This window comes from Camponotus vicinus, unplaced genomic scaffold (assembly GCF_025532165.1).
Source record: "Camponotus vicinus isolate PSW18456_S1 unplaced genomic scaffold, iyCamVici1.0 SCAF_5, whole genome shotgun sequence".
Taxonomy (NCBI): Eukaryota; Metazoa; Arthropoda; class Insecta; order Hymenoptera; family Formicidae; genus Camponotus; species Camponotus vicinus.
In genome coordinates, this window is record NW_028141977.1 from 3,127,483 (window position 1) to 3,271,661 (window position 144,179).

At 26.2% G+C, this 144,179-nt stretch overlaps 10 protein-coding genes and 1 long non-coding RNA gene across 15 annotated transcripts; all 11 read left to right on the top strand.

Annotated features, from left to right (window-relative positions):
- Positions 1-88: 88 nt before the first annotated feature.
- LOC145971851 (uncharacterized) lies at positions 89-4,571 on the top strand. Its single transcript, XM_083099913.1, has 7 exons — positions 89-669; positions 1,015-1,298; positions 1,738-1,918; positions 2,028-2,685; positions 3,047-3,132; positions 3,779-3,978; positions 4,478-4,571. Exons 4-7 carry the CDS (start codon positions 2,589-2,591, stop codon positions 4,569-4,571), a joined length of 477 nt encoding a protein of 158 aa, XP_082956039.1. The 5' UTR covers positions 89-669; positions 1,015-1,298; positions 1,738-1,918; positions 2,028-2,588.
- Positions 4,572-15,771: 11,200 nt separating this feature from the next.
- Positions 15,772-19,868, top strand: LOC145972560 (uncharacterized). The gene is made up of 4 exons (XM_083101287.1): positions 15,772-15,974; positions 16,239-16,396; positions 18,869-19,077; positions 19,711-19,868. The coding sequence occupies exons 1-4, from the start codon at positions 15,878-15,880 to the stop codon at positions 19,799-19,801; spliced, it is 555 nt and encodes a 184-aa protein (XP_082957413.1). The 5' UTR covers positions 15,772-15,877; the 3' UTR covers positions 19,802-19,868.
- Positions 19,869-30,958: 11,090 nt separating this feature from the next.
- On the top strand, positions 30,959-36,514 carry LOC145971853 (uncharacterized). The gene is made up of 5 exons (XM_083099915.1): positions 30,959-31,046; positions 33,692-33,849; positions 35,486-35,501; positions 35,571-35,685; positions 36,409-36,514. Exons 1-5 carry the CDS (start codon positions 30,959-30,961, stop codon positions 36,512-36,514), a joined length of 483 nt encoding a protein of 160 aa, XP_082956041.1.
- Positions 36,515-42,286: 5,772 nt separating this feature from the next.
- LOC145971854 (uncharacterized) lies at positions 42,287-44,558 on the top strand. Its single transcript, XM_083099916.1, has 5 exons — positions 42,287-42,368; positions 42,649-42,806; positions 43,526-43,535; positions 43,629-43,725; positions 44,456-44,558. Exons 1-5 carry the CDS (start codon positions 42,287-42,289, stop codon positions 44,556-44,558), a joined length of 450 nt encoding a protein of 149 aa, XP_082956042.1.
- Positions 44,559-50,199: 5,641 nt separating this feature from the next.
- On the top strand, positions 50,200-52,586 carry LOC145972508 (uncharacterized). The gene is made up of 5 exons (XM_083101221.1): positions 50,200-50,287; positions 50,594-50,751; positions 51,555-51,566; positions 51,660-51,754; positions 52,484-52,586. The coding sequence occupies exons 1-5, from the start codon at positions 50,200-50,202 to the stop codon at positions 52,584-52,586; spliced, it is 456 nt and encodes a 151-aa protein (XP_082957347.1).
- Positions 52,587-60,276: 7,690 nt separating this feature from the next.
- LOC145972414 (uncharacterized) lies at positions 60,277-62,866 on the top strand. Its single transcript, XM_083100994.1, has 4 exons — positions 60,277-60,413; positions 60,814-60,962; positions 61,644-61,852; positions 62,582-62,866. The coding sequence occupies exons 1-4, from the start codon at positions 60,365-60,367 to the stop codon at positions 62,691-62,693; spliced, it is 519 nt and encodes a 172-aa protein (XP_082957120.1). The 5' UTR covers positions 60,277-60,364; the 3' UTR covers positions 62,694-62,866.
- Positions 62,867-65,102: 2,236 nt separating this feature from the next.
- LOC145972069 (uncharacterized) lies at positions 65,103-77,153 on the top strand. Of its 2 annotated transcripts, XM_083100290.1 has the most exons (8): positions 65,103-65,359; positions 65,875-65,922; positions 66,403-66,471; positions 67,152-67,306; positions 74,559-74,770; positions 75,091-75,251; positions 75,996-76,204; positions 76,932-77,153. In XM_083100290.1, the coding sequence occupies exons 5-8, from the start codon at positions 74,716-74,718 to the stop codon at positions 77,032-77,034; spliced, it is 528 nt and encodes a 175-aa protein (XP_082956416.1). In that variant the 5' UTR covers positions 65,103-65,359; positions 65,875-65,922; positions 66,403-66,471; positions 67,152-67,306; positions 74,559-74,715; the 3' UTR covers positions 77,035-77,153. The 2 variants fall into 2 exon arrangements, with proteins under 2 accessions (XP_082956416.1, XP_082956417.1); XM_083100291.1 differs by lacking the exon at positions 65,875-65,922.
- Positions 77,154-82,204: 5,051 nt separating this feature from the next.
- Positions 82,205-94,777, top strand: LOC145972168 (uncharacterized). Of its 4 annotated transcripts, none has more exons than XR_014439078.1 (7): positions 82,205-82,398; positions 83,539-83,571; positions 91,629-91,676; positions 92,192-92,343; positions 93,456-93,489; positions 93,575-93,677; positions 94,452-94,777. It is a non-coding gene; the product is annotated as an uncharacterized LOC145972168 (long non-coding RNA). The 4 variants fall into 4 exon arrangements; XR_014439076.1 differs by lacking the exon at positions 94,452-94,777 and adding an exon at positions 93,868-93,885; XR_014439079.1 differs by lacking the exons at positions 83,539-83,571; positions 94,452-94,777 and adding an exon at positions 93,868-93,885 and having other exon boundaries at positions 82,208-82,398.
- A 16,249-nt stretch (positions 94,778-111,026) lies between these two features.
- Positions 111,027-113,602, top strand: LOC145972315 (uncharacterized). Its single transcript, XM_083100825.1, has 4 exons — positions 111,027-111,160; positions 111,455-111,609; positions 112,261-112,451; positions 113,176-113,602. The coding sequence occupies exons 1-4, from the start codon at positions 111,112-111,114 to the stop codon at positions 113,276-113,278; spliced, it is 498 nt and encodes a 165-aa protein (XP_082956951.1). The 5' UTR covers positions 111,027-111,111; the 3' UTR covers positions 113,279-113,602.
- A 4,710-nt stretch (positions 113,603-118,312) lies between these two features.
- On the top strand, positions 118,313-121,654 carry LOC145972263 (uncharacterized). Its single transcript, XM_083100729.1, has 4 exons — positions 118,313-118,487; positions 118,805-118,959; positions 120,338-120,561; positions 121,289-121,654. The coding sequence occupies exons 1-4, from the start codon at positions 118,433-118,435 to the stop codon at positions 121,389-121,391; spliced, it is 537 nt and encodes a 178-aa protein (XP_082956855.1). The 5' UTR covers positions 118,313-118,432; the 3' UTR covers positions 121,392-121,654.
- A 5,422-nt stretch (positions 121,655-127,076) lies between these two features.
- On the top strand, positions 127,077-129,209 carry LOC145971422 (uncharacterized). Its single transcript, XM_083099041.1, has 3 exons — positions 127,077-127,179; positions 127,468-127,622; positions 129,185-129,209. The coding sequence occupies exons 1-3, from the start codon at positions 127,131-127,133 to the stop codon at positions 129,191-129,193; spliced, it is 213 nt and encodes a 70-aa protein (XP_082955167.1). The 5' UTR covers positions 127,077-127,130; the 3' UTR covers positions 129,194-129,209.
- Positions 129,210-144,179: the final 14,970 nt, after the last annotated feature.

The following is a 144,179-nucleotide window of genomic DNA, read 5'->3' on the forward strand; positions in this document are numbered from 1 at the left end:
GTTGAAAAATATGCTCAATATGTAATTGATAATTGTTATAAATTATTTTTTATTTAAGTAGAAACATGACGACTAAAATTGAAGATTACAAAATACACGTATCTCGTTCCAATCCCGTCGCTGCCTCGCGTCTTCAAATTCTCGCAACTTGCAAGGAAAACTTTTGCGTCCGTACTTTTTGCACTCCCTACCTATAATGCATTAAGAAATAATCGATAAAGAAACGCAAGAGAAGGATGGATAAAAAGAGAATAACTAGACCATTTTTATTCTTTACCACCACTATTATGTCTCCGATCGCTAACGGAAAAGCTATTATAATGGTTCGCATGCTTCCTGTCAATCCATTGTTATTGTCCTTGCTCGATTATTTGTGTCATTTGGTCCGGAGAGGGACGCACGCGATCTGCATATATTGACTGATTCCTCGTACTGCCTCCCCGTAATATTCTGTAAAAACGACGAAGATAATTACTCAGAACGGAACAATTCGTGAATCACGAATAATCATCGGAAACTAAAAGCATGAAATGTTCCGTGACCTACGAATAATATGGTTATGTCATGCCTCGACCGCATTATTTGTACACTCGATGAAGCTTTTTCAATAGACCTATAACAATTTCTATCTCTCAATAAGGGATGTCGGTGCACGTTTCCTGAAAGCAAGTAAGCCTAATTGCATGTCATTTTGAAGTATTCTATGATCCTTTGTGTGTATTCTGAGAATATTTTAAGAGAAAAATCAATATTTAACCAATATAATACCTTCTTTGATATACCTTCCTCAAGTACAAATATTAATTTTAATAATACATTTGTATGAAAAAAGTTTTTGCTACTATAGATTAAAAAAATATTGTCTTTTATATTTAAAAGAATCCAAATACGTGTGGATTGAAAAATTCAATCTTCCATAAAATTCCGTCTTTGTATTAAACAATATTGAATTCTCTTAAAGTATGTACGATAATCATGCTCATGTCAAAGTTCGCAATGTTGTATAACGTTTAGGATTTAGAAAAAAAAAATTTCTATATATGAATCAAGTGTCCAGACCCTGGTTTGGAAGAACGTAATCTACTTACCCCGTGACACACTTTATAAAGGCGTGCGTATGGATCGGATCGAACGAACTGTGAAGGGCCTGCTGAAAGTCAATGCCTAAAATAGTTCCTATAACTCTGTCCTTTTTTTTTGGTCGATCCGCTCGATGGTCCCTTTTCGGCAAGGGAATTTAATCCCTTTTACGCGGGACAGAACCTAGTGCCATCTCGGGATTCAGGGAAGAGAACGGGGTAAATGATTAAATTATACATTAAATTAAAAATACAATATATTATTTAAAAAGATAAAAAGAGAATAAGAAAATATATAAGCACTTATAACTATGTGTGAGTGAGTGTGTGTGTGTGTGTGTGTGTGTGTGTGTGTGTGTGTGTTATATTTCCGCGGGTGTTACATTGATTCGGAGGTTATCAGACAAAATGTACAGGGCAAAATTTACGTTAAGAATTAATTCTCTAACTGGTTATTATAACATAATTAATAATTCTTTTTTTCATTGAAAAATCACTATATTATTATATTATATTATCATATTATATTAATTATTATAATTCATGATGAAATTAAAAGCTTGCTTGTGGAATTTCCACGGTAGATTTCAATATAAATTAAAATGCTCTAACACTATAGACTAACGTTTTATATTTATTCCAATTGTAAATTTTTCAGAAAATCTGCGAATTAATGGAAAGATACGATTGCGATTTAATGGAACAATACTGCAATATGAGAATGTTTTATCCAAGGCAATGTGCAGTAAAGGAAAAGTTCAGGAAAAGGCAAGGATTTACAACCTCATACAAACAGCTTTTGGAACGGATTATTATCACAATTTCAAACCTAAAAGGATGTATGTTACTTTAAAGCATGAAGGCAACACACATAATATCACATTCGAGACATTGAATCGTCTCAATGGAAATCATTTCGACCACCTGATATATTTTTAATGTCCACAGAAAATCTTTCCTATTCGAAAAACAATATCGACAATAATCATCCAAGTAGAAAGAACGCAAAAATAGAGGGGAATATAAGTTTAATATAAATATAAGTTTAATAAATTGAACTTTCTACTAAACAAATCGAGAAATACAAATTAGGAATATGTGTACAAACGATGGAAGTTATTATATAAATTATAATTATATATAATTATATTATATATAATTATGTTATATATAATTATATAAAAATGATAATGATATGTTCGTTAGATATTAAAAATACCCTCTCTTAATTCCACCTTCCCCTCCTCTCACTCTCTCTCTCACTCGCTCGCTTAAAATCTTAAAGTCTCAAGGACTTATGTATTTTCAGCAACTGTTGTTGTCAGGAGAATAAGTGTAAATAAATCATCAGAATATCGAAGATAGCAGTATAAATAGATTAACCATACAGTGACAACGTGGAGAGTTAAATCCATAAAACTTTTAGATTTATGATTTATTAATCCGTTATTATAACAAAAATTTACATAACAGACTTTATTGCTCAATAAATTAATAATATAATTAAAAATGAGTGAATTTGAACTCTCTGATTTTTCTTCCATGACAGATGCACAGATCTCACCAAGATCGAAGGATACGTCATTATGTTGGCATTGTAAAAAAGGTACGCAGTTTTATTTTTATGAAACAATCAGAGTTTAATAAATTTTCTTTACAAAGATACTTGCAGAATAAAAATTTTTGAATCAGCGTTATGTATTTTATTATAAACTTTTTTATGCGTTATGCTCATTCAAACACACGTACACACACATACAAAAGTATGTGCTATATAATTTATTTATTAAAAAGATTGGATATATATTATATAAATTCGTCATTATTATTTAAAAAATGTATTATGTACATCTGTTTATATATTTGTATTATATAAATCTGTTTAGATTCTGTGATAGATATGAAAAAGAAAAATCTCATATCCCCATGTAAATGTGCAAATGATTTCATACACGTTCATTGTCTAGAATTTTTAGCAAATACTCGAAACATGCTTGATTGCCCACGCTGTAATGCTCGGTATCCATTAGAAATGCAGCCATCATTATTAAAGGTAAGGTCACAAAAGATCTTATAATCGTTAAAAAAATTGTAGAAAATAGCTAGCTAAGCTGTTAGAAAAATAAAAATACTTTTTTATTTTAATACATATATATATATATATATATATATATATATATATATATATATACATATATATAGATTTTACAACTTAAGAAACATGTTTTCATAAAATAATAAGCAGATATTAAATTTAAGACAAACGTTAAAACCGTTAAAGTCAAAATTCATATATAAATATATGTTACAATAATAAAGCTTGGTAACAAAACTTATATTATATTATTTATATATACGATCAGTTTATAACTTTTTTGATATTTTTAAATGAAGATTTTAAATTTTTGGCATATTTTGAAGGGCAAACTACCTATAATAATTTAAAACGTACACGGAATGATTTATAGATGTAATTATAACAAATTCAATAAATAAATTATCGTGTAAAATAAATAAGAATATATCAAAAAATAAAATAATAAAATAATTTCAACGATGTTTTATAATTTTTACACGTTTGATGAGATTTCATTTCTAATAATATTATAATAATTTATTTAAAGAATTATTAATTTTTCGTTAAATGTACTCATATGATACTAATATAATAATACAAAGATCGGAATAAATTGTTTCAGATGCTTCGGAAAGTTTGTGTCCCTTTTTTTATGATACTATTTGTGATATTTGTAAACTTCATGATTGGTCTAACATATTGGTCGCTATCAGATGTTCCGGATATCCATTTGTCATCCATTATCATAAAAATCATCAGCCTAAGCGTATTTATTTGGTTTATTTATATGACAGTGCGTAAAATAATTGACTTGAGTAGAAGGTAAGAGTAATTAACTAATTTAAAATTTATTTTTATGTAAAAGTAAACTTAAAATCAGTTAGAAAGAAAATGATTATTACATTATTTAGTATTTGAAATCATTATTATTAATTAATAATAATCAGTATATAATCAATATAATAAATATCAATATATAAATATATCAATATATAAATATCAATATATAATCAATATACGAATTGATTATAAAGATACATAATAAAGATACAAAATAATAAACAAAAATGACTTAATTTGGTATTTTTATTAAAACAAATTCATATCAAATCTAAATTAAAAAAGAATCTTTTAGATTAAGGATAATAGAGATACTTTGTATGCCATGGTAAAACAATTGTATTCATTAAACGGAAACTGTTCCGATTTTAAATTATATAATTATAAAAATACTAAAATATTTTAATAAAAATTTAAAACAACATATATAATAAATATAACGAGATATAAATTGCTTTTTTAACTTCTTATCTATTTGCAGAATATATCAATTTTATGATCAATGGTACAAAAGCGATTATGGATGGAAATTGATAAAACGATATAATGTTAACATTCAAAATATTGAAGAGTGACTAAAATTTAAATTTCTTGTATTTGTATGCTAATACGTTTATTACAACATTTAAGAAAGTAAGACGAGTGAAAATTTCATTATTCTACATATTTGTAAGTTGTAATGCTGTTGTTTAAAGCAGATATAGAAGAAAACAAAAAAGATATATAAAAGTCGCTTTTACAAGATATTTTACATTTTTGACGATACATTAAGAAGCTCATATTATTAAAAATATGTGTAACACATGTAAATTTAATTAACTAAATTACTTCTTGTTCTTGGATAAAAAGATTATATCACAATTAGTAAAAATTATAATACATATAAAGGTCATAATATAGCTCATAAATAATGTATATAATATATATTACAATGATATAATATTGTGTAATATTATATTATAAAATATATTATATAATATTATATAAAATTATATTATATATATTATATTAATATGTTATAAAATATAATATGTTATACAATATAATATATTATATTATAATATGTTATAAAGATATAATAATATACAATATAATATATATATAATATTACATATAGTATAAAGTATAAAGATATTAATATTAATAAGGAGAAATTGCTAATTTTATATTTTTTGAAATATTAATGCGATTTATCTCACAAAAACGATTTATAAAATTACTTATTATAATAGACACAAAAAGAAATTGCATCTTTTATATAAATTTTATAAATATATATTTTGCGCATCTATATTATTATTTATTATTACTATTATTATTTCCTTTATTAATTAAATTTATACTAATAAAATATTAAATAAAATAATAAAAAATATATTTTTTATATTATAATGCATTAATGATGTAACATTTTTTTTTACAATATAATAGCGATACATATAAATAATTAAATATAAATATACATATAAATAATTTTGTAATAAATATGTAAATCGCTCATTTTTTATTGTTATAGTTACGTAATTAGTAGACATAGTTTAAAGTATTTTTATTTGTATTATGCAGTTATGTTTGTATCAAATGTTAGTATGTGTGTGTGAAGATAAATAAATGTATTAGTTTCTGGCTATTTGTTTTCGTTTATAAAATTAAAATTATCATTTTTTTAGTTTAATGCTTAGACAAGTACCTATCTCTTGTACACGATAAGCTTCTTTTTTTTCTACAGTTGTATGAAAAAAACATACGAAAGAAAAAATAATGAGGATATCTTTAAATTAGTTTTATTACAATATAATATTCTAATCCACAATCAAATAAAATATTTATAAAAGCAACGAAGAAAATTGAGAAAATTCATGTATAGCAAGACGTTAAAGACTAAGAACGTGAATATGATTGAGCATCGAGTCATGAATATCCTAAATCCTACGTTATTCCATCATTACAAAATCACGCGTACGGATTAGATTTATTACAACGATACGCGTGGAAATTTTTTGGCAAGACAAATAAGATTATTTGTTACAAAAACCATATGCAAGATTGTTGAGGTCAATTATGACTCTAGACCAAAAAACTGACTCACTTTCCTGTAGAGTATTATCAAAATATGAACATGGATTAAGATTTAAATTATAGCAAGTAACTTTGTAATTTATCCTTGATCTGTAAGTAGTTTGACGTTATTAATTTAATTGAAGTATGGCTAAACAATAGCATTGTAGATGTGGAGCAAAGTTTCGATAATTACAATGTATTCCGTTTGGATAGAAATATTGTAAATAACGATTATTTACATGGAAGTGGCATATTAATAGCAATTCATAACAATTCATAACAATTTATTTTATCGCGCTTTAAATGTAACTGTAACATGCGCTGAATATCTTTTTGTCTATATACGACTAAATCATAAACACATGTTATTGACTCTTGCCTCTTAAACTCGGATTCTTCTGTTTATGATTCATACTGCCTGTGTGTTGAAGAATGATGACAATGTGACTTAATGCTAATAATTTAATAATCGGAAATTACAACTTGCTTTACACGTATTAGCATAATAATTAGAATTATCTGTAATACTTGTCGTTACTACCATATGAATGAACAGGCAAATGTGAACTTGCATTATTTTAATTTCTATCGGTATAATAACATTGTTAATGTAAATAATTATACATTAGCTCTTTTTTTATAATATCTCAAGATCTTCAGTACTAAAGACTTTATGTATTACAATTATTATCACAAACATATTGGATGATTTGAATATCTCTTGATATCAGTGAAATTATTTCCCTTACCCCAGTTTACAAAAAAAGTGGAAGTTAAATTTTAAGCAGGCCAATTATGAGAATATTAATGACTATCTCATTCATAATGCTGTTGATTTTTTATATAATCATCTCAATTATGCGATTTCTGCTTAAATTAATAATAAGCTAATTATTTTCGCTTAATATTAAAATTCAAAAATTTATCCAAAAATTAAACATTTTGAAATAATATAAAATAAAAAAATAAAAAAAATTTAATCATAAATTTTTCAGAAGATTTGATTATGATTTAAAAGAAAGATGCTGCTGCAATATAAAAATATTTCATCTAAAGCAATATGCAGTAAGAAGTTGTAAAGATTTAAGAAACCTCATACAAGTAGTTTTTCGAACGGATTACTATTGCGGCGTAATGGTTTCAACTTAATAAAGGATATTTCAACCTAAAAAGGAATATTTTATTCATTTAGAAAGATAACACACATAATTTCACTCTCGATATATCGAATCACCTCAAGAAAATCATCAAGGAAGTCATCCCGATGTTTCATCTCATGTATTTTTTATGTTTGTAGAAAATTTATCTTATTGAAAAAACATCAATACCGCTAAAAATCATTTGATGAAAACGGAAAAAATGTAGATTATGATATAAGGAGAATATAAAGAGCAACCACAAGGTTCGCCCGTTTGATGGACTTCACGGATCGAATTAAATTGTGATCTAAATAATAGCTTCTTTGGAAAAAAATTCAAGTTGAGCATAGGAACGGTTTCAGAAATATGAAGAGTTGTCAAAGTTATTAAAATCGGCAAGCAAATCCATATCAAAAGCTATCATTTAGATTACAATTCGATTTAATCCGTAAGGTCCACCAAATGGGCGAAAAAGCAGATGCTTTTGCAATTGCTTTTTGATAAATTAAACTTTTGATCAAATCGAAAAATACAAATTAAGAATATACGTACATAGATAATGGAAATTGTTATATAGAATATTGTACTAGGAATATATATTAGGAATGTGTGTATTGACGATGGAAGTTATTATATAAATTATAACATATTATATATATAATTATGTAAAGATGATAATATGTTCGCGTTAGATATTAATAATACCCTCTCTTCCTTCTATTTTCCCTTCCACTTTCCCCTTCTCATTCTCTCTCTCTTCCCCCCCTCCTCTCTCTCACTCTCTCTCTTTCTCGCTCTCGTTCAAATCTTAAAGTCTCAAGGTCTTAAATATTTTCAGTGACTGTTGTCGATAGAAGAATAAGTGTAAATAAAGCATCAGAAGAGTATCAAAGATATCAGTATAAATAGATTAACGATACAGTGACAACGTAGAGAGTTAAAGTCCTAAAACTTATAGATATTAAACCGTTATTATAACATAAGTTTACATCATAACAGACTTTATATTGCTCGATAAATTAATACTATCATTAAAAATGAATGAAATTCAAGTCTCTTATTCTTCCATGGAAGATATACGGTTCCTACAAAGATTAGAGGAATTCCAGGATAAGACATTATGCTGGCTTTGTCAAAAAGGTACGCAGTTTTATTTTTACGAAATAATCCAGAGTATAATAGATCTTGTTTACAAAGATACTTGTAGGATAAAATCTTTTAAAATCTGCATTATATATTTTATATTATAAAACTTTTTCACACACACAAACAAACACACACACACACACGCACGCACGCACACACGCACACACATATACAAAAGTATGTATCCATATAATCTATTTACTAAAAAAATTAGATATATATACCATATTAACTCAACATTTTTATCTAAAAAATATATTACATATGTAAATCTGTTTATGATAGGTGGGAGAAAAAGAAATCTCATATGCCTATGTAACTGTGACGATAAAAAATTAATACACATTCATTGTGTAGAGATATTAGCAAATAATAAGAAAAGACTTCATTGCCCATATTGTCGTACTTTCTATCCATTAGAAATACGGCGTAAATCATTATTAAAGGTGAGGTCATAAAATTCTGATAACCGTCAAAAATTTCTAGGAAATAGCAAACTAATATTTTAGAAAAATAAAAAAAGCTTTCTATTTTAATATATATATATATATATATATATATATATATATATATATATATATATATTAAAATAGAAAGCTTTTTTTATTTTTCTAAAATATTAGTTTGCTATTTCCTAGAAATAGCCTTCCTTTTAATATATATATATATATATATATATATATATATATATATATATATATATATATATATATATATATATATATATTAAAATAGAAAGCTTTTTTTATTTTTCTAAAATATTAGTTTGCTATTTCCTAGAAATTTTATATATAATATCGTATAAATAATATAATTTTTGTTACCAAGCTTTATTATTGTGGCATATGTTTACTATAAATTTTGACTTTAACGGTTTCAGCGTTTTTCTTAAATTTAATGTCTCCTTATTACTTTGTGAAAACATGTTTCTAAAATTATAAAAAATATGTATATATATATATATATATATTTTTTTTATAATTTTAGAAACATGTTTTCACAAAGTAATAAGGAGACATATATATATATATGTCTCCTTATTACTTTGTGAAAACATGTTTCTAAAATTATAAAAAAAATATATATATATTGTTTAGTAATCAAGCTCATTTTTCAAATCGTAAACCGACATAACGGTTTGCGATGTGATTGCTGGCGCGCGCGAGCTGCCTTTGTTGTATACATCTCTGAATTCGAGATTCGGCGATTCGGGGAAATAACAAAACACGATTGCCCGCTGACTTTCGAGAAGATTCTCTGTTTTCACAGTTTTAGTTCAAAAAGTGATATCTCACTGTCGGGAATCTTCTCGAAGGTTGAGGGTATATAGTCTCGCGCTCTGAACGAGTTCGGCACTTCTCGTTTTTTCGCAGAGTTGATACCGCACAGTGTATAATATCGATTTCGCACCGCGCGCTTCACAGATCCTTGCATCGTTATAGGAGCGGTTGCACTTCTTGCAACTTTTCCTTGCGCTTTCGGCAACGTTGTCTGACTGTGTGTCTTCTCGCGCATTGTTTTCTGTTATAATTGTAATTTTCGGACAATAAATATATACTTTGAGGGTGAATCCTTTCTATTCGCTGGCAAACCGCGATTTTCTAACTCCGACTGCGGATTACGCGAGTGCATAATCGCACATATATATATATATACATATTTTTTATAATTTTAGAAACATGTTTTCACAAAGTAATAAGGAGACATTAAATTTAAGAAAAACGCTGAAACCGTTAAAGTCAAAATTTATAGTAAACATATGCCACAATAATAAAGCTTGGTAACAAAAATTATATTATTTATACGATATTATATATACGATCAGTTTATAATGTTTTTGATATTTTTAAATAATGATTTAAAATTGTTGGCATATTTTGAAAAGCAAACTGCCTATAATAATTAAAGTGTCATCGAATAAATATTTGATGACAAATTCAAAAGAATTTGAAACGTAAGCGGAATGATTTATAGATGCAATCATAACAATTCAATAAATAAATTACAGTGTAAAATAAATAAAATATATCATAATAAAATAATTTCAACGATGTTTTATAATTTCTACGTTTGGTGATTTTATTTATAATAATATTGTAATAATTTATTAAAAGAATTATTAATTTTTTATTAAATGTACTTATATGATACAAATATAATAATATTATAAAGATGGGAATAAATTGTTTCAGATGCTTCGGAAAGTTTGTATTCATCTTTTTAAGATATTATTTTGGATATTTTTAAATTTCATAATTGGACTAATGGTTTATTTAGTACTATCAGTTGATGTTCAGAATCAGTTATTCTTTTTCATAAAAATCAATGTCCTAGGCATATTTCTTTGGTTTATTTATATGACAGTGTGTAACATAATTGACTTGAGTAGAAGGTAAGAGTACATTCGAATAATTAATTATTCTGCCTTTTTATATTCGTTTAATTGTTAAAAGCATATTCACGAAGAACTGAAGTTAAATAAAGAACTGAAGTTAATAAATCTAATTTTAACAATAAATTATCTGACAAACTTTGGAATTAATTTTTTGTTCACAAAACAATTAAAGTCATTTATAGTCAATCATTACGTTCGAATTGTAAATAATTAAAAAAATTCCTTTTAAAATAAATCTCACGGATAATAATCATATTTTTCTTTCTTAACTAATTTAAAATTTCCTTTTATGTAAAAGTAAACTTAAAATCAGTTAGAAAGAAAATATGATTATTATATTATTTAGTATTTGAAATCATTATTCATAATTAATAATAATCAATATATAATCAATATAATAAATATCAATATAGAATCAATATAAGAATTGATTATAAAGATACACAATAAAGATACAAAATAATAAACAAAAATGACTTAATTTGGTATTTTTATTAAAACAAATTCATATCAAATCTAAATTGAAAAAGAATCTTTTAGACTGAGGATCAGGGTTGGGAAGTAACTCGTTACTTGTAACGAAGTTACAGTTATAGTTACTTTTTTTCGGTAACTTTAACTTAATTCATTCCTTTTTTTCAATTTGTAACTGTAACTTAACTTAGTTACATATTTTCGATAACTAATAACTAATAACTAATTTCGATAACTAATAACTAATTTAATAATTACTTTAATAGTTACTTTATATATGCAGGGTGTCATGAAAGTGAGCATGACTTTAAAAAATTAAGGTAGATTGGCACAAAATTGGAAGAAAAGTCTTGTACAGTTATGCAATATTCGCAATAATTAACGAGAAATAAATTAAAGAAAATCGGCCAATGCGCGTGGCTAGAAGTGCGTGGCGGTGAAGGCGGTCTCACTGTAACATAATGGCGGCGCGCGGCGAAACGGTGATTGGGGAGGGGAGGAGCGATGAGTGTGTAGGCGCGCGGCGAAGGCTCTTCCCCTCTCCAATCACTGCTTCGCCGCGCGCCGCCATTATATTACAGTGAGACCGCCTTCACCGCCACGCACTTCTAGCCACGCGCATTGGCCGATTTTCTTTAATTTATTTCTCGTTAATTATTGCGAATATTGAATAACTGTACAAGACTTTTCTTCTAATTTTGAGCCAATCTACCTTAATTTTTTAATGTCATGCTCACTTTCATGACACCCTGTATATATATATATATATATATATATATATATATATATATATATAAAGATATAAAATATATAATATATAAAGATTTAAAATATATAATAGATATAAAATATATAATATATAAAAATTTAAAAAAAAAAAATATATATATATATATATATTTTAAATCTTTGCAAATCGTATTGGACCGCCTTGCACTTGCGCATAAACGCTTTTATCGATACTTTATGATCCAATGCATATGCTCCCATTTTTTATTAATAAAAATTTTAAACATATTGAATCATTTAACATATCTTAGTATTTCATGATATGTGTTACATATGTATTAATCATATTATAATATGTATTTCATGTATGTTATAAATATTAAAAAAATAACTAAAAAAATATAGTAATAAATATTTGTAATTTGGATTATTCGTGATGTATATGTATATATACACATATATAAAAAATATAGTAAAAAAGTGAAGATAAATTATATACATATACTATCTATCTTAAAATAATAAAATTATAAGAGCGATGCAATAAAATTATATTTTTTATAAGTTTTCTTTTACATTAAATAAAAATTTTTGTTTTTATTCAGCTGTTTATAAATTAAAATAAAATATATATTTCTCTCTTTAAAGTGAATGCCATTCTAAAATTCCCTATAATTTGCAAGAATTAAATTAATACCTTATAAGATTGTCATTAAATTTTTATTACTGCGTGCAGAATATTTAATATTTAATATTTTTATTTCCATTCCAAGGAAGTAATTACTTTTTAAGTAACTGTAACTGTAACGCGTTACTTTTCAGAATCGGTAACTTGTAACTGTAACTAATTATTTTACATTTTTAACTAAAAAAAACTGTAACTGTAACTAATTACTTTTATAAAGTAACTTTCCCAATTCTGCTAAGGATGATAGAGATATTTTGTATGCCATGGTAAAACAACTTTATTCATTAAACGGAAACTGTTCCGATTTTAAATTATATAATTGTAAAAATACTAAAATGTTTTAATAAAAATTTAAAACAGCATATTTTATATAATAAATATAACAAGATATAAATTACTTTTTTTACTTCTCATCTATTTACAGAATATACCAAATTCATCATCAATGGTACAAAAGCACTTATGAATGGAAACTGATAAAACGATATATTATTAACATTTAAAATATTGAAGAATGACCGAAATTTAATTTTCTTGTGTATTTGTAAGCTATAATGCGGTTATTATAACACTTAAGAAAATAAGACGAGTGAAAAATTCATTATTCTGCATATTAGTAAGATGTAAACATAAAAAATGTAAACATGAAAAATATATAGAAAAACCTTTTTTATAAGACATTTTACATTTTTAACGATACATTAAGAAGCTTATATTATTAACAATACGTATAACGCATGTAAATTTAATTGAAAAAATTACTACTATTTCATGGATAAAAAGATTATATCACAATTAATAAAAATTATGATACATATATAGGTCATAATATAGCTCATAAATAATGTATATAATATATATTACAATGATATAATATTGTGTAATATTATATTATAAAATACATTATATAATATTAAATAAAATCATATTATATATATTATATTAATATGTTATACAATATAATATGTTATACAATATAATATATTATATTATAATATGTTATAAAGATATAATAATATATAATATAATATATATATATATATATATATATATATAATATTACATATAGTATAAAGTATAAAGATATTAATATTAATAAGGAGAAATTGCTAATTTTATATTTTTTGAAATATTAATGCGATTTATCTCACAAAAACGATTTATAAAATTATTTTTATACTCAACTTTTATTTTATAGTCACGTAATTCAGTAAACATTGTTCAAAAGTATTTCTATTTACATTATGCAGATATGTTTAAATGCTAATATGTGTGTGTGAAAATAAATAAATGTATTAATTTTTTGTGCTTATTTGTTTTTATTTATAAAATTAAAATTATCATTTTTTGTAATGAGAGAGAAAATATAATAAATCAACAAATAAAAATAAGAAACTATAAGCATCAGGAACACGATTATAAATTATTTACAAATTAATAAAACAATACACTAAATCTAGTAATTAATATTTACAAGTCGAGAGAGATTCACTTTAGTAATATTAAAATTTTTAATATTATGTAATTTAGTTTTATACATTTTATTTTTGTTGCAACAAAATTCTATACATTTATATGTATAATATCTGAAACTGTATAATCATATATCTAGCCTTAATATATACAATCTAGTTTAATCGTATTTCTGTTGAAAAATTCCGTTGAAATTCGACTTTATGGCGAAGGAGGATACAATTCAATACAATTCAATAAATAAATCTTTGAGAGAATTCTTGTGATGATTATAACAGCATATTTGAAAAACTCGGACAAAGTTTACTTTGAAATACGGCTGGAATTTCTCGCAATTCAATAATCGATGCTTGAAGAAAATTTCATGTATATATTAATGTATATATTAATAGTTTTGGAATTTTATATAGCTGAATATTAAGTTATTTAGGAAAAATTGTTCAAATGTAATTTGAAGATGATTTGAAAAGAGATTGCATTTAAATAGAAGTGTATTTAATTCTTAAAAGATCTAAAAAAATCATAGTTCAATCCTAAAAAAATTAATAATGATTATACTATCAATTACTTTGATTTTCATACATATTATAGTAGATAGAATCCAAAATGTTATATGCATTTTCAATCATGTTCTAGTTTTCTAGAAATAGGACACTTAATCTCTTTTGCCTATTTATTGCAATTGTAAATTTTTCAAAAAAATTTATTATGATTTAATATAAATATAATGCAATACGAAAATGTTTCATCTAAAGCAATATGCGATGAGGGACAAGTTGGTAAAAATTTAAGAAACCTCAGACAAGTAATTTTTCGAGCGGATTACTATCACGGCACAATGGTTTCAACCTAATAAGGGATATTACAACCTAATAAAGAATATTTTATTCATCTATAACGGTAACACATAATATCGCACTCAAAATATCGAATCGTCTCAAGAAAATTATCAAGAAAATCATCCTAACCGTCTTATGTATTTTTGATGTTCGTAGAAAATTTATATTTTTCTATTAAGAAAACAATAAAATAACGCTAAAAATCATTGGATGGAAGCGGAAAGAAGTAGATTATGAATATAAGGAAAATATAAAAAGCAACCAAAAGTTTCGCCCGTTTGGACCTTATGGTCGAATCAAATTGTGATCTAAATAATAGCTGATAATGATGTATTTCTCTAGGAAAAATTTCAAGTTGAGCATAGGAACAGTTTTAGAGATATGAAGAGTTGTCAAAGTTATCAAAATCGGCAAGCGAATCCATATATCATAAGCTATCATTAGATCACAATTCGATTTAATCCGTAAGGTCCACCAAATGAGCGAAAAAAACAGGTGCTTTTGCAATTGCTCTTTAATAAATTAAACTTTTGATCAAATCGAGAAATATAAATTAAGAATATACGTACATAGATGATTAAAATTATTATATAGAATATAACACATTATAATTGTGCTATAAGCATGATCATATGTTCGTTGAATATAAAAAATACTTTCTCTCTCTCTCCCTTCTTTCTTTCCTCTCTTTCTCTATCTCGCATTTAAAGTCTCAAGGTCTTAAGTATTTTCAGTGATTATTGTTGTTAGAAGAATAAATGTAAATAAATCATCAGAACAATATCGATGATAGCAGTATAAATAGATTAACCATACAGTGACAACGTGGAGAGTTAAATCCATAAAACTTTTAGATTTATGATTTATTAATCCGTTATTATAACAAAAATTTACATAACAGACTTTATTGCTCAATAAATTAATAATATTATTAAAAATGAATGAATTTGAACTCTTCGATTTTTCTTCCATGACAGATGCACAGATCTCACTAAGATCGGAGGATACGTCATTATGTTGGCATTGTAAAGAAGGTACGCAGTTTTATTTTTATGAAACATTCAGAGTTTAATAAATTTTCTTTACAAAAATACTTGCAGAATAAAAATTTTTTGAATCAGCGTTATGTATTTTATTATAAACTTTTTTATGCGTTATGCTCATTCAAACACACGTACACACACATACAAAAGTATGTGGCTATATAATTTATTTATTAAAAAGATTGGATATATATTATATAAATTCAACATTATTACTTAAAAAATATATTATGTATATAAATCTGTTTATGATAGATGTGAATAGGAGAAAACTCATATCCGCATGTAAGTGTACAAATGTATTCATACACGTTCATTGTCTGAAGGAAATAGGAAATACTGAACACATACTTTATTGCTCACGTTGTAAAGCTCGTTATCCATTAGAAATACGGCGCAAATCATTATTAAAGGTAACGTCACAAAAGATCTTATAATCGTTAAAAAATTGTAAAAAATAGCGAGCTAGCTTTTAGAAAAATAAAAAAATTTTTACTATAATATATACAGAGTGTTCGGAAATTCAATCGTCAAATTTTCAGAGATTGTCGGGGGCACCATAAGAATCATCTTTTGCAAATGAACCTGGGGTCGGAAACGTGTCATTACATCGCTATGGCATACGAAGTGTTCGAAGGAGTCGGGACCTCTAAATATCACAAAAAATAGAAGTTTTACAAAAAATTGTTTCAAACAAAAGTTGTAGGTAAAAAGGTCTATTTACTGGCGCCATGTGTTTGACCTTGGATGGCGTCGCCAAGGTCACGACAAGGCCACCTTGAATTTTTGAAATGGAACCCTCCACTTTTCATTGCATATTCTTGTAGCCCCTCTCGAGACCTTTTCAAAGCACCAATTGTATCAACTTTAAGTAAGCCGTTTCGAAGTTATTGAAGTTATAAAGTTTTTCCTGATAAGTCGACGACTGTAGCTATCGTATTATTATCCGCGAATGAAAGTAGAAGTGGTAAATGATGGTGGATCTACTTTTATAACTGACCGATGCGTATAATATTTTGGGCCATTTTTTATTACAGACATTCGAGCAAATAAAAACCTTCATTCTTTTGTAGACTTGAGTTTGTACTTCAAACAGTACTGTTGTGCACTGTTGTTAAAGCACGTATCCGATTGAAATCATCATCTAGAAAATAAAGTATTTTATTTCTGATTTCTAATATGCAATAAAAAGTGAAGGTTTCCATTTTAAAAATTCAAGATAGCCTTGTCGTGACCTTGGCGACGCCATCCAAGATCAAACACATGGCGCCAGTAAATAGACCTTTTTACACCCTACAACTTTTGTTTGAAACAATTTTTTGTAAAACCTATTTTTTGTGATATTTCCGACTCTTTCGAACACTCCGTATGCCGTAGCGATGTAATGACACTTTTCCGACCCCAGGTTCATTTGCAAGAAATGATTCTTATGGTGCCCCCGACAATCTCTGAAAATTTGACGACTGAATTTCCGAACACCCTGTATACTGGGTAGACCATTTTAATCGATACACGCGAATATCTTAGAAACACTGCATTAAATCGAAAAATGTTTCAGATATAAGTTGTATGGCTTGTAGGGGGACATAAGAGGGTACCATTGGTTTGACCTTGGGTAGCGTCGTCAAGGTCAGAGCAAGGTCACTTTAAATTTTTAAATGGAACTCCCTATTTTTTATTACATATTCTTGCAGCACATCTCGAGGGCTTTCCAAAACAATATAATAAAATATTTTTCCCTCAAGTCCTTTTTGAGTTATAAGGCTTGAAATAATTTCCTAATTTTACATAAACCGTAAAATATCTTATAAAATATTCATTTTTCGATTATTTTACCTTAATACTTTTATGTACAAAATAATGAGAGGAATAAATTGGTGTAAAGAAAACACATAGTTGTTTCGAAGAAAAAATATGTAATTGATAAATTACATATTTTTTTTTCGAAACAACTATGTGTTTTCTTTACACCAATTTATTCCTCTCATTATTTTGTACATAAAAGTATTAAGGTAAAATAATCGAAAAATGAATATTTTACAAGATATATTACGGTTTATGTAAAATTAAGAAATGATTTCAAGCCTCATAACTCGGAAAGTACTTAATGAAAACTAACTTAATTATAGTGTTGTGGAAGGCTCTCGAGATGAGCTACAAGAATATGTAATAAAAAATAGGGAGTTCCAGTTAAAAAATCCAAAATAACCTTGCCCTGATTTTGACAATGCCACCCAAAGTCAAACCAATGGTACCATCTTATGTCCCCCTTCAAGCCATACAACTTATATCTGAAACATTTTTCGATTTAATGCAGTTTTCTGAGATATTCGCGTGTATTGATTAAAATAGTCTACCCTGTATATATAGATTTTACAACTTAAGAAATTTGTTTCCACAAAATAATAAGCAGATATTAAATTTGAGAAAAACGTTAAAACCGTTAAACTCAAAATTCATATATAAATATATGTTACAATAATAAATCTTGGTAACAAAATTTACATTATATTATTTACGATCAGTTTACAATTCTTTTGATATTTTTAATTGAAGATTTTAAATTTTTGGCATATTTTGAAGGGCAAACTGCTTATAATAATTAAAATGTGAAGAAATATTCAATAACAAAATCAAAAGAATTTAAAACTTAAACGGAATGATTTATAGTTGTAATCATAATTCAATAAATAAATTACAGTGTAAAATAAGTAAAATATATCATAATAAAATCATTTTAAAGATGTTTTATAATTTTTACGTTTGATAATTTTATTTATAATAATATTATAATAATTTATTAAAAGAATTATTAATTTTTTATTAAATGTACTTATATAATACAAATATAATAATATTACAAAGATGGGAATAAATTGTTTCAGATGCTTCGGAAAGTTTGTGTCCTTTTTTTTATGATACAATGTTTGATATTTTCACACCTTATGCTTGGTGGTCTAGCGATTTATTCGATGCTATCAGTTGATGTCCAGGATATCCATCTGTTATCCTTTATCATGAAAATCATCAGTATCAGTGTATATTTTTATCTTGTTTATATAACAGTGTATAAAATAATTGACTGGAGTAGAACGTAAGAGTACATTCGATTATTAAATTATTCTACTAACTTTTTACATTTGGAGATTTTCAATTATTAAAAGCATATTTACGAAGAACTCAAGTTAAGAAAGCTAATTTTAACAATAAATTATCTGAAAAACTTTGGAATTAATTTTTTCTTAACAAAACAGTTAAAATCAATTATAGTCATTCATTCTGTCCGAATTGTAAATGATTATGATTTGTAATTTACTTTTATATAAAAGTAAACTTAAAATTATTAAAAGGAAAATATGATTATTATATTATATATATTATAGTATTTGAAATCATTATTATTAATTGGTAATAATAAATATAAGAATTGGTTATAAAGACGTACAATAAAGATATAAAATAATAAACAATAACTTAATTTAATTTGATTCTTTTACTAAAACAAATTTATATCAAATCTAAATTAAAAAAAGAATTTTTAAACTAAGGATGATAGAGATACTTATGTATGCCATAGTAAAATAATTTTATTCATTAAACGGAAACGATTCTTAATTTAAATTATATAATTGTAAAAATATTAAAATATTTTAATGAAAATATAAAACAGCATGTATTATATAATAAATATAACGATATAATTTTTTTATTTCTCATCTATTTGCAGAATATATCGACTTTATGATCAATGGTACAATAGCACTAAATTAAAATACATAAAACGATACAATGTTCACATTCAAAATACTGAAGAATGACTAAAATTTAGAAGAAAACATGAAAAAGATATAGGAAAACCTTTTTTATAAGACATTTTACATTTTTGACGATTGTAAGAAGCTTACATCATTAAGAAATACGTGTAACACATGAAAACTTAATTGACAAAATTACTTCTTCTTCATAGATAAAAAGATGTATGATTATATCACAATTAATAAAAATTATAATACATATAAAGATTATAATATAGCTCATAAATAATGTATATAATATATATTACAATGATATAATATTGTGTAATATATTATATTATAAAATATATAATATTAAATAATATCACATTATATATATTATATTAATATGTTATAAAATATAATATGTTATACAATATAATATATTATATTATAATATGTTATAAAGATATAATAATATATAATATAATATATATATATATATATATATATATATATAATATTACATATAGTATAAAGTATAAAGATATTAATATTAATAAGAAGAAATTGCTAATTTTATATTTTTTGAAATATTAATGCGATTTATCTCACAAAAACGATTTATAAAATTACTTATGATGATAGACACAAAAAGAAATTGCATCTTTCATATAAATTTTATAAATATATATTTTGCGCATCTATATTATTATTTATTATTATTTCCTTTATTAATGCAATCTATACTAATAAAATATTAAATAAATAATAAAAAACATATTTTTTTATATTATACTGTATTGATGGTGTAATGTTTTCATAATATTATTAATATTAATTAGGATAAATATGATTCTGTAATAAAAATAAATATATTAATCGCTCATTCTTTTACTTTTATAGTCAATTTTTATTTTATAGTCACGTAATTCAGTAAACATTGTTCAAAAGTATTTCTATTTACATTATGCAGATATGTTTAAATGCAAATATGTGTGTGTGAAAATAAATAAATGTATTAATTTTTTGTGCTTATTTGTTTTTATTTATAAAATTAAAATTATCATTTTTTGAAATGAGAGAGAAAATATAATAAATCAACAAATAAAAATAAGAAACTATAAGCATCAGGAACACGATTATAAATTATTTACATATTAATAAAACAATACACTAAATCTAGTAATTAATATTTACAAGTCGAGAGAGATTCACTTCAGTAATATTAAAATTTTTAATATTATGTAATTTAGTTTTATACATTTTATTTTTGTTGCAACAAAATTCTATACATTTATATGTATAATATCTGAAATTGTATAATCATATATCTAGCCTTAATATATACAATCTAGTTTAATCGTATTTCTGTTGAAAAATTCCGTTGAAATTCGACTTTATGACGAAGGAGGATACAATTCAATACAATTCAATAAATAAATCTTTGAGAGAATTCTTGTGATGATTATAACAGCATATTTGAAAAACTCGGACAAAGTTTACTTTGAAATACGGCTGGAATTTCTCGCAATTCAATAATCGATGCTTGAAGAAAATTTCGTGTATATATTAATGTATATATTAATAGTTTCGGAATTTTATATAGCTGAATATTAAGTTATTTAGGAAAAATTGTTCAACTGTAATTTGAAGATGATTTGAAAAGAGATTGCATTTAAATAGAAGTGTATTTAATTCTTAAAAGATCTAAAAAAATCATAGTACAATCCTAAAAAAATTAATAATGATTATACTATCAATTGCTTTGATTTTCATACATATTATAGTGGATAGAATCCAAAATATTATATGCATTTTCAATCATGTTCTAGTTTTCTAGAAATAGGACACTTAATCTCTTTTGCCTATTTATTGCAATTGTAAAATTTTCAAAAAAATTCATTATGATTTAATATAAATATAATGCAATACGAAAATGTTTCATCTAAAGCAATATGCGATGAGGGACAAGTTGGTAAAAATTTAAGAAACCTCAGACAAGTAATTTTTCGAGCGGATTACTATCACGGCACAATGGTTTCAACCTAATAAGGGATATTACAACCTAATAAAGAATATTTTATTCATCTATAACGGTAACACATAATATCGCACTCAAAATATCGAATCGTCTCAAGAAAATTATCAAGAAAATCATCCTAACCATCTTATGTATTTTTGATGTTCGTAGAAAATTTATATTTTCCTATTAAAAAAACAATAAAATAACGCTAAAAATCATTGGATGGAAGCGGAAAGAAGTAGATTATGAATATAAGGAAAATATAAAAAGCAACCGAAAGTTTCGCCCGTTTGGACCTTATGGTCGAATCAAATTGTGATCTAAATAATAGCTGATAATGATGTATTTCTCTAGGAAAATTTTCAAGTTGAGCATAGGAACAGTTTTAGAGATATGAAGAGTTGTCAAAGTTATCAAAATCGGCAAGCGAATCCATATATCATAAGCTATCATTAGATCACAATTCGATTTAATCCGTAAGGTCCACCAAATGAGCGAAGAAACAGGCGCTTTTGCAATTGCTCTTTAATAAATTAAACTTTTGATCAAATCGAGAAATATAAATTAAGAATATACGTACATAGATGATTAAAATTATTATATAGAATATAACACATTATAATTGTGCTATAAGCATGATCATATGTTCGTTGAATATAAAAAATACTCTCTCTCTCTCTCCCTTCTTTCTTTCCCCTCTTTCTCTATCTCGCATCTTAAAGTCTCAAGGTCTTAAGTATTTTCAGTGATTATTGTTGTTAGAAGAATAAATGTAAATAAATCATCAGAACAATATCGATGATAGCAGTATAAATAGATTAACCATACAGTGACAACGTGGAGAGTTAAATTCATAAAACTTTTAGATTTATGATTTATTAATCCGTTATTATAACAAAATTTTACATAACAGACTTTATTGCTAAATAAATTAATAATATAATTAAAAATGAATGAATTTGAATACTTTGATTTTTCTTCCATGACAGATGCACAGATCTCAATAAGATCGGAGGATACGTCATTATGTTGGCATTGTAAAGAAGGTACGCAGTATTATTTTTATGAAACAATCAGAGTTTAATAAATTTTCTTTACAAAGATACTTGCAGAATAAAAACTTTTTGAATCAGCGTTATGTATTTTATTATAAACTTTTTTATGCGTTATGCTCATTCAAACACACGTACACACACATACAAAAGTATGTGGCTATATAATTTATTTATTAAAAAGATTGGATATATATTATATAAATTCAACATTATTACTTAAAGGATATATTATGTATATAAATCTGTTTATGATAGATGTGAAAAGGAGAAAACTCATATCCGCATGTAAGTGTACAAATGTATTCATACACGTTCATTGTCTGAAGAAAATAGGAAATACTGAACACATACTTTATTGCTCACGTTGTAAAGCTCGTTATCCATTAGAAATACGGCGCAAATCATTATTAAAGGTAACGTCACAAAAGATCTTATAACCGTTAAAAAATTGTAAAAAATAGCGAGCTAGCTTTTAGAAAAATAAAAAAATTTTTATTTTAATATATACAGGGTGTTCGGAAATTCAATCGTCAAATTTTCAGAGATTGTCGGAGGCACCATAAGAATCATTTTTTGCAAATGAACCTGGGGTCGAAAACGTGTCATTACATCGCTATGGCATACGGAGTGTTCGAAAGAGTCGGGACCTCGAAATATCAAAAAAATAGAAGTTTTACAAAAAATTGTTTCAAACAAAAGTTGTAGGTAAAAAGGTCTATTTACTGGCGCCATGTGTTTGACCTTGGATGGCGCCGCCAAGGTCACGACAAGGCCACCTTGAATTTTTGAAATGGAACCCTCCACTTTTTATTGCATATTCTTGTAGCCCTTCTCGAGACCTCAAAGCACCAATTGTATCAACTTTAAGTAAGCCGTTTCGAAGTTATTGAAGTTATAAAGTTTTTCCTGATAAGTCGACGACTGTAGCTATCGTATTATTATCCGCGAATGAAGGTAGAAGTGGTAAATGATGGTGGATCTACTTTTATAACTGACCGATGCGTATAATATTTTGAGCCTTTCTTTATTACAGACATTCGAGCAAATAAAAACCTTCATTTTTTTGTAGACTTGAGTTTGTACTTCAAACAGTACTGTTGTGCACTGTTGTTAAAGCACGTATCCGATTGAAATCATCATCTAGAAAATAAAGTATTTTATTTCTGATTTCTAATATGCAATAAAAAGTGGAGGGTTCCATTTTAAAAATTCAAGATGGCCTTGTCGTGACCTTGACGACGCCATCCAAGATCAAACACATGGCGCCAGTAAATAGACCTTTTTACACCCTTACACCTTTACAACTTTAAAACAATTTTTTGTAAAACCTATTTTTTGTGATATTTCGTGGTCCCGACTCTTTCGAACACTCCGTATGCCGTAGCGATGTAATGACACGTTTCCGACCCCAGGTTCATTTGCAAAAAATGATTCTTATGGTGCCCCCGACAATCTCTGAAAATTTGACGATTGAATTTCCGAACACTTTGTATACAGGGTAGACCATTTTAATCAATACACGCGAATATCTTAGAAACACTGCATTAAATCGAAAAATGTTTCAGATATAAGTTGTATGGCTTGAAGGGGGACATAAGAGGGTACCATTGGTTTGACCTTGGGTAGCGTTGTCAAGGTCAGGGCAAGGTCACTTTAAATTTTTAAATGGAACTCCCTATTTTTTATTACATATTCTTGCAGCACATCTCGAGGGCTTCTGAAACATTTTTCGATTTAATGCAGTGTTTCTGAGATATTCGCGTGTATTGATTAAAATAGTCTACCCTGTATATATAGATTTTACAACTTAAGAAATTTGTTTCCACAAAATAATAAGCAGATATTAAATTTGAGAAAAACGTTAAAACCGTTAAACTCAAAATTCATATATAAATATATGTTACAATAATAAATCTTGGTAACAAAATTTACATTATATTATTTACGATCAGTTTACAATTCTTTTGAATATTTTAAATTGAAGATTTTAAATTTTTGGCATATTTTGAAGGGCAAACTGCTTATAATAATTAAAATGTGAAGAAATATTCAATAACAAAATCAAAGGAATTTAAACCTTAAACGGAATGATTTATAGTTGTAATCATAATTCAATAAATAAATTACAGTGTAAAATAAGTAAAATATATCATAATAAAATCATTTTAAAGATGTTTTATAATTTTTACGTTTGATAATTTTATTTGTAATAATATTATAATAATTTATTAAAAGAATTTTTAATTTTTTATTAAATGTACTTATATAATACAAATATAATAATATTACAAAGATGGGAATAAATTGTTTCAGATGCTTCGGAAAGTTTGTGTCCCTTTTTTTATGATACAATGTTTGATATTTTCATACCTTATGCTTGGTGGTCTAGCGATTTATTCGGTGCTATCAGTTGATGTCCAGGATATCCATCTGTTATCCATTATCATGAAAATCATCAGTATCAGTGTATATTTTTATCTTGTTTATATAACAGTGCATAAAATAATTGACTGGAGTAGAACGTAAGAGTACATTCGATTATTAAATTATTCTAACTTTTTACATTCGGAGATTTTCAGTTATTAAAAGCATATTTACGAAGAACTCAAGTTAAGAAAGCTAATTTTAACAATAAATTATCTGATAAACTTTGGAATTAATTTTTTCTTAACAAAACAGTTAAAATCAATTATAGTCATTCATTCTGTCCGAATTGTAAATGATTATGATTTAAAATTTACTTTTATATAAAAGTAAACTTAAAATTATTAAAAGGAAAATATGATTATTATATTATATATATTTTAGTATTTGAAATCATTATTATTAATTGGTAATAATAAATATAAGAATTGGTTATAAAGACGTACAATAAAGATATAAAATAATAAACAATAACTTAATTTAATTTGGTTCTTTTACTAAAACAAATTTATATCAAATCTAAATTAAAAAAAGAATCTTTAAACTAAGGATGATAGAGATACTTTTGTATGCCATAGTAAAATAATTTTATTCATTAAACGGAAATGATTCTTAATTTAAATTATATAATTGTAAAAATATTAAAACATTTTAATAAAAATATAAAACAGCATGTATTATATAATAAATATAACGATATGAGTTTTTTATTTCTCATCTATTTGCAGAATATATCAACTTTATGATCAATGGTACAATAGCACTAAATTGAAATACATAAAACGATACAATGTTCACATTCAAAATACTAAAGAATGACTAAAATTTAGAAGAAAACATGAAAAAGATATAGGAAATCCTTTTTTATAAGTCATTTTACATTTTTGACGATTGTAAGAAGCTTACATCATTAAGAAATACGTGTAACACATGTAAATTTAATTGACAAAATTACTTCTTCTTCATAGATAAAAAGATGTATGATTATATCACAATTAATAAAAATTATAATACATATAAAGATCATAATATAGCTCATAAATAATTTATATAATATATATTACAATGATATAATATTGTGTAATATATTATATTATAAAATATATAATATTAAATAATATTACATTATATATATTATATTAATATATTTTACAATATTATGTTATAATATATTATAAAGGTATAATATATTATAAAGGTATAATATATAATATTATATATAATATTATATAGAATATAAATTATAAAGATATTAATATTAATAAGAGAAAATTGCTAATTTTATATTCTTTGAAAAATTAATCGATTTATCTTACACAAGAATAATTTATACAATTTCTTTTAATGATAGATACGAAAAGAAATCTTTTATATAATTCTTTTATATAAATTTTATAAATATACATTTTGCTCATCTACATATTATATTTCTTTTATTAATTAAATCTATACTAATAAAATATTAAATAACATAACAAAAAATTATATTTTTTATGTAATAATGTATTGATGGTGTAGTGTTTTCATAATGTAATTACGATAAATATAATTTTATAATAAAAATAAATATATAAGTCGCTCATTATTTTATTTTTATAGCCAATTTTTATTTTATAGTCACGTAATTTTTCAGTAAACATAAATGTATTTCTATTTACATTATGCAGATATGTATCAATTGCTTGTATGTGAAAATAAATAAATGTATTAGTTTTCGCATTTGTTTTTATTTATAGAATTAAAATTATCATTTTTTTTAAGAGAAAGAATATATAATAAATCAACAAATAAAAATAAAAAACTATAAGCATCAAGATTAAACATTATTTGCAAATTAATAAATCAATACACTAAATCCAGTAATTAATATTTATAAGTCGAGAAAGTTTCATTTTAGTAATTAAAATTTACAATATTACATTTAATTTTTTGTTGCAACGAAATTATGTACATTTATATGTATAATGTACAATGATAAATTATGTATATATACAATAATATCAATAATATGAAAATATATACAATAATATGTATAATTTGGATATCTAAAGCTGTGTACAATTGTATATATCTAACCTTAATATGCACAGCCTAAATTAATCTGTTATAATCGTTATTCTGTTGTAAAATTCAATCTAAATGTCACTTTATGGCTAAAGAGATGTGATACAATTCAATAAATAAATCTTGAGAATTCTTGCGATAATTATAACATATCATATTTCAGAAACTCAAACGAAGTTTACTTCGAAATATGGCTAAAATTGTTTCTCGCAATTCAATAATCGATGCTTGAAAAAAATTTCATGTACACATAATGTACATATATACATACAGGGTGTCCCATTTTAAATAATACGCTCAAATATCTCCGAAACGGTGCGTTAAATAAAAAAATGTTTTAAACAAAAGTTGTATGGCTTGAAGGGGGCCATCAAATAGTGGCAATGATTTGACCTTGGAGAGTCATTTGAAGGTCATGTGAAGGTCATTTTATTACATATTCTTGTAGCTTATCTCGAGGGCTTTCCAAAACACTATAATTAAGTTAGTTTTCATTCAGTACTTTCCGAGTTATGAGGCTTGAAATCATTTCTTAATTTTACATAAACCGTAAAATATCTTATAAAATATTCATTTTTCGATTATCTTACCTTAATACTTTTATGTACAAAATAATGAGAGGAATCTATTGGTGTAAAGAAAACACATAGTTGTTTCGAAGAAAAAATATGTAATTGTTAAATTACACTACAGTCTAGTGATGGAAAAAAAAATATAATAATTTATTATATTATTTTATATTTTATATAATATATATATTATTTTATTATATCATTTTATATATTATGTATAATATTAAATAAACATATATTCTATGTTAATATATACATATTTTTTTCTACGCGACGGTGCCCTCTTTGTTATCATCACTAGACCGCCATAGATGATGCTTTTCGCGGCGCTCGGCCGCCAGCATGCACTTGGAGTGGAGAAAACGGCACCAAGATCCCGACTCTGATCATTACAAAATCACGCGTAAGGATTGGATTTATTACAAAGATACGCGTCGAAATTTTTTGGCGAAACAAATAAAATTATATGTTACAAAAACGATGTGTCTAAGATTGTTGAAGTTAATTATGATTCTAAACTAACAAAACTGACTCGCTTTCCTGTAGTGTATTATCAGAACGTGAACATGAATTAATATTTAAATTATAACGAGTAGCGCTGTAATTTATTCTTGATCTCTAAATAGTTTGACGATTAATTTAGTTGAAATAAACAATAACATTGTAGATGTAGAGTTATGTTTCGATAATTACAATGTATTCCGTTTGAATAGAAATATTGCAAATAACGATTATTTACATGGAAATGGCGTATTAATGGCAATTTATAACAATTCATAACAATTTATTTTATCACGCTTTAAATGTAACTGTAACATGCGCTGAATATCTTTTTGTCGATATACGACTAATGGCTGTGTCTATCAACGTCACTTAACTTTAATCTTAACTTAACTCATTCTTTGTTTTTTTTCTAAAGAAACCAGTTAGGAGGAGACGAAGAGTGAGTTAAGCTAAGATTAAAGTTAAACGACGTTGGTAGAAACAGGTATAAATCATAAACACATGTTATTGACACTTGTCTTTTAAACTCGGATTCTTCTGTTTATGATTCTCAACGCCTGTGTTGAAGAATGATGACAATGTGACTTAATGCTAATAAATTAATAATCGGAAATTACAACTTGCTTTACACACATATTGGCACAATAATTATAATTACCTGTAATACTTATATTTACTGCCATATGAATGAACAAGCAAATGTGATCTTGCATTATTTTAACGAATTTAATTTTTATCGGTACAATAACATCATTAATGTAAACAATTATGCATTAGATTTTGTTTTTTTACAATATTTCAGGATCTTCAGTATTAAAGACTTTATGTATTTACGATTATTATTCCACACATACACACACCCACACACATTCGACTATTGTAATATCTCTGTATCGGTATCTCAGTTAAATTATTTTCCCAATCCAAATTTCCGAATGGAAGTTAAATTTCAAACCGTCAAATTATGAGAATATTAATGATTATCTTGGCAGTATTCTATGGAAATTAATAAATCTTAATATAAATAATGTTATTGATTTTTTATATAACCATCTTAATTATGCGTTTTCTGTTTAAATTAATAATAAGTTAATTATGTCCGCTTAATATTTAAATTCAGAAATTAATTCAAAATTTAAACATTTTAAAATAATATAAAATAAAAAAATAAAGTAAATTTTAGTTAAAAATACTTGGCGTAACCAATTTCATAAATTCTCAAATAGATGAATATTTAAAATAATTTATAAGCCAGAAAATTTCATAAATAATTTTTTCGTTGGAATTATATTAGTACATTATTATATTATTATATTATATTATCATATGATATTAATTATTATAATTTAAAATGGAATTAAAAGCTTGCTTGTGCAATTGTTACCATAAGATTCAACATTACCATAAGATTACCATAAGATTAATTGTATTTATTTGTATTTATTGCAATTGTAAATTTAAAAAAATATTATTATGATTTAATAGAAAGATACTGCAAAATAAAAATTTTTCATCTAAAGCAATATGCGACTAGGGAAAAGTTGTAAAGATTTAAGAAATCACACACATACACACAAGTAGCTTTTCGAACGGATTACTATCGCAGCACAATGGTTTCAACCTAATAAGGAATATTTTATTCTTCTATAAAGGTAACATACACAATATCACAGTCGAAATATCGAATCGTCTCATGAAAATCATTGAGAAAGTCATCCCGACCGTCTCATGTCTTTTTGATGTTCGAAGATAAATTACCTATTAAAATTTTCCTATTAGAAAAACAACAATATCGCTAAAAATCATTGGATGAAATCTCAGAAAGAAAGTAAATTATGAATATAAGGAGAATATAAAGAGTAATCACAAGTTTCGCCCGTTTGGTGGACTTCACGGATCGAACCATTGTGATCTAAATAATATTGATGATGTATTCATCTGGCAAAAATTTGAAGTTAAACATAGGAACGGTTTCAAAGATATGAAGAGTTGTCAAAGTTATCAAAGATCGGCAAGCGAATCCATATATTAACATAAGATTTTATGTTAATATATGGATTAGATCACAATTCGACTTTATAATTTAAGATCCAAATGGGCCAAAAAACAGGTGTTTTTGCAAATGCTCTTCGATAAATTAAACTTTTGATCAAATCGAGAAATACAAATTAAGAATATATATGTACATAGATAATGGAAATTAGTATATAGAATATAACATATTATAATTGTGCTATAAGCATGATATGTTCGTTGAATATAAAAAATACCCTTTTTCTCTCTTCTTTTTTCTTCCCCCCCCCTCTCACTCACTCTCTCTCTCTCTCTCTCTCGCTCTCTCTCTCTCTCGCTCTCGCTCTCGCTGTCTCTCGTTCAAATCTTAAAGTCCCAAGGTCTTAAATATTTTCAGCGACTGTTGTTGTCAGAAGAATAAATGTAAATAAATCATCAGAACATTATGAAAGTTAGCAGTATCAAGAGATTAACCATACAGTGACAACGTGGAGAGTTAAATTCATAAGACGTATTAATCCGTTATTATAACAAAAGCTTACATAACAGTTTATTGCTCAATAATTTAATAATACAATTAAAAATGAATGAATTTGAACTCCCTGAATTTTCTTCCATGGAAGATGAACGGATCGCATCAATATCATCATCATGTTGGCGTTGTAAAAAAAGTACGCAGTTTTATTTTTATGAAATAATCGCAGTATAATAAATTTTCTTTACAAAGATAATTGCGGAATAAAAATTTTTTAAATCAGCGTTATGTATTTTGTATTATAAACTTTTTTATGCGTTACACACACACACACACACACACACACACACACACACACACACACACACATATATATATATGTGTGTTTATGCATATATATATATATATATATATACACTCGTCAAAAAAATTATCGCAACACGCAATTAATATTAAAATTTCACCTAAATTCAAATAAGCGTATCTCCGCGAAAAATTATCGCATTTGAAAAATTTTTTTTTTGTTTTAAAGGGTAAAGTCTCCACTTTAAGAAACTTTCGTTAAATTTTGATTTCATTCTCTCTCCCTCTCTTCATCCCTTTAAAAGTAAGGACGTGTTTTTTTTTTCAAAAAATTGCAAAGTTTGACGAACTCTACGGGGTGTACTAAATTTTTTTCGTCAATATCATCATAACTATCATAAAATATGGACTTTTCTTTACAAGTTTAAAAAAAAATTGAAGCCCGTGCGATTTTCTTTCGCGGAGTTACGGCGTATCAAAATTATCTATGCATTTTTGTGCAACCGCCAACTTTTGTATTAACCGATGGGCACCACGGGGAGGTTGTTGATCGGATTTTGCCCATCATGTGTGTGTGTGTGTGTGTGTGTGTGTGTGTATGTGTGTGTGTGTGTTGGAAAAGGGATGTATGTTGTATGTATTTAAAAATGTGTATTTCCGCCTCGTCTTCGGATGACCTCTTGCAGGCGCTCACGCATATTAATGCAAGCTCTAATTGTGGCCTGCGGAATTTCGAACCAAATTCGCTGTAGAGCTGCTTTCAATTGCTGGAGATTGGTTGGCTGCCTCTCCAAATCACGCAGCCTTCTTGCCATTATATCCCACAGATGTTCGATGGGATTTAAATCCGGGCTCATCGCTGGATGTGGTAACACCTCGATGTTGTTTTCTTCGAAGAAGTCAACTGTAATCCTGGCAGTGTGTGGACGAGCATTATCTTGCATTAGAATGAAATTGCGCCTCATTTGACGACGCATCGGAATTATGTGAGGACGCAAAATTTCCTCCACATAGCGTATCGCTGTCATTCCGGGAGGTGGTACAATTACGAGATTTGTGCGTCTATGTGTGGATATTCCACCCCATACCATAATTGAACCACCACCAAATGCTCGAACAGGTTCGACGCAATTCTCTTCAAAACGGTGTCCCTGACGACGCCAAACACGAACTCTTCTGTCAGAACCGAAGAGGCAAAATCGCGACTCGTCAGTGAACAATACGTTGTCTTGCAGTCCAGTTCTGATGACTGCGTGCATATTGTAAACGATTACGTCGATGAGCCACAGACAACATTGGTACTTGAGCACGAACTCGCGAACTGAAGTTTCTTTCGTGCAGACGATTCCTGATTGTTTGATCGCTTATTCGTCTGTACGGCAGAATGTCATTAGCGATTTGTCGCGCAATTATTACTGGATTTTGTATTGCCGCGTTTACGATGAGACGATCTTCTCGAGCTGATGTTGCTCGTCTTCGACCTTGTCCTCTTCTCCAACGAAATCCGCCTGTTTCTTCATAACGAGCCCAAACTCGAGAGATTGAGGCCCGATGCACACCCATTCGCCTTGCAACATGTGCCTGACTTGCCCCTTCTTCCAAAAGAGCAATAATTTGCGCACATTGATTTTCGTTTAAACGAGGCATTTTTGTTTCCCGAATGAACAACACAGTGTTTTTAATACTATGAAGTTTTGTACGTACTGAAGTAAGTACAGTACATAACTTCACAGTGTATACTGTGTGAACTTCAGTATTGTGAAGTTATGTACTGTAAGAACTTCAGTACTGTGAAATTATGTACTGTAAGTACTTACTTCAGTACGTACGAAACTTCACAGTATTAAAAATACTGTTGTTCATTCGGAAAACAAAAATTCTTCGTTTAAACGAAAATTAGGGGTGGAATATCCACATATAAACGCACAAATCCCATAATTTTATTACCTCCCGGAATGACAGCGATACGCTATGTGGAGTGGTCCCCGTGGTGCCCATCGGTTAATACAAATTGGCGGTTGCACAAAAATGCATAGATAATTTTGATACGCCGTAACTCCGCGAAAGAAAATCGCACGGGCTTCAATTTTTTTTTAAACTTGTAAAGAAAAGTCCATATTTTATGATAGTTATGATGATATTGACGAAAAAAATTTAGTACACCCCGTAGAGTTCGTCAAACTTTGCAATTTTTTGAAAAAAAAAACACGTCCTTACTTTTAAAGGGATGAAGAGAGGGAGAGAGAATGAAATCAAAATTTAACGAAAGTTTCTTAAAGTGGAGACTTTACCCTTTAAAACAAAAAAAAAATTTTTCAAATGCGATAATTTTTCGCGGAGATACGCTTATTTGAATTTAGGTGAAATTTTAATATTAATTGCGTGTTGCGATAATTTTTTTGACGAGTGTATATGCATAAACACACATAAAAATATGTATCTATATAATTTATTTTTTAAAAAGATTGAATATATATTATATAAATTTAACATTATTATTTAAAAAATATATTATGTATATAAATCTGTTTATGATAGATGTGAATAGCAGAATACTCATACTCGCATGTAACTGTGCAAATGCATATTTACACGTTTATTGTCTGAAGGAGATGGCAAATAAAGAAGATATACTTTATTGCCCATGTTGTAATGCTCGCTATCCATTAGAAATACGGCCCGAATTATTATCAATGGTAACGTCACAAAAGATCTTATAACCGTTAAAAAATTGTAGAAAATAGTGAGCTAGCTTTTAAAAAAATAAAAAAAATTTTATTTTAATATGTATATATATATATAATATATATATATATATATATATATATATATATATATATATATATATATATATATATATACATATTAAAATAAAATTTTATATATATATATATATATATATATATATAGATTTTACAACTTAGAAAAGATGATTTCACAAAATAATAAGCAGATATTAAATTTAAGACAAATGCTAAAATCGTTAAAATCAAAATTCATATACAGGGTGAGCCATTTTAATTAACGCACGCAATTATTTCGGAAACAAAGCATTTTAGAGAAAAATGTTTCAGACAAAAGTTTTATGATTTCGAGGGGGCCATAAGATGGTATCATTGGTTTGACCTTGAAGAGTTATTTGAAGGTCACATGAAGGTCACCTTCAATTTCTTAAATGGAACCTACTATTTGTCATTGCATATTCTTGTAGCTTATCTCGAGAGCTTTCCAAAACACTATAATTAAGTACCTTTTCGTTAAGTACTTTTTGAGTTATGAGGCTTGAAATAATTTCTTAATTTTACATAAACCGTAAAATATCTTGTAAAATATTCATTTTTCGATTATCTTACCTTAATACTTTTACGTACAAAATAATGAGAGGAATCAACTGGTGTAAAGAAAACACATAGTTGTTTTGAAGAAAAAATATATAATTTGCAATTAACAATTCCATATTTTTTCTTAAAAACAACTATGTGTTTTCTTTACACCAATTGATTCCTCTCATTATTTTGTACGTAAAAGTATTAAGGTAAGATAATCGAAAAATGAATATTTTACAAGATATTTTACGGTTTATGTAAAATTAAGAAATTATTTCAAGCCTCATAACTCAAAAAGTACTTAACGAAAAGGTACTTAGTTATAGTGTTTTGGAAAGCTCTCGAGATAAGCTACAAGAATATGCAATGACAAATAGTAGGTTCCATTTAAGAAATTGAAGGTGACCTTCATGTGACCTTCAAATAACTCTTCAAGGTCAAACCAATGATACCCTCTTATGGCCCTCTCGAAACCATAAAACTTTTGTTTGAAACATTTTTCTCTAAAATGCTTTGTTTCCGAAATAATTGCGTGCGTTAATTAAAATGGCTCAACCTGTATAAACATATGCCACAGTAATAATAAAGCTTGGTAACAAAACTTACATTATATTATTTATATGTACGATCAGTTTATAATTTTTTGATATTTTTAAATAAAGATTTTAAACTTTTAGCATATTTGGAAGGGTAGACAGTCTATAATAATTAAAGTGTGAAAAAATGTTCGATGACAAATTCAAAAGAATTTAAAACGTACGCGGAATGATTTATAGATGTAATCATAACAATTCAACAAATAAATTACAGTGTAAAATAAATAAGAATATATCAAGAAACAAAATGATAAAATAATTTCTGATGACGATGTTTCATAATTTCTACGTTTGATGATACTATTTATAATAATATTAAAATAATTTATTTAAAGTATTATTTTTTCATTAAATGTGTTCATATGATACCAATATAATAATATTACAAAGATGGGAATAAATTGTTTCAGATGCTTTGGAAAATTTGTATTCCTCTTTTTATAATATCATATTTTATATGTATAAATTTCATAACGGTACTAATCGTTTATTTAGTATTATCAATTGATATTCAGAATCAGTTAACCTTTATCGTAAAAATCATCGTCCTAGGCTTATTTCTTTGGTCTATTTATATGACAGTGCTTCAAATAGTTGACTGGAGTAAAAGGTAAGAGTACATTCGATTAACTAATTAATCTAACTTTTTTACATTCGAAGATTTTCAACTATTAAAAGTATATTCACGAAAAACTGAAGTAAAATAAAGAATTGAAGTTAATAAATTTAATTTTAACAATAAATTATCTGACAAATTTCGGAATTAATTTTTTTTTCTTAAAAAAAATGATTGAAATAGCGATTAAAGCCAATTATAGCCCATAATTACATTTGAATTGTAAATGATTAAGAAAATTCCTTTCAAAATATACTACACGAATAATAATCACATTTCTCTCTCTTAACTGATTTAAAATTTGCTTTTATATAAAAGTAAACTTAAAATTATTAAAAGGAACATATGATTATTATATTATGTATTATTTGAAATCATTATTATTAATTAATAATAATAAATATAATAATTGATCATAAAGATGTACAATAAAGATATAAATGAATAAACACAAATGACTTAATTTGATACTTTTACTAAAACAAATTTATATCAAATCTAAATTAAAAAATAATCTTTTTAGACTAAGGATGATTGAGATACTTTGTATGCCATGGTACAGCAATTTTATTCGTTAAACGAAAACTATTCTAATTTAAATTATATAATTGTAAAAATACTAAAATATCTTAATAAAAATATAAAAGAGCATATATTATATAATAAATACAATATAGAGATATAAATTGCTTTTTATTATTTATTATCTATTTACAGAATATATGAACCTTATCATCAATGGTACAAAAGCACTTATGAATGGAAATTGATAAGACCATCTACTGATAACAATATTGAAGATTACAATATTGAAGAGATTTAAATTTAATTTTCTAGTACATTTATAAGTTATAATGCGATTATTATAATATTTAAGAAAGTAAGAGGAGTAAAAATTTCATTATTCTGCATGTTTGTAAGCTGTAATGCTATTATTTAAAGGAGATATAGAAAAAAAACATAAAAAGAGATATAAAAAAGTCGCTTTTATAAGATATTTTACAATTTTGACGAAACATTAAGAAGCTTATATTATGAAAAATACGTGTAACACATATAAATATAATAGACAAAATTTTATCTTATTCATGGATAAATAGATTATATCACAATTAATAAAAATTATAATACCTATAAAGATAATAATATAGCTTATAAATAATGTATATACATAATATATATTACAAAGATGTAATGTTATATAAAATATTATATTATAAAATATATTATATAATATATTAAATAATATTACATTATATATAAATATATATATATATATATATATATATATATATATTATATTAATATGTTATATTATAAAGATATAGTAATATATAATATTATATGTAATATAAATTATAATGTTATTAATATTAATAAGGGGAAATTGTACTTATTTTATATTCTTTGAAATATTAATGCAAATCATCTCATACAAAAATGATTTATAAAATTTCTTTGATGATGAACACAAAAAGAAATCTTTTATGTAAACCTTTTATATAAATTTTATAAATATAGATTTTGCGCATCTACATATTATTATTCCTTCTTTTATTAATTAAATCTATACTAATAAAATATTAAAAAACGTGTTTTATATTAATATGTATGATAAATACAAAAAGAAATCTTTTATATAATTTTTTTATATAAATTTTTTGTAAAAATAAATTTTGCGCATCTATATATTATTATTTCTTTTCTTAATTAAATTTATACTAATAAAATATTAAATAAATTAATAAAAGAATGCATTTTTTATATTATAATGTATTGACGATGTAACATTTTCTTAATGTAATTCGATAAATATAACATTGTAATAAAAATAAATATAAACCGCTTATTTTTTTATTTTTGTAGTCAATTTTCACTAGTCCCATAATTATTCATTAGACATAGCTTGAAAGTCTTTCTTTGCATTGTGCAGATATGTTTTTATCAAATGCTATGTGTATGTGAAAATAAATAAATGTATTAGTTTTTCACTATTTGTTTTCATTTATAGAATTAAAATTATCATTTTTTTTAATGAGAAAGAATGTATAATAAATCAGCAAATAAAAATAAGAAACACTAAGCATCAGGAATACGATTAAAAATTAATAGCAAATTAATAAAATCAATACACTAAATCTAATAATTAATATTTATAAGTTGAGAGAGAGAGAGAGAGGGAGAGAGAGAGATTCATTTTAGTAATATTAAAATTTATAATATTATGTAATATAGTTTTATACATTTTATTTTTTGTTGCAACTAAATTATATACATTTATATGTATAATATATAAAGCTGTGTACAATCGTGTATCTAACCTTAATATACACAACCTATTTTAATCTGTTATAATCGTATTTCTATTTAAAAATTCCGTTAAAATCCGACTTTGTGGCCAAGGAAATGCAATACAATTCAATAAATAAATCTTTGATAGAATTCTTGTGATAATTATAACAGCATTTGAAACACTCGGACAAAGTTCTAATTTGAAATACGGCTAGAATTGTTTCTCGCAATACAATAATCGATGCTTGAAAAAAATTTCGTGTATAAATGTATATATTAATATAAAATATTAATATATTTAGGAAAAATTGTCCAACTGTAATTTGAAGATGATTTGAAAAGAGATTGCATTTAAATAGAAATGTTTAATCCTAAAAAGATCTAAAAAATCATAATTTAAAAAAATTAATAACAATTATACAATCATTTACTTTGATTTTCATACATATTATAATGGATAGAATCCGAAATATGATGTGCATTTTTAATCATGTCCTAGTTTTCTAAAAATAGAACACTTCATCTCTTTTGCCTTTAATATGACTACACAATTGTCAAGAGATTTCCTCTATTTCTGCCAGTTCCTAAATAGCTTTCGACATACGAATTTTTAAGTACAAAGAAAAACTTGTATATTATTATTTTATTATATTGCAAAAGGGAGAGAAAAAGGCCTTTTGTCTCTTTCTTTACTCTAAGAAGATTCTAATATAACCCAAGTTAATTTTTATTTTTTAATAAAAATTGTTTAATGCTTAGACAAGTAGTTAGCATTCTCCTGTAAGCGATAAGTTTCTGTTCCTTTCTACAGTTGCATAAAAAACATACAAAAGAAAAAATAATGAACGTATCTTTAAATTATTATAATGAGAATAAAGGTCCGTTAGATAAAATCAATAAAAATTAGTTAAAAGGCTTTAAGGACCTGAGCAATGGTGAAATGTATGCAAAAATAGAACAGTTATTTCAATTTAATAAACCATGTGACAATGTTTATTTAATTTAAACGTGACAAACGCTACGTTTCAATCCAATTCGGATCCTTCTCAATGTCAAATAGCAAAGTGAATGTAATAAACATAAAATTAAAGATAAAAAGTCAACGGTAAATTGTACATAAGTTTCGGAAAACGCAAACTAAAGTAAACGGTGTTAACAAAGTCAAAATAGTCAGAAGCAAACATACGTAAAGTAACGGATAATTCAACAACACAAATTAAAAGAGAGCGCAAAGCATTAACCGTAATATCCGAAAATTCGCAAACGGAAAACCGAATAATATAAACCCACCCACCCCCATATCCGCAGTATATAACAAAGAACACGCTGTTACCTCGGAAACAAAGAACGAAACGAAATCTAACACGCAAGTCCACATTCATTACCAAATTGAAAAAAGAAGAAATGAAGTCAAAGATGCGCAACTCGATGGAAAGTTGAGATCTTAATGGTCTTTACAGTGACGAAAAATATGTATTTGGACAAGCTTAACCGAGGTAACAGCCTGTAAAAGAAAAAACACACGGCGCGTTATAAACTCTACAAATTAAACCCTGACAATAAGAAAAATCCTTCGTATAAAATAAAACTAATGCAAATCTAATACAAGTTACATACGGTTCTCCAAAATGAACGCAATATCAAATTAAATAAATCCCACAGACAGCTATCTTTAAATTTGACTAACTGCAATATAATATTCTAATCCACAATCAAATAAAATATTTGTAAAATCAATGAAGGTTGAGAAAAATGATGATTTATTACAAAGTGTGTGTGTGTGTGTGTGTGTATACGTTTCGGATATTTATATAAGTATCTTTTGCGAAATATATGAAAACTTTCTTTTTTGAGTTTCTTTGCTTCTACTCGTTTCCGCAAAATATCCTTTATGGTGTGAATGTGTTCTGTTATAGTCTTCAAATGCTGGAAGTTTCATCAAATTCGGAGGTAGGGGCTATTCGGAAGTCTTACCGATTTGCGCTACAATTTATCCTTGATCTCTAAATAGTTTGATGTCATTAATTTAATTGAAATATGGCTAATCTATAGCATTGTAGATGTGGAGATAAAATTCGATAATTACAATGTATTTCGTTTGGATAGAAATATTGTAAATAATAATTATTTACATGGAAATGAATTAATTCATAACAGTAATTCAGTAATTCATAACAATTTATCTTGTCGCGCTTTAAATGTTACTGTAACATGCATTGAATAACTATTTGTCGTCATACGACAAAATCATAAACACATGTTATTAACACTTGTCTCTTAAACTCGGATTCTTCTGTTTATGATTAACATTGCCTGTGTGTTGAAGAATAATGACAATGTGACTTAATACTGATAAATTAATAATCGGAAATTACAACTTGCTTTACACACATATTGGCACAATAATTATAATAATCTGTAATACTTATATTTACTGCCATATGAATGAACAAGCAAATGTGATCTTGCATTATTTTAACGAATTTAATTTTTATCGGTACAATAACATCATTAATGTAAACAATTATGCATTAGATTTTGTTTTTTTACAATATTTCAGGATCTTCAGTATTAAAGACTTTATGTATTTACGATTATTATTCCACACATACACACACCCACACACATTCGACTATTGTAATATCTCTGTATCGGTATCTCAGTTAAATTATTTTCCCAATCCAAATTTCCGAATGGAAGTTAAATTTCAAACCGTCAAATTATGAGAATATTAATGATTATCTTGGCAGTATTCTATGGAAATTAATAAATCTTAATATAAATAATGTTATTGATTTTTTATATAACCATCTTAATTATGCATTTTCTGTTTAAATTAATAATAAGTTAATTATGTCCGCTTAATATTTAAATTCAGAAATTAATTCAAAATTTAAACATTTTAAAATAATATAAAATAAAAAAATAAAGTAAATTTTAGTTAAAAATACTTGGCGTAACCAATTTCATAAATTCTCAAATAGATGAATATTTAAAATAATTTATAAGCCAGAAAATTTCATAAATAATTTTTTTCATTGGAATTATATTAGTACATTATTATATTATTATATTATATTATCATATGATATTAATTATAATTTAAAATGAAATTAAAAGCTTGCTTGTGCAATTGTTACCATAAGATTCAACATTACCATAAGATTACCATAAGATTAATTGTATTTATTTGTATTTATTGCAATTGTAAATTAAAAAAAAATTATTATGATTTAATGGAAAGATATTGCAAAATAAAAATTTTTCATCTAAAGCAATATGCGACTAGGGAAAAGTTGTAAAGATTTAAGAAATCACACACATACACACAAGTAGCTTTTCAAACGGATTACTATCGCGGCACAATGGTTTCAACCTAATAAGGAATATTTTATTCTTCTATAAAGGTAACATACACAATATCACAATCGAAATATCGAATCGTCTCATAAAAATCATTAAGAAAGTCATCCCGACCGTCTCATGTCTTTTTGATGTTCGTAGAAAAATTACATTTTCCTATAAGAAAAACAACAATATCGCTAAAAATCATTGAATGAAATCTCAGAAAGAAAGTAAATTATGAATATAAGGAGAATATAAAGAGTAATCACAAGTTTCGCCCGTTTGGTGGACCTCACGGATCGAACCATTGTGATCTAAATAATATTGATGATGTATTTATCTGGGAAAAATTTTAAGTTGAACATAGGAACGGTTTCAGAGATATGAAGAGTTGTCAAAGTTATCAAAAATCGGCAAGCGAATCCATATATTAACATAAGATTTTATGTTAATATATGGATTAGATCACAATTCGATTTTATAATTTAAGATCCAAATGGGCCAAAAAACAGGTGTTTTTGCAAATGCTCTTCGATAAATTAAACTTTTGATCAAATCGAGAAATATAAATTAAGAATATATACGTACATATATAATGGAAATTATTATATAGAATATAACATATAATTGTGCTACAAGCATGATGTGTTCGTTGAATATAAAAAATACCCTTTTTCTCTCTTCTTTCTTTCTTCCCCACCCCTCTCACTCACTCTCTCTCTCTCGCTCTCGTTGACTCTCGTTCAAATCTTAAAGTCTTTAATATTTTCAGCGACTGTTGTTGTCAGAAGAATAAATGTAAATAAATCATCAGAACATTATGAAAGTTAGCAGTATCAAGAGATTAACCATACAGTGACAACGTAAAGAGTTAAATTCATAAGACGTATTAATCCGTTATTATAACAAAAGCTTACATAACAGTTTATTGCTCAATAATTTAATAATACAATTAAAAATGAATGAACTCCCTGAATTTTCTTCCATGGAAGATGAACGGATCGCACCAAGATCGTCATCATGTTTGCATTGTAAAAAAGGTACGCAGTTTTATTTTTATGAAATAATCGCAGTATAATAAATTTTCTTTACAAAGATAATTGCGGAATAAAAATTTTTTAAATCAGCGTTATGTATTTTGTATTATAAACTTTTTTATGCGTTACACACACACACACACACACACACACATACACAAATAAACACACATAAAAATATGTATCTATATAATTTATTTTTTAAAAGGATTGAATATATATTATATAAATTTAACATTATTATTTAAAAAATATATTATGTATATAAATCTGTTTATGATAGATGTGAATAGTAGAAAACTCATACCCGTATGTAACTGTGCAAATGGATATTTACACGTTTCTTGTCTGAAGGAGATAGCAAATAAAGAAGATATACTTTATTGCCCATGTTGTAATGCTCGCTATCCATTAGAAATACGGCCCGTATTATTATCAAAGGTAACGTCACAAAAGATCTTATAACCGTTAGAAAATTGTAGAAAATAGCGAGCTAGCTTTTAGAAAAATAAAAACATTTTATTTTAATATGTATATATGTATATATATGTATATATGTAATATGTATATGTATATATATATATATATATATATATATATATAGATTTTACAACTTAGAAAAGATGATTTCACAAAATAATAAGTAGATATTAAATTTAAGACAAATGCTAAAATCGTTAAAATCAAAATTCATATATAAACATATGCCACAGTAATAATAAAGCTTGGTAACAGAACTTACATTATATTATTTATATGTACGATCAGTTTATAATTTTTTGATATTTTTAAATAAAGATTTTAAACTTTTGGCATATTTGGAAGGGTAGACTGTCTATAATAATTAAAGTGTGAAGAAATGTTCGATGACAAATTCAAAAGAATTTAAAACGTACGCGGAATGATTTATAGATGTAATCATAACAATTCAACAAATAAATTACAGTGTAAAATAAATAAGAATATATCAAGAAACAAAATGATAACATAATTTCTGATGAGGATGTTTTATCATTTTTACGTTTGATGATTTTATTTATAATAATATTAAAATAATTTATTTAAAGTATTAAAATAATTTATTTAAAGTATTTTTCATTAAATGTGTTCATATGATACCAATATAATAATATTACAAAGATGGGAATAAATTGTTTCAGATGCTTTGGAAAATTTGTATTCCTCTTTTTACAATATTATATTTGATATGTATAAATTTCATAACGGTACTAACCGTTTATTTAATATTATCAATTGATGTTCAGAATCAGTTAACCTTTATCGTAAAAATCATCGTCTTAAGCTTATTTCTTTGGTCTATTTATATGACAGTGCTTCAAATAGTTGACTGGAGTAAAAGGTAATAGTACATTCGATTAACTAATTAATCTAACTTTTTTACATTCGAAGATTTTCAACTATTAAAAGTATATTCACGAAAAACTGAAGTTAAATAAAGAATTGAAGTTAATAAATTTAATTTTAACAATAAATTATCTGACAAATTTCGGAATTAACTTTTTTTCTTAAAAAAAAATAATTGAAATAGCAATTAAAGCCAATTATAGCCCATAATTACATCCGAATTGTAAATGATTAAGAAAATTCCTTTCAAAATAAACTTCACGAATAATAATCACATTTCTCTTTCTTAACTGATTTAAAATTTGCTTTTATATAAAAGTAAACTTAAAATTATTAAAAGGAACATATGATTATTATATTATGTGTTATTTGAAGTCATTATTATTAATTAATAATAATAAATATAACAATTGATCATAAAGATGTATAATAAAGTTATAAATTAATAAACACAAATGACTTATTTTTGGTACTTTTACTAAAACAAATTTAAATTAAAATCAAATCTAAATTAAAAAAGAATCTTTTTAGACAAAGGATGATTGAGATACTTTGTATGCCATGGTACAGCAATATTATTCATTAAACGGAAACTATTCTAATTTAAATTATATAATTGTAAAAATACTAAAATATCTTAATAAAAATATAAAAGAGAATATATTATATAATAAATATAATATAGAGATATAAATTGCTTTTTATTATTTCTTATCTATTTACAGAATATATGAACCTTATCATCAATGGTACAAAAGCACTTATGAATGGAAATTGATAAGACCTACTGATAACAATATTGAAGAGTACAATATTGAAGAGACTTAAATTTAATTTTCTAGTACATTTATAAGTTATAATGCGATTGTTATAATATTTAAGATAGTAAGACGAGTGAAAATTTCATTATTCTGCATGTTTGTAAGCTGTAATGCTATTATTTAAAGGAGATATAAAAAAAAAAAATAAAAAGAGATATAAAATAGTCGCTTTTATAAGATATTTTTCAAAATATTTTGACGAAACATTAAGAAGCTTATATTATGAAAAATACGTGTAACACATATAAATATAATAGACAAAATTTCATCTTATTCATGGATAAATAGATTATATCACAATTAATAAAAATTATAATATCTATAAAGATAAAAATATAGCTCATAAATAATATATATAATATATATTACAAAGATGTAATGTTATATAATATTATATTATAAGATATATTATGTAATATATCAAATAATATTACATTATATATATATATATATACATATATATATATATATATTATATTAATATGTTATATTATAAAGATATAGTAATATATAATATTATATGTAATATAAATTATAATGTTATTAATATTAATAAGGGGAAATTGTACTTATTTTATATTCTTTGAAATATTAATGCAAATCATCTCATACAAAAATGATTTATAAAATTTCATTGATGATGGACACAAAAAGAAATCTTTTATATAAATTTTATAAATATAGATTTTGCGCATCTACATATTATTATTCCTTTTATTAATTAAATCTATACTAATAAAATATTAAGAAACGTTTTATATATTAATATGTATAATGTATTGATGATGTAATGTTTTCTTAATATAAGTACGATACATATAACACTGTAAAAAAATAAATCGCTCATACTTTTATTTTTATAGTCAATTTTTATAGTCACATAATTATTCAGTTGACATATCTTAAAAGTATTTCTATTTGTATTACATGATGCAGATATGTTTTTGTCAAATGCTAGTATGTGTATGTGAAAATAAATAAATGTATTAGTTTTTCTCTATTTGTTTTCATTTATAGAATTAAAATTATCATTTTTTTTAATGAGAAGGAATGTATAATAAATCAGCAAATAAAAATAAGAAACACTAAGCATCAGGAATACGATTAAAAATTAATAGCAAATTAATAGAATCAATACACTAAATCTAATAATTAATATTTATAAGTTGAGAGAGAAAGAGAGAGAGAGAGAGAGATTCATTTTAGTAATATTAAAATTTATAATATTATGTAATATAGTTTTATACATTTTATTTTTTGTTGCAACTAAATTATATACATTTATATGTATAATATGTAAAGCTGTGTACAATCGTATATCTAACCTTAATATACACAACCTATTTTAATCTGTTATAATCGTATTTCTATTTAAAAATTCCGTTAAAATCCGACTTTATGGCCAAGGAAATGCAATACAATTCAATAAATAAATCTTTGATAGAATTCTTGTGATAATTATAACAGCATTTGAAATACTCGGACAAAGTTCTAATTTGAAATAGGGCTAGAATTGTTTCTCGCAATACAATAATCGATGCTTGAAAAAAATTTCGTGTATAAATGTATATATTAATATAAAATATTAATATATTTAGGAAAAATTGTCCAACTGTAATTTGAAGATGATTTGAAAAGAGATTGCATTTAAATAGAAATGTTTAATCCTAAAAAGATCTAAAAAATCATAATTTAAAAAAATTAATAACAATTATACAATCATTTACTTTGATTTTCATACATATTATAATGGATAGAATCCGAAATATGATGTGCATTTTTAATCATGTCCTAGTTTTCTAAAAATAGAACACTTCATCTCTTTTGCCTTTAATATGACTACACAATTGTCAAGAGATTTCCTCTATTTCTGCCAGTTCCTAAATAGCTTTCGACATACGAATTTTTAAGTACAAAGAAAAACTTGTATATTATTATTTTATTATATTGCAAAAGGGAGAGAAAAAGGCCTTTTGTCTCTTTCTTTACTCTAAGAAGATTCTAATATAACCCAAGTTAATTTTTATTTTTTAATAAAAATTGTTTAATGCTTAGACAAGTAGTTAGCATTCTCCTGTAAGCGATAAGTTTCTGTTCCTTTCTACAGTTGCATAAAAAACATACAAAAGAAAAAATAATGAACGTATCTTTAAATTATTATAATGAGAATAAAGGTCCGTTAGATAAAATCATTAAAAATGAGTTAAAAGGCTTTAAGGACCTGAGCAATGGTGAAATGTATGCAAAAATAGAACAGTTATTTCAATTTAATAAACCATGTGACAATGTTTATTTAATTTAAATGTGACAAACGCTGCTTTTCAATCCAATTCGGATCCTTCTCAATGTCGAATAGCAAAGTGAAAGTAATAAACATAAAATTAAAGATAGAAGTCAACGGTAAAATGTACATAACGCAAACTAAAATAAACGGTGTTAACAAAGTCAAAAAAGTCGGAAGCAAACATACGTAAAGTAACGGATAATTCAACAAGACAAATTAAAAGAGAGCGCAAAGCATTAACCGTAATGTCCGAAAATTCGCAAACGGAAAACCGAATAATATAAATCCCCCCCCCCCCCATATCCACAGTATATAACAAAGAACACGCTGTTACCTCGGAAACAAAAAACGAAACGAAATCTAACACGCAAGTCCACATTCATTTCCAAATTGAAAATAGAAGAAATGAAGTCAAAGATGCGCAATTCGATGGAAAGTTGAGATCTTAATGGTCCTTACAGCGACGAAAAATATGTGTATGGACAAGCTTAACCGAAGTGACAGCCTGTAAAAGAAAAAACACACGGCGCGTTATAAACTCTACAAATTAAATCCTGACAATAAGAAAAATCCTTCGTATAAAATAAAACTAATGCAAATCTAATACAAGTTACATACGGTTTTCCAAAATAAACGCAATTTCAAATTAAATAAATCCCACAGACAGGTATCTTTAAATTTGACTAACTGCAATATAATATTCTAATCCACAATCAAATAAAATATTTGTAAAATCAATGAAGGTTGAGAAAAATGATGTATCAAGAGACGTTACTAACAATGTAGCAAACACGGTCAAGCATCGTGTTACGAATATCCTGAATTCTACGTTGTATCATCATTACAAAATCACGCGTAAGAGGATTGGATTTATTACAAAGATACGCGTGGAAATCTTTTGGCAGACAAGACTATTTGTTACAAAGACGATGCGCCCCAAGATTGTTGAGGTCAATTATAACTCTAGGCCAAAAAAAATGATTCATTTTCCTGTAGTGTATTATCAGAACGTAGATAGATTAAGATTTAAATTGCAGTGATTTGCGCTACAATTTATCCTTGATCTCTAAATAGTTTGACGTCATTAATTTAATTGAATGGCTAAACTATAGCATTGTAGATGTGGAGATAAGATTCGATAATTACAATGTATTTTGTTTGGATAGAAATATTGTAAATAATAATTATTTACATGGAAGTGAATTAATAGTAATTCATAACAATTTATCTTGTCGCGCTTTAAATGTTACTGTAACATGCATTGAATAACTTTTTGTCATCATACGACTAAATCATAAACACATGTTATTAACACTTGTCTCTTAAACTCGGATTCTTCTGTTTATGATTCACATTGCCTGTGTGTTGAACAATAATAACAATGTTACTTAATACTGATAAATTAATAATCGTAAATTACAACTTGCTTTACACATATATTGGCACAATAATTATAATTACCTATAATACTTGTATTTACTGCCATATGAATGAACAAGCAAATGTGATCTTGCATTATTTTAACGAATTTAATTTTTATCGGTACAATAACATTATTAATGTAAACAATTATACATCAGATTTTGTTTTTTTACAATATTTCAGGATCTTCAGTATTAAAGACTTTATGTACTTACGATTATTATTCCACACACACACACACACACACATATTCGATGATTGTAATATCTCTGTATCGGTATCTCAGTGAAATTATTTTCTCAATCCAAATTTCCGAATGGAAGTTAAATTTCAAACCGTCAAATTATGAGTATATTAATGACTATCTTGGCAGTATTCTGTGGAAATTAATAAATCTTAATATAAATAGTGTTTTTGATTTTTTATATAACCATCTTAATTATGCGATTTCTGTTTAAATTAATAATAAGTTAATTATGTCCGCTTAATATTTAAATTCAGAAATTAATTCAAAATTTAAACATTTTAAAATAATATGAAATAAAAAAATAAAGTAAATTTTAATTAAGAATACTTGGTGTAACGAATTTTATAAATTCTCAAATAGATGAATATTTAAAATAATTTATAAGCCAGAAGATTTCATAAATAATTTTTTTCATTGGAATTATATTAGTACATTATTATATTATTATATTATATTATCATATGATATTATTAATTATTATAATTTAAAATAAAATTAAAAGCTTGCTTGTGCAATTGTTACCATAAGATTACCATAAGATTAATTGTATTTATTTGTATTTATTGCAATTGTAAATTTAAAAAAAAATTATTATAATTTAATGGAAAGATACTGCAAAATATAAATTTTTCATCTAAAGCAATATGCGATGAGGAAAAAGTTGTAAAGATTTAAGAAACCTCACATACAAACACACACACACAGTAAATAGCTTTTCAACGGATTACTTTCGAATTACCGCAGCACAATGGTTTCAATCTAATAAAAGATATTTCATCCTAAAAAGGAATGTCTTATTCATTTAGAAAGATAACACACATAATATCACTCTCGATATATCGAATCACCTCAAAAAAATCATTAAAGAAGTCACCCCGATGTCTCATCTCATGTATTTTTGATGTTTGTAGAAAATTTATCCTATCAGAAAAACAACAATATCGCTAAAAAACATTGGATGAAAGGAGAAAGAAAGTAAATTATGAATATAAGGAGAATATAAAGAGTAATCACAAGTTTCGCCTGTTTGGTGGACGTCACGAATCGAATCATTGTGATCAAAATAATAGCTGATGATGATGTATTTATCTGGGAAAAATTTCAAGTTGAACAAAGGAACGATTTTAGAGATACATGAAGAGTTGTGAAAGTTATCAAAAATCGGCAAGCGAATCCATATATTAACATAAGCTATTAGATCACAATTCGAATTTATAATTTAAAATCCACCAAATGGGCGAAAAGACAGGTGTTTAAGCAGTTGCACTTTGATATATAAATTAAACTTTTTAAATCGAAAAATACAAATTAAGAAAGTACGTATAGATAATGGAAATTATTATATAGAATATAACATATTGTAATTGTGCTATAAGCATGGTCATATATTTATTAAATCTTCGAAATACTCCCTCTCTTTCCCTTCCTTCTTTCCTCTCTCTCTCTCTTACTCTCTCTCCCTCTTTCTCTCCCTCCCGAATCTTAAAATTTCAAGGTTTTAAGTATTTTCAATGATTGTTGTTGTTAAAAGAATAAATGTAAATAAATCATCAGAACAGTATCAAAGTTAGCAGTATCAAGAGATTAACCATGCAGTGACAACGTGGAGAGGTTAAATTCATAAGACGTATTAATCCGTTATTATAACAAAAGCTTACATAACAGTTGCTCAATAAATTAATAATACAATTAAAAATGAATGAATTTGAACTGTCTGAATTTCCTTCCATGGAAGATGAACAAATCGCATCAAGATCGTCATCATGTTGGCATTGTAAAAAAGGTACGCAGATTTATTTTTATGAAATAATCGGAGTTTTATAAATTTTCTTTACAAAGATAATTGCGGAATAAAAATTTTTTAAATCAGCGTTATGTATTTTGTATTATAAACTATTTTATGCGTTACACACACACACACACACACACACACACACACACGTATACATAAACACACATAAAAATATGTATTTATATAATTTATTTTTTAAAAAGATTGGATATATATTATATATATTCATCATTATTATTTAAAAAAATCATTATTATTTAAATATATTATGTATATAAATCCGTTTATGATACATAGATGTGAATGAAAGAAATCTCATATCCCCATGTAACTGTGCAAATGTATACATACATGTTTATTGTCTGGAGGAGATAGCAAATAAAAGAGACATACTTTATTGCCCATGTTGTAATGCTCGCTATCCATTAGAAATACGGCCCAAATCAATATTAAAGGTAACGTCACAAAAAATCTTATAACCGTTAAAAAATTGTAGAAAATAGCGAGCTAGCTTTTAGAAAAGTAAAAAACCTTTTTATTGTAATATGTACATATATATATATATATATATATATATATATATATATATATATATGTATATATATATATATATATGTACATATTTATGTACATGTACATATATATATATATATATATATGTACTTTTCTAAGTTGTAAAATATATATATATATATATATATATATATATATATATATATATATTTTACAACTTAAAAAAGATGATTTCACAAAATAATAAGCAGATATTAAATTTAAGACAAACGCTAAAATCGTTAAAGTCAAAATTCATATATAAACATATGTCACAATAATAATAAAGCTTGATAACAGAACTTACATTATATTATTTATATGTACGATCAGTTTATAATTTTTTGATATTTTTAAATGAAGATTTTAAACTTTTGCCATATTTTGAAGGGTAGACTGTCTATAATAATTAAAGTGTGAAGAAATGTTTGATGATAAAGTCAAAAAAATTTAAGACTTAAACGGAATGATTTATAGATGTAATCATAACAATTCAATAAATAAATTATAATGTAAAATAAATAAGAATATATCAAGAAACAAAATGATAAAATAATTTCTACGATGTTTTATAATTTCTATGTTTGACGATTTTAATTATAATAATATTAAAATAATTTATTTAAAGAATTATTATTTTTTCATTAAATGTGTTCATATGATTCCAATATAATAATATTACAAAGATGGGAATAACTTGTTTCAGATGGTTTGGAAAGTTTGTATTCCTCTTTTTATAATATCATATTTTATATGTTTAAAGTTCATAACAGGACTAATCGTTTATTTAATAATATCAATTGATGTTCAGAATCAGGTATCCTTTATCGTACAAATCATTATCCTAGGCTTATTTCTTTGGTTTATTTATATGATAATGTATCAAATAGTTGACTGGAGTAAAAGGTAATAGTACATTCGATTAACTAATTAATCTAACTTTTTTACATTCGAAGATTTTCAACTATTAAAAGTATATTCACGAAAAACTGAAGTTAAATAAAGAATTGAAGTTAATAAATTTAATTTTAACAATAAATATCTGACAAATTTCGGAATTAACTTCTTTTCTTAAAAAAAAAAAATTGAAATAGCAATTAAAGTCAATTATAGCCCATAATTACATCCGAATTGTAAATGATTAAGAAAATTCCTTTCAAAATAAACTTCACGAATAATAATCACATTTCTCTTTCTTAACTGATTTAAAATTTGCTTTTATATAAAAGTAAACTTAAAATTATTAAAAGGAACATATGATTATTATATTATGTATTATTTGAAATCATTATTATTAATTAATAATAATAAATATAAGAATTGATCATAAAGATGTATAATAAAGTTATAAATTAATAAACACAAATGACTTATTTTTGGTACTTTTACTAAAACAAATTTAAATTAAAATCAAATCTAAATTAAAAAAGAATCTTTTTAGACAAAGGATGATTGAGATACTTTGTATGCCATGGTACAGCAATATTATTCATTAAACGGAAACTATTCTAATTTAAATTATATAATTGTAAAAATACTAAAATATCTTAATAAAAATATAAAAGAGAATATATTATATAATAAATATAATATAGAGATATAAATTGCTTTTTATTATTTCTTATCTATTTACAGAATATATGAACCTTATCATCAATGGCACAAAAGCACTTATGAATGGAAATTGATAAGACCATCTACTGTTAAATATATTGAAGAGTACAATATTCAAGAGTGACTAAAATTTAGTAAATTTAAATTTCTAGTACATTTATAAGTTATAATGCGATTATTATAATATTTAAGAAAGTAAGACGAGTGAAAATTTCATTATTCTGCATGTTTGTAAGCTGTAATGCTATTATTTAAAGGAGATATAGAAAAAAAACATTAAAAGAGATTTAAAAAAGTCGCTTTTATAAGATATTTTTCAAAATATTTTGACGAAACATTAAGAAGCTTATATTATGAAAAATACGTGTAACACATATAAATATAATAGACAAAATTTCATCTTATTCATGGATAAATAGATTATATCACAATTAATAAAAATTATAATATCTATAAAGATAAAAATATAGCTCATAAATAATATATATAATATATATTACAAAGATGTAATGTTATATAATATTATATTATAAGATATATTATGTAATATATCAAATAATATTACATTATATATATATATATACATATATATATATATATATTATATTAATATGTTATATTATAAAGATATAGTAATATATAATATTATATGTAATATAAATTATAATGTTATTAATATTAATAAGGGGAAATTGTACTTATTTTATATTCTTTGAAATATTAATGCAAATCATCTCATACAAAAATGATTTATAAAATTTCATTGATGATGGACACAAAAAGAAATCTTTTATATAAATTTTATAAATATAGATTTTGCGCATCTACATATTATTATTCCTTTTATTAATTAAATCTATACTAATAAAATATTAAGAAACGTTTTATATATTAATATGTATAATGTATTGATGATGTAATGTTTTCTTAATATAAGTACGATACATATAACACTGTAAAAAAATAAATCGCTCATACTTTTATTTTTATAGTCAATTTTTATAGTCACATAATTATTCAGTTGACATATCTTAAAAGTATTTCTATTTGTATTACATGATGCAGATATGTTTTTGTCAAATGCTAGTATGTGTATGTGAAAATAAATAAATGTATTAGTTTTTCCCTGTTTGTTTTCATTTATAGAATTAAATTTATCATCTTTTTTAATAAGAGAGAATGTATAATAAATTAACAAATAAAAATAAGGAACACTAAGCATCAGGAACACGATTAAAAATTATTTGCAAGTTAATAAATCAATACATTAAATCTAGTAATTAACATTTATAAATTGAAAGAGATTCGTTTTATTAACAATATTGAAGAGTAAAATATTGAAGAGATTAAAATTTAATTTTCTAGTATATTTATAAGTTATAATGCGATTATTATAATATTTAAAAAAGTAAGTCGAGTGAAAATTTCATTATTCTGCATGTTTGTAAGCTGTAATGTTGTTAAGAAGACATAGAAAAAAAAACATAAAAAAAGATATAAAAAGACCGCTTTTATAAGATGTTTTACATTTTTCACGATACATTAAGAAGCTTATATTAAAAATATAAGAAGCTTATATTAAAAATACGTGTAACACATGTAAATTTAATTGACACAATTTCATCTTGTTCATGGATAAATAAATTATATTAAAATTAATAAAAATTATAATACTTATAAAGATAATATAGCTCATAAATAATGTATATAATACATATTACAAAGATATAATATTATATAACATTATATTACAAAATATATTATATAATATTATACAATATTACATTATATATATTATATTGAAATGTTATAAAGATATAATAATATATAATATATTATATAATATTATATATAATATTAATTATAAAGTTATTAATATTAATAAGGAGAAATTGTGCTAATTTTATATTCTTTGAAACATTAGTGTGATCATCTCACACAAGAACGATGTATAAAATTTCTTTGATGATGGATACAAAAAGAAATCTTTTATATAATTCTTTTATATAAATTTTTTGTAAAAATAGATTCTGCGCATCTATATATTATTTTCTTTTCTTAATTAAATTTATACTGATAAAATATTATATAAAATAATAAAAGAATACATTTTTTATATTATAATGTATCGACGATGTAACGTTTTCTTAATGTAATGCGATAAATATAACATTGTAATAAAAATAAATATAAACCGCTTATTTTTTTTATTTTCGTAGTTAATTTTCACTTTATAGACACATAATTATTCATTAGACATAGCTTAAAAATCTTTCTTTGCATTGTGCAGATATGTTTTTATCAAATGCTATGTGTATGTGAAAATAAATAAATGTATTAGTTTTTCGCTATTTGTTTTCATTTATAGAATGTATAATAAATCAGCAAATAAAAATAAGTAACACTAAGCATCAGGAATACGATTAAAAATTAATAGCAAATTAATAAAATCAATACACTAAATCTAATAATTAATATTTATAAGTTGAGAGAGAGAGAGAGAGAGAGAGAGAGAGAGAGATTCATTTGAGTAATATTAAAATTTATAATATTATGTAATATAGTTTTATACATTTTATTTTTTGTTGCAACTAAATTATATACATTTATATGTATAATATGTAAAGCTCTGTACAATCGTATATCTAACCTTAATATACACAACCTATTTTAATCTATTATAATCGTATTTCTATTTAAAAATTCCGTTAAAATCCGACTTTATGGCCAAGGAAATGCAATACAATTCAATAAATAAATCTTTGATAGAATTCTTGTGATAATTATAACAGCATTTGAAAAAGTCGGACAAAGTTCTAATTTGAAATACGGCTAGAATTGTTTCTCGCAATACAATAATGGATGCTTGAAAAATATTTCGTGTATAAATGTATATATTACTATAAAATATTAGGGGAGACCGGGGACAAAAATAACATTTTTTGTATTATAGGTCACTAATTAATTATCGTTAGAGATATAACAAAAAAGATTATATGTAAAAAACTCCATTTATTGTTCTATTATTATACCTATTTTCAATCTCAAATGATAAATATTTAAAGAGCTATTATAGCTTTTCGCAAGTACATTGATTGTTACTTTTGTCTTGGGAGCCTGGGACGAAAGTAACATAGTCTGGGGATAAAAGTACCAGTTCTTATTTTCGGGAAAATAAAATAAGTATGACTTTTTTCAATTTAAAGCAACTTTTATTATAATCTTTTATTAAGCAAAATAACTTTTATTATAAATTTGTATTACATTATATTAAAATAAAAAACAAAATTAATATTTATTTTTATCATCTTTAAAAAACTTAAAAGAAATAATCTTCGTTAAGCAAAATAATTATAAGTAATATCATAAAATAATTATACTTAATATCACACCAGTTTTGTACTTTTTTAAGTCTAAATAATAGTTTAATTCTAAATAATAGTGTAAAAATTGTATGATAACTACTTATACAAAAGAGATTGGTATCTATTCCGAATCACAATTATGGCATACGTAATAAGAATCGCTTTTGATACAGTTATTATGGGACCAGTCCTTATACTTTAAACACTGAAACATGTTACTTTCGTCCACAGAGTGTCGTGTTACTTTCGTCCCCAAACACATTTTTTAGAATAAAAGCATTATAACCTAAATATGATGCGAGATTTAGCCAAATCAACTATAAAAACTTATGAATACATTTTAGAAGAATACACCGCAAATAATTACGTCAATATATACACTTTAATTAGGCATAGATACAAAAAAACTAAAACAAGAAATACTTAGGTGAATAATGCAAATACACTAAATTCACTCCGTTGCATGTGCAACCGGCGCGATCGTTCTACAACAATTAGCTGAAAAGCAAGAGAATCCGGGCGTACTATTATAGTACAAATTATTCAACATATTGTGTAGTTTATTACGAGGCTTGTTACTTTCATGACGTTGTTACTTTTGTCCCCGGTCTTCCCTAAATGTATTAGTTTACGCAAATTTGTTTTTATTTATAAAATTAAAATTATCATTTTTTTAATGAGAAAGAATATATAATAAATCAACAACTAAAAATAAAAAACTATAAGCATCAAGATTAAAAATTATTTGCAAATTAATAAATCAATACACTAAATCTAGTAATTGCTATTTATAAGTTGAGAAAGTTTCATTTTAGTAATCAAAATTTATAATATTATAATTTTATACATTTTATTTTTTGTTGCAACGAAATTATGTACATTTATATGTATAATGTACAATAATTAATTATGTATATATACAATAATATCGATAATATGAAATTATATACAATAATATGTATAATTTAGATATCTAAAGCTGTGTACAATTGTATATATCTAACCTTAATATGCACAGCCTAAATTAATCTGTTATAATCAATAAATTGATACAATAAGTGATACAATTCAATAAATAAATCTTGAGAATTCTTGCGATAATTATAACATATCATATTTGAAAAACTCAAATGAAGTTTACTTTGAAATATGGCTAAAATTGTTTCTCGCAATTCAATAATCGATGATTGAAAAAAATTTCATGTACATATAATGTACATATATACATATAATGTATATGTTAATAATTTTGGAATTTTATATAGCTGAATGTTAAGGAAAAATTGTTCAACTATAATTTTAAGATTTGAAAATATGATTTGAAAAGAGCATTTAACTTTCATTTAACAGAAATGTGTTTAATCCTAAAAAGATCTACGAAGATCATAGTTCAATACTAAAAAAATTAATAATAATTATACTACCAATTACTTTGATATCATATTATAGTAGATAGAATCCTAAATATTATAAATTTTGAATCATGTTCTAGTTTTCGAAATAGGATACTTGCATAAAAAACATACGAAAGGAAAAATAATGAGTATGTTTTTAAATTTGGCTAATTCCAATATAATATTCTACTCTACAATCAAATAAAATATTTGTGTAAAACCAACGAAGGCTGAGAAAAATGATGTATCGCGGAACATTACTAAAAATGTAGTGAACGCGGTTGAATCGTATCACATGACACAAATATCATCGTATATCCTGAATCCTACGTTGCATCACCATTACAAAATCACGCGTAAGGATTGGATTTATTACAAAGATACGCGTGGAAATTTTTTGGCGAGACAAACAAAATTATTTGTTACAAAAACGATGTGTCTAAGATTGTTGAAGTTAATTATGATTCTAAACTAACAAAACTGACTCACTTTCCTATAGTGTATTATCAGAACGTGAACATGAATTAATATTTAAATTATAACGAGTAGCACTGTAATTTATCCTTGATCTCTAAATAGTTTGACGATTAATTTAGTTGAAATAAACAATAACAATGTAGATGTGGAATTATGTTTCGATAATTATAATGTATTCCGTTTGGATAGAAATATTGCAAATAACGATTATTTACATGGAAATGGCGTATTAATAATAATTTATAACAATTTACAACAATTTTATCCCGCTTTAAACGTAACTGTAACATGCGTTAAATAACTTTTTGTCGATATACGACTAATGGCTGTTTCTACCAACGTCGCTTAACTTTAATCTTAGCTTAACTCAATCTTTATTTTTTTCCTAAAGGAACAATTAGAAGGAGACGAAGAGTGAGTTAAGCTAAGATTAAAGTTAAACGACGTTGGTAGAAACAGGCATAAATCATAAACACATGTTATTGACACTTGTCTCTTAAACTAGGACTCTTCTGTTTATGATTCACACTGCCTGTGTTGAAGAATAATGACAATGTGACTTAACGCTGATAAATTAATAATCGGAAATTACAACTTGCTTTACACATATTGGCATAATAATTATAATTATCTGTAATACTTGTATTTACAGCCATATGAATGAACAGGCAAATGTGAACTTACATTATTTTAACGCATTTAATTTCGATTGGTACAATAACATTGTTAATGTAAACAATTACAGATACATACAAAAAAATATTATAGATACATATAAATATATAGATACATATAAATATTATAGATACAAATAATTATAGATACATATTATACATTGAATCTTGTTTTTTTATTGTGTCTTAAAATCTTCAGTATTAGAAACTTTATATACTTACGATTATTATCACATATATATATAGACACATTCGACCATTGTAATGTCTTTGTCGATATCAGTGAAATTATTTCCCCAATCCCAGTTTACGAGTGGAAGTCAAATTATGAGAACATTAATGATTATCTTCGCAATATTTTATGAAAATTAATGAATCTTAATATTAATAATACTGTTGAGTTTTTATAAAATCATCTTAATTATGCAATTTCTGCTCAAACTAATAATAAGCTAATTATTTTCGTTTAATATTTAAATTCAAAAATTTAATCAAAAATTAAACATTTTAAAATAATATAAAATAAAATTAAAATAATGTTAATTAAAAAACGGCGTAATCAATTCTATAAATTTTCAGATACATGAATATTTAAATTAAAATAATTTACAAGCCAGAATTTCATAAATAACTTTTTTCATTGAAAGTATTTTATTATTATATTATTATTATATTATTATATTATATTATCATATTATCATATTAATTATTATAGTTCAAAATGAAATTACAAGTTTGCTTGTGCGATTGTTACCGTAAGATTCAACATAAATTAAAGTGCTCTATTAGCATCGTATATTAATTGTATTTATTTGTATTTATTGCAATTATAAATTTTTCAGAAGAATTTATTATGATTTAATAGAAAGATGCTACAATATAAAAATGTTTCATCTAAAGCAATATGCGATGAGGGAAAAGTTGTAAAGATTTAAGAAACCTCACATACACACACACACACACACACACACACACACACACACACACACACACACAGTAAATAGCTTTTCAACGGATTACTTTCGAATTACCGCAGCATAATGGTTTCAACCTAATGAAGGATATTTCATCCTAATAAGGAATATTTTATTCATCCATAAAAGTAACACACATAATAGTACACTCGAAATATCGAATCGTCTCAAGAAAATCAAGGAAGTCATCCTGACCATCTCATGTATTTTTGATGAATATTCTTGATGTTCGTAGAAAATTTATATTTTCCTATTAGAAAAACAACATTATCGCTAAAAATCATTGGAGGAAAGCAGAAAAAAAGTAAATTATGAATATAAGGAGAATATAAAGAGTAATCACAAGTTTCGCCTGTTTGGTGGATGTCATGAATCGAATCATTGTGATCAAAATAATAGCTGATGATGATGTATTTATCTAGGAAAAATTTCAAGTTGAACAAAGGAATGATTTTAGAGATATATGAAGAGTTGTCAAAATTATCAAAATCGGCAAGCGAATCTATATATGTATTATCCTTAGCTATCATTAGATCACAACTGGATTTAAGGTCCACCAAATGGGTCAAAAAACAGATGTTTTTGCAATTGCTATTTGATAAATTAAACTTTTGATCAAATCGAGAAATACAAATTAAGAATATACGTACATAGATAATGAAAATTATTATATAGAATATAACATATTATAATTGTGCTATAAGCATGAAATGTTCGTTGAATATAAAAAATACTCTTTCTCTCTCTTCTTTCTTTCTCCCCCCCCCTCTCTCTCTCTCTCTCTCTCTCTCTCTCTCTCTCGCTCTCGCTCTCGCTGTTTCTCGTTCAAATCTTAAAGTCTCAAGGTCTTAAATATTTTCAGCGACTGTTGTTGTCAGAAGAATAAATGTAAATAAATCATCAGAACAGTATCCAAGTTAGCAGTATCAAGAGATTAACCATACAGTGACAACGTGAAAAGTTAAATTCGTAAGACGTATTCATCCGCTATTATAGCAAAAGCTTACATATTTCCCCCATGGAACAGATCGCACGAAGATCGCCATCATGTTGGCATTGTAAAATAGGTACGCAGTTTTATTTTTATGAAATAATCGGAGTTTATTAAAATTTCTTTATAAAGATAATTGCGGAGTATAAATTTTTTAAATTAGCGTTATGTATTTTGTATTATAAACCTTTTTATGCGTCACACACACACACACACACACACACACACACACACACACACACACACACACACACACACACACACACACACACACACACACACACACACACACACACACATATATATATATATATATATATATATATATATATATATATATACATAAACACACATAAAAATATGTATCTACATAATTTATTTTTTACAAAGATTGAATATATATTATATAAATTTAACATTATTATTTAAAAAAAGTGTGTGTAAAAATATTATGTATATAAATCTGTTTATGATAGATGTGCCGAGAAATCTCAAACCCCAATGTAAATGTAAAGATAAATTCCTACATGATTATTGTCTGAAGATGATAGCAAATACTAAAGACACACTTTATTGCCCATTTTGTAAATATGGCTATCCATTAGAAATACGGCCCGAACCAGAGGTAACGTCACAAAAGATCTTATAACCGTTAAAAAATTGTAGAAAATAGCGAGCTAGCTTTTAAAAAAATAAAAAAAGTTTTATATATATATATATATATATATATATATATATATATATATATATATATATATATAGATAGATAGATTTTACAACTTAAAAAATATGTTTTTTCAAAATAATAAGCAGATATTAAATTTAAGACAAACACTAAAATCGTTAAAATCAAAATTCATATATAAACATATGCCACAATAATAATAAAGCTTGGTAACAGAACTTACATTATATTATTTATATATACGATCAGTTTATAATTTTTTGATATTTTTAAATGAAGATTTTAAACTTTTGGCATATTTTGAAGGGCAGACTGTCTATAATATAAAGTGAAGAAATGTTTGATGATAAAGTCAAAAAAATTTAAAACTTAAACGGAATGATTTATAGATGTAATCATAACAATTCAATAAATAAATTACAGTGTAAAATAAATAAGAGTATATCAAAAACAAATAAAATGATAAAATAATTTCTATGAGGTTTTACAATTTCTACGTTTGATGATTCTAATTATAATAATATTAAAATAATTTATTTAAAGAATTATTATTTTTTCATTAAATGTGTTCATATGATACCAATATAATAATATCACAAAGATGGGAATAAATTGTTTCAGATACTTTTGGAAGTTTGGAAATTTATATTCGGGATAGTAATTACGATATTTATGACCTGCATAATTGGACTAATAGTTTATTCAGTGCTATTAAAAGTCCTGGATCTATTAAATATCCAATTTCCCTTTATCGTAAAAATCATCGGCCCAGGCATATTTCTTTGGAAAGCTTATATAATAGTGCCTCCAATAGTTAACTGGAGTAAAAGGTAAGAGTACATTCGATTAATAAATTATTCTAACATTTACATTTGGAGATTTTCAATTATTAAAAGGATATTCGCGAAGAACTAAAGTTAAATAAAGAACTAAAGTTAATAAATCTAATTTTAACAATAAATTATTTTTCCGACAAATTTCGGAATTAATTTTTTTTCTTAAAAAAAAAGATATAATTGAAATATCAATTAAAGTCAATTATAGCCAATAATTACATCCGAATTGTAAATGATTAAGAAAATTCCTTTCAAAATAAACTACACGAATAATAATCACATTTCTCTCTCTTAACTGATTTAAAATTTGCTTTTATATAAAAGTAAACTTAAAATTATTAATAGGAACATATGATTATTATATTATGTATTATTTGAAACCATTATTATTAATTAATAATAATAAATATAAGAATTGATCATAAAAATGTACAATAAAGATATAAATTAATAAACACAAATGACTTAATTTGGTACTTTTACTAAAACAAATTTATATTAAATCTAAATTAAAAAATAATCTTTTTAGACTAAGGATGATTGAGATACTTTGTATGCCATAGTACAGCATTTTATTCATTAAACGGAAACTATTCTAATTTAAATTATATAATTGTAAAAATACTAAAATATCTTAATAAAAATATAAAACAGCATATATTATATAATAAATATAATATAGAGATATAAATTGCTTTTTTTTTACTTCTTATTTATTTACAGAATATATGAACTTTATCATCAATGGAACCGAAGCACTTATGAATGGAAATTAATAAATGATAGACCATCTACTGACAACAATATTGAAGAGTACAATATTGAAGAGATTTAAATTTAATTTTCTAGTATATTTATCAGTTATAATTCGATGATTATAATATTTAAGAAAGTAAGACGGGTGAAAATTTCATTATTTTGCATGTTTGTAAGCTATAATGCTATTATTTAAAGGAGATATAGAACAAAAACATTAAAAGAGATATAAAAGAGTCGCTTTTATAAGATATTTTACAATTTTGACGAAACATTAAGAAGTTTATATTATGAAAAATACGTGTAACACATATAAATATAATAGACAAAATTTCATCTTATTCATGGATAAATAGATTATATCACAATTAATAAAAATTATAATACCTATAAAGATAATAATATAGCTCATAAATAATGTATATAATATATATTACAAAGATGTAATGTTATATAATATTATATTATAAAATATATTATATAATATATTAAATAATATTACATTATATATATATATATATATATATATATATATATATACATATATATATTATATTAATATGTTATAAAGATATAATAATATCTAATATTATATGTAATATAAATTATAAAGTTATTAATATTAATAAGGGGAAATTGTACTTATTTTATATTCTTTGAAATATTAATGGAAATCATCTCATACAAAAATGATTTATAAAATTTCTTTGATGATGGACAAAAAAAGAAATCTTTTATGTAAACCTTTTATATAAATTTTATAAATATAGATTTTGCGCATCTACATATTATTATTCCTTTTATTAATTAAATCTATACTAATAAAATATTAAAAAACGTTTTTTATGTTAATATGTATAATGTATTGATGATATAATGTTTTCTTAATATAATTACGATACATATAACATTGTAAAGAAATAAATCGCTCATTCTTTTATTTTTATATTCAATTTTTATAGTCACATAATTATTCAGTTGACATATCTTAAAAGTATTTCTATTTGTATTACATGATGCAGATATGTTTTTATCAAATGCTAGTATGTGTATGTGAAAATAAATAAATGTATTAGTTTTTCCCTATTTGTTTTCATTTATAGAATTAAATTTATCATCTTTTTTAATAAGAGAGAATGTATAATAAATCAACAAATAAAAATAAGAAACACTAAGCATCAGAAACACGATTAAAAATTATTTGCAAGTTAATAAATCAATACATTAAATCTAGTAATTAACATTTATAAATTGAGAGAGATTCGTTTTATTAATATTAAAATTTATAAAATATTGTATAATATAGTCTTATATATTTTATTTTTGTTGCAACAAAATTATATACATTTATATGCATAATTTAAGTGTCTAAAGCTATGTACAATCGTATACGTTGCGTTAATATACAGTCTAATTTAATCTGTTATAATCATATTTTAAAAAATTCAGTTAAAATCCGGCTTTATGGCCACGGAGATGCAATACAATTCAATAAATTGATCTTTAATATATTCTTTTGATAATTATAACATTATATTTGAAAAATTCGGATGAAGTTTACTTTAAAATGATATTGTTATTATAAATTTTGTGACACAAATTTTTGGCAAAGTATAAACTAATTAAAATATATTGGATGGGAAATTATGATATTTTAAACCAATATAATACATACGATGAATCCTCCTATTAAATGCATGAAATTCCTTCGAATAATGATCTGCAAATAAATTTATTAGTAGACATAGATATTCATTAGTAGATATCATCTCCGTTTACATTTTTTAAATATTTCATACAATCTTTAACAATATTTGAAAAGATTATTAATATTTAGCTGAACACAGAAATTAATAATATTTGAAAAGGTTATTAATATTTAGCTGAACACAGAAATCTACATGGAAAAAAAGGACATTTTTGTTTTGAAAATATCTTTAGTTTTAACACGGAAATCTTGAAATAAAATTATACCGCATTAAAGAAAACTTGTTTGAATGAAGTCATTTTATATTAAATCAAAACAAATATATTCTTACGATTTTTAAGATTTAATTTTCTTGATTGGAAAGGAGACAATGTCAGATAGAAAATAACACTCTTACATCAAAAATTATAATTTACTTAAAGTTGAATTAAATAATTACATATTCTTGAGATGACAATTACAATTGAAATGAGACTATAATATTATTGAAATTTAAGATTATTAAATTTTTCTAAGAAGATTATAGATTGTTGTATATATACGAAATAATGAACGCGTTAATTTAAGTATGCAAGTTTTGATTTCACTCATCTTTATTCTATATTTTCTAATTGCATATAACTTGCTAAAACTTGCGAAAAGATAATACTATCAATTACTTTGATTTTTATATATAGTGTTACGCGCGCGCCCGAATCGTTACGGCCCTGTCGTTGTCCGGATCCCGTTGACAAGAAGAATGTTGATAAACAACGATAGTCAACTGAGTCGAAGAACAGCCGTCGAGCTGTCCGGACGCGTTCGACGGAAATGTTCAGTTTAATAAAAGATATTTCAACGTAACAAAGAATATTTTATTCATTTAGAAAGATAATACACATAATATCACTCTCAATATATCGAATCATCTCAAGAAAATCATCAAGGAAGTCATCCCGATCATCTCATGTATCATATTTTTGATGTTCGTAGAAAATTAATCCTATTGGAAAAACAACAATATCGCTAAGAATCATTTGATCGAAGCGGAAAGAAATGTAAATTATGAATAAGGAGAATATAAATTTTATAAATTTAACCTCTGAATAAATAAATAAAAAACGCAAATTAATATTAAATGTGTATAGATAATCGAAATTATTCTCTACAGATTATAACATATTATAATTATGTTGTAAGCATGATCATATGTTCATTAAATTTTAAAAATATTCCCTCTATCTTCCTTCTTTCTTCCCTTCCTTCTTCCTTCCCCCTCCACTCTCTCACTCTCAAATCTTAAAATCTCAAGGTCTTAAGTATTTTCAATGACTGTTGTTGTTAGAGGAATAAATGTAAATAAATCAGAACAATATCGAAGATAGCAGTAGATTACTGCTCATTATTCAAGAGATTAATCATACAGTGACAACGTGGAGAGTAAAATTCATAAAACTTTCAGATATTTATCCGTTATTACAACAAAAATTTACATAACAAACTTTATTGCTCGATAAATTAATAATATAATTAAAAATGAGTGATTTTGAACTCTCTGATCTTTCTTTGACAGATGAACTAAGATCGGAGGATACGCCATCATGTTGGCATTGTGAAGAAAGTACGTAGTTTTATTTTTATGAAATAATCAAAGTTTAATAAATCTTCGAAATACTCCCTCTCTCTCCCTTCCTCCTTTCCTCTCTCTCTCTCTCTCTCTCTCTCTCTCTCTCTCTCTCTCTCTCTCTCTCTCTCTCTCTCTCTCTCTCTCTCTCTTACTCTCTCTCTCTTTCTCTCTTCCTTTCTCTCCCTCTTGAATCTTAAAATTTCAAGGTCTTAAAAATTTCAAGGTCTTAAATATTTTAAGCGACTGTTGTTGTTAAAAAAGTAAATGTAAATATATCATCAAAACAGTATTGAAGATAGCAGTATTAATAGATTAACCATACAGTGACGTTGAGAGTAAAATTCACAAAACATATAGATGATATTAATCCGTTATTACAACAAAAATTTATATAACAAAATTTTATTGATTAATAAATTTATAGTATAATTATAAAAATGAATAAATTTGAACTCTCTGGTATTTCTTCTACAGAAAATGCACGGATCTTATCAAGATTGATGGAATTACAGAATACGTTGTTATGCTGGAATTATAAAAAAAGTATGTAATTTTATATACTTTTATGAAATAATCAGAATATAATACATTTTCTTTATAAAGATATTTGCGGAATAAAACTTTTAAAATTTGTGTTATGTATTTCGTATTATAAACTTTTTGATGCGTACACACACATACATACACACACACACACACACACACACACACACGTACACACACACACAAGTATCTAATATAATCAATTTACTAAAAAGGATTATATACCAATACAGGGTGTCCCGAAACTAACGCTTGATATTTTAAAGGCAGATTCTCTGGCCAATTTAAAAATGATTTTTCCTCAGCGAAAATGTCGAGGGAGATCATTATTTTTTGCATATTCCCAATTTTTGTCATCATGTATCTTTCTAACTAAGCCTTAAATTAAAATTCTATTAAAGTAAAGTCTACCTAAAATTAACTAAAGAATGTGACTTTATTAATATTTTATTCCCATAAGCCTTAGTTTGCAAAAAACCCTTTATTTTCAATCGTTTATAACTCGAAAACTATTAGTGCCGCGACATTTTCGCTGAGGAAAAATAGTTTTTAAATTGGCCAGAGAATCTGCCTTTAAAATATCAAGCGTTAGTTTCGGGACACCCTGTATAATATGTTCCATATGAATTCAACATTATTATTTAAAAAATGTATTATATATGTAAATCTGTTTATAATAGATTCGAAGGGAAATCTCATACGCCCATGTACATGTGCAAATAAATTCATACACGTTCATTGTCTAGAGTTATTAGCAAATACTCGAAACTTGCTGGATTGTCCACGTTGTGGTGCTCAGTATCCATTAGAAATACAGTCAAAATCATTATTAAAGGTAAGGTCATAAAAGATTTTATAACCGTTAAAAAATTGTGGAAAATAGCAAGCTAAGCTTATAGAAAAGTAAAAAACCTTTCTATTGTAACATATATATAGATTTTACAACTTAAAAAAGATGTTTTTTCAAAATAATAAGCAGATATAAAATTTAAGACAAACGCTAAAATCGTTAAAGTCAAAATTCATATATGTATACACATATGCCACAATAATAATAAAGCTTGGTAACAGAACTTATATTATATTATTTATATATACGATCAGTTTATAACTTTTTTAATATTTTTAAATTAAGATTTCAAATTTGTGGCATATTTTGAAAGGCAAACTGACTATAAATAATTAAAGTGTGAACAAATATTCGATGACAAATTTAAAAGAATTTAAAACGTACACGGAATGATTTATAGATGTAATAATAACAATTAAATATATAAATTATAGTGTAAAATTAATAAGAACATATCAACAAACAAATAAAATGATAAAACTTTAAAGTTGTCTTGTAATTTCTATATATTTTATAATTTCAGTTATAAAATTATTACAATAATTTATTAAAAGAATTATATTAATTTTTCATATAATATATGCTTATGATACTAATATAATAATATTACAGAGATAGGAATAAATTTTTTCAGATGCTTCAAAAAGTTTATGCACCTGTTTCTATGATATTATTTTCGATATTTGTAAACTTCATAAGTAGTTTAATAGTTTATGCAATACTGTCACTTGATGTCTGGAATCTGATATCCATTATTGTTAAAATAATCATGTTAAGCATATTTCTTTTCTTAATTTATATGACAGTGCGTAAAATAATTGACTGGAGTAGAAGGTAAGAGTACATTCGAATAATTAATTATTCTGCCTTTTTACATTCGTTTAATTATAAAGAGCATATTCACGAAAAACTGAAGTTAAATAAAGAACTAAAGTTAATAAATCTAATTTTAACAATAAATTATCTGACAAACTTTGGAATCAATTTTTTCTTAACAAAACAATTAATTAAAATCAATTATAGTCAATCATTACGTTCGAATTAAATAAATGATTAAGAAAACTCCTTTCAAAATAAATCTCACGGATAATAATCATATTCCTCTTTTTTAATTAATTTAAAATTTTTTTATGTAAAAATAAACTTAAAATTAATTGGAAAGAAAATATGATTATTATATTATTTAGTATTTGAAATAATTATTATTAATTAATAATAATCAATATATAATCAATATAATAAATATCAATGTATAATCAATATAAGAGTTGATTATAAAGTACACAATAAAGATATAAAATAATAAACAAAAATAACTTAATTTGGTATTTTTACTAAAACAAATTCATATCAAATCTAAATTAAAAAAGAATCTTTAGACTAAGGATGATTGAGATATTTTATATGTCATGGTAAAATAATTTTATTCATTAAACGGAAATTATTCTAATTTAAATTATAATTGTAAAAATACTAAAATGTTTTAATAGAAATATAAAACTGCATGTATTATATAATAAATATAACGATATAAACAGCTTTTTTTATTTCTTATCTATTTACAGAATATATCAACTTTATGATCAATGGTACAATAGCACTGAATGGAAATTGATAAAACGATATAATGTTAACATTGAAAATATTTAAGAGTGACTAAAATTTAATTTTCTTGTATATTTGCAAGTTATAGTACGGTTATTATAACATTTAAGATAGTAAGACGAGTGGAAATTTCATTATTCTGCATATTTGTAAGCTGTTGTTTAAAGCAGGTATAGAAAAAAACATAAAAAAGATATAGAAAAACCTCTTTTATAAGATATTTTACATTTTTAACGATTTTTAACATTAAGAAGCTTATTTTATGGACAATACATGTAACACATGTAAATTTAATTGACAAAATTACTTCTTGTTCATGTGGATAAAAAGATTATATCACAATTAATAAAAATTATAATACATATAAAAATCATAATATAGCTTATAAATAATGTATATAATATATATAACAATAATATAATATTGTGTAATATTATATTATAAAATATATTATATAATATTATATAATTACATTATATATATTATATTAATATGTTATATAAAATATTATGTTATATTATAAAGATATAATAATATATAATGTAATATATAATATTACATAGAATATAAATTTTCTTTTATATTTATAAGCTATGTAATACGGTTATTACAACATTTAAGAAAGTAAGACAAGAGAGTGAAGATTTCATTATTCTGTATATTTGTAAGCTATAACGCTGTTGTTTAAAGCAGATATAGAAGAAAACGATAATAAAAAAAATAATAATTAGAAATTTGGCTCAAATAATTAAAAATTAAAACGAAAATGGTACATAAGAGCCAAAGCACGGTAGTTGGAGCGCATAGAAGAAATAACAGTTCTTTTTTCCAATATCACAAACTCATATTACAATAATAAAAAAAGGCGAAAGTTTCGGATCATCTTTTGATCCTTCCTCAGCGCAATATTAACAATATATACAAATTACGACGCGTTACATTATACGAATTTGTTTCTCGAGTTTCGACGCGCAGGTGACGCTAAATTGCATCCCGCGGAGGTCTAGTAAGCGCGTTACTTCCAACAATCCATCAAATATATTGTACTATAATTGTGCTGTGCGAAATCGCAGCAGATCAGATTCCGCGCTTTTTTACAATTAATAAACAGTATGCTGTTGTGTGTCTCATGTCGCTTTTCTTCTCTGCGCTCCAACTATCGCGCTGTAACTCTTATGTGTTATTTTCGTTTTAATTTATAAAAAAGATAAAAACCGCTTTTATAGGGTATTTTACATTTTTTACAGTATATTAAGAAGCTTATATTATTAAAAATACATGTAACATATTTTAAATTCAATTGACAAAATTTCTTCTTGTTCATGGATAAAAAGATTGTATCATAACTAATAAAAATTATAATACATACAAATATTATAATATAGCTTATAAATATTGTATACAGGGTGGGCCAAATAAAGTATTACAGCCTAATACCTTTGAAGTGACTGAATGGATTTTAATATTCTTGACTTCGATTTTCTTAGTTCGATGTGCTCTTTCACTTGGACTTATTTTCACTTTTCGCAATCGCTGCCTCGTGGGGTGGAAGCACCAAACTCCGTTTTTTTTTTAAATAGCACCTTCCCTAAAAACTAATATTAATAGATTCTACGTTAAAAAAGAAGGCACTTTTATTCGAAAAATTCTTTTCTACAATTATTAGTTTCCGAACTACAATCATTCAAAATGGAGTTCGAAGCGTCGAACTTCGGATTCTTATATCTAATAGACATTCACCGAAGCGAGTGCATTTATTTTAATAAATGTTCAAAAAGCGTATTATGTACCTCGAAGCACTTAGTAGTCTTTGGGCAATAGTTTTGCGAACACTTAATATAATTACAATATTCATGGTGTAATCAATGCGCAGCCCGAATTTGTTCCTTTAATTTTTCTCTCGTAGTAGAAACTGTGCTAAATACTTTTTCCTTTACATATCCCCAGAAAAAGAAATCTAAAGATATTAAATGAGATGAATTAAATGTTTGATCAACGATAGATATGGTGGACTTATCCAGTAGCCACTTCGTTCACCTGATCTAACAACAGTAACTAATGAGAAAAAAAATTTTTCGAATAAAACTGACTTCTTTTGCAACGTAGAATCCGTTAATTTTTTTAAGTGCCATTTAAAAAAAAACGAAGTTTGGTGCTCTCACGAGGGAGCGGTTGCGAAAGCTGAAAAGAAGTGAAAGGACCCAGAAAATCGAATCCAAAAACAAAATCCATCCAGCCGTTTCAAAGATATTAAGCTATAACATTTTATTGAACTCACCTTGTATAATATATTATCAAAATATTTATAAGAAGAAATTGCTAATTTTATATTTCTTGAAATATTAATGTGATTTATATCACACAAAAACGATTTATAAAATTTCTTTTGATGATAGACACAAAAATAAATTACATCTTATATATAAACTTTATAAATATACATTTTGCGCACCTACATATTATCATTTCTCTTATTAGTTAAATTTATACTAATAAAATATTCAATAATATAATAAAAAATACATTTTTTTTTATATTATAATGATGTGTATTATAATGATTTTATAGTTAATGATGTAATTGATGATGTAACATTTTCATGATATAATTGCGATACATATAAATATAATTTTGTAATAAATATGAATCGCTAACACATTCTTTTATTTTCATAGTCATAATTATTCAGTAGACATAGTTTAAGTATTTCTATTTACATTATGCAGATATGTTTGTATCAAATACTAGTATGTGTGTGTGAAGATAAATAAATGTTCGTTTTACGCTATTTGTTTTCATTTATAAAATTAAAATTATCATTATTTTTAATGAGAGAGATAATAAATAATAAATCAACAAATAAAAATAAGAAACTATAAGTATCAGGAACACGATTAAAAATTATTTGCAAATTAATAAATCAATACATTGAGTCTAGCAATTGATATTTATAAGTCGAGAGAGATTCGTTTTATTAATATTAAAATTTATAATATTATGTAATATAGCTTTAAACATATATTTTATTTTTTGTCGCAACGAGAAATTATATACATATTTATATAATTTGAGTGTCTAAGGCTGTGTACGATCGTATACGTAACCTTAATATGCAGTCAAATTTAATCTATTATAATCATATTTCTGTTGAAAAATTCAGTTGAAATCAGGCTTTATGATCAAGGAGATGCGATACAATTCAATAAATAGATCTTTATAATTCTTGTGATAATTATGATATCATACTTGAAAAACTTAGACGAAGTTTACCTTGAAATACGGCTAGAATTGTGTAGCTCGCAATTCAATAATCGATTCTTAACAAAAACTTCGTGTATACATATGTTAACGCATATATTAATAATTTTGAAATTTGATATTATCTGAATATTAAACTAGAAAAAATTGTCCAAGTGTGATTTGAAGATGATTTGAAGAGAGATTGCATTTAAATAGAAATGTGTTTAATTCTAAAAAGATTCTTAAAAAATCATAGTTCAATACTAATTTTTTGGCAAGACAAACAAAACTATTTGTTACAAAAACGGTGTGCCAAAGATTGTTGAGGTCAATTATAACTCTAGACCTAAAAAACTGACTCACTTTCCTGTAGGTTCTTATCAGAATGTACATATAATAAGATTTAAATTATAGCGATTTAAATTATTGCGCTGTAATTTATCCTTGTTCTCTAAATAGTTGACGTCATTAATTTAATTGAGATATAGTTAAACAATAGCAATGTAGATGTGAAGCTAAGTTTCGATAATTACAATGCATTCCGTTTGGATAGAAATATTGGAAATAACGATTATTTACATGGAAATGGCATATTAATAGCAATTTATAACAATTCATAACAATTTATTTTATCGCGCTTTAAATGTAACTGTAACATGCTCTAAATATCTTTTTATCGATACACGACTAGTGGCTGTTTCTACCAACGTCGCTTAACATTAATCTTAGTTTAACTCATTCTTTTTTCTAAAGGAACAGTTAGAAGGAGACGAAGAGTATGTTAAGCTAAGATTAAAGTTAAACGACGTTGGTAGAAACAAGCATAAATCATAAACACATGTCATTGACACTTGTCTCTTAAATTCGGATTCTTCTGTTTATGCTTCATATTGCCTCTGTGTTGAAGAAATGATAACATAATGCTGATGAATAATGTGACTTAATGCTGATGAATTAATAATCAGAAATTACAACTTGCTTTACACATATTGGCATAATAATTAGAATTATCTGTAATACTTGCCGTTACTACCATATGAATGAACAAGCAAATGTGAAGTTGCATTATTTTAACGAATTTAACTTCTATCGGTATAATAACATTGTTAATGTAAACAATTATACATTAGATCTTTTTTTACAATATTTCAGGATTTTCAGTACTAGAGACTTTATGTATTACGATTATTATCACATACATATCAGGTGATACGAATATCTCTCGATATCAGTGAAATTATTTCCCTTACCCCAGTTTACAAATGGAAGTTCAATTTTAAGCAGTCCAATTATAATGACATTAATGATTATCTTATTAATAATGCTGTTGATTTTTTATATAATCGTCTCAATTATGCGATTTCTGCTTAAATTAATAAAGAACTAATTATTTTCGCTTAATATTTAAATTCAAAAATTGAATATTTTAAAATAATAACAAATAAAAAAATTTTATTATAAATTTTTCAGAAGAATTAATTATGATTTAATAGAAAGATGCAACAATATAAAAATATTTAATCTGAAACAATATGCAGTAAGAGAAAAGTTGTAAAGATTTAAGAAACCTCAGACAAGTAGCTTTTCAAACGGTTCACTATTGCGGCGCAATAGTTTCAATTTAATAAAAGATATTTCTACGTAATAAGGAATATTTTATTCATTTAAAATGATAACACACATAATATCACTCTCAATATATCGAATCACCTCAAGAAAATCATCAAGGAAGTCATCTCGATCATCTATGTATTATTGATGTTCGTAGAAAATTTATTCTATTGGAAAAACAACAATACCGCTAAAAATCATTGGATGACAGCGGAAAAAAACATAAATTATGAATATAAGGAGAATATAAAGAGTAATCACAAGTTTCGCCCGTTTGGTGGACCTCACGAATCGAATCATTGTGATCTAAATAATATTGATGATGTATTTATCTGGGAAAAATTTCAAGTTGAACATAGGAATGGTTTCAGAGATATAAAGAGTTGTGAAAGTTATCAAAAATCGGCAAGCGAATATATTAACCACACATTAACATAAGCTATTAGATCACAATTCGAATTTATAATTTAAGGACCACCAAATGGACCAAAAATCAGATGTTTTTGCAATTGCTCTTCGATAAATTAAACTTTTGATCAAATCGAGAAATACAAATTAAGAATATATACGTACATAGATAATGAAAATTATTATATAGAATATAACATATTATAATTGTGCTATAAGCATGATATGTTCGTTGAATATAAAAAATACTCTCTCTTTTTTATCTCTCTTCTCCTCCCTTCTCTCTCTCTCTCTCTCTCTCTCTCTCTCTCTCTCTCTCGCTCTCGCTGTCTCTCTTCAAATCTTAAAGAATCAAGATCTTAAATATTTTCAGCGACTGATGTTGTCAGAAGAATAAATGTAAATAAATCATCAGAACAGTATCAAAGTTAGCAGTATCAGCAGATTAACCATACAGTGACAACGTGGAAAGTTAAATTCATAAGACGTATTAATCCGCCATTATAACAAAAGCTTACATATTTCCCCCGATGGAAGACAAAGAGATTGCACCAAGTTCGTCATATTGTTGGTGTTGTAGAATAGGTACGCAGTTTTATTTTTATGAAATAATCGGAGTTTAATAAATTTTCTTTAGATAGATAATTGCGGATTATAAACTTTTTAATCAGCGTTATGTATTTTGTATTATAAATTTTTATGCGTTCTTTATGCGTGTGTGTAACGCTTTTTATGAGTTACACGCACACACACACACACACACACACACACACACACATATACACAAACACACATAAAAGTATGTATCTATTAATTTATTTATTAAAAAGATTGGATATATATTATATAAAAATTCATCATTATTATTAAAAAATGTATTATCTATATAAATCTGTTTATGATAGATGAGAATAACAGAGGAGAACTCTTGGGCCTATGTAAGTGTGCAGATAAAGTCATACATGTTTATTGTCTGAAGAAGATAGCAAATACTGTAAACATACCTTATTGCCTATTTTGTGATGCTCGCTATCCATTAGAAAGACGACCCAAATCATTATTAAAGGTAACGTCACAATACATCTTATAACCGTTAAAAAATTATAGAGAATAGCGGGCTAGCTTTTAGAAAAATAAAAAAAATTTATTTTAATATATATATATATATAGATTTTATAAATTAAAAAAGATGTTTATATATATATGAATATATATATACATACATATATATATATATATATATATATATATATATATATATAGATTTTATAAATTAAAAAAGATGTTTTCACAAAATGATAAGCCGATATTAAATTTAAGACAAACGCTAAAATCGTTAAAGTCAAAATTCATATATAAACATATGCCACAATAATAATAAAGCGTGGTAACAGAACTTATATAATATTATTTATATGTACGATCAGTTTATAATTTTTTGATATTTTTAAATGAAGATTTTAAACTTTTTGGCACATTTTGAGAGAGAAGGGCAGATTGCCTATAATAATTATAAAGTGTGAAGAAATGTTTGATGATAAAGTCAAAAGAATTTAAAACTTATACGGAATGATTTATAGATGTAATCATAACAATTCAATAAATAAATTACAGTGTAAAATAAATAAGAGTATATCAAAAAACAAATAAAATGATAAAATAATTTCTATGATGTTTTATAATTTCTACGTTTGATGATTTTATTTGAAATAATATTAAAATAATTTATTTAAAGAATTATTTTTTCATTAAATGTGTTCATATGATACCAATATAATAATATTATAAAGATGGGAATAAATTCTTTCAGATGCTTCTAAAAGTTTGTGACTATTTTTTTCTGATACTACTTATGATACTTACAAACTACACGATTGGACTAATAATTTATTCAGTGCTATTAGAAGTCCTGGATCTATTAAATGTCCAGTTTCCCTTTATCGTAAAAATCATCGATCAAGGCATATTTCTTTGGTTTATTTATATGACAGTGCCTACAATAGTTGACTGGAGTAAAAGGTAAGAGTACATTCGATTAATTAATTAATCTAACTTTTTTGCATTCGTTGATTTTCAACTATTAAAAGTATATTCACGAAGAACTAAAGTTAAAAAAATAAAGAATTGAAATTAGTAGATCTAATTTTAACAGTAAATTATCTGACAAATTTCGGAATTAATTTTCTTTCTTAAAAAAAAATTTAAAAAACGATTAAAGTCAATTATAGACAATAATTACATCCGAATTGTAAATGATTAAGAAAATTCCTTTCAAAATAAACTACACGAATAATAATCGCATTTCTGTCTCTTAACTGATTTAAAATTTGCTTTTATATAAAAGTAAACTTAAAATTATTAAGAGGAACATATGATTATTATATTATGTATTATTTGAAATCATTATTATTAATTAATAATAATAAATATAAGAATTGATCATAAAGATATACAATAAAGATATAAATTAATAAACACAAATTACTTATTTTTAGTACTTTTACTAAAACAAATTTATATTAAATCTAAATTAAAAAATAATCTTTTTAGACTAAGAATGATTGAGATATTTTGTATGCCATGGTATAGCAATTTTATTCATTAAACGGAAACTATTCTAACTTAAATTATATAATTGTAAAAATTCAAAAATATCTTAAGAAAAATATAAAACAGCCTATATTATATAATAAATATATAATAAAGATATAAATTGCTTTTTTTTTTACTACTTATATATTTACAGAATATATAAACATTGTCATCAATGGTACAAAAGCACTTATGAATGGAAATTGATAAGACCATCTACTGTTAAAAATATTGAAGAGTACAATATTCAAGAGTGACTAAAATTTAAATTTCTAGTATATTTATAAGTTATAATGCGATTATTATAAAGTTTAAGAAAATAAAACGAGTGAAAATTTCATTATTCATGCATGTTTGTAAGCTGTAATGCTGTTATTTAAAGGAGATATAAAAAAGAACATAAAAAATGATATAGAAAAACCTCTTTTATAAGATATTTTACATTTTTAACGATACATTACGAAGATTATATTATGGAGAATACATGTAAATTTAATTGACAAAATTTCTTCTTGTTCATTAGAGAAATAGATTATATCACAATTAATAAAAATTATAAAACATATAAAGATAATAATATAGCTCATGTACATAATATATATTACAAAGATATAATGTTGTATAATATTATATTATAAAATATTATATGAAATATATTAAATAATTTTACATTATATATATATATATTATATTAATATGTTATAAAGATATAATAATATCTAATATTATATGTAATATAAATTATAAAGTTATTAATATTAATAAGGGGAAATTGTGCAAATTTTATATTCTTAGAAATATTAATGCAAATAAGCTCATACAAAAATGATTTAAAAAATTTCTTTGGTGATGAACACAAAAAGAAATCTTTTATGTAAGCCTTTTATATAAATTTTATAAATATATATATTTTGCGCATCTACATATTATTATTCCTTTTATTAATTAAATCTATACTAATAAAATATTAAAAAACGTTTTTTATATTAATATGTATAATGTATTGATGATGTAATGTTTTCTTAATGCAATTACGATAAATATAACATTGTAAAAAAATAAATCGCTCATTCTTTTATTTTTATTGTCAATTTTTATAGTCACGTAATTATTCAGTAGACATATCTTAAAAGTATTTCTATTTGTATTACATGATGCAGATATGTTTTTATCAAATGCTAGTATATGTATGTGAAAGTAAATAAATGTATTAGTTTTTCGTTATTTGTTTTCTTTTATAGAATTAAAATTATCATTTTTTTTAATGAGAGAGAATGTATAATAAATCAGCAAACATAAAAATAAGAAACAGTAAGCATCAGGAACACGATTAAAAATTATTTGCAAGTTAATAAATCAATACATTAAATCTAGTAATTAATATTTATAAATCGGAAGATTTTTGTTTTATTAATATTAAAATTTATAAAATATTATGTAATATAGTTTTATATACATATTTTATTTTTGTTGCAACAAAATTATGTACATTTATATGCATAATTTGTGTCTAAGCCTATGTACAATAATATACATAGCCTTAATGTACAGTCTAATTTAATCTTTTACAATCATATATGTGTTAAATAATTCAGTTAAAATCCGGCTTTAGGCATGGCCAAGGAGATGCGATACAATTCAATAAATAGATCTTTATAATAAATTCTTGTGATAATTATAATATTATATTTGAAGAATAAAGATAAAGTTTACTTTGAAATACGCTAGAATTGTTTGTCGCAATTGTTTCAATAATCGATGCTTGAAAAGAACTTCGTGTATATATTAATGTATAGATTAATAATTTTGAAATTTTATATTAGCTGAATATTAAATTAGAAAAAATGGATCATGTGTGATTTGAAAAGAAATTGCATTTAAATAGAAATGTTTTGAATCCTAAAAAGATCTAAGAAAATCATAGTTGAATGCTAAAAAAGTTAATAATAATTATATTGTTATTATAAATTTTGTGACAAAAGTTTTTGGCAGTGTATAAACTAATTAAAATATATTGGATGGAAAATTATAATATTTTAAACCAATATAATACATACGATGAATCTTCCTATTAAATGCATGAAATTCCTTCGAATAATGATATGAAAATAAATTTATTAGTAGATATAGATATTCATTAGTAGATATCATCTCCGTTTACATCTTTTAAATATTTCATACAATCTTTAACAATATTTTGTAATTATAAAGGTTATTAATATTTAGCTGAACACAGAAATTAACAATATTTGAAATGATTATTAATATTGAGTTGAACACAGAAATTTACACAGAAAGAAAGGACATTCTTGTTTTGAAAATATCTTTAGTTTTAACACGGAAATCTTGAAATAAAATTATACCGTATTAATTAAAGAAAACTTGTTTGAATGAAGTTATTTTATATAATTGAATCAGGACAAATATATTCTTATAATTTTTAAGATTTAATTTTCTTGAATGGAAAGGAGACAATGCTAGATAGAAAATAACACTTTTACATCAAAATTTATAATTTACTTAAAGTAGAATTAAATAATTATATATGCTTGAGATGACAATTACAATTAAAATAAGACTATAATATTATTGAAATTTAAGATTATTAAAGATTTCTAAGAAGATTTTATAGATTGTTGTGTATACGAAATAATGACCGCTTTAATTTTAGTATACAAGTTTTGATTTCACTCATCTTTCTTCTGTATTTTATAATTGCGTATAACTTGTTAAAACTTGCGAAAAGATAATACCATCAATTACTTTGACTTTTATACATATTATAGTGGATAGAATTCTAAATATTCAGTCTACTTTGAAACATATAGTTCTTTTAGTTTTTTTCGAAATAGAACACTTCATCTTTTTTGCCTTTAATATGACTACACTATCATCAACAGATTTCCTCTATTTCTGCCAGTTCATAAATAGCTTTTGACTATAGGAATTTTTGAGTGCAAAGAGAAACTTGTATTTTATTATTTTATTATATTACAAAGTACGTGCATAAGAAAGAGAAACAAAGGTCTTTTTCCTTCTCCTTTACTCTATAAAGATTCTAATATGACACAAACTAATTTTTAATCCTTTTAATAAAAACTGTTTAATGTTTAGACAAGTAGCTATTTATCTCGTATAAGCGATAAGCTTCTCTTTTTTCTACAGTTGTATAAAAATAACATACAAAAGTAAAATAATAAGTATATCTTTAAATTAGCCCCTTTAAATTGCAATATAATAGTCTAATCCACAATAAAATATTTATAGAACCAACAAAGGTTGAGAAGATTGACGTATCGCAAGACGTTACAAAAAATATAGCGACACGGTCAAGCATCGTGTCACGAATATCCTAAATCCTATATTACATTATCATTACAAAATCACGCGTAAGGACTCGATTTATTACAAAGATACGCGTGGAAATTTTTTAGTGAGACAAACAAGACTATTTGTTACAAAAACGATGTGCCTAAGATTGTTGAGGTCAATTATGTCTCCAGACCAAAAAAACTGACTCGCTTTCCTGTAGTGTATTAGCAAAATGTGAACATGAATTAATATTTTAATTATAACGAGTAGCGCTGTAATTTATTCTTGATCTCGAAATAGTTTGACGATTAATTTAGTTGAAGTAAACAATAAGATTGTAGATGTGGAGTTAAGTTTCGATAATCACAATGTATTCCGTTTGGATAGAAATATTGCAAATAACGATTATTTACATGGAAATGGCATATTAATAGCAATTTATAACAATTCATAACAATTTATTTTATCGCGCTTTAAATGTAACTGTAACATGCGTTGAATAACTTTTTGTCGACATACGACTAAATTATAAACACATGTTATTGACCCTTGCCTCTTAAACTAAGATTCTTCTGTTTATGATTCACATTGCCTCTGTGTTAAAGAAATGATGACAATGTGAGTTAATGCTAATAAATTAATAATCGGAAATTACAACTTGCTTTACACGTATTGGCATATTATAACTATCTGTAATACTTATGGTTACTATCATATGAAAATGAACAGGCAAATGTGAACTTGCATTATTTTAATTTCTATCGATATAATAACATTGTTAATGTAAACAATTATACATTAGATCTTTTTTTACAATATCTCAGGATCTTCAGTACTAGAGACTTTATGCATTACGATTATTATCACATACATATTAGGTGATTCGAATATCTCTCGATATCAGTGAAATTATTTCCCTTACCCCAGTTTACAAATGGAAGATAAATTTTAAGCGGTCCAATTATGAGGACATTAATGACTATCTTATTAATAATGCTGTTGATTTTTTATATAATCGTCTCAATTATGCGATTTCTGCTTAAATTAATAAAAACTAATTATTTTCGCTTAATATTTAAATTCAAAAATTGAACATTTTAAAATATCAAATAAAAAAATTTTATTATAAATTTTTCAGAAGAATTGATTATGATTTAATAAAAAGATGCAGCAATATAAAAATATTTCATCTGAAGCAATATGCAGTAAGAGAAAAGTTGAAAAGATTTAAGAAATCTCAGACAAGTAGCTTTACACAAACGGTTTACTATTACGGCGCAATGGTTAAAATTTAGTAAAAGATATTTCAACGTGATAAAGAATATTTTATTCATTTAAAAAAGTAACAGACATAAAATCACTCTCAATATATCGAATCACCTCAAGAAAATCGTCAAGGAAGTCATCCCGATCATCTTATGTATTATTGATGTTCGTAGAAAATTTATTCTATTGGAAAAACAACAATACCGCTAAAAATCATTGGATGAAAACGGAAAAAAATATAAATTATGAATATAAGGACAATATAAAGAGTAATCACAAGTTTCGCCCGTTTGGTGGACCTCACGGATCGAATCATTGTGTCTAAATAATATTGATGATGTATTTATCTGGGAAAAATGTCAAGTTGAACATAGGAACGGTTTCAGAGATATGAAGAGTTGTGAAAGTTATCAAAAATCGGCAAGCGAATATATTAACCATATATTAACATAAGCTATTAGATCACAATTCGAATTTATAATTTAAGGACCACCAAATGGACCAAAAAACAGATGTTTTTGCAATTGCTCTTCGATAAATTAAACTTTTGATCAAATCGAGAAATACAAATTAAAAATATATACGTACATAGATAATGAAAATTATTGTATAGAATATAACATATTATATTTGTGCTATCAGCATGATATGTTCGTTGAATATAAAAAATATTCTTTCTCTCTCTTCTTTCCCCCCCACTCCCTCTCTCTCTCTCTCTCTCTCTCTCTCTCGTTCGCTCTCGCTCTCGCTCTCGCTCTCGCTCTCGCTCTCGCTCTCGCTCTCGCTCTCGCTGTCTCTTGTTCAAATCTTAAAGTCTCAAGGTCTTAAATATTTTCAGCGACTGTTGTTGTCAGAAGAATAAATGTAAATAAATCATCAGAACAGTATCAAAGTTAGCAGTATCAAGAGATTAACCATACAGTGACAACGTGGAGAGTTAAATTCATAAGACGTATTAATCCGCTATTATAGCAAAAGCTTACATATTTCCCCCATGGAACAGATCGCACGAAGATCTCCATCATGTTGGCATTGTAAAATAGGTATGGAGTTTTATTTTTATGAAATAATCGGAGTTTAATAAATTTTCTTTATAAAGATAATAGCGAAGTATACATTTTTTTAATCAACGTTATGTATTTTGTATTATAAACCTTTTTATGCGTCACACACACACAAACACACATAAAAGTATGTATCTACAGGGTGAGCCATTTTAATTAACGCACGCAATTATTTCGGAAACAAAGCATTTTAGAGAAAAATGTTTCAGACAAAAGTTTTATGGTTTCGAGGGGGCCATAAGGTGGTATCATTGCTTTGACCATGAAGAGTTATTTGAAGGTCACATGAAGGTCACCTTCAATTTCTTAAATGGAACCTACTATTTGTCATTGCATATTCTTGTAGCTTATCTCGAGATCTTTCCAAAACACTATAATTAAGTACCTTTTCGTTAAGTACTTTTTGAGTTATGAGGCTTGAAATAATTTCTTAATTTTACATAAACCGTAAAATATCTTGTAAAATATTCATTTTTCGATTATCTTACCTTAATACTTTTACGTACAAAATAATGAGAGGAATCAACTGGTGTAAAGAAAACACATAATTGTTTTGAAGAAAAAATATATAATTTGCAATTAACAATTCCATATTTTTTCTTAAAAACAACTATGTGTTTTCTTTACACCAATTGATTCCTCTCATTATTTTGTACATAAAAGTATTAAGATAAGATAATCGAAAAATAAATATTTTACAAGATATTTTACGGTTTATGTAAAATTAAGAAATTATTTCAAGCCTCATAACTCAAAAAGTACTTAACGAAAAGGTACTTAATTATAGTGTTTTGGAAAGCTCTCGAGATAAGCTACAAGAATATGCAATGACAAATAGTAGGTTCCATTTAAGAAATTGAAGGTGACCTTCATGTGACCTTCAAATAACTCTTCAAGGTCAAACCAATGATACCATCTTATGGCCCCCTCGAAACCATAAAACTTTTGTCTGAAACATTTTTCTCTAAAATGTTTTGTTTCCGAAATAATTGCGTGCGTTAATTAAAATGGCTCACCCTGTATATAATTTATTTATTAAAAAGATTGAATATATATATTATATAATTTCAACATTACTATTTAAAAAATGTATTATGTATATAAATCTGTTTATGATAGATGAGAGTAACAGAGGAGAACCCTTGTGCCTATGTAAGTGTGCAGATAAATTCATACATGTTTATTGTATGAAGAAGATAGCAAATACTGTAAACATACTTTATTGCCTATTTTGTGATGCTCGCTATCCATTAGAAAGACGGCCCAAATCATTATTAAAAGTAACGTCACAATACATCTTATAACCGTTAAAAAATTGTAGAGAAGAGCGGGCTAACTTTTAGAAAAATAAAAAAAATTTTATTTTAATATATATATATATAAAATTTATAAATTAAAAAAGATGTTTTCACAAAATAATAAGCCGATCTTAAATTTAAGACAAACGCTAAAATCGTTAAAGTCAAAATTCATATATAAACATATGCCACAATAATAATAAAGCGTGGTAACAGAACTTATATTTTATTATTTATATGTACGATCAGTTTATAATTTTTTGATATTTTTAAATGAAGATTTTAAACTTTTGGTATATTTCGAGAGAAGGGCAGACTGCCTATAATAATTATAAAGTGTGAAGAAATGTTTGATGATAAAGTCAAAAGAATTTAAAACTTAAACGGAATGATTTATAGATGTAATCATAACAATACAATAAATAAATTACAGTGTAAAATAAATAAGAGTATATCAAAAAACAAATAAAATGATAAAATAATTTCTATGATGTTTTATAATTTCTACGTTTGATGATTTTATTTGTAATAATATTAAAATAATTTATTTAAAGATTTATTATTTTTTCATTAAATGTGTTCATATGATACCAATATAATAATATTACAAAGATGGGAATAAATTCTTTCAGATGCTTCTAAAAGTTTGTAACCATTTTTTTATGATACAACTTACGATACTTATAAACTACATGATTGGACTAATAATTTATTCAGTGCTATTAAAAGTCCTGGATCTATTAAATGTCCAGTTTCCCTTTATCGTAAATATCATCAACCAAGGCATATTTCTTTGGTTTATTTATATGACAGTGCCTCCAATAGTTGACTGGAGTAAAAGGTAAGAGTACATTCGATTAATTAATTAATCTAACTTTTTTGCATTCGTTGATTTTCAACTATTGAAAGTATATTCACGAAGAATTGAAGGTAATAAAATAAAGAATTGAAATTAATAGATCCAATTTTAACAGTAAATTGTGTGACAAATTTCGGAAATAATTTTTAAAAAAATAATTGAAGAAACGATTAAAGTCAATTATAACCAATAATTACATTCGAATTGTAAATGATTAAGAAAATTCCTTTCAAAATAAACTACACGAATAATAATCACATTTCTGCCTCTTAACTGATTTAAAATTTGCTTTTATATAAAAGTAAACTTAAAATTATTAAAAGGAACATATGATTATTATAGTATGTATTATTTGAAATCATTATTATTAATTAATAATAATAAATATAAGAATTGATTATAAAGATATACAATAAAGATATAAATTAATAAACACAAATGACTTATTTTTAGTACTTTTACTAAAACAAATTTATATCAAACCTAAATTGAAAAATAATCTTTTTAAACTAATGGTTGAGATATTTTGTATGCCATGGTATAGCAATTTTATTCATTAAACGGAAACTATTCTAACTTAAATTATATAATTGTAAAAATACTAAAATATCTTAGTAAAAATATAAAACAGCATATATTATATAATAAATATAATATAAAGATATAAATTGCTTTTTTTTTTACTTCTTATATTTACAGAATATATGAACATTATAATCAATGGTACAAAAGCACTTATGAATGGAAATTAATAAGAGCATCTACTGTTAAAAATATTGAAGAGAACAATATTCAACAGTGACTAAAATTTAAATTTCTAGTATATTTATAAGTTATGATGCGATTATTATAATGTTTAAGAAAGTAAGACGAGTGAAAATTTCATTATTCATGCATGTTTGTAAGCTATAATGCTGTTTTTTAAAGGAGATATAAAAAAAACAAAAAATGATATAGAAAAACCTCTTTTATAAGATATTTTACATTTTTAAATATACATACATTACGATACATTAAGAAGCTTATATTATGGACAATACATGTAAATTTAATTGACAAAATTTCTTCTTGTTCATTAGAGAAATAGATTATATCACAATTAATAACAATTATAATACATATAAAGATAATAATATAGCTGATAAATAATGTATATAATATATACAAAGATATAATGTTATATAATATTATATTATAAAATATATTATATAATATATTAAATAATATTATATATATATTATATTAGTATGTTATAAAGATATAATAATATACAGGGTGTCCTAGACCACCCGTACACCCCTTTTCTTTCAAAAATTAAGCACTTTAGAGAAAAATGTTTCAGACAAAAGTTGTTTAGTTTCGAGGGGGCCATAAGATGGTACCATTGGTTTGACCTTGAAGAGTCATTCGAAGGTCACGTGAAGGTCACTTTAATTTTTTTAAATGGAATACTCTATATATTTTTGCACATTCTTGTAGCACATCTCGAGAGCTTTCCAAAACACTATAATTAAGTTAGTTTTCATTATGTACTTTCCGAGTTATGAGGCTTGAAATAATTTCTTAATTTTACGTAAATCATAAAATATCTTGTAAAATATTCATTTTTCGATTATCTTACCTTAATACTTTTATGTACAAAATAATAAGAGGAATCAATTGGTGTAAAAGAAACACAGTTATTTTTAAGAAAAAATATGTAATTGTTAATTACAAATTACATATTTTTTCTTCGAAACAACTATGTGTTTTCTTTACACCAATTGATTCCTCTCTTTATTTTGTACATAAAAGTATTAAGGTAAGATAATCGAAAAATGAATATTTTACAAGATATTTTATGATTTACGTAAAATTAAGAAATTATTTCAAGCCTCATAACTCGGAAAGTACTTAATGAAAACTAACTTAATTATAGTGTTTTGGAAAGCTCTCGAGATGAGCTACAATAATGTGTAAAAATATATAGGGTATTCCGTTTAAAAAAATTGAAGTGACTTTCACGTGACCTTCAAATGACTCTTCAAGGTCAAACCAATGGTACCATCTTATGGCCCTTTCGAAACCAAACAACTTTTGTCTGAAACATTTTTCTCTAAAATGCTTAGTTTTGGAAAGAAAAGGGGTGTACGGGTGGTCTAGGACACCCTATATAATATTATATGTAATATAAATTATTAATATTAATAAGGGGAAATTGTGCTAATTTTATATTATTTGAAATATTAATGCAAATCATCTCATACAAAAATGATTTATAAAATTTCTTTGATGATGGACACAAAAAGAAATCTTTTATGTAAACCTTTTATATAAATTTTATAAATATAGATTTTGCGCTTCTACATATTATTATTCCCTTTATTAATTAAATTTATACTAATAAAATATTAAAAATGTTTTTTATATTAATATGAATAATGTATTGATGATGTAATGTTTTCTTAATGCAATTACGATAAATATAACATTGTAAAAAAATAAATCACTCATTCTTTTATTTTTATAGTCATTTTTTATAGTCACGTAATTATTCAGTAGACATATCTTAAAAGTATTTCTATTTGTATTACATGATGCAGATATATTTTTATCAAATGCTGGTATGTGTATGTGAAAATAAATAAATGTATTAGTTTTTCGCTACTTGTTTTCATTTATAGGATTAAAATTATCATTTTTCTTAATGAGAGAGAATGTGTAATAAATCAACAAATAAAAATAAGAAACAGTAAGCATCAGGAACATGATTAAAAATTATTTGCAAGTTAATAAATCAATACATTAAATCTAGTAATTAATATTTATAAATCGAGAGATTTTCGTTTTATTAATATTAAAATTTATAAAATATTATGTAATATAGTTTTATATATTTTATTTTTGTTGCAACAAAATTATATACATTTATATGCATAATTTGTGTGTCTAAGTCTATGTACAATCGTATACGTAGCCTTAATGTACAGTTTAATTTAATCTGTTACAATCATATATGTGTTAAATAATTCAGTTAAAATCCGGCTTTATGGCCCAGGAGATGCGATACAATTTAATAAATAGATCTTTATAATATATTCTTGATAATTATAATATTATATTTGAAAAACAAAGACAAAGTTTACTTTGAAATACCCTAGAATTGTTTCTCGCAATTGTTTCAATAATCGATGCTTGAAAAAAACTTTGTGTATATATTAATGTATATATTAATAATTTTGAAATTTTATATTAGCTGAATATTAAATTAGAAAAAATGGTTCATGTGTGATTTGAAGACGATTTGAAAAGAGATTGCATTTAAATAGAAATGTGTTGAATCCTAAAAAGATCTAAGAGAATCATAGTTGAATGCTAAAAAAGTTAATAATAATTATATTGTTATTATAAATTTTGTGACAAAAATTTTTGGCAAAGTATAAACTAATTAAAATATATTGGATGGGAAATTATAATATGTTAATCTAATATAATACATACGATGAATCTTCCTATTAAATGCATGAAATTCCTTCGAATAATGATCTGAAAATAAATTTATTAGTAGATATAGATATTCATTAGTAGATATCATCTCCGTTTACATCTTTTAAATATTTCATACAATCTTTAACAATATTTTGTAATTATAAAGATTATTAATATTTAGCTGAACACAGAAATTAACAATATTTGAAAAAATTATTAATATTGAGTTGAACACAGAAATTTACACAGAAAGAAAGGACATTCTTGTTTTGAAAATATCTTTAGTTTTAACACGGAAATCTTGAAATAAAATTATACCGCATTAATTAAAGAAAACTTGTTTGAATGAAGTCATTTTATATAATTGAATCAGGACAAATATCTTCTTATGATTTTTAAGATTTAATTTTCTTGAATGGAAAGGAGACAATGCTAGATAGAAAATAACACTTTTACATCAAAATTTATAATTTACTTAAAGTAGAATTAAATAATTATATATGCTTGAGATGACAATTACAATTGAAATAAGACTATAATATTATTGAAATTTAAGATTATTAAATTTTTCTAAGAAGATTATAGATTGTTGTGTATATACGAAATAATGAACGCGTTAATTTTAGTATACAAGTTTTGATTTCACTCATCTTTTTTCTGTATTTTATAATTGCATATAACTTGCTAAAACTTGCGAAAAGGTAATACCATCAATTACTTTGATTTTTATACATATTATAGTGGATAGAATTCTAAATATTCAGTCTACTTTGAAACATATTGTTCTTTTAGTTTTTTTCGAAATGGAACACTTCATCTTTCTTGCCTTTAATATGACTACACTATCATCAACAGATTTCCTCTATTTCTGCCAATTCTTAAATAGCTTTTGATATATGACTATAGGAATTTTTGAGTGCAAAGAGAAACTTGTATTTTATTATTTTATTATATTACAAAGTACGTGCATAAAAGAGAGAAAGAAAGGTCTTTTTCCTCCTCCTTTACTTCATAAAGATTCTAATATAACACAAACTAATTTTTAATCCTTTTAATAAAAATTGTTTAATGTTTAGTCAAGTAGCTATTTATCTCCTATAAGCGATAAGCTTCTCTTTTTTCTACAATTGTATGAAAATAACATACAAAAGAAAAATAATAAGTATATCTTTAAATTAGCCCCTTTAAATTGCAATATAATATTCTAATCCACAATAAAATATTTATAAAACCAATGAAGATTCAGAAGAATGACGTATCGCTAGACGTTAAAAAAAATATAGCGACACGGTCAAGCATCGTGTCACAAATATCCTAAATCCTATGTTACATTATCATTACAAAATCACGCGTAAGGACTCGATTTATTATAAATATACGCGTGGAAATTTTTTGGTGAGACAAACAAGACTATTTGTTACAAAAACCATGTGCCTAAGATTATTGAGGTCAATTATGACTCCTGACCAAAAAGCTGACTCGCTTTCCTGTAGTGTATTAACAAAATGTGAACATGAATTAATATTTAAATTATAACGAATAGCGCCGTAATATATTCTTGATCTCGAAATAGTTTGACGATTAATTTAGTTGAAGTAAACAATAAGATTGTAGATGTGGAGTTAAGTTTTGATAATCATCATGTATTCAGTTTGGATAGAAATATTGCAAATAACGATTATTTACATGGAAATGGCATATTAATAGCAATTTATAACAATTCATAACAATTTATTTTATCGCGCTTTAAATGTAACTGTAACATGTGTTGAATAACTTTTTGTCGACATACGACTAAATTATAAACACATGTTATTGATCCTTCCCTCTTAAACTAAGATTCTTCTGTTTATGATTCACATTGCCTCTGTCGAAGAAATGATGACAATGTGAGTTAATGCTGATAAATTAATAATCGGAAATTACAACTTGCTTTACACGTATTGGCATAATAATTATAATTATCTGTAATACTTATAATTACTATCATATGAAAATGAACAGGCAAATATGAACTTGCATTATTTTAATTTCTATCGGTATAATAACATTGTTAATATAAACAATTATACATTAGATCTTTTTTTACAATATCTCAGGATCTTCAATACTAGAGACTTTATGTATTTCGATTATTATCACACAAATATTAGGTGATTTGATTATCTCTCGATATCAGTGAAATTATTTCCTTAACTCCAGTTTACAAATGGAAGTTAAATTTTAAGCAGTCCAATTTTTAGAATATTAATAACTATCTTATTAATAATGCTATTGATTTTTTATATAATCGTCTCAATTATGCGATTTCTGTTTAAATTAATAAGAAGCTAATTATGTCCGCTTAATGTTTAAATTCAAAAATTTATTCAAAAATTAAATATTAAAATTTAACATTTGAAATATTATAAAATAAAAAAATTAAAAAATTTAATTTTAAATTTTTTAAAAGAATTTATTATAATTTAATAGAAAGATACTGTACAATATAAAAATGTTTCTTCTAAAGCTAAAGCAATATGTGATGAAAGGAAAGGTGTAAAGATTTAAGAAACCTCAGACAAGTAGCTTTTCGAACAGATTACTATTGCGACACAATGGTTTCAACCTAATAAGAGACATTTCAATAAAGAATATTTTATTCATCTATAAAGATAACACACGTAATGTTTGACTCGATACGCTCGAATCGTCTCAAGAAAATCATCAAGGAAATCATCTCGACCATCTCATGTATTTTTGATGTTCGTAGAAAATTTATCCTATTGAAAAAACATCAATATCGCTAAAAATCATTGGAGAAGCGGAACGAATGTAGATTATAGTATAAAGAAAACATAAAGAGCACTTACAAGTTTCGCCTCTTTGGTGGGCCTCACGGATCGAATCAAATTGTTATCAAAATAATATAGCTGATGATGATGTATTTATCTGGGAAAAATTTCAAGTTAAACATAGAAACGGTTTTAGAGATATGAAGAGTTGTCAAAGTTATCAAAATCGGTAGGCGAATCCGTATATCATCATAAGCTATCATTAGATCACAATTTGATTTAATCCGTTAGGTCCATCAAATGGACGAAAAAACAGGTGTTTTTACAATTGCTCTTTAATATATTAAACTTTTGATCAAATCGAGAAATACAAATTAAGAATTTACGTACATAGATAATTGAAATTATTATATAGAATATAACACGTTATAATTGTGCTATAAGCATGATCATATATTCGTTAAATCTTCGAAATACTCGCTGTCTCTCCCTTCCTCCTTTCTTCTCTCTCTTACTCTCTCGCTCTCTCTTCCTCTCTCTTCCACTCAAATCTTAAAATCTCAAGGTCTTAAGTATTTTCAATGACTGTTGTTATTAGAAGAATAAATGTAAATAAATCAAACAATATCGAAGATAGCAGTATAAATAGATTAATCATACAGTGACAACGTAGAGAGTTAAATTCATAAAACTTTCAGATATTAGTCCGATACAACAAAAATTTACATAGAAAAACTTTATCGCTTGATAAATTAATAATATAATTAAGAATGAGTGAATTTGAACTCTCTGATCTTTCTTCCATGACAGATGCACTAAGACCGGAGGATACGTCATCATGTTGGTATTGTAAAAAAGGTACGCAGTTTTATTGTTAGGAAACAATCAGAGTTTAATAAATTTTCTTTACAAAGATACTTGCAGAATAAAAATTTTTTAAATCAGCGTTATGTATTTTGTATTATAAACTTTTTTATGCGTTACGCTCATTCATAGACACATACACAACACACACAAAAATATATATCTATATAATTTATTTACTAAAAAGATTGGATATATATATACAGCGTGTTTCAAAATGATTCATCCGATTTCACAGGGCTATAACTTTGAAATGAATGAAGATAGAACCTTCAGGTAAATTTTAATATACGTATAAGAATACCAAGTTTAAGAATACTTTTTTTTTCTCCCCACAAATGTTCAATGTGCTCTCCACCGGACGCACGGCATACGTCTAAACGGTAGTCAAACTCGTTCCATATTTAGCCCTGTGAAATCGGATGAATCATTTTGAAACACACTGTATTATATAATTTCAACATTATTATTTAAAAAATGTATTATGTATATAAATCTGTTTATGATAGATGTGACGAGAAATCTCATATCCGCATGTAACTGTGCAAATGTATTCATACACGTTTATTGTCTGAAGGAGGTGGCAAATACTGACATACTTTCTTGCCCAAGTTGTAATGCTCGCTATCCATTAGAAAAACGGCCCAAATCATTATTAAAGGTAACGTCACAATTCATCTTATAACCGTTGAAACATTGTAGATAATAGCGAGCTAGCTTTTAGAAAAATGAGAAAAATTTTATTTTAATATATATATATATATATATATATATATATATATATATATATATATATATATATATATACAGGGTGATTCTGAACAAACGTTGTCTTTAAAATATCAAATTCTTGAATGAATTCTAAAACGATTTTTCCTCTTGCAAAATTTTGCCCAGAGCTTAGTCTTTATACTATAAAGGAAAATAGTTAACTACTTACGGAACGAGTGCAAGAGGTAGGCAGGGACGGCGCGATATAGGCGATTACGTGGGGCGCTCGCCGCGATCAGCTGATTGCTATACGCGATGACTGTAACAATCAGTGTGTGTATGTGTGTGTGTGCGTACACATTCTCTATATCTTGTACTCGTTCCGTAAGTAGTTAACTATTACCTTTATAGTTTAAAAACTAAGCTCCGGGCAAAATTTTGCAAGAGGAAAAATCGTCTTAGAATTCATTCAAGAATTTGATATTTTAAAGACAAACGTTTGTTCAGAATCACCCTGTATATATATAGATTTTATAAATTAAAAAAGATGTTTTCACAAAATAATAAGCAGATATTAAATTTAAGACAAACGCTAAAATCATTAAAATCAAAATTCATATATAAACACATGCCACAATAATAATAAAGCTTGGTAACAGAACTTACATTATATTATTTATATGTACGATTAGTTTATAAATTTTTGATATTTTTAAATGAAGATTTTAAACTTTTTGGCACATTTTGAGAGAAAAGAGCAGATTGCCTATAATAATTATAAAGTGTGAAGAAATGTTTGATGACAAAGTCAAAAGAATTTAAAACTTATACGGAATGATTTATAGATGTAATCATAACAATTCAATAAATAAATTACAGTATAAAATAAATAAAAATATATCAAAAAACAAAATGATAAAATAATTTCGATAATGTTTTATAATTTCTACATTTGATGATATTATTTATAATAATATAATAATAATTTATTATTAAAAGAATTATTAATTATTAATTTTTTATTAAATGTACTTTTATGACACTAATATAATAATATTACAGAGATGGGAATAAACTGTTTCAGTTGTTTCGAAAAGTTTGTGTTCTTTTTATTATGATACTACTTACGATACCAACAATTTACTACTTTGGTAAACTAACGATTTCTTGGTTGCTATCAGATTTCCAGGATCCGTTATACAATATCATAAAAATCATCTCCATAAGCGTATTTGTTTATTTTGTTTATATGGCAGTCCGTCAAATATTTCTGTGGACTAGAAGGTAAGAGTACATTCGATTAATAAATTATTCTAACTTTTTACATTTGGAGATTTTCAATTATTAAAAGGATATTCGCGAAGAACTGAAGTTAAATAAAGAACTAAAGTTAAGAAATCTAATTTTAACAATAAATTATCTGATAAACTGGAATTATTTTTTTCTTAACAAAACAATTAAAATCAATTTTCAGTTTTAATCAATCATTACGTCCGAATTGTAAATGATTAAGAGAATTCCTTTCAAAATAAACTTCACAAATAATATATATATATATATATATATATATATATATATATATATAATATATATATATATATATATATATATATATATATTTCTCCCTCTTAATTGATTTGAAATTTACTTTTATATAAAAGTAAACTTAACATTATTGAAAGGAAAATATGATTATTATATTATATAGTATTTGAAACCATTATTATTAATTAATAGTAAGTAATATAAGAATTGATTATAAAGATATATGTACTACAGAGATATAAAATAATAAACAATAATTTAATTTGGCACTTTTACTAAAACAAATTCATATCGAATCTAAATGAAAAAAGAATCTTTAGACTAAGCATGATAGGGATATTTTAAATGCCATGGTAAAATAATTTTATTCATTAAATGCAAATTATTCTAATTTAAATTATATAATTGTAAAAATACTAAAATATTTTAATAAAAATATAAAACAGCATATATTATATAATAAATATAATATAGCGATATAAATTGCTTTTTTCACTTCTTATCTACTTACAGAATATATCAACTTTATCATGAATGGTACAAAAACAAATATGAATGGAAATTGATAAAACGACGTAATATTAAAATTCAAAATAGACTACAAGAGTTTACAGTTTAATTTTTTTGCATTTGTACACTATAATGCGGTTATTATAACAGCTAAGACGAGTGAAAATTTCGACGAGTGAAATTATTTTACATATTTGTAAGTTATAATGCTGTTGTTTAGAGCAGATGTAGAAGAAAACATAAAAAAAATATAGAAAAACCTCTTTTATAAGATATTTTACATTTTTGACGATATATTAAGAAGTTTATATTATGAAAAATATGTGTAACACAAGTAAATTTAATTGACAAAATTTCTTTTTATTTATTAGAAAAATAGATTATATCACAATTAATGAAAATTATAATACATATGAAGATAATAATATAGGTCATAAATAATGTATATAATATATATTACAAAGATATAATGTTATATAATATTATATTATAAAATATATTATATAATATGTTAAATAATATTAAATTATATATATATATATATATATATATATATGTAATACATTAATATGTGTTATACAATATTATATTATAGAATGTTATAAAGATATAATAATACATTATATATACATTATATAATATTATATGTAATATAAATTATAAAATTATTAATATTAATAAGGGGAAATTGTGCTAATTTTATATTCTTTGAAATATTAATGTGCAATTCATCTCATACAAGAATGATTTATAAAATTTCTTTGATGATGGACACAAAAAGAAGTCTTTTATGTAAGCCTTTTATATAAATTTTATAAATATAGATTTTGCGCATCTACATATTATTATTCCTTTTATTAATTAAATCTATACTAATAAAATATTAAAAAACGTTTTTTATATTAATATGTATAATGTATTGATGATGTAATGTTTTCTTAATGCAATTATGATAAATATAACATTGTAAAAAAATAAATCGCTCATTCTTTTATTTTTATAGTCAATTTTTATAGTCACGTAATTATTCAGTAGACATATCTTAAAAGTATTTCTATTTGTATTACATGATGCAGATATGTTTTTATCAAATGCTAGTATGTGTATGTGAAAATAAATAAATGTATTAATTTTTCGCGCTAATTGTTTTCATTTATAGAATTAAAATTATCAATTTTTTAATGAGAGAGGATGTATAATAAATCAACAAATAAAAATTAGAAACAGTAAGCATCAGGAACACGAGTAAAAGTGATTTGCAAATTAATAAATCAGTACATTAAATCTAGTAATTAATATTTATAAATCAATAGATTTTTGTTTTATTAAAATTAAAATTTATAAAATATTATGTAATATAGTCTTATATATTTTATTTTTGTTGCAACAAAATTATATACATTTATATGCATAATTTGTGTCTAAGTCTATGTACAATCGTATACGTAGCCTTAATGTACAGTCTAATTTAATCTGTTACAATCATATATGTTGAAACCGGGGTCAGTGCTCTCGCACTCACTCTGTGGTTTCGTATACACTTTTTTTATTGTAGTTTAAACTTGTGAAAGATATAAATTTTGTTTATAATCTTTATGTTAAATGTTACGCAGCGAATTCTTTGTGATATCGTCTCGGGTCGCGTTCTGAGTCGCGATGACGTCTCGAGCCAGCACTCGGATCGCGACGACGCCTGGGAACGTATCCGGATAACGAAATTATATTCGTGTGTGTTCGCTTTTTTTTGTCTTATGATCGCTTGGTTGTCACGCTGCTACTGACTCCGCCGCGGACTCCCCGTTCCTTCGAGAGCCGTAGGGCCGTCGGGCCGTCCTTCCACTGCTCGGCAATGTAAACAATCGAAGACAACGGAGGCCGCGGACGAAATCATTAACTGTTTAATACAGTCGCTTATGTCGATTTTAATTACGACCTTACGCAGGCCGTGATCGTGCACGATCTATCGAATACGCCGTTACATACTTTCCCCGTTGAGAGTGTAACGATCAACTAATATATATGGCCTTTACGTTATATTGCTGATTATTTGCTGGATTATTTGCTGGATTTGTTGGATACATTCGCATATTTTGTTCGACTACAGTCGTGTTTGCATTTCGCGTTAACAATATGTTCGTATTCGCATTTCGCATTGTCAATATGTTCGTATTCGCATTTACATTTCTTTGAACGTTATTCGATCGGCAATGGACAGAGCAGCTTCATCGTTCTTTTTAGTTCTCCGGCGGCCGTTTTGATGATGGCAGTCCGTGCAATTTCGTCCTCGCCCGGTAGCAGTTCAGTGATTTTATCAAGTGCCATTGTGAGCATGGTTGATTTTTGTCCCTTATGAGCACAACGATCCAACCTGAAGCTCTGGTCCATCTGTGGTCCATTTATTACGTTTCTGAAACTCGTTCAAATATTCGAGATGCCATCGAGCTCAGAAATCCATATAGTATCCGTCATCGTTAGGCTTATCGACCACGGACATGTGACCTAAGTTTATATATTCTTCTAGGACTCGCGTGTAGTCTTTTAAGTGTCGCATTCGTATCGAGTTTACGTTCTAAAGATAACAGGCGCTTGAGAGCGATGCTTCGTGACTCGCCGAGTCGCCGAGTCGCGGGTTCGTTTCACGAAATAATAAACGAACGGTGTAACGTCCGCTGTTATCACGATGTACGTTATGAGCGAAATATGCTTCGCATTCGATCTCCTCTTTTGATCTTGATTTCTGTGTTCCGATTTCTTCGATAGTCCAAAATTTGTTTAATGGATTTTCTAATATTGTTAAGTAGCATGTCGGTTTTACTGCGCCTTGCACGGGCGTGCCGCCGGCAACTACCCAACCTAGACGCGTTTTCTGCAAATACAAATCGTGACCTTCACGAGACAAATTTATTTGGCCGATGGAAAATAACGACAGCGTCGCGCCGGCTCCTATTAACAAATCAACCGGACGCGGTAAATGAAATTCCGGGTCTGCTAGACGGATGTTCGCGGGTATCTCGACTGATTCCCGAGGAAATATTTCCGAGGGAACGAGATCCGTAATAACCGGTATCGTTAAACATGTCAATTCTTTACCGTCAATCTTTGATTGTATCGTAATTTTTATTAAACCCTTTGACTTCGTACTCATAGTGTTGATCGCGCCTATAGGTAAAGAATGCGCAATCACTCGTGAACCTATACGTTTCGCAACTGGTTCGACGATAAAGTTCGCGGTAGCGCACGAGTCCAACAGTGCACGAGCTTGGATGAGATTGTTCTTACGATCGCGAATGTGTATTATCGCACTCATTAATAGTTGTGGTGAGGATGGAAGTGATATTGTCGCGAGGCTCACTGTTCTCCCGGCGGAGGGGGCGATTAGTCATTCGGTAGTAGTGTTTGCAGGCTTCTTTATGTCTAACTTACCGCCGCTCGCGTACTTATCAAGATGCAAGAGGGTATTGTGTCGTTTTTGACAAATCGTACAATGCGAGTATTTACAGGGTTTTTCTCGATAAGAGCGCAAACAATTGTAACACAGCTTCGCGTTCTTCACGATCTCGATACGCTTAGAGATAGACGCTTGTTTGAATTTATCGCACAAGAAAAGTGGATGTCGCTTATCCTTGCATAGTATGCAATTACGCTGCGTGTTTGTTAAGAAGGTTTGGTTCGAAACGCGTTTTCTTTTGATCGGGGGGTCACCTCTATCCCTTTCAAATTCTAATGCCTTTGCTCTCTCACGTCTCGAAGCGCAAACCGCGCTTTTGTATAAAAACTCATAGATTTGCTCGAGATTTGGGAACTCGTTTCTTTCAAGACTTGCCTCCCATTTCTCTAATGTGACTTTCGGTAACTTGCTTTCTAACAGATGGACGATTATTTCTGATCCGACGGAAACCCCCAAAGCATTTAAGGACGCGGGATGTTGTTGCATATCATCAGCGAGCTTGGATAGACCACTTGTAGTCTCTGTCTAACGCGGGTGTATTTAATATTAATGAAAGATGTCGTGATATGAGGATGCGTTTCACTTCGTATGAGCGCTCTAACAACTCCCATGCATTTGTATAGTTTATACCGTCTATTGTAAAAATTCTTATTTTGTTAGCCGTTTCACCGATTAATGCAAGCATTAAATAATGTAATTTGTCCAAGTCTAAGTGACTTTTTGGCAAAGTATAATATAATTAAAATATATTGGATGGGAAATTATGATATTTTAAACCAATATAATACATACGATGAATCCTCCTATTAAATGCATGAAATTCCTTCGAATAATGATCTGAAAATAAATTTATTAGTAGATATAGATATTCATTAGTAGATATCATCTCCGTTTACATTTTTTAAATATTTCATACAATCTTTAATAATATTTGAAAAGATTATTAACATTCAACTGAACACACACACACACACAGAAAAAAAGGACATTCTTGTTTTTACAAATATCTTTAGTTTTAACACGAAAATCTTGAAATGAACTTATATTATACGTTAATTAAAGAAAATTTGCTACAATGAAATCATCTTATATAATTCAATCAAGAAAAGTATATTCTTATGATTTAAGATTTAATTTTCTTGAGTGCAAAGGAGTCAATATTAGATAGAAAATAACACTTTTACATCAAAAATTATAATTTACTTAAAGTAGAATTAAATAATTATCTATTTTTGAGATGACAATTACAATATTGAAATAATACTATAATATTATTGAAATTTAAGACTATTAAATTTTTCTAGGAAGATTGTTATGTATATACATATACGAAATAATGAACGCGTTAATTTAAGTATACAAGTTGACATATATTGTAAAGGTCACTGACCTGAGTAACATCCGAAAGATTTTAGGCGTCGCTCGATGTTCATTAAAAAGTTATAAACAAAAGAATTTTTATAAGGTTCTCAGAATTTTTGGACACCATATACAATGATAGACCTTTCATATTTAAAGTTATAAAAGAATAAACGTATTCAAGAACATCTAAATTTCTTTGACCTTTACATATATATCGATTATAATTGAAAATGACATTGCAAAAAAACTTTCTAACGGTCCACCCCAAACCAAATTTTAGGTTTCACATGGGTTTGCTACTTTCCATGCGGAGCGAGATCCATCCCACACCATACCCGAATCAGCGCGAAACGAATTCTATATTGTATGATTCCATATGGGTTTGCAACTTTCCATGCAAAACGAGCAATCATAGATATCGTTTTGTATTGACTCAGGAGTAGTGTGGGGTAGACTTCGTTTCGCATAAATTGAAATACTTTGTATGCCATGGTAAAACAATTTTATTCATTAAACGGAAACTATTCTAATTTAAATTAAATACTTGTAGAAATACTAAATTAATTTAATAGAAATGTATAGCAGCATATTATATATGAAGGAGAGTGAATCCGTAGGGCTGCCCAAGTGCTTGAGTATTTTCCTAGAAATAAACAGATAGACCACCCGAGCACTTGAGTTAGGTATAAACAGATAGGTCGCCCGAGCATTTTTCGGTCCGCGATACGAGTAGTCTCTGTGTCGTTGCGAGAGCGCGAAGACGTACGTTAGACGAGCGTATCTCTTTGTTCGTATTAATCCTGTAATCCAACGAATAAATAACAGTCATTTGCCCTAAAAAGTATTCTATTCCATTTTACATCCTTACACCAAAATATCCTACAATTTGGGGGCTCAGCCGGGATGATAACGGATAATAACGGGATAATAACGGTGCATAACGGGATAATAACGAGTCAATGGAATATTTGAACATTTAATCGGGCATTTTCGAGAAGTTTCCGCGAGCAGTGTTGTGAGTTGTGCGAAAGAGAGAGAGACAAAGGACGAGAGATCTTCGAATAGTGTGCGAGAGAGTTTTCGAACAAGAATATTCGAGCATTCGATCGTCTTCAAGAAGGTTCCGCAGTGTGTCCGCGGGATATCGCGTTGTATTGTGTGGAAGAGAGAGATATAGAGGACGAGAAAGTGTTCGAGTAGTGTAGAGATGAGAGATCTGAATAAACTCACGGTAGCTGCCTTAAAAGAGTTGCTGTCAGCGCGTGGTTTGTCCAGTTTCGGCACGAAAACCGAATTAATCTCGCGCATAATGGAAGCTGATCCATCGGGAGCGTGGTTGGATGATAGACGAGAAGATGATGAAGATGTCGGGGATTCTTTACAAGGACCTGGCACGTCAAATGCGCAGCTAACGATTAATCCACAGCAACGAGAGATCGATTTATATAGAAGAGAGAGAGAGTTGTTAGAGCGTGAGTTAGCATTGGCACGTCTTGAAATAGAAGCAATGCGACGAGGAGTATATACCGAGCCAGTTGCAGAAGACGAAAGTCGACAACAATCGACGCATAGCATTGCTGCCGCGAACAACAATGTTTTGGCCGGTCAGCCGCGAGCAAATATTACGGCAATAGCGGATTTGCTCAGTAATTTCAGCGGTCAATCTAGTGATTATGAGATTTGGGAAAAGCAAGTCAAGCTACTCAAAGCGACATATAAATTGGAAGACGATACTGCGAAAATACTTGTGGGCATGCGGCTTAAAGGAAAAGCACTCGAGTGGCTACATTCCAAACCGGAATACATTGCGATGACATTTGATCGTCTTCTGGACGAGCTGAGAGCTATGTTTCATCGTCGACAGAGCAAGGTGGTAATTCGGAGAAAATTTGAAGAACGTATGTGGAAGAAAGACGAGACTTTCCACGAATATTTCCATGAGAAAATCATTATGGGCAACCGAGTACCGATCGACGACAGCGAGATACTTGAGTACGTGATTGAAGGCATTCCAGACGAGGCACTTCAAAACCAGGCGCGTATACAACGATTTACGACAACAGATGGATTGCTAGAAGCATTTGAGAAGGTAACTCTTCGAGACCGAGCAGGCACACCAGGATCATCGACATCGAACAAACGAAATGGTAATCAAAATAAAGGCGAGCAAAAAGAGACTGTTAACGGTGGAGGAAACAAAAAGCATTCGACTAAAGTGGTACGTTGTTTTAATTGCGGCGAGCGCGATCATGTAAGTGCAAGCTGTCCGACAAAAGAGCGAGGCGCTAAATGCTTTAAATGTGGCGAGCGTGGGCATATCGCGTCGAAATGCTCCGAGAAGACGAACGCGAATAAAGAAAGTTGCGCGGTGACGGGGGTTTCGCCTTGTAAATATTTTAAAAATGTTCTGCTTAACGGTTGCGAGATTGAGGCGGTGATAGATTCAGCAAGCGATGTTACCTTAATTCGCGCGGATGAACATGTTAAGCTTGGATCTCCTCGATTAAGTTTAGGCGAAATATATTTCGACGGCGTGGGTTCGAGCAATAATGTGACGTTAGGAGGGTTTCAAACAGAAATCATTGTAGACGGGCATTCATATCCGATTTGCGTACATGTAGTTTCAAATAATCTGCTCCGGTATAAGCTATTGATAGGAACGAACTTTTTAAACATGACTAATGTTAATCTTAAAGGCGTCGAAGAAGTAACTATTAGGCCGTTATCGGAAGCGACGTATGCAGACGCGGGATGCGAAGATAGCGTACCCGAGGTATTAAAGATTGACGTAGCTAACAACGAGGTGCATCGAGCGGATCTCATAGACGTTTCGCACGTTAAAAATTCCGATCAACGTTTAGCGATAGAAAATCTCGTAAGTAATTACAGGCCGAATAAGACGCGTGAGCCGGACATAACGATGAAACTTATACTTAAAGATGAAGAACCCGTATATCAATCCGCGAGACGTTTATCCGCATCTGAAAAAGAGATAGTTAATACGCAGATTGATCAATGGATTACGGATGGAATTGTTCAGCCATCTACCTCTGACTATGCTAGTCCAGTGGTACTCGTTCGAAAAAAAGATGACTCTTATAGATTATGCGTTGACTATCGGATGGTGAATAAGAAAATTGTTAATGATAGATATCCGTTGCCGTTGATTGAGGACCAGTTAGATTTATTGCAGGACGCTCGTGTCTTTAGTACACTCGACCTCAAAAATGGATTTTTCCATGTGCGGATGGACAAGTCGAGTCAAAAATATACTGCGTTTATTGTACCGGACGGTCATTACGAATTCTTGCGAGTTCCTTTCGGTCTTTGCAATTCGCCGGCAGTATTTCAGCGATTCGTTAACACGATATTTAGAGATCTTATACGAGAAAAAATAGTTTTAACTTATATGAATGACTTAATTGTTCCGTCTGACGACATTGAGAACGGCATAAAGAATCTTAAAAAAGTTTTAGCGACAGCTAGTGAAGCGGGTCTTATAATTAATTGGAAAAAATGTTGCTTCATGCAAACTACAGTCGAGTTTTTGGGCCACGTAATTAGCAACAGTTGCGTCCGTCCTTCAGATCGTAAAACAGAAGCGGTTCGGCGATTTCCGAATCTTACGAATGCCAAGCAGGTACAGAGTTTTCTTGGGTTAAGTGGGTACTTTCGTAAATTTATCCCTGGGTATTCTACTATTGCGCGACCCTTGACGAATCTGCTGCGAGCAAACACTAAATTTTATTTTGGAGAGGCTGAGAAAAATGCGTTCGTGCGGCTTAAAAATATAATGAGTGAAAAACCGGTGTTATATTTGTATCGAAGTGGAGCGGAGACGGAGTTGCACACGGATGCTTCTGCGCTAGGGTACGGTGCGATTTTACTGCAACGAAGTAGTGAAGATCAGAACTTTCACCCCGTTTATTACTCTAGCGGTAAAACTACTCCTGCGGAGTCGAAATATGCTAGTTACGAACTGGAAGTTTTAGCGATAATAAAGGCGTTGAAGAAGTTTCGCGTTTACTTATTAGGTATCGCTTTTACGATTGTTACTGATTGTCGCGCGTTCGCTCTCACTATGAATAAGAAAGATCTTTGCGTGCGTGTTGCTCGATGGGCGTTACTTTTGGAGGAGTTTAATTATTGTATAGAGCATCGGCCAGGAAAAAGAATGATACACGTCGACGCACTCAGTCGGAATCCACTTCCGGTCTGCTTTGTGATCGATGAGTCGGAAGCTGGTTTGACGGCTCGTTTACGAAAGGCTCAAGAGGAGGACGACAGCGTGAGAAAACTCCGAGATCTAATAATGCAGAACAAAACGAAAGATTACATAATACGAGGTGATCTAGTTTATAGAGAATCCGGCGGTGATGTCCAACTTGTAGTACCGAAGAGAATGCAGACACAGCTCATACGACGAGCTCACGAGCGCGGACATTTTTCAGCTGGAAAGACTGAAGCCCTTGTGCGTACTGATTACTGGATCCCGAATTTGCGACAACGAGTTGAAAAGGTTATACGAAATTGCGTTGCATGCATTCTGGCGGAGAGAAAACATGGAAAACAAGAAGGCTTGTTAAATCCGATCGAGAAAGGAATTGTTCCTTTAGATACGTTGCATATCGACCACTTAGGACCTCTACCCTCTACTAAGAAGTCATATCAATATATATTTGCTGTGATTGACGCTTTTTCAAAATTCACATGGCTGTATGCTACCAGATCTACAGGCACAGCTGAAGTTATTGTACGCCTTAAAAAGCAAGCTGCAATTTTCTGCAATCCACGACGGATTATTTCCGACAGAGGTACAGCATTCACGTCGAATGAATTTAGAGAGTATTGTCGTGACGAAAATATAGAGCATTCTTTAATAACGACGGGAGTTCCCAGAGCTAACGGACAAGTTGAGCGCCTCAACCGGACGCTCATACCATTATTGACAAAATTAGCTGCACCAAAATCTGATGAATGGTATAAATATTTGGATGCTGCTCAGCAATGTCTAAACGCAACTATACATCGAAGCATCGGCATGTCGCCGTTCAAACTTCTTTTGGGAATACGTCCACGGCTTAAAGATTTTCCAGATATCAAAGAGTGGCTCGAAAAGGAATGGGTTGAGTCATTCCAAGACAAGCGTGACGAACTGCGAGCCCAAGCGAGCGAGAATATAGCAAAAATCCAGCGTGAGAATAAACACACTTATAACAAGAAAAGGCGACAGGCTTCAAGTTATCGTGAAGGAGATTTGGTCGCCATCAAACGCACTCAACAAGGTCCGAGATTAAAGGTCGCTCACAAATATCTTGGCCCTTACGAGATCATTCGAGTTCTGCGTAATCAACGATTTGTGGTACAGAGAGTCGGCGATGGAGAAGGTCCCCAACGAACGTCAACATCAGCCGACAATATAAAGCTATGGGTCAACACTAATTCATCGGAAAGTGAAGACAGTGATGACGGAGACATTCGGGACGAATGTATGAGCAGGACGGCCGAGTGAAGGAGAGTGAATCCGTAGGGCTGCCCAAGTGCTTGAGTATTTTCCTAGAAATAAACAGATAGACCACCCGAGCACTTGAGTTAGGTATAAACAGATAGGTCGCCCGAGCATTTTTCGGTCCGCGATACGAGTAGTCTCTGTGTCGTTGCGAGAGCGCGAAGACGTACGTTAGACGAGCGTATCTCTTTGTTCGTATTAATCCTGTAATCCAACGAATAAATAACAGTCATTTGCCCTAAAAAGTATTCTATTCCATTTTACATCCTTACACCAAAATATCCTACATATATAATAAATATAACAAGATATAAATTGCTTTTTCTACTTCTTATCTATTTACAGAATATGTCAACTTTGTCAGCAATGGAATAAAAGCAAATATGAACGGAAATTTGGAAAACGATATAGTGTTATTCAAAATATTTAAGAGTGATTAAAATTTAATTTTCTTGTGTATTTGTAAGTTATAATGCGGTTGTTATAACATTTAAGAAAGTAAGACGAGTGAAAATTTCATTACTCTACATATTTATAAGCTATAACGCTGTTGTTTAAAGCAAATATAGAATAAAGCATAAAAAAGATAATAATTAGAAATTTGGCTCAAATAATTAAAAATTAAAACGAAAATGGCACATAAGAGCCAATGCGCGGTAGTTGGAGCGCAGAGAAGAAACAACAGTTCTTTTTTTCAATATTAGTTTATCACAAACTCATATTACAATAATAAAAATAGGCGAAAGTTTCGGATCATCTTTTGATCCTTCCTCAGCGCGATATTAACAATATATATTACAAATTATGACGCGTTACATTATACGAATTTGTTTCTCGAGTTTCGACGCGCAGGTGACGCTAAATTGCATCCCGCGGAGGTCTAGTAAGCGCGTTACTTCCAACAATCCATCAAATATATTGTACTATAATTGTGCTGTGCGAAATCGCAGCAGATCAGATTCCGCGCTTTTTTACAATTAATAACAGTATGCTGTTGTGTGTCTCATGTCGCTTTTCTTCTCTGCGCTCCAACTACCGCACTGTGACTCTTATGTGTTATTTTCGTTTTAATTTATAAAAAAGATAAAAGCCGCTTTTATAGGATATTTTACATTTTTTACAGTATATTAAGAAGCTTATATTATTAAAAATACGTGTGTAACATATTCAAATTCAATTGACAAAATTTCTTCTTGTTTATGGATAAAAAGATTATATCACAACTAATAAAAATTATAATACATACAAATATTATAATAGCTTACAAATATTGTATACAGGGTGGGCCAAATAAAGTGTTACAGCCTAATATCTTTGAAACGGCTGAATGGATTTTAATATTCTTGGATTCGATTTTCTTAGTTCGATGTGCTCTTTCACATGGACTTATTTTCACTTTTCGCAATCGCTGCCTCGTGGGGTGGAAGCACCAAACTCCGTTTTTTTTTTTTTTGGCACCTTGTCTAGAAACTAATATTAATAGATTCTACGTTGAAAAAGGTGGCACTTTTATTCGAAAAATTCTTTCCTACAATCATTAGTTTCCGAACTACAATCACTCAAAATGGAGTTTGAAGCGTCGAATTCTGGATTCTTATATCTAATAGACATTCATCGAAGCGAGTGCATTTATTTTAATAAATGTTCAAAAAGCGTATTATGTACCTCGAAGCACTTACAAGTAAAGGTACCCAATCGTCACTCACGGATTCTAATGAAACTTTGTACACTTGTAAAACTATGCAAAATAATAGACACGTATTTTTTTTATCTGCGGAGAAGCGATTTTAAGGGCAGAAACAACCCCTTGTATACAGGGTGGGGTTCTTTTTCAAATATTCAAGGTGGCCTTGTCCTGACCTTGGCGACGTCATCCAAGGTCAAACTCATGGCGCCAGTAAATAGATCTTTTTACACCCTACAACTTTTGTCTGAAACAATTTTTTATGAAACTTAAATTTTTTGCGATACGAAGTCCGTATATCCACCCCATATATACAAGGGGTTGTTTCTGCCCTTAAAATCGCTCCTCCGTAGATGAAAAAAATACGTGTCTATTATTTTGCATAGTTTTACAAGTGTACAAAGTTTCATTAGAATCCATGAGTGACAGTTGGGTACCTTTACTTGTTAGTAGTCTTTGGGCAATAGTTTTGCGAACACTTAATATAATTACAGTATTCATGGTGTAATGAATGCGCAGCCCGAATTTGTTCCTTTAGTTTTTGTCTCGTAGTAGAAACTGTGCTATCTACTTTTTTCTTTACATATCCTCAGAAAAAGAAATCTAAAGGTATTAGATGAGATGAATTAAATGTTTGATCAACGATGGATTGGATGTGGTGGACTTATCCAGTAGCCACTTCGTTCACCCGATCCAACAACAGTAAATAATGATTGTAGAAACAAAATTTTTTGAATAAAACTGACTTCTTTTGTAACGTAGAATCCGTTAATTTTTTTAAGAAAGTGCCATATAAAAAAAAACGAAGTTTGGTGCTCTCACGAGGGAGCGATTGCGAAAGCTGAAAAGAAGTGAAAGGACCCAGAAAATCGAATCCAAAAGCAAAATCCATCCAGCCGTTTCAAAGATATTAAGCTATAACATTTCATCGGACTCACCTTGTATAATACATTATAAAGATATTAATAAGGAGAAATTGCTAATTTTATGTTTCTTGAAATATTAATGCAATTTATATCACACAAAAACAATTTATAAAATTTCTTTTGATTTATAAACTTTCTTTCGATGATAGACACAAAAATAAAATAAATCTTTTATATAAATATTATAAATATACATATTTTGCGCATCTACATATTATCATTTCTCTTATTAATTAAATCTTTATTAATAAAATATTCAATAAAATAATAAAAAATAAATTTTTTTATATTATACTGATGTGTATTATAATAATTTTATAGTATTATGATACAATTGATGATGTAACATTTTCATGATATAATTGCGATACATATAAATATAATTTTTTGTAATAAATATGAATCGCTAACATATTCTTTTATTTTCATAGTCATAATTATTCAGTAGACATAGTTTAAGTATTTCTATTTACATTATGCAGATATGTTTGTATCAAATACTAGTATGTGTGTATGAAGATAAATAAATGTTTGTTTTACGCTATTTCTTTTTGTTTATAAAATTAAAATTATCATTATTTTTAATGAGAGAGATAATAAATAATAAATCAATAAATAAAAATAAGAAACTATAAGTATCAGGAACACGATTAAAAATTATTTGCAAATTAATAAATCAATACATTAAGTCTAGCAATTGATGTTTATAAGTTGAGAGAGATTCGTTTTATTAATATTAAAATTTATAATATTATGTAATATAGCTTTATACATATATTTTATTTTTTGTCGCAACGAGAAATTATATACATATTTATATGAATAATTTGAGTGTCTAAGGCCGTGTACGATCGTATATGTAGCCTTAATATACAGTCAAATTTAATCTGTTATAATCATATTTCTATTGAAAAATTCAGTTCAAATCCGGCTTTATGGTCAAGGAGATGCGATACAATTCAATAAATAGATCTTTATATTTCTTGTAATAATTATGATATCGTATTTGAAAAACTTAGACGAAGTTTACCTTGAAATACGGCTAGAATTGTGTAGCTCGCAATTCAATAATCGATTCTTAACAAAAACTTCGTGTATACATATATTAATGCATATATTAATAATTTTGAAATTTGATATCATCTGAATATTTAACTAGAAGAAATTGTTCAAGTGTGATTTGAAAATGATTTGAAAAGAGATTACATTTAAATAGAGAAATGTGTTTAATTCTAAAAAGATTTTTAAAATATCAGTTCAATACTAATTTTTTGGCGAGACAAACAAAACTATTTGTTACAAAAACGGTGCGCAAAGATTGTTTAGGTCAATTATAACTTCTAAAAAACTGACTCACTTTCCTGTAATGTATTATCAGAATGTACATATATTAAGATTTAAATTAATATATAGCGATTTAAATTATTGCGCTGTAATTTATTCTTCTTCTCTAAATAGTTTGACGTCATTAATTTAATTGAGATATGGCTAAACAATAGCAATGTAGATGTGAAGCTAAGTTTCGATAATTACAATGTATTCCGTTTGGATAAAAATATTGCAAATAACGATTATTTACATGGAAATGTTGTATTAATGGCAATATATAACAATTCATAATAATTTATTTTATCGCGCGTTAAATGTAACTGTAACATGCGCTGAATATCTTTTTGTCTACATACGACTAAATCATAAACACATGTTATTGACTCTTGCCTCTTAAACTTGGATTCTTCTGTTTATGATTCACATTGCCTCTGTGTTGGAGAAATGATGACAATGTGAGTTAATGCTGATAAATTAATAATCAGAAATTACAACTTGCTTTACGCGTATTGGCATAATAATTATAATTATCTGTAATACTTGTAGTTACTACCATATGAATGAACAGGCAAATGTGAACTTGCATTATTTTAATTTCTATCTGTATAATAACAATGTTAATGTAAACAATTATACATTAGATCTTTTTTTACCTTATCTTCAGTACTAGAGACTTTATGTATTTCGATTATTATGACACACATATTGGGTGATTTGAATATCTCTCGATATCAGTGTAATTATTTCCCTTACCCCAGTTTACAAATGGAAGTTAAATTTTAAGCAGTCTAATTATGAGAATATTAATGACTATCTTATTAATAATGCTATTGATTTTTTATATAATCGTCTTAATTATGCGATTTCTGCTTAAATTAATAATAAGCTTATTATTTTCGTTTATTATTTAAATTCAAAAATTTAATCAAAAATTAAACATATTAAAATAATATAAAATAAAGAAAAATTTTTAATTAATAAACTTGGCATAATCAATTCTATAAATTTTCAGATAGATGAATATTTAAATTAAAATAATTTACAAGCCAGAAAATTTCATAAATAACTTTTTCATTGAAAGAATTTTATTATTATATTATTGTTATATTATTATATTATATTATCATATTATATCATATTAATTATTATAGTTCAAAATGAAATTACAAGCTTGCTTGTGCAATTGTTACCATAAGATTCGACATAAATTAAAGTGCTCTATTAGCATCGTATATTAATTGTATTTATTTGTATTTATTGCAATTATAAATTTTTCAGAAGAATTTATTATGATTTAATAGAAAGATGCTACAATATAAAAATGTTTCATCTAAAGCAATATGAGATAAGAGAAAAGTTGTAAAGATTTAAGAAACCTCACATACACACACACACACACACACACACACACACACACACACACATACACACACACACAGTAAATAGCTTTTCAACGGATTACTTTCGAATTACCGCAGCACAATGGTTTCAACCTAATGAAGGATATTTCATCCTAATAAGGAATATTTTATTCATCTATAAAGGTAACCCACATAATATCACACTCGAAATATCGAATCGTCTCAAGAAAATCAAGGAAGTCATCATGATCGTCTCATGTATTTTTGATGAATATTCTTGATCTTCGTAGAAAATTTATATTTTCCTATTAGAAGAACAACAATATCGCTAAAAATCATTGGAGGAAAGCAGAGAAAATGTAAATTATGAATATAAGGAGAATATAAAGAGTAATCACAAGTATCGCCTGTTTGGTGGATGTCACGAATCGAATCATTGTGATCAAAATAATAGCTGATGATGATGTATTTATCTAGGAAAAATTTCAAGTTGAACAAAGGAACGATTTTAGAGATATATGAAGAGATGTTAAAATTATCAAAATCGGCAAGCGAATCCATATATGTATTATCCTTAGCTATCATTAGATCACAACTCGATTTAAGATCCACCAAATGGGCCAAAAAACAGGTGTTTTTGCAATTGCTCTTCGATAAATTAAACTTTTGATCAAATCGAGAAATACAAATTAAGAATATATACGTACATGGATAATTGAAATTATTATATAGAATATAACATAATTGTGCTATAAGCATATGTTCGTTGAATATAAAAAATATTCTCTCTCTCTCTCTCTCCCCCCCCTCTCTCTCTCTCTTTCTCTTTCTCGCTCTCGCTGTCTCTCGTTCAAATCTTAAAGTCTCAAGGTCTTAAATATTTTCAGCGACTGTTGTTTTCAGAAGAATAAATGTAAATAAATCATCAGAACAGTATCAAAGTTAGCAGTATAAAGAGATTAACCATACAGTGACAACGTGGAGAGTTAAATTCATAAGACGTATTAATCCGCTATTATAGCAAAAGCTTACATATTTCCCCCCATGGAACAGATCGCACGAAGATCGCCATCATGTTGGCATTGTAAAATAGGTACGCAGTTTTATTTTTATGAAATAATCGGAGTTTAATAAATTTTCTTTATAAAGATAATTGCGGAGTATAAATTTTTTTAATCAGCGATATGTATTTTGTATTATAAACCTTTTTATGCGTCACACATACACACACACACACACACACACACACACACACACACACACACAGACACACATCAAAGTATGTATCTATATAATTTATTTACTAAAAAGATTGGATATATATATTATATAATTTCAACATTATTATTTAAAAAATGTATTATGTATATAAATCTGTTTATGATAGATGTGACGAGAAATCTCATACCCCCATGTAAATGTGAAGATAAATTCATACATGATAATTGTTTGAAGATGATAGCAAATACTGAAGGCATACTATATTGCCCATTTTGTAAAGCTCGCTATCCATTAGAAATACGGCCCAAATCATTATTAAAGGTAACGTCACAATACATCTTATAACCGTTGAAAAATTGTAGAGAATAGCGAGCTAACTTTTAGAAACAAAAAAAATTGTATTTTTATATATATATATATATATATATATATATATATATATATAGAATTTATAAATTAAAAAAGATGTTTTCACAAAATAAGCAGATATTAAATTGAAGACAAACGCTAAAATCTTTAATGTTAAAATTAATATATAAACATATATCACAATAATAATAAATCTTGGTAACAGCACTTACATTATATTATTTATATGTACGATCAGTTTATAATTTTTTGATATTTTTAAATGAAGATTTCAAACTTTCAGCATATTTCGAAGCGCAAACTGCCTATAATAAGTGTGAATAAATGTTTGATGATAAAGTCAAAACAATTTAAAACTTAAACGGAATGATTTATAGATGTAATCATAACAATTTAATAAATAAGTTACAGTGTAAAATAAATAAGAGTAAATCAAAAAACAAAATGATAAAATAATTTCGATGATGTTTTATAATTTCTACGTTTGATGATATTATTTATATTAATATTAAAATAATTTATTTAAAGTATTATTTTTTCATTAAATGTGTTCATATGATACCAATATAATAATATTACAAAGATGGGAATAAATTGTTTCAGATGTTTCTAAAAGTTTGTAAATATTTTCTTTTGATACAACTTACGGTATCTATGGTCTTCATGTATACAATAATAGCTATAGTGCTATTCGATTATGTCGGTTTTTCCACTATCGCAAAAATCATCATCCTAAGCATATTTCATTCGCTTTTTTATATGCCAGTGTATGATATATTTGACTGGACTAAAAGGTAAGAATACGTTCGATTAATTAATTAATCTAACTTTTTGCATTCGGAGATTTTTAACTATTAAAAGTATATTCACGAAGAACTGAGGTTAAAAAAATAAAGAATTGAAGTTAATAAATCTAATTTTAATAATAAATTATCTGACAAATTTCAGAATTAATTTTTTTCTTAAAAAAAAATAATTGAAAAAACGATTAAAGTCACATTACCAATAATTAATTACATTCGAATTGTAAATGATTAAGAAAATCCTTTTCAAAGTGAACTTCACGAATAATAATCACATTTCTCTCTCTTAACTGATTTAAAATTTGCTTTTATAAAAGTAAACTTAAAATTTATTAAAAAGAACATGATTATTATATTATGTATTATTTGAAACCATTATTATTAATTAATAATAATAAATATAAGAATTGATCATAAAGATATACAATACAGATATAAATTAATAAGCACAAATGACTTAATTTGCTACTTTTACTAAAACAAATTTATATGAAATCTAAATTAAAAAAGAATCTTTTTAGACTAAGGATGATTGAGATACATTGTATGCCATGGTATAGCAATTTTATTCATTAAACGGAAACTATTCTAATTTAAATTATATAATTGTAAAAATACTAAAACATCTTAATAAAAATATAAAACAGCAACATTTATATTTATTATATAATATAGAGATATAAATTGCTTTTTTTTACTTCTTATTTATTTACAGAATATGTGAACTTTATTGTCAATGGTACAAAAGCACTTATGAATGGAAATTGATGAGACCATTTACTGTTATCAATATTGAAGAGTACATTATTGAAGAGTGATTAAAATTTAACTTTCTGGTATATTTATTAGTTATAATGCGATTATTATAATGTTTAAGAAAGTAAGACGAGTGAAAATTTCATTATTCTGCATGTTTGTAAGCTGTAATGCTGTTATTTAAAGGAAATATAAAGAAAAACATAAGGAAAGGTATAGAAAAACTTCTCTTATAAGATATTTTACATTTTTAATGATACATTAAGAACATTATATTATGGAAAATACGTATAACACATGTAAATTTAAATGACAAAATTTCTTCTTTTTCATGGATAAATAGATTATATCACAATTAATTAAAAATTATAATACATATAAAGATAATAATATAGCTCATAAACAATGTATATAATATATATTACAAAGATATAATGTTATATAATATTATATCATAAAATATATTATATAATATAATAAATAATATTACATTATATACTTATATATATATTACATTATTATGTTATAAAGATATAATAATATATAATATTATATGTAATATAAATTATAAAGTTATTAATATTAATAAGGGGAAATTGTGCTAATTTTATATTCTTTAAAATATTAATGCAAATCATCTCATACAAAAATGATTTATAAAATTTCTTTGATGATGGACACAAAAAGAAATCTTTTATGTAAACCTTTTATATAAATTTTATAAATATAGATTTTGCGCTTCTACATGATATTATTCCTTTTATTAATTAAATCTATACTAATAAAATACTAAAAATCGTTTTTTATATTAATATGTATATTAATATGTATATTAATATGTATGATGATGTAATGTTTTCTTAATGCAATTACGATAAATGTAACATAGTAAAAAAATAAATTGCTCATTCTTTTATTTTTATAGTCAATTTTTATAGTCACGTAATTATTCAGTAGACATATCTTAATAGTATTTCTATTTGTATTACATGATGCAGATATGTTTTTATCAAATGCTAGTATGTGTATGTGAAAATAAGTAAATGTATTAGTTTTTCGCTATTTGTTTTCATTTATAGAATTAAAATTATCATTTTTCTTAATGAGAGAGAATGTGTAATAAATCAACAAATAAAAATAAGAAACAGTAAGCATCAGGAACACGATTAAAAATTATTTGCAAGTTAATAAATCAATACATTAAATCTAGTAATTAATATTTATAAATCGAGAGATTTTCGTTTTATTAATATTAAAATTTACAAAATATTATGTAATATAGTCTTATGTATTTTATTTTTGTTGGAACAAAATTATATACATTTATATGCATAATTTTTGTGTCTAAGGCTATGTACAATCGTATACGTAGCTTTAATGTACAGTCTAATTTAATCTGTTACAATCATATATGTGTTAAATAATTCAGTTAAAATCCGGCTTTATGGCCAAGAAGATGCGATACAATTTAATAAATAGATCTTTATAATATATTCTTGTGATAATTATAATATTATATTTGAAGAACAATGACAAAGTTTACTTTGAAATACGCTAGAATTGTTTCTCGCAATTGTTTCAATAACCGATGCTTGAAAAATACTTTGTGTATATATTAATGTATATATTAATAATTTTGAAATTTTATATTAGCTGTATATTAAGTTAGAAAAAATGGTTCATGTGTGATTTGAAGATGATTTGAAAAGAGATTGCGTTTAAATAGAAATGTGTTGAATCCTAAAAAGGTCTAAGAAAATCATAGTTCAATGCTAAAAAGTTAATAATAATTATATCGTTATTATAAATTTTGTGACAAAAGCTTTTGGCAAAGTATAAACTAAATAAAATATATTGGATGGAAAATTATAATATGTTAAACCAATATAATACATACGATGAATCTTCCTATTAAATGCATGAAATTCCTTCAAATAATGATCTGAAAATAAATTTATTAGTAGATATAGATATTCATTAGTAGATATCATCTCCGTTTACATCTTTTAAATATTTTATACAATAACTCTACATAGAAAGAAAGGACATTCTTGTTTTGAAAATATCTTTAGTTTTAACACGGAAATCTTGAAATAAAATTATACCGCATTAATTATAGAACACTTGTTTGAATGAAGTCATTTTATATAATTGAATCAGGACAAATATATTCTTATGATTTTTAAGATTTAATTTTTTTGAATGGATAGGAGACAATGTTAGATAGAAAATAACACTTTTACGTCAAAAATTATAATTTACTTAAAGTAGAATTAAATAATTATATATTTTTGAGATGACAATTACAATTGAAATAAGACTATAATATTATTGAAATTTAAGATTATTAAATTTTTCTAAGAAGATTATAGATTGTTGTGTATATACGAAATAATGAACGCGTTAATTTTAGTATACAAGTTTTGATTTCACTCATCTTTTTTCTGTATTTTATAATTGCATATAACTTGCTAAAACTTGCGAAAAGATAATACCATCAATTATTTTGATTTTTATACATATTATAGTGGATAGAATTCTAAATATTCAGTCTACTTTGAAACATATTGTTCTTTTAGTTTTTTTCGAAATGGAACACTTTATCTTTTTTGCCTTTAATATGACTACACTATCATCAACAGATTTCCTCTATTTCTGCCAGTTCTTAAATAGCTTTTGATATATGAATATAGGAATTTTTGAGTGAAAAAAGAAACTTGTATTTTATTATTTTATTATATTACAAAGTACGTGCATAAGAGAGAGAAAGAAAGGTCTTTTTCCTTCTCCTTTACTCTATAAAGATTCTAATATAACACAAACTAATTTTTAATCCTTTTAATAAAAATTGTTTAATGTTTAGTCAAGTAGCTATTTATCTCCTATAAGCGATAAGCTTCTCTTTTTTCTACGTTGTATGAAAATAACATACAAAAGAAAAATAATAAGTATATCTTTAAATTAGCCCCTTTAAATTGCAATATAATATTCTAATCTACAATAAAATATTTATAAAACCAATGAAGGTTGAGAAGAATGACGTATCGCAAGACGTTACAAAAAATATAGCGACACGGTCAAGCATCGTGTCACGAATATCCTAAATCCTATGTTACATTATCATTACAAAATCACGCGTAAGGACTCGATTTATTACAAAGATACGCGTGGAAATTTTTTGGTGAGACAAACAAGACTATTTGTTACAAAAACGATGTGCCTAAGATTATTAAGGTCAATTATGACTCCAGACCAAAAAGCTGACTCGCTTTCCTGTAGTGTATTAGCAAAATGTGAACATGAATTAATATTTAAATTATAACGAATAGCGCCGTAATTTATTCTTAATCTCGAAATAATTTGACGATTAATTTAGTTGAAGTAAACAATAAGATTGTAGATGTGGAGTTAAGTTTTGATAATCACAATGTATTCCGTTTGGATAGAAATATTGCAAATAGCGATTATTTAAATGGAAATGGCATATTAATAGCAATTTATAACAATTCATAACAATTTATTTTATCGCGCTTTAAATGTAACTGTAACATGTGTTGAATAACTTTTTGTCGACATACGACTAAATTATAAACACATGTTATTGATCCTTGCCTCTTAAACTAAGATTCTTCTGTTTATGATTCACATTGCCTCTGCCGAAGAAATGATGACAATGTGAGTTAACGCTGATAAATTAATAATCGGAAATTACAACTCGCTTTACACATATTGGCATAATAATTATAATTATCTGTAATACTTAGAGTTACTACCATATGAGTGAACTGGCAAATGTAGACTTGCATTACTTTAATTTCTATCGGTATAGTAACATTTTTAATGTAAACAATTATACATTAGATCTTTTTTTACCTTATCTTCAGTACTAGAGACTTTATGTATTTCGATTATTATGACACACATATTGGGTGCTTTGAATATTTCTCGATATCAGTGTAATTATTTCCCTTACCCCAGTTTACAAATGGAAGTTAAATTTTAAGCAGTCTAATTATGAGAATATTAATGACTATCTTATTAATAATGCTATTGATTTTTTATATAATTGTCCCAATTATGCGATTTCTGCTTAAATTATTAAGAAGCTAATTATTTTCGCTTAATATTTAAATTCAAAAATTGAACAATTTGAAATAATATCAAATAAAAAAATTTAATCATAAATTTTTCAGAAGAATTGATTATGATTTAATAGAAAGATGCAGCAATATTAAAATAGCTTTTCGAACGATTTACTATTGCGGCGCAATGTTTTCAATTTAATAAAACATATTTCAACCTAATAAGGAATATTTTATTAATATAGAAAGATAACACACATAATATCACTCTCAATATATCGAATTATCTGAAGAAAATCATCAAGCAAGTCATCCCGATCATCTTATGTATTTTTGATGTTCGTATAAAATTTATCTTTGTTGGAAAAACAACGATACCGCTAAAAATCATTGGAAAGAAGCCGAAAGAAATGTAAATTATGAATATAAAGAGTATATAAAGAGTAATCACAAGTTTCGCCCGTTTGGTGAACCTCACGGATCGAATCATTGTGATCTAAATAATATTGATGATGTATTTATCTGGGAAAAATTTCAAGTTGAACATAGGAACGGTTTCAGAGATATGAAGAGTTGTGAAAGTTATCAATAATCGGCAAGCGAATCCATATATTAACATAAGCTATTAGATCACAATTCGAATTTATAATTTAAGGACCAAAAAACAGGTGTTTTTGCAATTGCTCTTCGATAAATTAAACTTTTGATCAAATCGAGAAACACAAATTAAGAATATATACGTACATAGATAATGAAAATTATTAAATAGAATATAACATATTATAATTGTGCTATAAGCATGATATGTTCGTTGAATATAAAAAATAATTTTTCTCTCTCTTCTTTCCCCCCCCCTCTCTTTCTCTCTCACTCACTCTGTCTCTCTCTCTCTCTCTTTCTCTCTTTCGCTCTCTCGCTCTCGCTCAAGCTGTCTCTCGTTCAAATCTTAAAGTCTCAAGGTCTAAAATATTTTCAGCGACTGTTGTTGTCAGAAGAATAAATATAAATAAATCATCAGAACAGTATCAAAGTTAGCAGTATCAAGAGATTAACCATACAGTGACAACGTGGAGAGTTAAATTCATAAGATGTATTAATCCGTTAATATAACAAAAGCTTACATATTCCCCCCCTATGGAAGACAACGAGATCGCACCAAGTTCGCCATATTGTTGGTATTGTGGAAGAGGTACGCAGTTTTATTTTTATGAAATAATCGGAATTTAATAAATTTTTTATTTATAAAGATAATTGCGGATTATAAATTTTTTTAATCAGCGTTATGTATTTTGTATTATAAATTTTTATGCGTGTATGTAACGCTCTTTATGCGTTACACACACACACACACAAACACACACACACACACACACACAAACACAAACACAAACACACATAAAAGTATGTATCTATATAATTTATTTATTAAAAAGATTAGATATATATAATATAAATTCATCATTATTATTAAAAAATGTATTATGTATATAAATCTGTTTATGATAGAAGAGAGTAGAAGAGAAGAACTCTTATGCCTATGTGCAGATAAATTCATACATGTTTATTGTCTGATGGAGATAGCAAATACTGCAAACATACTTAATTGCCTATTTTGTGGTGCTCGCTATCCATTAGAAAGACGGCCCAAATCATTATTAAAGGTAACGTCACAATACATCTTATAACCGTTGAAAAATTGTAAAGAATAGCGAGCTAACTTTTAGAAACATAAAAAAAATTTTGTTTTAATATATATATATATATATATATATATATATATATATATATATATATACCGGGTGAGTTTTAATGGTTGTGTCAATCTTTTTATCATACGGGAGATTACCGATCGCAATTTTAATGAATTGATTGATACATAGATGTCAGTTAATCGAATCGACCGTATCGAAGGCCGAAATATATAATGTGTACAATTGAAGCAAGTTAAAAGCTGAAATTATGTAGTGTGGATTTATTATTATTATTAAAGCTACGCATTTATTATTATTATTATTATTATTATTATTATTATTATTATTATTATTATTATTATTATTATTATTATTATTAAATATATATGTTATTATATTTATTATTATTATTATTATTATTCTTTTACTGTGATCAAATAGGGATTTATTATTATACATATTCGATATATTAAAGCGGAAGAAATACATATTTAAAAATTCAATTCAAATTTAACACTTTAACGTTTTATGTAAAACTTTATTTCAAATTCCGCATTTATTTTTATGATAAATTTTAAATTATTATTATTATTATTTTTTTTTATTAATTTTAAATTATTATTATTTTAATTTTTTTTTATATAATTTCAGCTTTTAACTTGCTTTAATTGCACACATTATATTTCGGCCTTCGATACGGTCGACCCAATTAACTGACATCTATGTATCGATCAATTTATTAAAATTGCGATCGGTAATCTCCCGCATGATAAAAAGATTGACATAACCATTAAAACTCACCCTGTATATATAGAATTTATAAATTAAAAAAGATGTTTTCACAAAATAAGCAGATATTAAATTTAAAACAAACGCTAAAATCGTTAAAGTCAAAATTCATATATAAACATGTACCACAATAATAATAAAGCTTGGTAACAGCACTTACATTATATTATTTATATGTACGATCAGTTTATAATTTTTTGATATTTTTAAATGAAGATTTCAAACTTTTGGCATATTTTGAAGGGCAGACTGTCTATAATAATTATAAAGTGTGAAGAAATGTTTGATGATAATGTCAAAAAAATTTAAAACTTAAATGATTTACAGATGTAATCATAACAATTCAATAAATAAATTACAGTGTGAAATAAATAAGAGTATATCAAAAAACAAATAAATTATAAAATAATTTCTATGATGTTTTACAATTTCTACGTTTGATGATTTTAATTATAATAATATTAAAATAATTTATTTAAAGATTTATTATTTTTTCATTAAATGTGTTCATATGATACCAATATAATAATAATACAAAGATGGGAATAAATTCTTTCAGATGCTTCAAAAAGTTTGTAAACATTATTTTATGATGCTGTTTTCGACATTTTCGATATTTTTAAACTACATAATTGGACTAATAGTTTGTGAAGTGCTATCAGATTTTTATTTTGTCCATGATCCATTAGATGTCCCGTCTTTTCTTCTGATAAACATCGTCCTAGGCATATGTCTTTGGTTTGTTTATATGACAGTGTCTAAAATAGTTGACTGGAGTAATAGGTAAGAGTACATTCTATTAATTAATTAATCTAACTTTTTGCATTCGGAGATTTTCAACTATTAAAAGTATATTCACGAAGAACTGAAGTTAAAAAAATAAAGAATTGAAGTTAATAAATTTAATTTTAACAATAAATTATCTGACAAATTTCGGAATTAATTTTTTTTTGTTAAAAAAAAATAATTGAAATAGCGATTAAAGTCAATTATAGCCAATAATTATATCCGAATTGTAAATGATTAAGAAAATTCCTTTCAAAATAAACTTGGCGAATAATAATCACATTTCTCTCTCTTAACTGATTTAAAATTTGCTTTTATATAAAAGTAAACTTAAAATTATTAAAAGGAACATATGATTATTATATTATGTATTATTTGAAACCATTATTATTAATTAATAATAATAAATATAAGAATTGATCATAAAGATTTACAATAAAGATATAAATTAATAAACACAAATGACTTAATTTAGTACTTTTACTAAAACAAATTTATATGAAATCTAAATTCAAAAAGAATCTTTTTAGATTAAGGATGATTGAGATACTTTGTATGCCATGGTACGGCAATTTTATTCATTAAACGGAATCTATTCTAATTTAAATTATATAATTGTAAAAATACTAAAATATCTTAATAAAAATATAAAACAGCATAAATTATATAATAAATATAATATGGAGATATAAATTGCTTTCTTTTACTTCTTATTTATTTACAGAATATTTGAACCTTTTCGTCAATGGTACAAAAGCACTTATGAATGGAAATTGATAAGACCATCTACTGTTAAAAACATTGAAGAGTACAATATTGAAGAGTGACTAAAATTTAATTTTCTAGTATATTTATAAATTATAATGCGATTATTATAATGTTTAAGAAAGTAAGACGAGTGAAAATTTCATTATTCTGCATGTTTGTAAGCTGTAATGCTGTTATTTAAAGGAGATATAAACAAAAACGTAAAAAATGATATAGGAAAACTTCTCTTATAAGATATTTTACATTTTTAACGATACATTAAGAAGATTATATTATGGAAAATACGTGTAACACATGTAAATTTTATTGACAAAATTTCTTCTTTTTCATGGATAAATAGATTATATTACAATTAATTAAAAATTATAATACATATAAAAATAATAATATAGCTCATAAACAATGTATATTATATATATTACAAAGATATAATGTTATATAATATTATATTATATATATTACAAAGATATAATGTTATATAATATTATATTATAAAATATATTATATAATATATTAAATAATATTACATTATATATATATATTATATTAATATGTTATAAAGATATAATAATATATAATATTATATGTAATATAAATTATAAAGTTATTAATATTAATAAGGGGAAATTGTGCTAATTTTATATTCTTTAAAATATTAATGCAAATCATCTCATACAAAAATGATTTATAAAATTTCTTTGATGATGGACACAAAAAGAAATCTTTTATGTAAACCTTTTATATAAATTTTATAAATATAGATTTTGCGCTTCTACATATTATTATTCCTTTTATTAATTAAATCTATACTAATAAAATATTAAAAAACGTTTTTTATATTAATATGTATATTAATATGTATATCAATATGTATTGATGATGTAATGTTTTCTTAATGCAATTACGATAAATGTAACATAGTAAAAAAATAAATCGCTCATTCTCTTTTATTTTTATAATCAATTTTTATAGTCACGTAATTATTCAGTAGACATATCTTAAAAGTATTTCTATTTGTATTACATAATGCAGATATGTTTTTATCAAATGCTAGTATGTGTATGTGAAAATAAATAAATGTATTAGTTTTTCGCTATTTGTTTTCATTTATAGAATTAAATTTATCATTTTTTTTAATGAGAGAGAATGTATAATAAATCTGCAAACATAAAAATAAGAAACAGTAAGTATCAGGAACACGATTAAAAATGATTTGCAAGTTAATAAATCAATACATTAAATCTAGTAATTAATATTTATAAATCGGGAGATTTTTGTTTTATTAATATTAAAATTTATAAAATATTATGTAATATAGTTTTATATATTTTATTTTTGTTGCAACAAAATTATGTACATTTATATGCATAATTTGTGTCTAAGCCTATGTACAATGATATACGTAGCCTTAATGTACAGTCTAATTTAATCTGTTACAATCATATATGTGTTAAATAATTCAGTTAAAATCCGGCTTTATGGCCAAGGAGATGCGATACACTTCAATAAATAGATCTTTATAATATATTCTTGTGATAATTATAATATTATATTTGGAAAACTCAGACGAAGTTTACTTTGAAATACGCTAGAATTGTTTCTCGCAATTGTTTCAATAATCGATGCTTGAAAAAAACTTCGTGTATATATTAATAATTTTGAAATTTTATATTAGCTGAATATTAAATTTAAAAAAATGGTTCATGTGTGATTTGAAGATGATTTGAAAAGAGATTGCATTTAAATAGAAATGTGTTGAATCCTAAAAAGGTCTAAGAAGATCATAGTTGAATGCTGAAAAAGTTAATAATAATTATATTGTTATTATAAATTTTGTGACAAAAATTTTTGGCAAAGTATAAACTAATTAAAATATATTGGATGGGAAATTATAATATGTTAAACCAATATAATACATACGATGAATCTTCCTATTAAATGCATGAAATTTCTTCAAATAATGATCTGAAAATAAATTTATTAGTAGATATAGATATCCATTAGTAGATATCATCTCCGTTTACATCTTTTAAATATTTCATACAATCTTTAACAATATTTGAAAAGATTATTAATATTTAGCTAAACACAGAACTCTACATAGAGAGAAAGGACATTCTTGTTTTAAAAATATCTTTAGTTTTAACACGGAAATCTTGAAATAAACTTATATTATACGTTAATTAAAGAAAATTTGCTGCAATGAAATCATTTTATATAATTCAATCAGGAAAAGTATATTCTTATGATTTAAGATTTAATTTTCTTGAGTGGAAAGGAGTCAATTTCAGATAGAAAATAACTCTTTTACATCAAAAATTATAATTTACTTAAAGTAGAATTAAATAATTATATATTCTTGAGATGACAATTACAATTGAAATAAGACTATAATATTATTGAAATTTTAATTTTTATTATTGAAAGATTATTAAATTTTTCTAAGAAGAAGATTATAGATTGTTGTGTATATACGAAATAATGGACGCGTTAATTTAAGTATACAAGTTTTGATTTCACTCATCTTTTTTCTATATTTTATAATTGCACATAACTTGCTAAAACTTGCGAAAAGATAATACCATCAATTACTTTGATTTTTATACATATCATATTGGATGGAATTCTAAATATTCAGTCCACTTTGTAACATATTGTTCTTTTAGTTTTTTTCGCAATGGAACACTTCATCTCTTTTGCCTTTAATGTGACTACACTATCGTCAACAAATTTCCTCTTTTTCTGCTAGTTCTTAAATAGCTTTTGATATATGACTATAGGAATTTTTGAGTGCAATGAGAAACTTGTATTTTATGATTTTATTATATTACAAAGTACGTGCATAAGAGAGAGAAAAAAAGGTCTTTTTCCTCCTCCTTTATTTTATAAAGATTCTAATATAACACAAACTAATTTTTAATTTTTATAATAAAAATTGTTTAATGTTTAGACAAGTAGCTATTTCTTTCCTATAAGCGATAAGCTTCTCTTTTTTTCTACAGTTGAAAATAACATACAAAAGAAAAATAACAAGTATATCTTTAAATTAGCCCCTTTAAATTGCAATATAATATTCGAATCCACAATAAAATATTTATAAAACCATCGAAGGTTGAGAAGAATGACGTATTGCAAGACGTTACTAAAAATATAGCAAACACTGTCAAGCATCGTGTCACGAATATCCTAAATCCTATGTTGCATTATCATTACAAAATCACGCGTAAGGACTCTATTACAAAGATACGCGTGGAAATTTTTTGGTGACACAAACAAGACTATTTGTTACAAAAACGATGTGCCTAAGATTGTTGAGGTCAATTATGAGACAAAAAAACTGACTCGCTTTCCTGTAGTGTATTATCAGAATGTGAACATGTTTAAATATTTAAATTATAACGAGTAGCGCCATAATTTATCCTTGATCTCGACATAGTTTGACGATTAATTTAGTTGAAGTAAACAATAAGATTGTAGATGTGGAGTTTAGTTTCGATAAATACAATGTATTCCGTTTGGATAAAAATATTGCAAATAACGATTATTTACATGGAAATGGTGTATTAATGGCAATTTATAACAATTCATAATAATTTATTTTATCGCGCTTTAAATGTAACTGTAACATGCGCTGAATATCTTTTTGTCTACATACGACTAAATCATAAACACATGTTATTGACTCTTGCCTCTTAAACTTGGATTCTTCTGTTTATGATTCACATTGCCTCTGTGTTGGAGAAATGATGACAATGTGAGTTAATGCTGATAAATTAATAATCGGAAATTACAACTTGCTTTACACGTATTGGCATAATAATTATAATTATCTGTAATACTTGTAGTTACTACCATATGAATGAACAGGCAAATGTGAACTTGCATTATTTTAATTTCTATCTGTATAATAACATTGTTAATGTAAACAATTATACATTAGATCTTTTTTTAAAATATCTCAGGTTCTTCAATACTAGAGACTTTATGTATTACGATTATTATCACATACATATTGGGTGATTCGAATATCTCTCGATATCAGTAAAATTTCCCTTATCCCAATTTACAAATGAAAGTTAAATTTTAAGCAGTCCAATTATGATGACATTAATGATTATCTTATTAATAATGCTGTTGATTTTTTATATAATCGTCTTAATTATGCGATTTCTGCTTAAATTAATAATAAGCTTATTATTTTCGTTTAATATTTAAATTCAAAAATTTAATCAAAAATTAAACATATTAAAATAATATAAAATAAAAAAAATTTTTAATTAATAAACTTGGCATAATCAATTCTATAAATTTTCAGATAGATGAATATTTAAATTGAAATAATTTATAAGCCAGAAAATTTCATAAATAACTTTTTTCATTGAAAGTATTTTATTATTATATTATTGTTATATTATTATATTATATTATCATATTATATCATATTAATTATTATAGTTCAAAATGAAATTACAAGCTTGCTTGTGCAATTGTTCGATTCGTGACATCCACCAAACAGGCAATACTTGTGATTACTCTTTATATTCTCCTTATATTCATAATTTACTTTTTCTCTGCTTTCCTCCAATAGATTTGACATATATTAAAGTGCTCTATTAGCATCGTATATTAATTGTATTTATTTGTATTTATTGCAATTATAAATTTTTCAGAAGAATTTATTATGATTTAATAGAAAGATGCTACAATATAAAAATGTTTCATCTAAAGCAATATGAGATGAGAGAAAAGTTGTAAAGATTTAAGAAACCCCACATACACACACACACACACACACACACACACAGTAAATTGCTTTTCAACGGATTACCGCAGCACAATGGTTTCAACCTAATGAAGGATATTTCATCCTAATAAGGAATATTTTATTCATCTATAAAGGAGTAACCCACATAATAGCACACTCGACATATCGAATCGTCTCAAGAAAATCAAGGAAGTCATCATGATCGTCTCATGTATTTTTGATGAATATTCTTGATCTTCGTAGAAAATTTATATTTTCCTATTAGAAAAACAACAATATCGCTAAAAATCATTGGAGGAAAGCAGAGAAAAAGTAAATTATGAATATAAGGAGAATATAAAGAGTAATCACAAGTATTGCCTGTTTGGTGGATGTCACGAATCGAATCATTGTGATCAAAATAATAGCTGATGATGATGTATTTATCTGGGAAAAATTTCAAGTTGAACAAAGGAACGATTTTAGAGATATATGAAGAGATGTCAAAATTATCAGAATCGGCAAGCGAATCCATATATGTATCATCCTTAGCTATCATTGGATCACAACTCGATTTAAGATCCACCAAATGGGCCAAAAAACAGGTGTTTTTGCAATTGCTCTTCGATAAATTAAACTTTTGATCAAATCGAGAAATACAAATTAAGAATATATACGTACATAGATAATTGAAATTATTATATAGAATATAACATATTATAATTATGCTATAAGCATATGTTCGTTGAATATAAAAAATATTCTCTCTCTCTCTCTCTCTCTCTCTCTCTCTCTCTCTCTCTCTCCTCTCTCTCTCTCTCTCTCTCTCTTTCTCTTTCTCGCTCTCGCTGTCTCTCGTTCAAATCTTAAAGTCTCAAGGTCTTAAATATTTTCAGCGACTGTTGTTTTCAGAAGAATAAATGTAAATAAATCATCAGAATAGTATCAAAGTTAGCAGTATAAAGAGATTAACCATACAGTGACAACGTGGAGAGTTAAATTCATAAGACGTATTAATCCGCTATTATAGCAAAAGCTTACATATTTCCCCCCCATGGAACAGATCGCACGAAGATCGCCATCATGTTGGCATTGTAAAATAGGTACGCAGTTTTATTTTTATGAAATAATCGGAGTTTAATAAATTTTCTTTATAAAGATAATTGCGGAGTATAAATTTTTTTAATCAGCGATATGTATTTTGTATTATAAACCTTTTTATGCGTCACACATACACACACACACACACACACACACACACACACACACAGACACACATCAAAGTATGTATCTATATAATTTATTTACTAAAAAGATTGGATATATATATTATATAATTTCAACATTATTATTTAAAAAATGTATTATGTATATAAATCTGTTTATAATAGATGTGACGAGAAATCTCATATCCCCATGTAAATGTGAAAATAAATTCATACATGATAATTGTCTGAAGATGATAACAAATACTGAAGGCATACTATATTGCCCATTTTGTAAAGCTCGCTATCCATTAGAAATACGGCCCAAATCATTATTAAAGGTAACGTCACAATACATCTTATAACCGTTGAAAAATTGTAGAGAATAGCGAGCTAACTTTTAGAAACATAAAAAAAATTTTATTTTAATATATATATATATATATATATATATATATATATATAATTTATAAATTTAAAAAGATGTTTTCACAAAATGAACAGATATTAAATTTAAGACAAACGCTAAAATCGTTAAAGTCAAAATTCATATGTAAACATATGCCACAATAATAATAAAGCTTGGTAACAGCACTTACATTATATTATTTATATGTACGATCAGTTTATAAATTTTTGATATTTTTAAATGAAGATTTTAAACTTTCGGCATATTTCGAATGGCAAACTGCCTATAATAAGTGTGAATAAATGTTTGATGATAAAGTCAAAAGAATTTAAAACTTAAACGGAATGATTTATAGATGTAATCATAACAATTTAATAAATAAATTACAGTGTAAAATAAATAAGAGTATATCAAAAAACAAAATGATAAAATAATTTCGATGATGTTTTATAATTTCTACGTTTGATGATTTTATTTATAATAATATTAAAATAATTTATTTAAAGTATTATTTTTTCATTAAATGTGTTCATATGATACCAATATAATAATATTACAAAGATGGGAATAAATTGTTTCAGATGCTTCTAAAAGTTTGTAACTATTTATTTATGATATTACTTACGATACTTGTAACCTTCATAATTGCAATAATAGCTTTTGTGCTATTCGGTTATGCCGGTTTTTCCTTTATCGCAATAAACATCATCCTAGGCACATTTCATTGGCTTTTTTATATGCCAGCGGATGATATATTTGACTGGAGTAAAAGGTAAAAGTACATTCGATTAATTAATTAATCTAACTTTTTGCATTCGAAGATTTTTAACTATTAAAAGTATATTCACGAAGAACTGAGGTTAAAAAAATAAAGAATTGAAGTTAATAAATCTAATTTTAATAATAAATTATTTGACAAATTTCAGAATTAATTTTTTTCTTAAAAAAAATAATTGAAAAAACGATTAAAGTCACATTATAGCCAATAATTACATTCGAATTGTAAATGATTAAGAAAATCCCTTTCAAAGTAAACTTCACGAATAATAATCACATTTCTCTCTCTTAACTGATTTAAAATTTGCTTTTATAAAAGTAAACTTAAAATTTATTAAAAAGAACATGATTATTATATTATGTATTATTTGAAACCATTATTATTAATTAATAATAATAAATATAAGAATTGATCATAAAGATATACAATAAAGATATAAATTAATAAACACAAATGACTTAATTTGCTACTTTTACTAAAACAAATTTATATGAAATCTAAATTAAAAAAGAATCTTTTTAGACTAAGGATGATCGAGATACTTTGTATGCCATGGTATAGCAATTTTATTCATTAAACGGAAACTATTCTTATTTAAATTATATAATTGTAAAAATACTAAAACATCATAATAAAAATATATAACAGCATATATTATATAATAAATATAATATGGAGATATAAATTGCTTTTTTTTACTTCTTATTTATTTACAGAATATATGAACTTTATCGTCAATGGTACAAAAGCACTTATGAATGGAAATTGATGAGACCATCTACTGTTATCAATATTGAAGAGTACAATATTGAAGAGTGATTAAAATTTAATTTTCTGGTATATTTATAAATTATAATGCGATTATTATAATGTTTAAAAAAGTAAGACGAGTGAAAATTTCATTATTCTGCATGTTTGTAAGCTGTAATGCTGTTATTTAAAGGATATATAAAGAAAAACATAAGGAAAGGTATAGAAAAACTTCTCTTATAAGATATTTTACATTTTTAACGATACATTAAGAACATTATATTATGGAAAATACGTATAACACATGTAAATTTAATTGACAAAATTTCTTCTTTTTCATGGATAAATTGATTATATCACAATTAATTAAAAATTATAATACATATAAACATAATAATATAGCTCATAAACAATGTATATAATATATATTACAAAGATATAATGTTATATTATAAAATGTTATATTATATTATATAATATTATATTATAAAATATATTATATAATATAATAAATAATATTACATTATATACTTATATATATATTATATTAATATGTTATAAAGATATAATAATATATAATATTATATGTAATATAAATTATAAAGTTATTAATATTAATAAGGGGAAATTGTGCTAATTTTATATTCTTTAAAATATTAATGCAAATCATCTCATACAAAAATGATTTATAAAATTTCTTTGATGATGGACACAAAAAGAAATCTTTTATGTAAACCTTTTATATAAATTTTATAAATATAGATTTTGCGCTTCTACATATTATTATTCCTTTTATTAATTAAATCTATACTAATAAAATATTAAAAAACGTTTTTTATATTAATATGTATATTAATATGTATATTAATATGTATATTAATATGTATTGATGATGTAATGTTTTCTTAATGCAATTACGATAAATGTAACATAGTAAAAAAATAAATCGCTCATTCTTTTATTTTTATAGTCAATTTTTATAGTCACGTAATTATTCAGTAGACATATCTTAAAAGTATTTCTATTTGTATTACATAATGCAGATATGTTTTTATCAAATGCTAGTATGTGTATGTGAAAATAAATAAATGTATTAGTTTTTCGCTATTTGTTTTCATTTATAGAATTAAATTTATCATTTTTTTTAATGAGAGAGAATGTATAATAAATCTGCAAACATAAAAATAAGAAACAGTAAGTATCAGGAACAAGATTAAAAATGATTTGCAAGTTAATAAATCAATACATTAAATCTAGTAATTAATATTTATAAATCGGGAGATTTTTGTTTTATTAATATTAAAATTTATAAAATATTATGTAATATAGTTTTATATATTTTATTTTTGTTGCAACAAAATTATGTACATTTATATGCATAATTTGTGTCTAAGCCTATGTACAATGATATACGTAGCCTTAATGTACAGTCTAATTTAATCTGTTACAATCATATATGTGTTAAATAATTCAGTTAAAATCCGGCTTTATGGCCAAGGAGATGCGATACACTTCAATAAATAGATCTTTATAATATATTCTTGTGATAATTATAATATTATATTTGGAAAACTCAGACGAAGTTTACTTTGAAATACGCTAGAATTGTTTCTCGCAATTGTTTCAATAATCGATGCTTGAAAAAAACTTCGTGTATATATTAATAATTTTGAAATTTTATATTAGCTGAATATTAAATTTAAAAAAATGGTTCATGTGTGATTTGAAGATGATTTGAAAAGAGATTGCATTTAAATAGAAATGTGTTGAATCCTAAAAAGGTCTAAGAAGATCATAGTTGAATGCTGAAAAAGTTAATAATAATTATATTGTTATTATAAATTTTGTGACAAAAATTTTTGGCAAAGTATAAACTAATTAAAATATATTGGATGGGAAATTATAATATGTTAAACCAATATAATACATACGATGAATCTTCCTATTAAATGCATGAAATTCCTTCAAATAATGATCTGAAAATAAATTTATTAGTAGATGTAGATATTCATTAGTAGATATCATCTCCGTTTACATCTTTTAAATATTTCATACAATCTTTAACAATATTTGAAAAGATTATTAATATTTAGCTAAACACAGAACTCTACATAGAAAGAAAGGACATTCTTGTTTTAAAAATATCTTTAGTTTTAACACGGAAATCTTGAAATAAACTTATATTATACGTTAATCAAAGAAAATTTGCTGCAATGAAATCATTTTATATAATTCAATCAAGAAAAGTATATTCTTATGATTTAAGATTTAATTTTCTTGAGTGGAAAGGAGTCAATTTCAGATAGAAAATAACTCTTTTACATCAAAAATTATAATTTACTTAAAGTAGAATTAAATAATTATATATTCTTGAGATGACAATTACAATTGAAATAAGACTATAATATTATTGAAATTTTAATTTTTATTATTGAAAGATTATTAAATTTTTCTAAGAAGATTATAGATTGTTGTGTATATACGAAATAATGGACGCGTTAATTTAAGTATACAAGTTTTGATTTCACTCATCTTTTTTCTATATTTTATAATTGCACATAACTTGCTAAAACTTGCGAAAAGATAATACCATCAATTACTTTGATTTTTATACATATTATAGTGGATAGAATTCTAAATATACAGTCCACTTTGAAACATATTGTTCTTCTAGTTTTTTTTCGAAATGGAACACTTCATCTCTTTTGCCTTTAATATGACTACACTATCATCAACAGATTTCCTCTTTTTCTGCCAGTTCTTAAATAGCTTTTGATATATGACTATAGGAATTTTTGAGTGCAATGAGAAACTTGTATTTTATTATTTTATTATATTGCAAAGTACGTGCATAAGAGAGAGAAAAAAAGGTCTTTTTCCTCCTCCTTTACTTTATAAAGATTCTAATATAACACAAACTAATTTTTAATTTTTTTAATAAAAATTGTTTAATGTTTAGACAAGTAGCTATTTCTGTCCTATAAGCGATAAGCTTCTCTTTTTTTCTACAGTTGTATGAAAATAACATACAAAAGAAAAATAACAAGTATGTCTTTAAATTAGCCCCTTTAAATTGCAATATAATATTCTAATCCACAATAAAATATTTATAAAACCATCGAAGGTTAAGAAGAATGACGTATTGCAAGACGTTACTAAAAATATAGCAAACACGGTCAAGCATCGTGTCACGAATATCCTAAATCCTATGTTGCATTATCATTACAAAATCACGCGTAAGGACTCTATTACAAAGATACGCGTGGAAATTTTTTGGTGACACAAACAAGACTATTTGTTACAAAAACGATGTGCCTAAGATTGTTGAGGTCAATTATGAGACCAAAAAAACTGACTCGCTTTCCTGTAGTGTATTATCAGAATGTGAACATGTTTAAATATTTAAATTATAACGAGTAGCGCCATAATTTATCCTTGATCTCGAAATTGCTTGACGATTTATTTAGTTGAAGTAAACAATAAGATTGTAGATGTGGAGTTTAGTTTCGATAAATACAATGTATTCCGTTTGGATAGAGATATTATAAATAACGATTATTTACACGGAAGTGGCGTATTAATAGCAAATTATAACAATTCATAACAATTTATTTTTTAGTACTTTAAATGTAACTGTAACATGCGCTAACATCTTTTTGTCTACTTACGACTAAATCATAAACACATGTTATTGACTCTTGCCTCTTAAACTCGGATTCTTCTGTTTATGATTCACATTGCCTCTGTGTTGAAGAAATGATGACAATGTGAGTTAATGCTGATAAATTAATAATCGGAAATTACAACTTGCTTTACACGTATTGGCATAATAATTATAATTATTTGTAATACTTGTAGTTACTATCATATGAAAATGAACAGGCAAATATGAACTTGCATTATTTTAATTTCTATCGGTATAATAACATTGTTAATGTAAACAATTATACATTAGATCTTTTTTTATAATATCTCAGGATCTTCAGTACTAGGGACTTTATGTATTACGATTATTATTGCACACATATTGGGTAATTTGAATATCTCTCGATATCAGTCTAATTATTTCCCTTACCCCAGTTTACAAATGGAAGTTGAATTTTAAGCAGTCCAATTATGAGAATATTAATGACTATCTTATTAATAATGCTATTGATTTTTTATATAATCGTCTTTAATATGCGATTTCTGCTTAAATTAATAAGAAGCTAATTATGTCCGCTTAACATTTAAATTCAAAAATTTATTCAAAAATTAAACATTGAAATTGAACATTCGAAATAACATAAAATAAAAAAATAAACATCAGGAGCACGATTAAAAATTATTTGTAAATTAATAAATCAATACATTAGAGCTAGTAATTAATATTTATAAGTCGAGAGAGATTTTATAATATTATAATTTATAATATTATGTAATATTTATAATATGTAAGTTTTATATATTTTATTTTTTGTTGCTACGAAATTATATACATTTATATGTATAATTTGAATGTCTAAGGCTATATAGAATGGTATGCCTTAATTAAAATGTAATAATCATATACCTACGTATACGTAGAATTGTATACCTTAATATACAGTTTAATCTAATTTAATCTGTTATAATAATATTTCTATTGAAAAAATTCAAGTGAAATTCTACTTTATAGTCAAGGAGATGCAATACAATATAATAAATAAATCTTGAAAATTCTTGTGATAATTATGATATATCATATTTGAAAAACTCAGACGAAGTTTACTTTGAAATATAGCTAGAATTGTGCTTCTCGCAATTCAATAATCGATGCTTGAAAAAACTTCGTGTATACATATTTTAATGCATATATTAATAATTTTGAAATTTGATATCAGCTGAATATTACGTTATGAAAAATTGTTCAAGTTGTTGTGTAATTTGAAGATGATTTGAAAAAAGATTGCATTTAAATAGAAATGGAAGCGGAGAGAATGTAGATTATGAATATAAGAAGAATATAAATTTGATAAATTGAACTTTTGATCAAATCGAGAAACACACAGAATATACGTGTATAGATAATGGAAATTATTCTATAAAATATAACATATTATAATTATGCTGTAAGCATAATATAATGTTCGTTAAATCTTAAAAATACTCCCTCTATCTCTCTCCCTTCCTTCCCCCCCCCCCTCTCTCTCTCTCTCTCTTTCTCTCGAATCTTAAAGTCTCAAGGTCTTAAGGTCTCAAGGTCTTATTTTCAGCGATTGTTGTTGTTAGAAGAATAAATGTAAATAAATTATCGAACAGTACCAAAGATAGCAGTATCAATATACACTGAGCAACAAAATTAGCGCAACAAAAATTTTTATCAAAATTTCACTCAATTTTAAATAATCATAACTCCGCGAAAAATGGTCGTATCAGAAAAATTTTTTTTTTATTTTAAAGTTTGAAGTCTCTACTTTAAAAAGAATTTGTCATATTTTGACTTCCTCCTTTCCTCCCTCCCGCCATCTCCTTAAAAGTGAGGTCATGTTTTATTTTTAAAAGTTTGCATATTTTGACGCGCTCCACGGGGTGCAATGAATTTTTCTCGCAAACGTTATAAAAATTACCATAGAATATAAACTTTTCCGCACAAATTAAAAACAAATTGAAGTCTGTACGATTTTTTTTGGCGGAGTTATGAATGTTGACATGTCAAAGTTACCCATACATTTTAGTCTGTTTATGCCTGTTACCGCCAGCATTAGCGTTACCCGATGCACACCACGAGGAGGTTGCTGGTCGGATTTTGTGCATCGTGTGTGTGTGTGTGTTTCGAGAGACCGCCAACTACTCTTCAACAACTGGAGTTAACACTACAATGCATATGGCACGAAATTCCTCAAGATGCAATAAGATCCTGCATCAATATGCACGAACGTTTTCAGGAAGTTATTCAAAGACGAGGCGGGAATACACATTATTAAATGCAATAACATACACATTTCTTCCGTGCAATATGTCTCATTTCTTCCGTCCAACACACACACACACACACACACACACACATACGATGCACAAAATCCGACCAGCAACCTCCTCGTGGTGTGCATCGGGTAACGCTAATGCTGGCGGTAACAGGCATAAACAAACTAAAATGCATGGGTAACTTTGACATGTCAACATTCATAACTCCGCCAAAAAAATCGTACAGACTTCAACTTTTTTTTAATTTGTGCGGAAAAGTTTATATTCTACGGTAATTTTTATAACGTTTGCGAAAAAAATTCATTGCACCCCGTGGAGCGCGTCAAAATATGCAAACTTTTTAAAATAAAATATGACCTCACTTTTAAGGAGATGGCGGGAGGGAGGAAAGGAGAAAGTCAAAATATGACAAATTCTCTTTAAAGTAGAGACTTCAAACTTTAAAATAAAAACAAAATTTTTCTGATACGACCATTTTTCGCGGAGTTATGATTATTTAAAATTGAGTGAAATTTTGATAAAAATTTTTGTTGCGCTAATTTTGTTACTCAGTGTACATTTCATGGCAAATATTGAATACGAGTTAAGTTAAGAGTGGCTCGCCGCCTAGCGGCAAGCAAAGAAGTTAATGTAACAAGAAATCTTATAGATCCAACCAGAAAATACTAACAAAATCCTTATAGTAAAATCTATTAAACGTTCTAGTTATAAAAAATCGAATCTTATCATGATAACTAGAAATTCTTGTTTGATTTAACCAAAATGCCTTCAATCATATGCGTCTTGTTGGTACAATCAAACGATTTTTCTCAGTGTACGGATAATAATTATTATTATAATATTTAGAGTCACAAATATATTTCATCCGTGTTACTTTATCGTTCTACTTGACAATCTAAATGTAATTTGGATTGTGAGAGAACACGAAGTAAATCAATCGAATTATAGATGCAAATAATTAGCATAATGTAAGGATAAATTGTTTAATAAATAATCAATTTTAATCAATAAATTAAAATACTTCATTAATTTAATTCTGCGTTAATGTACATTTTATAATATATAAAATATTTTGGCAACGAATTATTGATAACACGGTGTTCGACTTTGGCAATATAAAATATAAACAGTAGCGCGCTATGTTTCGGCTTTGTCATCATTCGCACGGTGACTCTCGAGTAATAAGGTAGTGGTGAGAAACGTTTCGTATTGTATTGTAATTTTTTTACTAAACACGATTACGATTAGTATCGAAACATATAATTTGCTTTAAATATTAATATAAATTAATTAATTAAAAATTAATTCACGACATGAAACTGTATCGCAACTATAAATCTTTATCGAATCGCAATCATTTATTACCGTGATTAAAAATTGAAACAAAATAATTAATATAACACATTAGAGAAAATATTAGACAATAATATACGAAATTATATAAATAAGATACAGATAGCATTGTAATATCTGCATGTCGATTGTGAAACGATTTATATAATTTCATATGTTATTGTCTAATATTTTCTAACGAGTAATATAGTGATACGGCGTTAAATTTCTTTTCTAGATACGATCGCGATTAACATCGGAAAATTATTTATTATAACAATATAATTAATTAACTTTTATAAATAACACATAATTAATATCTATATACATACCGCGACGAAAATTCTCGAATCGCATATTTCGTAATTTATTCATTTAATTAATTATAATAAGAATCATATATATATAGTAACAGAAATCTAAAATAATAAATTATTATTTCGATATGAAATCGATTTTTACGAGCAGAAATTATTTCTTTAATATTTATAGATATTTATAGAGTCGAATATAATATGTCTGCGACGTTTTATTGTTTTATTTTTCAATCATTGAAATATAATTCGGATTATAAGGACGCACAGTAAAATAATTGAATCGTGGATCTAAACAATTAATATAATGTAAGGCTCCATGATACATCATACAATCTTTTAATAAATAATCATATAATTAAAAAATCTATATAATCTAAAGTACTTCTATATACTTTAATATATTCCATATGTATATGTATATATATTTACATGTGTGTGTGTGTGTGTGTGTGTGTGTGTGTGTGTGTGTGTGTGTGTGTGTGTGTGTGTGTGTGTGTGTGTGTGTGTGTGTGTGTGTGTGTGTGTGTGTGTGTGTGTGTGTGTGTGTGTGTGTGTGTGTGTGTGTGTGTATGTTAAAGTACGTAAAATATTTCGATGACGAACAAGACAATAACACCGACCTTGACGGCATATAAACAATAGCGCGCTAATGTTTATATGCCATAGTCTTGAAAAATGTTTCGATAAAAAAATAATAATAACACGATCTTTCGGACTAATTTTCTCGGCTCTATTATTATTCGCACGACGACACTCAAAGAGTAAAGTAGTAGTACAAGGCGCTCTGTTAAATCCTTTTCTAGACGCGAACGCGATCAATATCGACAAATTATTTGCTGTATCAAAATACGTAAAATATAATATAATATAATATAATATAATATAATATAATATAAAATATATGTATTGTTTACGCCAAGGTCGGTATTATTGTCTGTTCGTCATCGAAATATTTTACGTACTTTAACATATATATATTATATTATATTATAATATAAAATATAATATAATATAATACAATATATTTCGATATGACGAACAGACAATAACACGGTATTCGGCCTTAACGATGTAAACAATAGCGCGCTAGTCATACGGTCTTGGTACCATTCACACGGCAACACTCGAGCAGTAAAGATCGTAGTGCGAAATACGTCGTATATTCTTAAATTAATTATTAATTAAACAATTATTGTATCATGACTTTCAATTTTATTAAACTTTCGATTCTATAATTCGTATTAATATACATATATTGCATATATATATCAATAATGAAAACAACATTTGTAATGAATTAGTATTTAATTTGATTTCATAAAAACGTCGAGCGAATCATACTTCTCTATCCCTTATACAATATATTAAAGTGCGTCTCTCGTAATTATTCCGTGATCGGCAGTGCCGTGCAAAGTGTCTCGCAATCGTTTCTACATATGACTAAATATAATTAATTGTTTGTTCGCGAGTGAACATGAGTGCTGTGAAGGTGCAAGCAAAGGATGAAGAAAAGAGAAGGATATCTGGAAAAGTATCGGACAGCCAGAGAACAGTGAGAGAGCCTGAAGCAGCCAGAGAGATATGCGGTGAGTAATTTATAAAAATTATTTATTATTTATATTGTTGCGTCCCCGCGTCTCGTTCCTGCGGATGTATACGCCATCCGTTATTCTGTCGGGAAGTACGTCGATGGAAGAAGATCGTCTCCGCGCGCGTTGTTAAGAGGTTGTTTAACATCAACGACGGTCAGCTGAGCCCAGCTGTCAAGCTGAGCGGTCGCGCATTAAAATCTGTGTTTCGTTTTACGAATTATCTGAGTTCTTGAATTATCTGATTTCTTGTATGTTTCTCGTAGTTCTATGTTTCGTGGTTCTTGTGTTTCAAAGAACCGTATTATTATTTTCGAGTGCGCGAATGCGAGCGTGTGCCGATCAATTGTGTCGCGCGCGTTCGATACATATCGTTCCGCGGACGCAACAATATATATTAATTTGAAAATAGGCATATTGCTTATTATTTTTTCATTTTCTTAATGGTATATATAATTCGCTCTAAAAATCACGTAATATAATGCATGTATAAAATATTCCAGGTTTTATTTTAACACATTTAAAGTATCTATAATAAAGCATTTATAATATTTTTGTTATTAATTAATATTTTTATATATAAATATTTTAATATTTTATAAAATATTTTTAAAATAATATAATTATTTAAATATTTCATATATGAAAATTAACATACTCTCTTTATAATATAATTATATTTTTCAAAAATTTATAATAAAGAAACATTTTTTTGCTAGTTTTACATTTAAAGTATTAATATCAGAGATAAATCTCTCTTAAAAGATAAAAAAATTGATTGCGCGTAATAATTAGTTTTACAAAATAAATTATTTTGAGTTTTATAAAGAATAGATCTATAAGAATATTAATTGATTATATTTGAATTTGATTTTTGACATATTGATTTAAAAATAGAAGTGTGTGACAAGAATTAAAATTAATAATAATTTGAATTATATTTAGATTGTTAAAAAGTTGAATGATAAAACATCGAATAAAATACACTTAATCTTTAAGTATCGTTAAAGAAATAATTATTCTTATAAAAATCACAATAAAATAAATTATCGTTTTATTGCTAAGTGTTAACTGTTAAATGCAACAGAAAAATTAATTACTTGATACTTTTTTATTATAATAAAACGATATATCATATAAAACGATAATAATTATATTGCGTATGCGCACGTTGTGTTGCGATTATTATAAAAATTACACGAATTGTAATTAAATATTACTATTACTGTCAATTTATTTATTTGTCATGTATATTCGTGAAATTTAAATCGCGATTTTTTTTTCTCATTTAATCATTGGGTAACATCGAAACTTAGTTTATATTTTCGCGATAATATTTCTTTTAGAAAACCTTACAAAATACATTAAAATTCCGGGTACTCTTTCTTAATTGAAAGACATAATCGAATTTATTAGTGATTCTTTTGATTGCGATAGATTATATCAGCTATATACGCCAATCTAAAAATTTCTAATAAATTTTACATTGTACGCATCTCTGATATTTTCGTGTAATATAATAAAATATTCTATGTATATATTCTATATAACAATTTATTATGTATATCAAGTTATTATGAAAATTATAACAAAACTATGTGTAAAAGTTATTTATAACACTCACAATAGAGAATAAATCTTGAATAAAAGTTAGTCGAAAAATGGAAAATATATCTTGCAATATCTTCATTTTTCGAAAAATTATCTTACTCTCCGAACTTTCCTTTCTCTTTCTTTCCATATATATAATATTATTGTAAGTCCAAGCGTGTGTGTTATAATGCTCTCATGCAACATCAAATTATCCGTATTATTGAAAATATTTGAATAAATTCGAATATATATTTATTTGATGTTGATAGCATCATTAATTTATAAATTATATTATAATTATACTACATATTTTGCTTCATATTTGCTTTCATATTGTCGAATATTTTTCTAAACACGATTACGATTAGTATCGAAACATGATTTGAAATAATTATTAATAATTAAAAATTAATTAACTTATAATAAACGACATCAAACTGTATCGCAACGATAAATCTTTATCGCATCGCAATCATTAATTACTGCGAATAAAAATTGAAACAGGGGATACATAAAAGGGGATAAAAGAATTAATTTTGTTATGATCTTTCGATTATTAATGCTTATTATAATAATTTCCTTAACGATATCTATTAGAATTAAATAAATTTCAACCAATGCTTTAAATTTTCTTAATCGGCAATAACTTATAGAAGATTTCAACGACGAATTATAACAATAACGTAGTATAAGTCGTCCTTGGCGATATAAACAGTACCGCGGTAATGTTTTTGATTTACGGTCATTCGCACAGTACCTTGAGCAATAAAGTGACGTTTCATATATTATCAAATTCTTTCTTTACATAGTCGATCCTGGCGATATAAACAGTACCGCGGTAATGTTTCTGACTTACGATCATTCGCACAGTAACTTTGAGCAATAAAGTAGTGACGTTTCATATATTATCAAATTCTTTCTTTACATAGTCGAGCCTGGCGATATAAACAGTACCGCGGTAATGTTCTTGACTTACGATCATTCGCTCAGTGGCTCTTGAGCAGTGAAGTAGTGATGTGAGACGTTTCATATATTATCAAATTCTTTCTCTAAACACAATTGCAAGTGCAACGAGGAACTTTTCGTGAATAAGTGTAAGTACAACGAGGATTAAAGTGCCACCAGAAAAGAGCGAAGGAAGCAAAAGAAAAAAGGAGGTTTTGGAAGTGGATGGATCAATAAGATATGATGTAAGTCATTAATATAAATTAATTATCACATTTATTATTTATTATATTGTTGCGTCCCCGCGTCCCATCCCGCTGAATGTATTCGTCACCCGTTGAATTCTTTCGAAGAAGATCGTTTTCGCGCGCGTTGTCAAGATATTGTTATAAACAACAACTGTCAGAGAGTCTAAGCCCAGCTGTCAAGTTGTGCGGACGCGCGTCTATTTGTGATCCGTTTTACGATTATTCTGAATTCTTGTATGTTACTCGCGATTTATTAAAATTCTTGTGCACCTTAAATCGCGTTATTATTTACGAGTGCACGAGCGTCAGCGTATGCCGATTGTGTCGCGCGCGTTTGATATATATCGCGTTCGATATATACCGCGTTCCGCGGACGCAACAATATATAAATTATTTATCAATAATATATATATTCAAAATATACATATTTCTCGTTTCGTTTTATTTCTTTGATTGTGATTTAATAGTGATTTTAAATTGTAACATATATAATACATATACTTATAAAAAATATTCCATTTTATTTTAAAATAATTAAAATATTTATAAAATTTTTTATTAATTAATATTTTCAGATACTTTTGTTTTATAAAACATTTCAAATTAATATATTTATTTAAATATTTCACATATAAAAAAATACAAATTTTTTTATTTATCATATTTTTAAAAGTTTATATCTAAGAAATATAAATTATTTTGTAATTACGCAGTTTATAATATTAAAATATATCTATTTAAAAGTAAAAATGTAAAAATTAATTGCGCGCAATAATTAAATTTAAAATCAATTATTTTGAACATTGCATTGTATAATAGATGTTCTCTTATCCTTTATATACTTATTTATCGTTTATATTTGCGAATTTAAATTTATGTACTATATTACAAAATAAATTTCAAATTATGTATTATATTATATATAAAATTATATATAATATAACCCTCCCATGGGGTACACCTTTTCGCGGTGGGAGGGCTTAGTACTTGGATGGTGCCTTGAGGTTTATCTTAAATTTTTCTATTTATGATAAATCTTAAGGTGCCTGAATGGGAAGCTAAGTACCCTTTCGCGTCGTCGGTGCCGTCAACGTGCCGCGGACGGCAAGCGCTTCGTTACCGCGTTTTCGCGTTGTAGTATTCTCGCGTCATCGCGTTTTCGCGGAACTTTTGGACTTTTCATATAAAATCCCAATTTCATTTATTGTCACGAGTCTCTACTTCCGATGCCAACTAACTGGGATGTTTCGAGTTTGCACACATTGCTATGTAACGTACACTCTTGCTTCGTGCTTCGTCAAGTGATTCGGCCCGAATTAGTTAGAACTCGATCGATTGCTCGGAATGGTCGTCAATGGGTCCCTTCTCTTTGCTCGTCTACAGCCACACGCACTGCGTGTGTTAACCCTGTCGAGGAGTCGAGTGGATTCCCCTAGGCACGATTTTCGCTCGGTAAAAGGGGTTGCCTCCCCATTTTCTAAATTGCTGAATGTAAGCATTTAAAAAATGTGGGTATCCTCTTCTTTTGCCGTCTACTAGCCTGGTGTAGCATATAGCAACCGCGGGAGGCATAATATGTCCGGGCGGAGCACCTGAAATCGTGCTTAGCGGGTCCAGGTTCGATACGAGATAGGATAATTATGCGCGAAAAAGAGTTGGTGAACTTCATTTTCCTCTATTTCCGTCAATCGTTTCATCTTCTTTCTGGTTTGGGCTTAGTCCTTGCTCGTTGTATCGTTGCAATCCCGACCGGTTGGCTCGAAGTTGATTCTCGTAAGTGAAATGGGATTTTCGCTCGTACCGAAACCGGAAGTGCCGTCTAATGTATAGGTATACATATTAAGTATATACATCGCGCGATCAAATATAAAATTTTTAATTGCATCGAAATAGTGCGGAAATCGTTAAGTATCGCGCGTAAAATAGCGAAAATAGCGATATAAAAATGTCGCTCGTGAGTGCGGGAATGCCATTGAAAGTATCGCGCGTCAACAACATGAGAGGAGGAGGAGGCCTGGGAGAGGCATCAGGCACCTGTGAAGCAACTCTATGGTAAATAAATTATCGCTTATATATAATTATTTATTAATTGCGTACGCGCGATTTAAATTAAGTAATTAATCGCGTAATTTGATTTTTTATATACATGACTTAAACAAGAGAAAAAGAGAGAAATTTTTATATAAAAACTGTAATTTAAAAGTTTCTACGTTCGAATAGCTTTTAATAGAATTATTAAATTATTACTTATTAGTAGAATTTTTTTCAAAATTTATAAAATTGTTTATCTGCTTATTATTTATGTGCGTCGGATATAAAATTAAATGCATATAATAATAATTTTTTGACCGTGACTACAATTTGAATCTTCTTTGTATGTTACAGACCAACAAACTACTGTGAGAGGAGGAGGAGGCCTGGGAGAGGCATCTTGCATCGGCGAAGCAACCTGATGGTGAATATTTATTATTTGTGTATCAATTGTTATAAATCGTACGCACAATAATTCGTTCTTATAATTTAAAGGAATTAAAGAGAAAATTAGAGAGAAAGATTTTTATAAAAATCATATATAAAAATTTCTATTTAAAAAGTAATTTTAAAATTTATAAAATCTTCCCACGTGTTTATATCTGCTTATTATTTTACACACCGGATATGAAATTCCGCACAATAATAATTTTTTTAAATATTGATTGTATTTTGAGCTTTGTTATAAATGAATTTTATATTTGTATGTTACAGACAACGTAGCTTCGATAATGACAACACCGCTGTGGCACATCAATGCTCCGGTAAGTAATAAAAACTTTTATTTAATTTTAAAGTGACGGATTCATAGAGATTGTAGATAAATCCGCCTTAAAATGGATGAGCTAGAATAGATTAAATTAAATAACTTTTAACAAATTCGTTCGAAATATATTGCATCCATTGCGAAAATATATTGCAGCATTTTAATTATAAAGAAAAAAGATAGAGAAAAGATTA

Coding starts and splice junctions, on each gene's coding strand:
- LOC145971851 (XM_083099913.1), top strand. CDS start 2,589: ATGAGTGAATTTGAACTCTCTGATTTTTCTTCCATGACAGATGCACAG. Junction 2,686..3,046: donor ATGTTGGCATTGTAAAAAAG/GTACGCAGTTTT, acceptor TTCATTGTCTAG/AATTTTTAGCAAATACTCGA. Junction 3,133..3,778: donor TGCAGCCATCATTATTAAAG/GTAAGGTCACAA, acceptor AAATTGTTTCAG/ATGCTTCGGAAAGTTTGTGT.
- LOC145972560 (XM_083101287.1), top strand. CDS start 15,878: ATGAATGAATTTGAACTCTTCGATTTTTCTTCCATGACAGATGCACAG. Junction 15,975..16,238: donor ATGTTGGCATTGTAAAGAAG/GTACGCAGTTTT, acceptor TGTTTATGATAG/ATGTGAATAGGAGAAAACTC. Junction 16,397..18,868: donor GGCGCAAATCATTATTAAAG/GTAACGTCACAA, acceptor AAATTGTTTCAG/ATGCTTCGGAAAGTTTGTGT.
- LOC145971853 (XM_083099915.1), top strand. CDS start 30,959: ATGAATGAATTTGAACTCCCTGAATTTTCTTCCATGGAAGATGAACGG. Junction 31,047..33,691: donor ATGTTGGCGTTGTAAAAAAA/GTACGCAGTTTT, acceptor TGTTTATGATAG/ATGTGAATAGCAGAATACTC. Junction 35,686..36,408: donor ATAGTTGACTGGAGTAAAAG/GTAAGAGTACAT, acceptor ATCTATTTACAG/AATATATGAACCTTATCATC.
- LOC145971854 (XM_083099916.1), top strand. CDS start 42,287: ATGAATGAACTCCCTGAATTTTCTTCCATGGAAGATGAACGGATCGCA. Junction 42,369..42,648: donor ATGTTTGCATTGTAAAAAAG/GTACGCAGTTTT, acceptor TGTTTATGATAG/ATGTGAATAGTAGAAAACTC. Junction 43,726..44,455: donor ATAGTTGACTGGAGTAAAAG/GTAATAGTACAT, acceptor ATCTATTTACAG/AATATATGAACCTTATCATC.
- LOC145972508 (XM_083101221.1), top strand. CDS start 50,200: ATGAATGAATTTGAACTGTCTGAATTTCCTTCCATGGAAGATGAACAA. Junction 50,288..50,593: donor ATGTTGGCATTGTAAAAAAG/GTACGCAGATTT, acceptor TATGATACATAG/ATGTGAATGAAAGAAATCTC. Junction 51,755..52,483: donor ATAGTTGACTGGAGTAAAAG/GTAATAGTACAT, acceptor ATCTATTTACAG/AATATATGAACCTTATCATC.
- LOC145972414 (XM_083100994.1), top strand. CDS start 60,365: ATGGAACAGATCGCACGAAGATCGCCATCATGTTGGCATTGTAAAATA. Junction 60,414..60,813: donor ATGTTGGCATTGTAAAATAG/GTACGCAGTTTT, acceptor TGTTTATGATAG/ATGTGCCGAGAAATCTCAAA. Junction 60,963..61,643: donor AAATACGGCCCGAACCAGAG/GTAACGTCACAA, acceptor AAATTGTTTCAG/ATACTTTTGGAAGTTTGGAA.
- LOC145972069 (XM_083100290.1), top strand. CDS start 74,716: ATGGAAGACAAAGAGATTGCACCAAGTTCGTCATATTGTTGGTGTTGT. Junction 74,771..75,090: donor TTGTTGGTGTTGTAGAATAG/GTACGCAGTTTT, acceptor TGTTTATGATAG/ATGAGAATAACAGAGGAGAA. Junction 76,205..76,931: donor ATAGTTGACTGGAGTAAAAG/GTAAGAGTACAT, acceptor ATATATTTACAG/AATATATAAACATTGTCATC.
- LOC145972315 (XM_083100825.1), top strand. CDS start 111,112: ATGGAACAGATCGCACGAAGATCGCCATCATGTTGGCATTGTAAAATA. Junction 111,610..112,260: donor GGCCCAAATCATTATTAAAG/GTAACGTCACAA, acceptor AAATTGTTTCAG/ATGTTTCTAAAAGTTTGTAA. Junction 112,452..113,175: donor ATATTTGACTGGACTAAAAG/GTAAGAATACGT, acceptor ATTTATTTACAG/AATATGTGAACTTTATTGTC.
- LOC145972263 (XM_083100729.1), top strand. CDS start 118,433: ATGGAAGACAACGAGATCGCACCAAGTTCGCCATATTGTTGGTATTGT. Junction 118,488..118,804: donor TTGTTGGTATTGTGGAAGAG/GTACGCAGTTTT, acceptor TGTTTATGATAG/AAGAGAGTAGAAGAGAAGAA. Junction 120,562..121,288: donor ATAGTTGACTGGAGTAATAG/GTAAGAGTACAT, acceptor ATTTATTTACAG/AATATTTGAACCTTTTCGTC.
- LOC145971422 (XM_083099041.1), top strand. CDS start 127,131: ATGGAACAGATCGCACGAAGATCGCCATCATGTTGGCATTGTAAAATA. Junction 127,180..127,467: donor ATGTTGGCATTGTAAAATAG/GTACGCAGTTTT, acceptor TGTTTATAATAG/ATGTGACGAGAAATCTCATA.